General features: G+C 38.0%; 3 protein-coding genes and 1 pseudogene across 9 annotated transcripts in view; all 4 read left to right on the forward strand.

Moving 5' to 3' along the window:
• Window positions 1-18,089: 18,089 nt before the first annotated feature.
• LOC106824650 (aldo-keto reductase family 1 member C15-like) lies at window positions 18,090-39,928 on the forward strand. Of its 2 annotated transcripts, XM_070500942.1 has the most exons (10): window positions 18,250-18,411; window positions 22,842-22,975; window positions 24,690-24,857; window positions 25,737-25,853; window positions 26,785-26,862; window positions 27,919-28,041; window positions 29,643-29,752; window positions 30,993-31,158; window positions 37,777-37,859; window positions 39,710-39,928. In XM_070500942.1, exons 2-10 carry the CDS (start codon window positions 22,973-22,975, stop codon window positions 39,750-39,752), a joined length of 891 nt encoding a protein of 296 aa, XP_070357043.1. In that variant the 5' UTR covers window positions 18,250-18,411; window positions 22,842-22,972; the 3' UTR covers window positions 39,753-39,928. The 2 variants fall into 2 exon arrangements, with proteins under 2 accessions (XP_014686546.1, XP_070357043.1); XM_014831060.3 differs by lacking the exon at window positions 22,842-22,975 and having other exon boundaries at window positions 18,090-18,411.
• Window positions 39,929-51,633: 11,705 nt separating this feature from the next.
• On the forward strand, window positions 51,634-66,009 carry LOC106824649 (aldo-keto reductase family 1 member C23-like protein). 6 transcript variants are annotated; one of them, XM_044762281.2, is made up of 10 exons: window positions 51,634-51,790; window positions 53,693-53,860; window positions 54,729-54,845; window positions 55,049-55,186; window positions 56,151-56,228; window positions 56,678-56,800; window positions 59,572-59,681; window positions 60,850-61,015; window positions 63,862-63,944; window positions 65,622-65,891. In XM_044762281.2, exons 1-10 carry the CDS (start codon window positions 51,707-51,709, stop codon window positions 65,662-65,664), a joined length of 1,110 nt encoding a protein of 369 aa, XP_044618216.1. In that variant the 5' UTR covers window positions 51,634-51,706; the 3' UTR covers window positions 65,665-65,891. The 6 variants fall into 6 exon arrangements, with proteins under 6 accessions (XP_044618216.1, XP_044618214.1, XP_044618219.1 ...); XM_044762279.2 differs by lacking the exon at window positions 65,622-65,891 and adding an exon at window positions 64,030-65,542; XM_044762284.2 differs by lacking the exon at window positions 55,049-55,186 and having other exon boundaries at window positions 65,622-66,009.
• Window positions 66,010-89,880: 23,871 nt separating this feature from the next.
• Window positions 89,881-113,696, forward strand: LOC106827239 (aldo-keto reductase family 1 member C15-like; annotated as a pseudogene).
• A 16,440-nt stretch (window positions 113,697-130,136) lies between these two features.
• The window catches only part of LOC106827240 (aldo-keto reductase family 1 member C23-like), a 15,104-nt gene continuing 1,061 nt past the window's right edge, over window positions 130,137-144,179 (forward strand). The window contains exons 1-8 of the mRNA XM_014834983.3: window positions 130,137-130,291; window positions 132,289-132,456; window positions 133,314-133,430; window positions 134,719-134,796; window positions 135,250-135,372; window positions 138,033-138,139; window positions 139,559-139,724; window positions 143,201-143,283. Coding sequence (XP_014690469.2) covers window positions 130,208-130,291; window positions 132,289-132,456; window positions 133,314-133,430; window positions 134,719-134,796; window positions 135,250-135,372; window positions 138,033-138,139; window positions 139,559-139,724; window positions 143,201-143,283 — 926 coding nt within the window. The 5' untranslated portion in view covers window positions 130,137-130,207. The remainder of the gene's footprint in view (window positions 130,292-132,288; window positions 132,457-133,313; window positions 133,431-134,718; window positions 134,797-135,249; window positions 135,373-138,032; window positions 138,140-139,558; window positions 139,725-143,200; window positions 143,284-144,179) is intronic.

The following is a 144,179-nucleotide window of genomic DNA, read 5'->3' on the forward strand; positions in this document are numbered from 1 at the left end:
TGGTTGATTTCCTCTAGTCTTTTGTTTAGCTCTCTGATCCGTTCTTTTTCTTCCTCTACTCTGCTATTGAGTCCCTCTAGTGAATTTCTCATTTCCAGTGTTGTATTCTTCATTTCTGATTGGTTTTTTTAAATATCTTCCAGTTCTTTGCTGATGTGCTCACTGTGTTCATCCATTCTTCTCCCAATATCTGTGAGCATCCTCATGATATTTTGTTTGAACTCTTTTTTGAGTAGGTCACATGTTTCTGTTTCATTTAGTCCTTTTTCTGGGGGTTTTGTCCTGTTCCCTTCCTTGGAAAGTATTCCTTTGTCTCCTCATTATGCCTCTTTCTCTGTGCTCATTTCTATGTATTAGCTGAGTCGGCTATGTCTCCTGATCTTGGAGAAGTGGACTTATGTATGAGATGCCTTATGAGGCCCAGCAGTGTGCTTCCCTTTTGTCACCAGTCCAGAAGATCAAGGAGTGACCCCTTTGTGGGCTCCTTGTGTCTTTCTGCTGTGGTGGGGTTGCTCCCACTCCAGGTACCCAGGGACTCTAGTCTTTCCTTCCCTGGCCAGCTGCTTGTAAATCCTGTTTGGGGAGCCTCAGCACCATTGGCTACAAAGTCTTCCAGCACACTCCTATTGCAGTTTTCCTCTTAATTGGGTTGGTACCCAGTGTAGCTGGTTGCTATGCTCAGGGGCTTACAGTTGTGATAGGCCTCAGGCCTACAAGGCTGTTGTCAGTTCTCTTAGGAGTGCAGCTGTGTGTGGCTGGCCCTAGGCAGGAGCACTCAATTGTTTCAGGCTTTAGAAGGTGGGGCTGATCCTTTTTATGGCTATTTGTGAAGCACAGGTCTTCTGCCACTGATAAGCCTCAGCCCAAAGGGACCACACACATCATCAACGTAGTCCTGGTCTTTGCACACTTCTCAACCCCCTGGAGCTACCCCCACACCACACTGCAGAGGCCCCCACCTCTCCACCAATGCCCCCCACAGTTCACCTGGTCCTCACACAGGCCCTGACCCACAGAAGCAGACACCCTTGCCTGCCTGTAGAGGATCAAGGGACCTAGTCAATGCAGGGTTTGTTGTTGGGCGGGGCCAGTCACTAGGGCGGGTTGCCTGCCCCAGCTGAACTGGATTAAATCTGTGCTCTAGTGGGCGTGGCAGTCCCCTGGGCTAATAGGCCAAGGGATGAACCTCAGTGGCACCAAAGAGGTCTGTGTCAGCACGCCTGGACCAGTTCAGAACAATGGCCCCCACCAATGTCTCAGTCTCCAGAGAGGTCCCTCCTCTTACCAAGATGCCCCCAGAACCCACCAGGTGAGTCTCCTTTCACCAAAGGCTGTCAGGCTTCTCTCTGGTGATTTCAGGTTGCTGCAATGAGTGAGTTTGTGGGGGGGCCCTTTAAGACCCGGGTCTTTTTGGCTTTCGGCTGATAGCTTTTCTGGGGATATCTTCGCTGCAGTTAATAACCAGCAAAGCCGGACACTAAGACCCTTGTCTCAGTTGGGCTGAGTCTGAAGGATGATTTTAGCAGTATCACCCCTGCTCCTGACATCATCCCTCCAGGGAGGGCTGCCTACCTTAGGATGGCTACTACCTGGCCAGCTGAGAAGCTCCGCTGCTCCCAAATGTGGCTTTTTTCCTCTCCAGCAGGAATTTCTGCCTGTTCTGCCTTAGTCAGGACTGTCCCTTGTTGTGGGGCTTCTTTTCATCCACTTTTCAGTTTTCTCTCCGGGGTAATTTTTCCAAAACTAGTTGCAACGTGGTTGTGTTTGTGGGAGGAGATGAGTTCAGAGTCTGCGTATGCTGCCATCTTGACGAGATCTCCTCTATTATTAATTTAAAATTCTTATAAAATCATGCTTGTGAAAAAAGACAAAAGAAAGGCACTCCATTTTTATCACTTTCTGTAAAAATTAAAATTTTTTTTCCCTTAAGACTCTTACTTACCCCATTCTCTGTTTTATATATTTTCTTTTCTTCTGAATCATTATAGCCAAAAACTGACTTACCTAACATTTGGGGTGAGGGGGGAGATGGTGTATGATAGCAGCAATTTTACAGACATTCCAGCAGTGAGATGGGGAGGGTTTTCAGCCTCTAGGGAAGTAATAGCTGGTATTTATCATTCAGTGTTCCTTTAGCACTTTGATGAAAAAGCGGATGCATTTAATATGAGCTGGAAAGTGAGGTACCTGTTGCAAGGATGATCAGAATGCATAGGCAACTCAAGGGACCGGAGCTCCAGGAAATCCCAGAATGAGGTTTCCCTGTGGCAGGGCTGGCTCAGGAGGTGGGGGCAGTACCAGCCTTGAAGGATTGATTAGGACTCATACAGCAAGTTTAGGAAGAGGGAGTGAAGCTCATACCTTTTTGGGAAACTTTGGAAAATGCCTCTTTGCTATTGTTCTCCTGGAAGTAAAAGGAAACATTCCACAGTATTTTGGCAAAGGACCAAAGCTGAGAGTCAGGACTAGACTGCCACACATTCCCAGGAAAGAGTAATGAGATTGTTGTGTTGTAGTTGAGCAGAATTCGAAGAAACAACTGGCTCGTCAAATTATCCTGAACATTAACTCTATGTTTTCCAAATGCTCTCAGGTTCAAAAACACATTAATTTGATTTCCTTGATCCTTTTAAATGTTTGAAACACAAAGCAACGCAAACTTACAAATACAAAACACAAAATATTCCTGAGCCATTCAATATCTTCCCTAAGGCCAACATTAATATGGCAAATACATTTAGTGATTCCAGTTCTCCTAAATTTTCAAACAGCATTTGAAAATACATGTATGTGAAATAGCACAATGTTTGCATTTGTTAACTGTTAGGAAAATATTTTATAGAAAATAGACATTTATTTTCTACAATTTTCAGTGGTACAAACATAGTCATGTAATTTGCAAGGACCCAAGTTTTTATCTGGAAACAGTTTGTTAAAATTTGGGGCAATCATGGACCCAACAGGGACAATCAAAGAACTTTGAGACCGATGCTTATTTAGGACCTGGGTACACATTCTAAAGCTTCACCTGCAACTACTGCTTCCTCTCATGACCACATCCATCTGTCATAACTACTGGGCTTTCTAAAGCCATGCTCTTCAGCTGGGACCTAACCAAAAAGCTATGCAACCCACAATCTTTCCTGAAATGGTGCATCTTTTAAATTAGAGAAGGCCATATATGTTCTGAGATTTTAGGTAACATCTGTATGACTGTAGTGTAACCTTATGTTTTTAAGATCTAGTGCATAATTCTTGGGATTGAATCCTTTCAGTAGGATGCAATGGTACCCCTTTTATTTTTTATAATGTCTCTTTGGACTTTTTTTAGACAATATATTAAAATTCTTCTTAAAGAATTGCTTCCTTGGGAAGATTAGCGTGTATGACAAAGGTAGCCAAATAAACTCCCTAGGCCTGCTTCAGGCAGGAAAAAGATAAGGAGAAGATGCAAAGGCTCAGAAACTGTATTGTCTAATTCCCAATTGTTCATTTAAGTGGGGGCCAAATACTAATAGTCTTGAAAAAGCCAGACCTCCGGTTTCTGGTCTTACAGGTGAAGACCTTGGGAGTCATCACTTCCATCGTTGTAACAAGAAACAGGAAAAGCAAACAGAAAAATCAACAACTCTTCTTAGATCCATCAGAACTGAAGTCACAGGGAAAATTGCAGATCCCAAAATTGGAGAGACAGGTGGATACAGAGAATCATGACTCACTGGGTGCAGGAGAATAACAGAGTGAGTGGACCAATATTACTCAATTTCAAAGTTAACTAGTATTCTGCAACAATCAAGACAGTGTCGTATTGGTGAAATAGATCAACGGAACAGAATAGGGAACCCAGAAAGAGAGCCACACAAGTAGAGTTAACTGATCTTTGAGAATACAGGAAAGGTAATTTAATGGAGAAAGAATACTCTTTTCAATAAGTGGAGCTGGAACAACTAGACATCCACATGCAAAACATGAATATAGATCCAGACTTTTTACTTTTCACAAAAGTTAGCTCAAGATGAATTTTAGACTTAAATATAAAATGCAAAACAATAAAACTCTATAAGATAACGTGGGTAAACATCTAGATGACCTCAAGTGGGGTGATGAATATTTAGACACAATTCTTAATGCACAATTCATGTAAGCAAAAGATTTAGATTTCATTAATATAAAAAAAATTCTGCTTTGTGTAAATCATCATAAAGGGAATTAAATGGCAAGCCACAGAATATGAGAAAATACTTGCAAAACTATACCTAATAAAGGATCAGTATCCAAAATACACAAAGAATGCTTAAAGCTCCATAGTAAGAAAACAAACAATCCAATTTAAAATAAGCAAAAGATCTGAAAGACGCTTCACCAAAGAAGATATATAGATGGCAAATAAGCATATGAAACTTTACTCAACCTCATTTGTTATTATGGAATTGCAAATTAAAAAAAATAAGTGATAACACTACACATGTATTAGAATGGCCAAATCTGAAACAGCAACAACACCAAATGCTGATGGGGATGAGGAGCAACAGGAACTCTCTCATTCACTGCTGATAGGAATGCAAAATGGTACAGCCACTTTGGAAGATAGTTTGGAAGTTTCTTACAAAATGAAATATACTTTCACTATATGGTCCAGCAATCATGCTCCTTGGTATTCATCCAAAGAAGTTAAACACTTGTGTCCACACAAAAACCTTTACACAAATGTGTATGACAGCTTGTAATGATTGTCAAATTATTTATATAAGTTCATTGTATACAGACACATAATTATATCCATATTGTAGAATTGTATTCAGTAATGAGAAGAAATGAACTATCAAGCCACCAAAAGATATAGAGGAATCTTAAATGTGTATTACTAAGTAAGATAAGTCAGTCTTAAAAGACTATGTACAGTATGATTTCAACTGTATGGCATTCTGGAAAAAGCAAAACTATGGAGACAGCAAAAAGATCAAGACTGCCAGGAGTTTAGAGGAAGAGAGAAAGGGAAAGATAGATAAGAGGAGCACAGGGGATTTTTAGCGTGATGAAACAATTCTGTAAGTAGACCAGTATTGTTGGACACACGTCAATATGTGCTTTTCAATATTCATAGAGCTGTACAACACAGAGAAACCCTAATGTAAACTATAGACATTAGTTAATAATGTGTCAATATTGACTCATCAGTTGGTACAAATGTCCCACACCAAGACAGATGCTAATAATAGGGAAAATGGGACGTAGAAGGGTAGAGAAAGACTGTGTGAGAACTCTCTACTATATGAGCAATTTTCCTGTAAATAAAAAAAACTCTAAAAAGTAAAGTATATTAATAAAAATTGAAAAGTATGGTGTAAGTTTTATTCCAACAGTTTATTCCCATTAATTAAAAAAGTTTTTGAGCACTTGCTAAGTGTCAGATTTTGTGGCTGTCTCATGACACAACTGCTAAAGGATCTGATACTTACGTAGTCAATATGTTGGTGATTCTGATAATTTTGAGGTCTGTGAAGGTGAACTGAAACAGGAGATTAGGTCATTATCTGAAAACCACCTACATCATGGTGAACTAGGCTAGCAGGTTACCAGGCTTAATTACATGAGCACATGTGGAGTCATTTTGGGAAAACTGGTTCCCAAGGGCATATTTCCATCGTAAGTAAAGTGGAATCAGACCTGAATGGACCATCCACATTTGTGAATTGACCTGCTTATCTCTGAAGGTTTCTGGCAAGTCTCCCAGGCTAGACACATTTTCTCCTGTACAGCATTTAGAGATAACCTCTCAAACAAAGTAAGGATATCATTCCGTCCTGGCTTTCTGTAGCATAAAGGTAAAGAGTAGATATCCCCTGGGCCTATAGGAAGGTTCAGAAATGAAGCCTGAGATGGCATGGTCTCTGAATGGCACCTATGCCTGAAGTAGACTGCAAGAGCAGTGTTGCAGTGGTAGAACTGAGCTAACTGTACAAAATCTCCAGCTTCTCAGTAATTTCTGTATTGTATTCTGTGGAACTGAAGTTCTCTAAAATAGTCTTTGCCAATAAGAGGCCATGGAAATTGCAGTCCCAAATATAAAGGGGTTGAGAAATCATCGAATTCCTTACAGAGATCCAGTGAAGATGCTCCAAGTAAAAGGACAAAGACTTACACCAATATTGGTTTATTTGGAATCAATGTTAGGAAGCTTGACATTCAGAAGAAAGAGTTCAATCATCCTGAATCCTAACCTAAGACCTGGAACCATGAGAGTAACCACACAACCCCATGACACACAGGAACGAGACTGTTTCTCCAATAAAAACTAATGAAACAAGCAAATCTACCACCATGAAAAAGAGCCAAGAGATCCAACAAATGGGAAAAAATTATAGAAGAAGAAATAAAAATAATGAAATCATTTGGGCATAACATGAAAACAAATTGCTTTAGCACTCTCAAAGGAATCAAGAAGGGACAAATATTTATGAAAGGAGTCAGAAACTAAGTAAGAAATGATAGATGGGAGAAAGATCTAATTGGAAAATATTAGTTTATGAAAAATAAATTATTTTAATAGAAAGCAAAAAGCCTCAATAGATATAATAAACAGGAGATTAGACACAAGAAATATGGATCATTACTTAAATTAATTGTTGCTTTTAAAACCTTGATTTCTCTTTATCTAGCAAAGCCAATGACCACTGTATATTCTGATGACTTCCATATAAAAGAGATTTATCACTGTTATTTTCCCAGTAAAAATTATTTTCCCTATAAAGCTTTCCGGTATTTGCATTCAACTGTTAAGCCACATTTACAAATGTTTAGGCTTCACTCTTTAGAACTGCTTTCAAGCTTCAATTCCATGCCTACCCATGGCTGTCACTTTTGGCTCCTTCTTCCTGACCTTCCTTCATGAGCCTCTATTTCTGCTCCGTAATGGAAAGCTGAATCAAGCTAATTCATACTTAAACAGCAAATTCAGTGATTCAGTCACTTGAGACTTAAAATTTGTCTCTTTCAGGAACTTTCCCTTTAACAAATATACATGAAGGTAACTGCATACCCCCTCACTCCTTCCTTTGCTCACTCTCTGGTTCTGGCCATAAGATAACGGCAATCCACGGGCTCTGTTTTTTTCCTCACAGGTCACTTTTTCCCCCCTCAAAACCCATGGAAACTTTCACATGTCATGTTCTCACCTGGGATACGATCAAATCACTGGCATTGTTGTTGGCACACACAAAATGGGAGCCTGTGGAATTAGGTTCACCAGAAAAGTTGTAAATACTTTCCAATGCCATCTCTGACAAGGTATGGAGAAATAATACTCCATTACTAAAGATCTCTTTGCTGTAAATCTTATAATTCAAACAGTAATTCTCTATTTAATATCCCCCTATGGCCAGTTTTAAAGGCAGACAAAAACCGAGTGGTGACTCAGAGCTAACTACTGTAACTTAACTGTTATAGTCGAGCCAAATATTATTGAAGTCACCCAGGACATCCAAAGGACTCCAGGTGACTACCTTGCAGGCATTTATTTGGCTGCTATGATTTACTTGATACCTATATCTAATTTGTCCTCATGTATGAAGCCATGCAATTGACATTCTCCCAGCCTCCTGTGGGTACCTCATTAGCCTTGCCCTATCACACAATCTCTGTTACTAGGACTAAAACAGTTAAATACACCACATTTTGGCATTTTATGGAAGGTATCTTTTTTGTGTCACCCTGCTTTAGAAGAGGTGACCCAAGATCTTATTTCTCTCAAAAGTTATTTAAAAAACAAACCTGGGGCATTGACCATCATGTTTCAAGGGCCTGCCACATTGGTCAAATTCCTTGGTTAAAATTATATGGTCCTCCTAAGGGCAAACAATCCCCTGAAGACCACCGAGAAACTTTTTTTTTTTAGGCCACATTGAAGCTGAAAACTGGCACAACACTTCCTTGGCTTTTTCACCTTTAGAGTTATCACATGTTCTTCTCAATTTTACTGTAACAGTTTCTAAAATTACTAGGGAGTCTGCTTCTTTCCAGTAGGGGGACTGCAACAGTGGGTCTTGCAAGGCTAGACTCTGATCCTGGGTTCTGAATTTCCAGTGAGACCCTGGGTACCACACACTGTGCCTCCTGGATTTTATGGACCAACCACAGCCTTAAGGTCACCCATGGGTTTGGGGATCAAATGACTGTCACAAGGCACCTTGTAGGAGATATCTTAGAAAAACAGTTACTTGAGCTTACTGGGCTGTTTTGAAGACTGAGGCCCTGGGCCCCATGGAGTGGTCTAAGGGCTCAGATTCCTCCTTGCTATGTGTAAGAGACCTTTCACATGGGCAGCTGGGCCCAGACACAGAGACTGCGTGGTTACATGGCAACAGCTTCTTCAGGATAGGGTAAAACTCCAAAAGGATGACTTCCTGCATGCTCTCCCCTCACCTGGGGCCATGGAGGAGGTGGAGGTGCCCCCTCTGACTGTCCTGATAGCAAAATGAGGAGCCCTTTGGGCCAATCATTTAAATCCAGAGCAAAGTACTTAAAATCTTATCTCAAGCCAAAATTTTGAGAAAAGCTTTGGTAACTGCAGCTGTGCATACCTAGCATAATCAACTGTTATTTAAAACTAACCAAGTCTTTCTGTCCCTCCTTAGTATATGAGTGAATTGTTTTGCCCAGGAAGTTAACGTCCAGACATCAAGATTCAGCTTCAGAAAGCCACATGCAGGCTGAAGATGAAAAGCAACCAGAAAAGTCCAGGCAGTCAAGGGAAAAGAAATTCAGTCTTCAAGGTGAAACACAGGCTCGTGGGAAGATCCAACCTGCAAGGCCACATGCTCCACCTCCCCTATCAAAAATCCCAGCAGATACTGCCTATCCCCCATGTAAAACCCCAGAGAAAGATATCTATCTTATTCCCTTTGAGGAGGCAGTTTTGAGTTTTAACTCCCTTCCCCTCATGTGGCTGTCTTTTGATAATAAATCTCTTTCTTTGCTACAAGCCTGGTGTTCCAGTTATTGGCCCTTTTGTGACTTGAGAAAACAAACGTTAGTTTGTGTTTGTTAACAATTTAGAAAGCCAACCAGGAGGCTCTTTGCTTGTGGCTCCATGGCCCTAGGTTGACTATGATTTCCTGGGAAACAGTCCAGCAATTTCTTAGGCAATTTGAAGTGGGGATTATCCCTGGTACTTTCCATCAAACCCAGCACCACTAGCCCTGGGTGCTCTTTTTTTCTGACAAGGAAACAGGCTTTAGGTTTTTTGTTTGTTTGTTTTCACTTATGGTCTGGAACCTCCTTTTGGTGAGTTTCATCATTAATTTAGTAATGATAATATGATGAAATATTATTGAAATATGAAATATGATGAAATGATGATAATGATTGTAATAATTTTAATAACAATAATAAACTATTATTTTTCTTTTCACTTGTTTGCCTTTGCTTCAGGATTTTTTTCAGGTTGCTAGGATTTGGGCAGAGGAGTCTTCAATCTTTTTTAAAGGGCTAGGTACCTCACTCAGAGAGAAAACTCTGGGCCCCATTTGTTTTGGTTGAGATGTCTCATTAAAAATGACTGTGTCTTACAATTTCTTTCCTTTGTTTCAGGGATTTTGTTTCAGGTAGTAAGGGTTTTGCTCTCATAAAGGAACTCTTACCTCCATTTGTTTTGATACCTGTGTGTATGTGTTTCTTTGAGTGTGTATTTTTTCTCCTTTGTTTCAGGGTTTTTGTTCCAGTTTACTGGACTTCATTTGTTGGAGTCCTGATTTGTTGAAACAACTAACCCTTGGCTCTATTTGTTTTGATACTTGTGTGTGTATTCGACTGTGTATAATGTGTGTTGGGCGGCGGGGGAAGCCATGCCATGATGGGAAACTAGGATTCAATTCCCAATGTCAAACCTCTGTATTATCTATTGCAAAACTGGAATGTTTTCAGATAAAAACCTATGAAAAAGAAAAAGAGGAAACAATCAAGTTTGGGGTCTCAGCTTCCTCTCATGGTCTGACAAACCCTAATGAACACATTAAGTTAACCAAAAATAAAAACAGCCTCACAAAGCCAAACACACGTTAAAGATGAAAACGAACCAGAAAATCCAAATAGTGAAGGGAGAGGATATTGTTTTCAAGGTCAAATGCAAACCAGTGGAAAGGTGCCAACCAGCAAGGCTACATGCTCCCCCTCTCCTAAAGCCCCAACACATTCTCCCCTTCCCCTACATAAACCCCAGCACGTACTCCCCCTCCATTATGTAAAACCCCAGATAAAAACCCTTACCTTTTCCCATTCAGGGAAGTGGTTTTGAGTTTTAACTCTCATCTTATCATCTGACTGTCTTCTGATAATAACCCTCTTTCCTTGCCATGTGCCTGGTGTTTCAGTGATTGGCCTTCCTGTGTGGTGAGTAAACAAGCCTGCATTTCCCTTCAGTAACACCATTACATAGAATGGAGCTAGCAGACCGTTGGTCCTAGTCCACCTACAACGACTACGTCCCTAACTGGGATGGGACAGAGAGCTCTGATCAGTTGGCAGGGTTGAAAACTGTACATTTGGCCTTCCTAAGGTTCCCTGAAGAGAGACCTACATGAGGAAAGTGTTTTTATTTGTTCTTTGGCAGCTGCTAATGGTCTTGTAACATGACCTGGATAATAAAAAAAGCATAATTTTATTATTTCAAGGGAAAATCACATTTACAGCCCATAGTTGGCCGACATTGGCAGATTTTCTCCTCCCATTTGGGTTACCCATGTCTCGGCTTTCACCCTTCATGACTGGTACAAGGACAGACTGAGAGGTGAAAGATCCAGGAGGCCTCACTCAGTAGCAAACGTATTTGAAGGAGAAGAGTAGAAAGAATGAGTGGAGTCAGCATTAACTTCAATTCAATTTATTACTTAACCTGATTTGAAAATGTAAACTTCTATGGGAACCAAAAGGATGAGAAGGAGAAAAAAGACTCAGTAATTACACTTCTTGGTGAATCGATAACTTGATGCATTGAGGTGTACTAGAAACCACAAAGTGAAAGAATTAATCAGGTGGAATTTGTTAACATTAAGATTTCAGAGATGAAGCAGTTCTAAGAAGTAAAGGTGGGAATAGTTACCTCACGTAGTGTAGGTACAAGTGGAAACTCTCAGAAGTTAAGAACACCAAAACACTGAGAAGCTCGAGTTGTCTGCATGAACCATGATGATGTCAACCTACCTGGGAAGGAATTAGAAACTTTATAAACATATGAACATTGTAAAGACAATAAAGGGAGTGTAGGGAGAAGTAGGTAAGATAGTAGGGGCAAGATGATGTCAGTCTTTAAAGAATAGTCGCCTGCTTCTTTCTTTCTAAGGATCTTAACGTCTCTGATGCAATGGGCTACTGTATGACACTTCCTTGTTCTAACCTTCATCTCATCACGGTCACACTGAATTCTGAGGATTAGCTTCTGAAAAAACATAAGTAGAAATCACTGATTGAGATGAAATCCTGATATTACCAACTCAGAACAGGGTTCTGTAGCAGTGCAGTGTAGAGAGTGGGTGGGGGTGTTTTGCTAAGTTGGTGCAGGCTGTATGTCTCTGACCTTAAAATTCACAATAAGAATGGTCAAGCACCTTCCCACAAGTTCCCGCAAAGACACATCTGTCTCTTTCAGAGGTTGTAGTTCAGGAAAATGGACTGATTTCTTCCTCTTCATTAAAGCTATAATCAGAAATTCTGCCTATTCTATTCTATTAGAAATTATATCTAATACTATTCTATTCTAACTCTTGCAAATAGTTAACTGATATTCATTACTTATAAGGAAGTCTTAAAATATCCTCTTTTCTATATTTAATGTACGAAATCCACTTATCAATATTACTAACTACGAGGAAAGTTTCTCAACCAACACTACATAACCACCAAAAATAAAGAGATTAGAAACTATGATGTTTTTTATTTTCAGAAACTAACTAAAAGAACAAACACCATCCCTTCCCAAAGCATGGGAAACTGACCATGACTCAGGTCTGTGAAGAAGTAGAGGAAAGTAGGAGTAATCTTAATATTAATGCTGATACATTATATATATACCAACACTATAATAAGTATACAGTTTGTCGAATTAAGACCTCATCCAAAGGAGTGCATCATTCCTATGGTTATTAAAAAGCTAATACTCAGAATGCAATGTGACATGCACAAAGTTTTTAACAGAGCTATGTTTATTTAATAGCCTGTTGCATTGGGTGTACTGAATTCCTTAAAAAGGAGAAACAGGTAACTTCAAACAGCTACTAGCAACACTATAATTCCCTTTGACTGTGTCTGGATATTAAAATTTAACAGTATTCTGACGGGCCACCTGCCATTTAAAAGAGTGACTTCAGTAGGACAGATGGCCGGGGAGTTGTATAATCAGAGGGCTGACTAAGGAAGAAAATTCGTCATGTGAAATTCTGATAACATCCACAATCAGAGAGGATACAAGGGAAGGTGAGGCAGTGGAACATCAACTAGTATCTTCTTGATATACTACCAACTAGAATACCCTTTATATCCCCTGTTCGAGGTAGTCAATGTGGCCACCCTATTGTGGACAACCTCCTCACTTGTTGTGAATGATCTTTGGAACATCTAAGCTGGTGGATCTTACTAGCGTCATCACACGTGGGTGCAGGAAATCCACTGTGATCAGAGAGGATCAATGGCTGTCTGTTAAGATATAAATAAGGATTCCATTGAGTGTGTAAATCATTTTGATTAGTATTGCTATCCTAACATTAAGTGTTTCGTTTATGAATGTGATTGTATTTCCATATATTTGCACCTTCCTTAATTTCTTTAAATAACTATAGTTTTGATTATGCAACTCTTTTCCCTCCTTGGTTGAGTTATTCCTAATTTATTCTTTTTCATGCTCTAGTCAATGAAATTATTTTTTAAACTTCCTTCTCAGGTTAATTGTTAGCATATAGAAATGCAATTGATCTGTGTCAACTTTTATCCTGCACCTTTGCTGAGTTTGTCTGTTAGTTCCAACAGATTTTTGTTTGATGATTAGGGTTTGCTACGTAAAAGATAATATCATCGTGGAACAGAGATAATTTTGCTTCTTCCTTCCCATTTTGGATGCATATTATTTCTTTTTCTTTCTTATTCCCATAACTGGACCATCCAGTTCCAAGTTGACTGCGAGTGGTAAAAGCAGGCAAACATTTCATGTTGTTGATCTTAATGGGAAATGCTTCCATTCTTTTACTGTTGAGTATGTTCTTTGCGGGTTTTTCATGTATATACTTCATTATGTTGAGGAAGATTCTTTCTCTTTCTAGTTTGTTGAGTGTTTTTTTTTTTTTTCTCATGACTGTGTGTTGAGTTCTTTAAATTGCTTTTTCCACATCAACTGAGAGGACTGTGTAGTTTTTCCTCCATCCTGTTAATTTGGTTTGTTTCATTTAATCATTTTTGTATGTTGAACATCCTTGTATACCAGGAATGAATGCCACTTGGTCATGGCACAAAATTTTTAGTATGCTGCTGAAATTAGGTTTCCTAGTATATTTTTTGAGAATTTTAAATTCTTAAACATATAGAATAATTGTCTTTATTTTATTTTATTGGAGTATTCTTGTCTGGCTTTGTATCAGGGTAATGCTGGTATCATAGAATGAGTTAGACACTGTTCTTCCTCTCTTCAATTTTTTGCAAGAGTCAGGAATGATTATTGTTAATTCTGCTTGGTGGAATTCACTAGTGGAGTAATGTGGTCCTTGGCTTTTCTTTGGGGGAGGTTTTTAATTACTGATTTAATCTACTTAATTGTTATGGATCTACCCAGGTTTCATATTCATTGATGATTCAGTCTTTTTTGGGTATGTATTCTAGGATTTTTCCATTTCATCAGCATTTCTCAATTTGTTGACATATAATTGTCCAAAGTACTCTCTTTTCTGTTTCCTTATTTATCTTCTGTTGGTTTGTTTTATCAATTATTGAAAGTGAGGTATTGAATTTTTCAACTAGTTTTGTAGTGGTATCTATTTTTTACTTCAATTCTGTCAATGTAGGTTTCATATATTTGGGGGCTCTGATGTTAGGTACATATATGTTTATAATTATTCTATATTCTTAGTGGATTGACACTTTTGTCAATATATAATATCCTTTTTGCCTCTTGTCACAATTTTTGTCTTAAAATTATTTTTTGTCTGTTACTGGTATAGTCATGTCAGCACTCTTTTTGTTAGTATAAACACAGAATATCTTTTACCAACTTTTCCTTTAAAAATATTTGTGTCCTTTGGTCCAAAGTGAGTCTCTTATAGAAAACATATGCTTGATCCTGTTTTTTGTAAATCTATTCTATCAATCTATATCTTTTGATATGGGGAGTTTTAAAATGTATAGGAATCACAGATCAGGAAAGACTGACATTTTTTTTTCTATATTTTCCTCCATTTGTTTGTGTACATGATCTGTGTTTAGATGATGTACTTTGATATCCTTCTCATTTTCAGTTGTGTACATTCTACTGTTATATTCTCTGTGGTTGCCATGGGGATTACAGATAGCTTTGTAATCTTGTCAAAATCTATTTTTGATTGATACGAATTTAGCTGCAATGCCATACAAAAACTCTACTCCTGTACAGCTCTGTTCCCCTGTCCCAACTAATGATATTGATGCCACTAATTTCATCTTTATACATTGTGTACATATTAACATAGATGCATAATTATTTTTATACATTCATGTTTTAAATCTTGTAAAAATGAAAATGTAGAGTTATAAACCAAAATTACAAAAGTACATGATTTTATACTTCCCCATATAGTTACCTTTTCCAGAGGTCTTCATATCTTCATATGGCCTTGAGTTACTTTCCATTGTCCTTTCATTGAACCTGAATGTCTCCTTTTACATTTCTTGTAAGTCTGTTCTAGTGCTAATGAATTCTTTTAGCTTTTGTTTATCTGAGATTATCTTAATCACTTTCATTTTTAAAGGACATTTTTACCTGATGTAGAATTCTTGATTTACAGTTTTTTCTTTCAGTACTTGAAATATATCATCATACTGCTTTATGGCATCCAAGGTTTCTGATGAGAAATCTGTTGATAGTCTTATTCAGGATCCGTTGCACCTAATGGATCATGCTTCCTTTGCTGCCCTCACGATAGTCTCTTGTCTTTGTTTTTCAACAGTTTAAAGATACTATATGTGGGTGTGGATATCTTTGAGTTTATCCTATCTGAAATTCTTTGAGTTTCTTGGATTTCTTTATTAGTCAGGTCTTAAATTCAGTTTGGAGAGTTGTTGTTCATTATTTCTTCAGATAATCTCTCTGTTCCACTCTCTCTCCTCTGCTTCTGGGCTCTGATTATGTGTATATTAGGCCACATGATGATGTCCTCTAAGTGCTTTAGAGTTTGTTAACATTTCCTTATTTTTTCTTTCTGTGCCTTAGACTCCATACTTTCTAGATTACTTTTGATATTGTCATTTTATTCATATGTGATTTACCTGGTTTCCTTTAGTTCTTTCTCAAGTTTTTCCTACAGAAATTTCAGCATACATAAGATAGTTGTTTTCAAATTCTTTGTCTACAAAGTCCAACGACTGCATTTCTGTTCTCCTCTCCCTATTAATGTTACTGATGTCAGTAATTTCATCTTTATACCTGGTGTACATATTAACATAGATGCATAATTATTTTTATACATTCATCTTTTAAACCTTGCAGAAAAGAAAAAGTAGAGATACAAACAAAATTAACAAAAGTACATTATTTTACCTTTGCACATATATTTATCTTTACTGGAGGTCTTTACATGTTCATATGGCTTTGAGTTACTGGCTATTGTTCTTTCATTTGAACCTGAATATTCCATTTATATTTATCACAGTTTTAATGGTAATAAACTCTTCGGGCTTTTGATTATCTGAGATTGTCTTAATTACTCCCTCACTTTTGAAGGACATTTTTACTTCATACAGAATTCTTGGTAGACAGGTTTTTTTTCAGCACTTTAATGTATTATCCCACTGCCTTATGTCATCCAAGGTTTCTGATCAGAAATCTATTGATAGTCTTATCCAGGATCCCTTGTACTTCATGAGTCATGTTTTCTTACCTGTTTCAAGAGAGTCTCTTTGTTTTTCAACAGTTTGAACATAATGTATGTGGGTGTGGATATCTTTGAGTTTATCCTGCTGGAATTATTTGAGTTTCTTGGATTTGTTGATCATTCAGCTCTTACATCCGGTTTGGGGTGTATTTGTTCATTATTTCCTTAAAGAGTCTCTCTGCCATTCTCTCTCTCTTCTCCTTCTGGGACTCTGATAATATGTATATTACTCTACATGATGGTCTCCTATAAGTCCTTTAGGGTCTGTTCACATTTCTGCATTTTTTCTTTCTGTTCCTTATGCTCCATAATTTCTATATCTTTTTTAATATTATCATTTTATTCATATATGATTTACCTGATTTCCTTTAATTCTCTGTCAAATATTTCTTTTCACAATTTCAGCATATTTAAAACACAGGTTTTAAAACTCTTTGTCTTCTAAGTCCGATACCTGTGCTTGTTCAGGAACAGTTTCTGCCAATTTATTTTCTTCTTTTTAATGAATTATGTATTCTTTTTTTTTTTGTATGTTTTGTGTTTGTTTAATTGGGATTTGGAACAATAACTACCTATCCCTCTCTTTGTAGATTTGTTCCATGTCCTGATAATCCTTCACTTATTAACTTGGCATGCTGTTAGTCTTGGGATCAGCCCAACATGAAAGCTGAAGGTCTATTTAGTTCTTTATGAGTATGCATCTTGCCTGGGTTGTGTGTGGCTTTTTTAACTCCCCTGAATACATGGCTGCTTTTTGAATTCCTTAATATCCCTAAAATTCACATCCAAGCTTCTCCTTAGGGCTTTATATGATATATTGCATGCCTTCACTCTTAATTTGCCCCTGATCTCAGTACACCTATATTTCCCCTGAAGCTGCTATGAGCCATTCTAGCTGCTTTTCAGTTCAAGCTTAGAGTTAGATGAAACAGACGGCAGTGTTTTAGACAGCCGCCAGTTGGGTTACAACATTGAAAATAAGATCATCTCTGATAGTTCTGGTTTGAGACAGGTAACAGGGAACTGGGGTGACCCCTCTTATAGACTATTCTTTCAGTGTACCAGATAGGTGTCAGGGCAAGTGTGAGTAAAGACATGAAATCTCCTACCACTTTGAATCTGGCTTTTTCCTACTGGATATTCAATTTGTTGCTATCGATCTTTGTTTGACTGTTTTCCAGAGCTCTTATAAGGTTATTTCAGCTAGTTTCTGGTTGTTTCTTTAGGTTTCCATGGGAGAACTCAGAGCTTCCCAGTCCAACATTTTGCAGGCATCACTCTATGTGTTTAGTTTTAAATGGCTTCATAATTGATTTCATCAATGCAGCTTAATTTCCCTAACTCTTCCCTAATTTATTGTAAGTTAAATTGTCTCCAGTTTTCTCTTTCAGGAGTACTGTTGAGTATGATAATAAATTACGTAAAATGTTCAACAGGTTTTTGAAAGCTGCTTCTTGATAGTTTTCTAAAAGTTATATAACTGTGTGAAAGGTATAAACACTCTAAGCTTCTGTTTACATACAGAAAATGACATCCAACAATAGTTAATAATTAATAATCCAAGAACCACCTTGATAGAATGTCTTTGTTTGGCACCCTTTTCAGGATTGCATCCTTGTTAGGACTGAATATTCTCTTAATAAATAAAAGAAGGGAAATAAAAATCATTTTGCTGTTGGGAAAGGTAAAGAGGCTACTTTTCTTTCAATCTGAAGTTTTAATTCTTTATTGAGGGTCAAGTTTTAAAAACTGTTCATTAATCATTCCTCTAAATTGTGTGTGGGTGTGTGTGTGTGTGTAAGATAGTTAATTGTGTCAAATGATGCATGATCAAGAAGTGGCTTCATCATGGCAAAAAACAAAGAAGAGATTGGTATCTGGAGTTTTCTGGTTTAACTCTTGTTTAATAATTGTTCAGCAAATCTCTTGTAATAATTTACTAGTGTATGTGGATACTAAATAAAAAGCTTACTTGTGCAAGAAATTAATGCTTTATTTATCACTATATAGTAATTCATTAAGTTTTCTCTTTAATAAAAATCATATAAACAGTTAACTCATTTGCTTTCTCTACATGCTCCATGGGTAACTGCTTTAATCTTGCTCCTCCTACAATCCATTTGATAACGGTTGGACAATGGATGTGGGTGTTGTCTTCCTGTTATTCACATAACCTGTGAAGCAGAAGAATAAAATAGAGTCTGCTTAGACAGAGGAGCAACAGGCAATGGATCCCAAATGTTGGCGTGTGGAACTAAATGATGGCCGCTTCATTCCTGTTCTGGGATTTGGCACCTATGCACCTGAAGAGGTAACAGTAGTGTTCTTGGGGTTGAGGATTACAAAGAAAATAGACCGAGCATGAGTGGAAGATGACTTGGATTGTCAAGTCATTGAGGTCCTGTGTTAATCTGGGAGGCTCACTTGGTTCTTGTAACTAGGCTAGAACCATTCCTTATACAAAGAGATAAAGTAGTCAGTGTTCAGTCCTCCTTGGGGTCTGACCATGTGGTCACCTGCTCATTATTGTGGGTTTTCCTCCAGGTTCCATCTATTTGCCAGGTTGGAAAAGAGATGAATCTCAGCAGTCAAGAACTCTGACTATCAGCTGCTTTGCTTTGAGGGTGATTGCATGGGAGTTCTTTCTCTAAATATCTGGAATTTAAGAAGTCTTTCCTCCCACTACATATGTATGATCCAGAGAAATATTTGTAGTAATGGTCCTGGAGATGAGGTGAATGGCATTTGATGGGACAGCATTACTCTTCTGTTGTGGATAGCCTGCTGAGTGCCAGACAATAAATATTCCACCTGTAGTTTACCCTGTACTTTTCCTACTGCTTGGAAATTTATTCTGAATGGAAAATATAATATCATTTGAGAGAATAGGCTACAGTCTTTGAGGGCATGATTTCAATTCCTGGTCCATGTTAATGAACTTTTCATTGAAGAAAATAGATAGAGTTGGACTTTAGACATAAGAGAGAGCCAAGTGGGCAAGTCACCAGACTGGAAGCCAGGAGTTTGCTTTCCAATTTTGTCTTTAGCCTATTTAGTTGCATGACAAGGAGTAGTACTAAAACTTTGAGTCTCACTTTCTCAACTATAAAACAGAAGGAAATGTTCAAAGAGACAGTTATGAGATAGATGACAGGACTTGTTTACTTTGTAGTAAAAAGTGGAATGAAGGGCAGAGAAGGGTCAAGGATACCACTGAAGCTTCAGCTTCCATGAACCTCTGAATGCCTGTCCACCTAAATAAAGAATATAACCAGCAGAGTTCAGTTAGACCGAGTATACAGTTACTATCGTTATCATTGAACAAATAAAGATTCTCAAATATGTGAAAACCAGTAGAATGTTGTTCAGCCTTAAAACAGAAGGAAATTCTGCCATTTACAACCACATGGGTGGACCCATATGACTTGTGTTAAGTGAAAGAAGCCAGACCCAGAAAGAAAAATACTGCATGATCCCACTTACTTACATAATCTGAAAAATTCTAACTCATAGAAGCAGAGATCAGAGAAGTGGTGTCCAGGGTCTGGGGGAGAGGGTGGTAGGCAAAATCAGGAGGTGGTGGTCAAAGAGTACAAAATTTCTCACCACACACACAAAACAGTTAATTATGTGATGTGATGGATACCTTAATTAACTTATTTGTGCTAATTGTTTCACAATGTATAAATTTATGAAAACATCACTTTGTACATCTTAAATATATACATTTTAAATTTATATACAATTTTAATTTAGCATGTTCTATGTTACTACACTGGTAGAGTTTTCTAGGAAGCTTTCACCTTGTTTCTTAAGACTTTGTTCCATCGATCTTTTCCTTTTGTTGATTTTGCTTAGTGACCTCTCACAATACAAATCATATCCATGACTACATCCATATGCTTAATCCTGTGAGCTCTTTCAGCAAATTGCTGAATCTGAGGGTGTTCTTAGGGACCTTCAATGCTAGCGCGATTGCCTGGTATTGAAGGGGTCCCTGGGATGACCAACTTTAAATACTTACCAGCAAAGACCCAGGCAAACTTCTATGTGTTCATCACCACCCATGGAGAACTAACATAAGACATGAGGAAAAGTTGATTCTTAGGAAGGTCAAAGTTTGTACCTTAGCTATCTCTCAATCACATGGGTATCCAACAAATAACTTTGGTTGCTCATCTAGGTTCCTAAGGGTAAAGCTATGGAGGTCACCAAATTAGATGTAGATGCTGGGTTCCACCAAATTGATTAGGCTTTTACATGCAATAATGAAAGGGAGATTGGATGGGTGATCTGAAGAAAAATTGAAGATGCTACTGTGAAGGGAGAAGATGTATTCTATGCTTCAAACGTGTTGTGTACATTGTACGTGTGCATATGTGTGACCACGATTCCCTGGAAATGACAACTGTTTGATAGGACCAGTAGGTGTTTCATGAATCACGCTTATTGGTGCTTATTGGTACAACTTTCTTCACAGATATTCATGTATTAAATCTAGTGTCAAAATAGATGATGTGGTGGCCAGCCCCATGGCCTAGTGCATAAGTTCGGTATACTACCCTTAGGTGGCCCAGGTTTGATTTTCAGGTGTGGCCCTAAAACACTTTTCAGCAGCCATTCTGTGGTGATGATCCACATCCAAAATAGAGGAATATTGGAACAGATGACAGCTCAAGGCAAATTCTCCTCACGAAAAAAGAGCAGGATTGGGTAGCCTGCCTGGTGGCTTAGAATTTAATTTTGCACACTCTACTTTGATGGCATGAGGTTCACAGTTTGGGTTCCTGGGTGTGGACCTGCACACCACTCATCAAGCCATGCTGTGGCAGCATCCTACATACAAAATAGAGGAAGATTGGCACAGATGTTAGCTCAGCAGCAATCTTCCTCAAGTAAAAAGAGGAGGAATGGCAACAGATGTTAGCTCAGGGCATATCTACCTCAGGGAAAAGAAAAAAAAAAGGATGATGGCTTTCTAACCACTGCTTTTTAAAAATTTTATGACTTTAAAGTAAAATCACTTTACATTTCTCACCCTCAGACCATATCATTGTGGTTTAGCATGGAGTACTGAATCAGACAGAACTGTGATCAGATTATAGCTTCCTTACCATCTGGGTGACTCACGAAAATTTCTTAACATTCTGAATCTCAATTCTCACCCCTGTCAATAGGAGAGAGCCTCCATTTCACCATCTCTAACTTGGCACTAAGTGGCATTACAGGTGGTTCAGTCTGAGGATTCAGAGGCTATTTATTGTGAGGGTGGATTATCATCATTATTAGCGGGTTATTTAACATATATTTTATGCTTACCATGTTTTTTAAGTAATTTCCATTCATTACCATTAATTCCTCAACAAATCTCCTAGGTAAACTATTATTATTCTTATTTCATACACATGTAAAATCTAAGCTCAGGAAGCTCCTCTGCTCTCATCTGCTGCCTCAGTCAGTCACTCTGCTCTTTGTTAGAAAGTCCTGATGGGCAGTGGGCACTGGAGAGAAGGACAAGTAACATGTCTACTTTGTAGTAGCTTTGTAACAGCTTTGCTGTACTTCTTGGGGCCAGAAGTATTTGCCAAAGAATTTACCAGAAGTTTTCTTTTGTCATATCAGAAGCTACTATTATTCCAAGCATTAAACATTAGAAAGGAAGACTTAGGAGGCATAAAGTAACAATGGAGACAGAACTGTGCTTCTCATCAAATGTATTTTTCACACAGCCACATGTCCGACTGCAATGCACTTGTGTCAACATCTAGTCACAGCGAAGTAGGGGCAGCCTTTGGGTTGCGTGGGGGACATTGCCCCTATAAATGATGGAGATCAATATGCTCCATCTTGGTAGAACTATGACATGAAACATCAATAGCTAATAGATATTACATAGGATCAGTTTGTTTGGAATGACATAATTTTCCATTGTATCCACCATTACAGCTTAAGCATAGGGTATATCTTACTATGTTATATCCACCTATTATTAATAGTGCTAAAGACAAAAAAGGATGACAGAGAATAGAACAAATAGGCAATGTTACATGGGATCCTATATTGATAAATCCAACTCTCTGTAACCCTTACATAGTAATGCTGGTTGAGGGACTTTGAAAAGAGATTGCAACTTGTATAGAGCATTCTATCAGTCTCATTAAAAATGAATTACTGCTTCCATCTCCAGTTAGATGGACAGTTCAATCAACTCACCATCCATGGTCTGGCTTCTCTCTTTGAGTAACGGTCCTTTACCAAGATTCAGTGTCAGTCTCTGCTGCTACTGAGAGGTCACCCATCTCAAAATAATAGTAGCTCAAATAGCCTTGGTGAGAAGTATACCAGCAGTTGGCTCATGCATAGTCTTGATCCCTTCCGCCATAGCTATTTAATTCAATGGTCCAGAGTGTAAGTACTGGAGTGGTCAGGTATAGAGGCTAAGTAGCATCCAGCAGACAAGAGCTATTCTTTACCTAATTATCAAGAACATCTCCTGAAGACTCTGGAGGTCATGGAAATCCCCCAGGCAGAGTTATAGGTGCTCATGGTTGGAAGTCTGGGTCAGTGCACACAGATATGTTGACTGCCAAGCAGATACAGGTAGAGAGACAACTGTGTCTATCACAGTAAGACTCCAGATAGTACACTTTTCAATTAACCTTCCTTAAAAACTTTCTGAAAATTACCTATAATTCTCCCTTTAATTCAATTGGTACACTTTATTTTCTTTGTTTTTTTCAGCTTTATTGATGTAACATTGACAAATAAAATTCTAGGATGATTAAGATGTATGCCATGATGATTTGGTACATTTTGAAAAGATTCCCTTGTCAAGTTTAACACATTCATCACTTCATGTATTTATTTTTTTTATGGTAAGAACATGTAAATTCTATTCTCTTAACAAATTTCAATTATACACTACAGTGCTATCAAGTATAGTTACCAAGTGATACATCAGATCCTCAGACCTTATTTGTTTTATAGCTGAAAGTTTGTTCTATTTTACCAAGTCTCCCCTTTTCCCCCAAATTATAGCCCCTGGCCACCACTTTTCTTCTCTCTGTTTCTATGAACTCAAATTTTTTTTCAGATTTCACCATACAGTATTTGTCTCTCTTTGTCAGGCTTACTTCACTTGGTATAATATCCTGCAGCTTCATCCACGTGGCTGCAAAGGATGAGCTTAGCTTCTTTTTCAAAGCTGAATAATATTCCCTTGTATATATATACCACATAGTCTTTATGCATCCACCCATCAGTGGACACATAGGTTATTTTCATATTTTGGATATGAGAATAATGCTGAAATGAATATGGGAGTACAGATATCTCTTTGTGATAATGATTTTATTTCCTATAGAAAAATACGCAGAAGTTGAATTGCTGGATCATTTGGTAGTTCGATCTTTAATTTCTTGAGGCACATCCACACTGTTTTCCTCAGAGTCTGTACCAATTAGAATGCAAATTTTCACCAATAATGCACAAAAGTTCCCCTTTCTACACAACCTTGATAACCTTTGATATCTCTTGTCTTTTTGATAACAGTCATCCTAATATGTGGGAGGTGACATCACATTGTGGTTTTGCTTTGCATTTCTCCGATGATTAGTGATGCTGATCACCTTTGTAGGTGCCCGTTTTATTTATGTTGTCTTTGGAAAAATGTCTATTCAGGTTCTTTGCCCAATTTTAAGTTGGATTATTTAATGTTTTTTGCTATTAAATTGTATGGGTTTCTTGTATATTTAGGATATTAATTCCATATCAGATATGCGATTTGCAAATATTTTCTCACATTCCACATGTTGAAATTTAATTTCATTGATGGTTTCCTTTCCAGTGCAGAAAATTTTGTTTTGATGTAGCCCCAACTGTTTGTTTTTGCATTGACTGCCTTTGCTTTTGGTGTCAAATGCAAAAATGATTGCCAAGACCAAAGTCAAGGAGCTCACCACTATGCTTTCTTTTATGGGTTTTAAGCAGGTTTCTTTTGTTAATGGTTAAATCCCCAAAGCTTCAGGATCTAGCATATCAGTTGCACAGGAGGCACCTAATAAGTTCTTGTTGCATAAATAGTGAATGAGAGCATCTGGGGAAATAAGGATAAAAGCTAAACCATCACGAACGACTTCAAGAGTTCAGTTGGGTGGAAACTGGATGGAGCATGCAACAGTATTGTGGACACATTCCCAATTCTAAGCCAAAAATAGCTGCTGACATCTGTATCTATATCATCTCTCTCTCTGTATACATGTATATCTATATCTATCTATATCTATATCTTTAGAAGTTTCCTCCAAGTGTCAGAAGGTTTCCTGGTAGTTACTTCCTTACACTGAATCCTTTATTGATTGAGACTTTATTTTCAATGTTCCAGGTTGAAGCCTATTTCACGAATTCATCTCAGATTAGAGGTCATGTAGGAGTTTAGTATGTTTCCCCCAAGGACAGGTGTGTTACCAAGGCTTGCACTATTAAACTGGGGAACAATTGACATGGAGAAATGCCTGGTGAAAATGCTATGAAGGAAATAAATTTCTCCTCTCTGAGTCGAGTGGATTTCTGACACACTGTATTTTGTAGGTTCCTAAGAGCATGGCTGGAGCGGCCACGAAAGTGGCTATTGATGTGGGTTTCCGTCACATTGACTCAGCGTACCTCTATCAGAATGAGGAGGAGGTCGGCAAGGCCCTTCGAGAGAAGATCAGGGATGGCACTGTGAAGAGAGAGGACATATTCTACACCACCAAGGTGCTGTGGGTAGAGTGTCAAGAGGTTGCTGTCAGATCAGATGTTATTTTGAAGAAAAAAAACCTTTTCACTTGGTTTGAATAATTTATTTATCTCATAACATTGTTGAGGCTCATTATAGAAAAACAGAAAAGGCTTGCTTTGCCCTGAAATGTGTTAAGGCTAGGGTTCAGTTTGTTTCTCAACCTCTATGAGCATGTCAGCATTGATATATGAAACATGAATAATAATGCTTTTTTTCTTTATCTGTTATATGGATTGACTGAGTCACTGTGGAGTTCGTCCACTCAATTATCTTTCAGCAGATTCTCTCAGAACATATCCAAATGAGGCTGACATTTAATCATAAAAGGGAGCCAGACTTGGAAATATATTTTTAAAGTTGGCAGTGAGTTTACTAAACTGTGTATAATTTTCTGAGGTGAAAAACCTGGCTTCCAATGTCAAGAAAGCTCAGGTCTCTACAGAATGATCCTATTTATGTAGACATCAGTGAAAATGTGTTCTTAGTATGTGGGCCTCTCAACAGAACTCTATCCAGGAATTTAATATACAGGAGAGTAGGTTCCATTTCCCCTTGCATGACATTTCTTGACTCTCCATCTGGAGATGTCTTTTCTAATCCTGGAAACACTTAGGTTGCTTTTCTTGGTCCATCTAAGCATTATTCACAGTTTTCTTACAGTCACTCAAATAAATCTTAGTTCCCATCAAAGAACCCATTTATACTAAGTCCCGTAAGTTTAGGCCCTGGGCTTCTTATTTTTAGACCACCACAGATTTTTGTTATCACTTCTCAATCTTTTAAATATGATGTTTAATTTGGGTCCACAAATGTGGGAAATCATAAGCCATTTTTTATTTCTTTGTTCACTGCAGCTTTGGGCTACTTTCCTTCGACCAGAACTGGTTCGACCAGCCCTGGAAAGATCACTGAAGAAACTTGGACTGGACTACGTAGATCTCTTCATCATTCATGTGCCTATTGCTATGAAGGTGGCTTTTAATTTTCCTTGTTATTTCAAGACTATTTCATCACAGCTGTTGCATTTCTGTTGTCTCATTATTGCTGGTTTTCTGGGTTCTTACTGAGAGAGGTAGGTTTGAGTGTAGTAGATAGAATTGCTAAGTGATTTATGAGTCTCTTTGACAGTTGTGTCACTTAACCATCAAGATTCTTTATCCTTATCCCATAGCCTTCAGATGCATTGAACTTCAATGATCTCACTGCATCCACCTCCAAGAGTTGAGGACACCACATAACATGTCTGAATGATATGCTTCTGTCTGTAGTCTGTTAGTGATTAGGGTCCTCAAGAAAGTTGAGTTACAATAGACGGCAGAGATACAATGGTAAATCTCTACCTCTTTAGGGTGGCAGCCCTCTCATATGGATCTCTCAGCCTTACTCAAGAGTGAGGTACCCTGAGATGGTCCATGTTGCACAACTGCAGTCCTTTGTGCTTCACTGATCCAACCTCTCATCACAGGGGATGTTCACTGAGCAAATCTGGTATCCTCACTATATCTGAGTCAGGTAATCACAAACTGGAGCAGAAACACATTGCTGCACAGTAAAGGTAAGTCATGTCATCCACACTAGCCTGTTCCCAGGAATTAAAATCAATTCCAACTATGGAGAATTCATTTGTAGTGCAGTTCAGGGGTTTGTGTGGAGAAGAGGGTGAAGTTAATTGGGGGAGAGCCCCTTTTCTACAGTCTCTCAGGTAGTTCTGATTTTCCTTCCTCCCATGTTTTCTCTTGCACATATACATGCACACACACACACACACACACACACACACACACACACATAAAAGCACTTGAATTAGCCTTTTGAAGATTTGTGACCAAGCTTCTTAGGCACCAAGAATGTCATTCTTCAAAAAATAAGCCTCTGTCATCTTCTCTTCTCTCTGCATTCCAGCCTGGGGAGGAGCTTGTGCCAAAGGATGCTGGTGGGAAAATTATTTTAGATACAGTGGACTTTTGTGACACATGGGAGGTAAGTACTGCCACTGATACTCAAGACATCCAGGGGGGCAACAAGGTAGAAATCACTAGATCAGAGTCAGAAAAAATAGGTTCTGTCCCATCATTTGTCTGCCCTTGGCCCTGCCTCTGCACTTCTCTGTACCATGGTTTCTCATCTGTAACGGAAGGGAGCTGAACAGGATGACTTCTGAGGGTTATTTTTAATCTAAACTTATGTGGTTCTAGGAGTTTCTTTCGCCACCTATCATGTGGAGTCTGGGAGGCCTATAAGAGGATCATCAGAGTAAATTCAAGAGGAGTTAGTGCTCCATCACAGGACACATAAATAGGCCCATGGAGGGAGGGAAACCTGTTTCTGACTTAGCAGAAGGGTGGACTGTAGTAGGAATGTGAATCCTGCCCTTATATATCCTTTCCTACCATTTTTTTTAACCATTCTATGAAAGGGGAAGAAGCCAAACCCTCAACTAGGAAAACATGAGGGTTTCTCTTTATCATTGACTCTGACTTCACTTGCTAAGGAAGTATTAGATGCCTAACAGCAAAATAGTCTCATGGTAGGGGATGGAGAAGGGAATTGAAAAGTATCTTCATGTCTATTTATCATCCTGAGCATGCATGTAACAGAATCAAGGAGACAAAGTGTGTGTGAATGGCAATAAATGACATTAGGGAATAATGTGTACAAGCAATAAAATATGTTCTGTCAAATCATGATATATATGAAAAAGACTTCCATTTTTTTTGAGGAAGATTAGCTCTGAATTGGCATCTGCTGCCAATGCTCCTCTTTTTAGCTGAGGAAGACTGGCCCTGAGCTAACGTCCATGCCCATCTTCCTCTACTTTATATGTGGGACACCTGCCACAGCGTGGCTTGCCAAGTGGTATGTAGGTTCGCACCCAGGATCTGGATGGGTGAACCCCAGGCTGCCAAAGTAGAACATGCAAATTTAGTTGCTGCGTGACTGGGCTGGCCCCAAGACTTCCAATTTTTAGAACATTCAGTGTCAAATGAAAGGGCCAAACTACATGAAACATATGCCACACATTTCCCTCCTCCCCAGGCCCTGGAGAAGTGTAAAGATGCCGGTTTAACCAAGTCAATCGGGGTGTCCAATTTCAATCACAAACAGCTGGAGATGATCCTGAACAAGCCAAGGCTCAAGTACAAGCCTGTTTGCAACCAGGTGAGCCAAGAGCCCACTGGGACTTCTTTGCTTTCCATCCATTGGACCTCCTTCCATAATTAATAGTTTCAAAGTTTGTGGTTTGATGTCACCCATGTAATGATAGTTCCTTTTACTGCCATAGGAAATGCCAAAAAGAAACAGATTGAGTGGCATGGGAAGAGTATTGTTTCAGTTCTTCAAAAGTGGATTTGAGGTTCCTATGAGACCTCAAGGTGGAGATGCTGAGTTGATAGATGACGATAATGGTCTGGAGCTTAAAAAGAATATCAGGGCTAGATTTTGGAGTTGTTACTGTATGGTTGGTAATTAAACTCACGGAAGTGGATTCACTCTCCTGGGAGAGTTCATAGAATGAACATGAAGAAGGCAGAAATGTCAACATTTAAGGATCATGCAAAGAGGCACTGGTTAGGTGATTGAAGAGCAGTTGCCAGACAGGAAGAGAAGATGAAGAGAGTGTGGACTCAGGAAAGCCAAAGAAGAGGGAGTAAAAGGTTTGCATGAGCCGCAGGGTATGTCCTGCTGGGGAGCAGCCATTCCAAACAGGGATGGAACAGTTATTGGATTTAATGTCATGGAGTTTATGGAAACTCACAGGAGCAGTTACAGAGAGGTGAGAAAAAAATCCAGAGAGAAAAGCCAAGGAGAAGAAAGTGAAGAAACGGAGAAATCATAATTAAAAGAAATAATTTCTAAAAATTACATCCAATGCTGCCAATTTTCAAGCACTGTTATATTGTAATCTTGCATAGCCCTTTTGTAAAATAGTTTGAAAGTTATGAAAGAAACCATTCAAATATTTGTATTCTTTACCTTAGTTATTTAACTTCTAGGAATCTATTTGTAGAAAATTATTCAATATATGTTAAAATGTCACTGCCTTTTTCCTTCTTCTTCCTCCTCCTCCTTATTCTCTCTCTCTCCTCCAATTTATTTGTGAAAGAAGCTAAGCTTTATTTCCTTTAATTTTCCCCACACAATTGATGTCACTAATTGATCCACGTTATGCAGTTTGACATGTTACTGTCTTTGTAATCCTGCAAATTGGAGGTTACATATAAAGACTTGATCACATATATATGTCCCATTGTGAATTCACAAATGTTAGGAAATATGATGTTTTCCAGTCCAACATAGTTACTCTTCTTATTCATGATCAAATTCTCACCATTTTATTGCCTCTTCAAGTGAGCTCCTGAGTCCTTTCACATGCCTCATAATGTTTCCTGTCTTCTTTACTTTCTAAAGTGTAAGATATTCTAGGCTCCAATTGTAGCTTTTACCCCAGAACTGGAATCAGCCATTTTTAAGTAGTCTTGGTTTCCTTCAGGAGGAAATGGCATTTAAGGACCACAACCTAGCCCTACAAGTCCTTAGTCATTTCAAACACTAACCAAAAATTTAAGGGAATTCTTTTCTCATTCCTAAAACCTGATAGCATTTGAAGGTATTTCAGAAGGTGCATGGGAAAAATGTACCAGTCTGAATAATACAATACATATATTGATGTGGTATTAGACATTTCTTAAAAGGACTTTTCAAATTTACAGGTTGTTGATTCATATATTCTGACACTTTTTGTTCTTGGCAACTTACAGGTGGAATGCCACCCTTACCTCAACCAGAGAAAACTGCTGGAGTTCTGCAAGTCCCAGGACATTGTTCTAGTTGCCTACAGTGCCCTGGGGTCCCATAGAGACCCAAACTGGTAATAAGAACACTAGAGTTAACCTATGCCAGCAACTCTATTGATGAAGAAACATTTTATTCAAGTTTTAACATTTAATTATGGAAAGGTTCAAGCATAGAAAAGTGAATAGAATAAAGTCATCAACAGATGAATAGATAAAGAAGATGTGTTATATATACACAATGGAATACTACTCAGCCATAAAAAGATGAAATCTTGCCATTTGCAACAATGTGGATGGAAATTGTGCTCGTTACACCAAGCAAAAAAGTCAGATGGAGAAAGTCAAGTACTGTATGATCTCACTCATTAGTAGAAGATAAAAACAACAGCAACAACAAACAAACATAGATATACCAATTAGATTGGTGGTTATCAGATGGGGAGGCGGGAGGGAGAAGGAGAAAGGGGTGACAGGGCATATTTCTAAGGTAAGGCGATGGATGGTAATCAGTCTTTGGGTGGTGAATATGATGTAGTCTGCAGAGAAAATGAAATATAGTGACGTACACCTGAAATTTATATATTATTTTAAGCCAATGTTACCTCTATAAAAAAAATTGTATAATAATACCCAGGTACCATCTCTGGACTTCAGTCATCACCAACATTCTTTCATCCTTGTTTCCTTTTATGTCCACCTACTCCAAACCTCACTCAATATTATTTTTAATGTAATTTGATGGCAAATTTTATGCAACTCATAATGCATATCTCAGCTTTCCACTTTTGATAAATGGATGTACTGTATAACCCGGCCCCTATCGTGATACAGAACCTAACTCCTGACAAATTTCTTCTGTATTCATTTCCAGACAATTCTTCCTCCCCTCAAGGCAACCATATTTTTGATTTCTTTTTTCAACTTAAATAAGTTTAGTGTGTTTTAGTACTTCATTTATAAAAGAAGTCATAGCGTATATACTCTCTGCTATCCAGCTCCTTTGGCTGAGAATAACATCTTGAGATCTATCCATGCTGTTGCAAGTATCTAGTTCATCCCTTTTTCCTGCTGAGGAATATTCCATTGCATGAACACAAGTACCACAAGTTTTTTCTCCATTCACTCATTGATGGAAATATTAGTTGTTTCCAGTTTGGTACATTTATGAGTGAATTTCTGTGCATATACATAAAACTCTTTTTTAATCATACTATATTTTACCTTCATCACTCAATTATCTGAGGAATTTGGGGGAAAGGATACTCTAGATTTTCAGTCCTACACCTGTCTGTGTTTCATGATTTTTGTTTTCAGGGTGGAAAGAGATAGTCCATATCTCTTGGAGGATCCAATCTTGAATGCTATTGCCAAGAAACACAATCGAAGTCCAGGCCAGATTGCTCTGCGCTACCAGCTACAACGTGGTGTGGTGGTCCTGGCCAAGAGCTTCAATGAGAAGAGAATCCAAGAGAACTTCCAGGTACAGGCTGGACACTCTCAAGGGAGGGAGGACAGGGTATTTTGTTGGGGGCCATGTCTCTTGTCTTTAAGCATCCACCAATGTTCTTTCAATCCCATGCCTCTGTCCCAGTGTTTTAATGGGGCATCTTGGAAGGGTGGGATGAGAGAGCACTGGCTTCAGAGTCCTAAGTTTTATGACTTCTAGACCTAGCTTTGCTGCTTCCTAGTTGTGTGACACTGAGCACATTTCATCTCTGATTTTTTCTCAGTTGTAGGAGTCCCTTTCTGCACAGTAACTTTTTTTTTAAATTGGGTTCATAATAGCTAACAACATTGTGAAATTTAAGTTGTACATTACCTGTCTGTCCCCATATAAGTGCTTCCCTTCACCTCCTGTGCCCACCCCCCAAGCCCCTTCCCCTGGTAACCACTGAATTGTTCTCTTTCTCTGTATGTTTGTTTATCTTCCACATATGAGTGAAATCATATGATGTTTGTCTTTCTCTGTCTGACTTATTTTGCTTAACATAATACCCTCCAGGTCCATCTATTTTGTTGTGAATGGGGCATTTTTTCCTTTTTTATGCTGAGTAGTATTCCATTATATATACATATACACCACATCTTCTTTATCAAATCATCAGTCAATGGGCACTCGGGTTGATTCCCCGATCTTGGCTATTGTGAATAATGCTGCAATGAACATAGGGGTGCATGAGGCACTTTGAATTGCTGTTTTCAGGCTCTTTGGCTAGATACCCAGGAGTAGGAAGACTGGGTCATATGGTATTTCTATTTTTTGTTTTTTTGAGAAATCACCACACTGTTTTCCATTTTGGCTGTACCAGTTTGCATTCCCACCAGCAGTGTCTGGAGGGCACCCTTTTCTCCACAACCTCTCCAACTTTTGTTGTTCTTTTTCTTTGTGACTATAGCCATTTTAATGGGTGTAAGATGCTATCTTAGTGTAGTTTTTGATTTGCATTTCCCTGCTGATTAATGATGTTGAACATCTTTTCATGTGTCTATTGGCCATCTGTATATCTTCTTTGGAGAAATGTCTGTTCATATCCTCTGCCCACTTTTTGATTGAGTTGTTTACTTTTTTCTTGTTCAGTTGTGTGAATTCTTTGTATACCCTGAAGATTAACCCCTTGTTGGATATATAATTTGCAAATATTTCCTCCCAATTGATGGATTGTCTTTTTGTTTTGATCCTGGTTTCATTTGCCTTTCAGAAGCTCTTTAGTCTGATGAAGTCCCACTTGTTTATTTTTCCTTTTGTTTCTCTTATCCGAGAAGACATGGTATTCAAAAAGTTCCTTTTAAGGTACATGTCAAAGAGTGTACTACCTATGTTTACTTCTGGGAGTTTTATGGTTTCAGGTCTTACATTCAAGTCTTTGATTCACTTTGAGTTTACTTTTGTGTATGATGTAAGATAATGGTCTACTTTCAGTCTTTTGCATGTGGCTGTCCAGTTTTCCCAGCACCATTTATTGAAGAGACTATCTTTTCTCTATGGTATCTTCTCAGCACCTTTGTCAAAGATTAGTTGTATGTAGATGTGTGGTTTTATTTCTGGGCTTTCATTTTTGTTCCTTTGATCTGTGTACCTCTTTTTGTACCAGTGCCATGCTGTTTTGATTACTATTGATTTGTAGTACATTTTGAAGTCAGGGAATGTGATGCCTCCAGCTTTGTTCTTTTTTCTTGGGAATGCTTTACTATTCAGGGTCTTTTGTTGCCCTATACAAATTTTAGGATTCTTTGTTCGATTTCCGTGAAGAATGTCATTGGGATTCTGATTGGGATTACATTGAATCTGTAGATTACTTTGGGTAAGATAGACATTTTAACTATGTTTATTCTTCTGATCCATGTTCATGGAATATCTTTCCATTTCTCTATGTCGTCAACAATTTCCTTCAATAATTTCTTATAATTTTCATCGTATAAGTCTTTCACCTCCTTGGTTAAATTTCTTCCTAGCTTTTTTTTTTTTCTTTCTGTTGTGATTGTAAATGGGATTGTATCCCTAAGTTTTCTTTTTGTTACTTTGTTATTGAATGTAGAAATGCAAATAATTTTTGTAAGTTGATTTTGTACCCTGCAAATTTACTGTAGTTCTTAATTATTTCTAATACTTTTCCAACGGATTCTTTAGGGTTTTCTATATATAAGATCATATCATCTGCAAACAGTGAGAGTTTCACTTCTTCATTCATTTCCTACTTTAATTCTTTTTGTACCTTTTGCTTGCCTAACTTCTCTGGTCAACACTTCCAGTACAATGTTCAATAATAGTGGTTAGAGGGGGCTCTCTTGTCTTGTTCTTGTTCTCAGAGGGATGGCTTTCAGTTTTTCCTCATTCAGTATGATGTTGTCTGTAGGTTTGTCATATATGGCCTTTATTATGTTGAAGTAATTTCCTTCTAACCTCATTTTGTTAGGAGTTTTTATTGTGAATCTCTGCTGGATATTGTCAAATTCTTTCTCTGCATCTACTGACATGATCATGTGGTTTTTATTCCTCATTTTGTTAATGTGGTATATCACATTGATTGATTTGCAGATTTGGAACCACCTCTGTGTTCCTAGTATAAATCCCACTTGATCATGGTTTATGGTTTTTTTTTGGTCTTGCCATATTTTGGTTGCCAGTATTTTGTTGAGGATTTCTGCATCTATGTTCATCAGAGATATTGGCCTGTACATTTCCTTTTCTGTGTTGTACTTGTCAGACTTTGTTGTCAGGGTAATGTTGGCCTTGTAGAATGTGTTAGGAAGTGTTCTGTCTTCCCTAATTTTTTGGAATATTTTGAGAGGGATGAGTATTAAATCTTTTTTGCATGTTTGGTAGATTTAGTTGGGGAAGCTGTCTGGTCCTGAACTTTTATTTTTTGAGAGGTTTATAATTACTGTTTCAATCTCTTTTCTTGTGATTGGTCTATTCGATTACCTATGGCTTCTTGATTCAGCATTGGCAGATTCTAAGAGTCTAAGAATTTATCCACTTCTAGATTTCCAATTTGTTGGCGTATAACTTTTTGTAGTATTCTCTTATAAGAATTCGTATTTCTGTGGTATTCCTTATAATTTCTCCTCTTTCATTTCTAATTGTGGTTATCTGAAGTTTCTCTCTTTTTTTCTTTGTAAGCCTGGCTAGGGATTTGTCAATTTTGTGTATCTTCTTAAAGAGCCAGTTCTTTCCTTCCTTGATTCTTTCTACTGTATTTTTTGTTTCAATTGCATTTATTTCAGCTCTGATTTGTGTTTCCCTCTTTCTGTTGACTTTTGACTTTCTTTGTTCTCCTTTTCTAATTCAGTTTAGGTGTAGTTTGAGATGGCATATTTGGGAAAGGGTTTTTCCTTTTTCTTTATTTTTTGAGGAAGATTAACCATGAGCAAACATCTGCCACCAATCCTCCTGTTTTTGCTGAGGAAGACTGGCCCTGGACTAACATCCATGCCCATCTTCCTCTACTTTATATGTAGGACGCCTGCCACAGCATGGTTTGACAAGTGGTGCGTAGGTCCACACCTGAGATCCAAGCCAGCAAACCCCAGGTCACTGAAGTAGAATGTGCAGACTTAACCGCTGCACTACTGCGCCAGCCTCTGGGAAAGTTTTTATTTCTCTATCATATCTTAAGGATATTTTTGCTGGAGAGTATTCTTTGCTGAAATGTTTTTTCTGTCAAATATTTGAATATATCATTCCACTTTCTCCTTGCCTGTAAGGTTTGTGCTGAGAAATCTGCTGAAAGACTGATAGGGGATACGTTATAAGTTATTTTCTTCTGACTTGCTGTTATTAGTATTTTTTCTTTGTCATTGACTTTTGCTAGGTTCACAACTATATGTCTTGCATTAGGTCTTTTTACATTGACATGGTTAGGAGTTCTGATGGCCTTTTTCATGTGGATTTCCATCTTCTTCCCCAGTTTGGGAAGTTCTCCACTATTATTTCTTTGAACAAGCTTTCTGCTCCATTCTCTTTCTCTTCTCCCTCTTGAATGCCTATAATTCTTATGTTGCATTTCATAATTGAATCAGGTATTTCTCAGAGACTTTCTTCATTACATTTTAGTCTTAGTTCTCTCTCCTCCTCTGTCATAAGCATTTCTATATTTCTGTCCTCAATATTGGTGATTTGTTCCTCCATGTCATCAGCCTTATTGTTCAGGGAATTCATATTCTGCTTTATCTCATCCATTGTGTTTATCATCTCCAATATTTCTGATTGGTTCTTCATTACAGTTTCAATCTTTTTTGTGAAATAGCTCATAAAATCATTGAGCTATCTGAATTTTCTTTAAACTCATTGAGTTTTTGAATAATAGCTATTTTGAATTCTCTGTCATTTACTTTATAGATTTCTATATCTTCAGGATTGATTTCTGGGTATGTGTCATCTTCGTTCTGGTATGGAGATTTAATATATATTTTTTTCATACTGCCAGATGGTGTGGATTTGTGCTTTCACATTGTGGTAGTCTTTGATCACTGCTTCCACCTGTGGTCACTGGGTATAGGTCAATAGCTGTGTATTCTGAGCCTACTGTGATCCACAGGACAGCTCCCAGGTGCTGGGCTGGGGCACCAAGTGGAGGGGAGTGGCAATTTCTTTCTCCTGTACCATCTTGGATTCTTTTCACTCTGCCTTTGCTATCTTCTCTCTTGGAGTGTTGGCTTGAAGACGCCCCCAATATAGCTAATCATCTCTGTGAGGGGCTTTCCTCTGGACTGTGAGGGACCTTAGAGATCTGTGGTGTTCCCACAGAGGGCTGCTGCTACCTCTCTCCTTTCATCTCAGGGGCAATGTGCAGTCCTTGAGTGCTGCCCTCCTGAGAGAAAGAGAAGCTTTCTCTTACCTCATTCCACTTCCTTGGTAGGGGCTTCAGTATATCCACCTTCCAACGTGTGGCTGCATGGTTCTCTCAGATGTCTTTTGTATTTGCGGATGTTCTCTGTTGGAATATGAATGTCCTTGTCACTGTGTCTTAGAGGGGAGAGTTTACAGGGAGAGCTCACTCCTCCATGAAGATGATGTCACCACTACGCAGAGGAACTTTTAAAAACCTGGTTCCACTTCTTCACCTTTTCTACCTGATGAACACCTATTTGTAAGCCAATATTAAATATTAAACCAAATAACATTAGCTTCTTTGTTAAACCTTTGGGATACCCCAGCACAGTTGTTGACCACCATAGCTCTAGGCATGGTTCAGTTAGTAAGTTTTCCTTATTAAATTAAAATTGTTTCTTTATGTGTCACTGTGCTCTGTAGACTGTGAGACCCTAAATTTAGTGATTTCCTCTAGGTAATGTTTTAACACCTTTTCCCCAGCAGAGCTCCTGGAAGGTCAGAAGCTAGATATCAGTTTACAGACTGACCAAGTTAACAAACAAAAGAATAAAGTTGTTCCCTAAATTCTGCCTCATATATCTACTCGTGCCTTAAATATATCAGTGGTCTTCAAACTATTTTGTTGTGAAACTCATGAGAATTGTGAAAAACTTCTTAAACTCTGCCCCAGTTTAAGATAACCACAAGAAATGTCATCATGAGTTTAATATTTGCAAAAGAAGAGATTTGGAGCACATTATTGATAATGTATATGATCCAAAACCTTGAAGCTCTAGATTTAGTTCATTCAACTTATAGAAATATCAAATAGAGAATTTTAAATCTCATTGTTAAATCAATCAGGAGAAATATCCCTTCTAATTTTCAATTCAACTCATCATGTTAATACATATCCCCACATCAACCAAATCGCTTCTGGAGTATGTTTTAATAGGAGTGACAGATGGATAGGTAGATGACAGAAAAATAAGGCACTGAGTTTTCCATGAAATTGTCCCCTGTATGAAATAATGAGCTTCCCACTTTAATATTTCTTACCAAAGATCTGTCTGCTCTGCTGCTAACGGACTCTCCATTAGGTGCTATGTACCCTCAATTAAAAACAAATCTGGACTTAAATAAGAGAGACTTTATTCAAAAGGGACAACTCTCTGAATGTAAGATCTATAAATGTCTCAAAGATCAATCAAACTTTTCTGTTCTAGGGAAGAGTAAAGACTCCTAGAAAGAGAAACATGTTTGGTAGTTGGCGTAAGCTGGTGATGTGATTGGACAGTTGATCAGGGAATACTTTTTCAAGAGGATGGTAGATTCATGGAGAAGCCTTCACATGCAGCTACTCTTCCTGCCAATGCTTGCATAAGTTAAAGGCTGTAAAATTCTGGAGGCTGGTGGGGAAGGAAAAATCTGAATAAATTTGGGTCAAGTCAGCAGGTATTTTGTCCAGATTGTCCTACTGTCCCTTTGTTTGTACAAAGGGGATTTTTTTCCTCTTCTCCAATAATAAATTCAAAGGAAAGAATGGGATTGATGAGCTGTGAGACTTTTTTGTGTAAATTGGATAGAAAAGGAGTGGGAGTGGGCAGGGAGAGGAAGAGAACCCAGAAAGTAGAGTTCTTAGGCCAGTACACTTGGAGACTGATGACAGAGAAGGATTGCCCAGACCCTCTCCTTGCCTCTGTCTGGCTGGAAGGTCCTCAACTTCCCAGGTAGAAGCCAACTGCATTGGGGGAAAGTTTAATGTGATTCTCTCTTTCATTTCAGGTTTTTGACTTTGAATTGACTCCAGAAGACATGAAAGCAATTGATGGTCTCAACAGAAATTTCCGATATGAAAAATTGCTTTTGTAGGTGATCTATAGATTGTTTTTCACAGTATGTTTTCTATAGCATGGAAGTTAGCAGAGGAACTAAACTTCCCTAAATCAGGAAGACAGGCCTTATTTGTGGTGTAGGAGTAAAACAGGTGCTTTCTGTAGACCGCAGACCAGAGGTCACTCCAGGACTCAGTCTCTGATCCAACAGAAACTTGAACGGGTCCCAGTACACACCATAAGTTAAACTGCCAGAGTTTGTTTGCATCATGAAGAATTCACTACTTTTATGCACCTAGTCTTTGTATATGGTGAGCTTTCATACAGGACTGAATTATCTTTTCGAAACTGAAAGCACGATGCCTATGACCCACCAACATTTAGGGGCTTATAAAATGTTTCATCTTTAATACTTCTTAAAATCAAAATAAACAATATTTATATTAATAATTACTATATAATAATGAATTCAACCTGGATTCTATTCATTTTTTCCTAATAAAAAAATAAAATGTAACATTACCTTTTTTTTTTTGGGGAGGAATGGGCCAAGGAAGGGAAATGTGTGTAGGTGCTGTGCAAGTCATACTATGGCCCTGCTTCCACTTCCTCTCCTAAGTGTACAGTGACATTTCTTGTTAATGGCATTACTGTTCCCAGACACCATCCGTTTCTTCCAAATTTATCTCCTCAGTGGCCTTTTTTTGTCTATCACAACTCTCATTTCCTCAGCTATGTAGTCTTACCAAACTGAATTATAAATTTATCATGAACTCAGTTGACCCTAATGTTAGTGACTGATGTATCCCCAGCAGCATACAAGAAAAGATCCTCTGGCTCGCTATGCTTCTTGAGTCAAGGCTTACTGCAGGGTGGCCTTTGTCCATCAGGAGACTATCCCCTGGGAGCCTCCACCTCCTTTGACCTTGACTTGTTCACAAACATAGTATTCCAGTTGTGCAGGTCCTGCAGGAGCATCTCAGGATGAAGAGAGAGAAGACTAATGAAACTGAGAAATTTCAAAGAGAGTTTAGAAATAAGGGGAATAAAGTTTTAGTTATAGAATAAAGATTTAGTTCCAAAAGAAAGATCTCAAAATTCTCCTTCTTGTTTGGGAAACTATATCATGATTCCAGAAAAGTAATCTTTCTATTCCCAAAGGCATTTAAGTGTAAGTCTGTGATCAATCTCCTTCATTAGGCTGTGAAAATCTAGTCTCACTCATCTTTGTGGTCGTATGTCAACAGTACAGCTCCTGGCCCATAGGATTGCTCAGAATGCACTCTTCAGGGAAATTGAATTGAAAAGCACAAACTTGAAAAGGAAAATAAGAATATGGAAAAAAAAGAAAATAACAGTAATACTAATTATTGAATAACAAGTATTCTCATAAATTATAAATTCAGAAAACCGTAATCCCATTTTGTAGGTATGGTTATGTAGGTGTAAATGTTATCTCCTCAATAGATTAGAAGTTCCTTAATGGAGGGACTCTCAATTGTTGAGGGCTCTCAGTGTATATTTGTTGAATGGATGCATGAAAGAAAGCAGGAAAATCCTTGCTGTGTTCATTCTCACTGGCTAGGGACAAAAGTTACAGCAACATTTTAGCCGTAGTTCTTATTACATTTACTTATAAATGTAAATTGTAGTCTCAATTAAGCTACATGCCCCTTTGGTGTTTATATTATATGGAATCATAGGAATTTGGCATGCAGGTAATGTTTGCACATGATCAGGGAGCCTGCATGTATGTGTATATGGTTAGAAGGAGGGACATCAGTGTAATTTACTTTTCAGCCCATCTTGACCACATGCTCAGAGAAACTGTCTCTGACATCGGGAAGACACTTAATACAGTAATATCTCTCCTTCTCTTTCAGTGCTGTTGATCACCTTTATTATCCGTATTCTGAAGAATATTGACCGTGAGTTATCCACCAAGAGTTATACCAGAATTTCCTACTTCTAAGCGTTTGGAGAGGATTTCTGAACTTGACAGAGCTGACTCAAAGCAGTGTCTGTAGTTTCAGGCTGCTAGCCTTTCTTTTTGTTCATTTCTTTCTTTTTTCTTTTTATGAAAAAATAAATACTTCAATATACAGATGTCTGCTTTTCCTGATTACTAAAATGATACACACAAATTATAGAAAGCTTGAAAATAAAAAGGAAAAGATAGAGAATAAAAATAACTTGTAGTTAGGGGCCAGCCCAATGGTATAGTGGTTAAGTTCACATTCCGCTTCAGTGGCCTGGGGTCATGGGTTTGGATCGTGGGTGTGGGCCTACCTACCACTCACCAGCCATGCTGAGGTGGCATCCTAGGTACAAAATAGAAGACTATTGGCACAGATGTTAGCTCAGTGAAAATCTTCCTCAAGCAAAATGGGAAGATTGGCAACAGACCTTAGCTCAGGTCCAAACTTCCTCACCAAAAACAAACAAGCCAAAAATCACCAAAAAGACCCTTATCATTAGCTCATTTAAAAATTCTTGAACTCTCTCTGCATTTTATTTCATGATTTTCCTATAGAATGTGTGTGTTTATTTTAAATATTGAAATAATCTCTATATATTGTATACATTTTTTTCTTAACATAAGTATTTTCCAAAGCTATCAAATATTATTAAAAATTCCAGTATTATATTTTGTTTGTTGTAAAGCAGTGAATCTTATTAATTTATTTAATTTCTTTATCACCTGCCTATGTTTTGACATTTTGAATAGTTCTTGTATATTTTCCCATCGATTTGTTTATTCACCCAGCAAATCTTTATTGAACATCTTTTATGTGCCAGATAGTGTCTTATCAGTAAGTAAAATAGACAGGAAATTAAATTAGAATGAGAAGTGTCCAGAGTTGACTGCTAGTGGAGGAAGAAGATGGTGAAGGAAATAAGGAGTACTGAGCAGTTAGAAATTGGTAAGTGCCAGTTGCGGGATAATTCTGCAGAGTCTTACCTCACTGTATGTCTGATAAGTGGAGGCACTGAATGTCCTGCACTCTACACTATTTGTTCAAAAACTTTCACAGCAAACAGGCTTGGAATGTAGAGATAGTAGCTCCCTCCAAAGAAATGGAGGTTATGCCTATTGTCCAGTAATATAAAGAAAATATCTCACTCCAGAGAAAGGGCAGGGATGCTCCGTGCCTGCTGTAATCAATCCGAGTTCCCTAGATTCAATATTTTCTTCCTGTAAGTCAATCTGCAAGTTCAGGTGTTGCGTGGGCCCCCTCACTTTACCCTGTAGAATTGAGGACTTCAGGACCTAGCACAGCAAACCTTATTGTGGGAAGCATTTTCCCAATATATCCATGTATCAAATAATCACATTGTAAACCTTAAACTTACAAAGTGTCACATGTCAACTATATTTCAATGAAGCTGAAAAAAATGTTTCTTTGGCTACAGCTTTTGTTGTAAGTAGAAAACTATCCTTCTTTGACACACAAGTTTGATGACTGCAACCAGAATCCATGAAACCATGGCAAGTTAATTTGTTTGCTTTCAAGTCAGGTTAAAATCTTATATCCTTCATGATGCCTGACAGGGATATGGAGAAAAATTAGTCACTGATCAAGATAGTAGTAGAAGATAAGGTCCAGATCTGCAATCCTATGTCATATAGGCTTTCAGAACATTTGAACTTTTTTTCTGAGAGAAATGGAGAACAATTTCAGAGTGGCTATATGAACTGACATGTTTTCAAAGGGTTATTAATTATTAGGGTTATTATTATTTAGAAGGGATGATATGTTGAGAAGAGAAGAAAGGAAAAGAACACTTGTTAGGGCTGTCTACAAAAATTAAGATGAGAGGTGATGTTGACTTGGATCATTGTGTGAACAGCCAGGGTGGTCAGAAGTTGTTAGAATATGTATATATTTTAAAAGTAGAGTCAACAAGGCTTTCTAAAATATTGGATATATGGTAAAAAGAGAAAAGGATTCAAAGTTGACTCCAGAAATTTTGAGACAAGGAACTGGAAGGAAGAAGTTGCCATTTGCTGAGATGGAGATGAAGTGGGAGGAGCCAATTTTTGTGGGAAGAAGATGAGTTTAATTTTAGACATGTATGTTTGCTAATCTTGATACGTATCCTGGTGAAGATGTTGTGTAGACAGTGGGGAAGACAAGTCTAGATGTAGAGAGGGGGTCTAGACCAAAGATACACATTTGGGATTTGTCAGAATATAGCTGCCATTTTAAAGCCGCAAAGGCAGATGATCAGAGCTTAGAATAGATGAGTGCGTGAATTTGGACAGCTTCAGAAAAGTCACGAGAGATCCCATCATTAAGAAGTTCTTGAAGAGTAGAGGAACCAGCAAAGGAGGCTGAGAAGGACGGGATAATGAGGTAAGATGGAAAGCAGAAGGTTGCTGTCTTCAAAGGAAAATGAAGGAACTGTTTCAAGGAGAAAGGTCAAATGCTACTGATAGGACAAGTAACATAAGGACTGAAATGGACCATTGCATTGGGCAATTGACCTTAACAGGTGAAGTAGTTTAGATAGAACAGTGGAGGCAAAAGTCTGAATAGAGTGGGGTCAAGCAAGTGTTGGGAGAGAGCAATTAGATCAGAACTTAAACAGTTTTAAAAGATTTTGCTTTTAATCCTTTCAGTTCCCATAGAAGTTTACATTTTAAAATTCTTGAATAAGAAATTAAGTTGAAGTTAAATCATACTACACTCATTCTCTGTACATTTCTCCTTTGAACAGATTGGTGCATGGTGAGGCCTCTTGGCTTTTCCAGCTCTTATTCTGTCCCTGTACCAATAACACAGGACAACTGTCTCTAAAACAAAGACAATTGCTTGGCTTTATTTATGTGTACGCTTTTATCTCAAGCTGAGACACATACTCATTTGTTTGACTGTAGTAAAGCCTAGGTATCCTTATGTTTTAAAAGCTCATCAAACAATTCTAAATTTGGCCAAGTTCTGAAATGTCTGATGGGAAGACCAAGTTCTCACCATGATTTCAGTTTTACTAGATCACTCATGTTCACTCCATTCCCCTTGGCATGTAATCACCTTGGGAAATGGACTATGAACCAACCCTGGCCAATGACACATGAGAGTATCTGTACTGAGGGGCTTCTAAGAGAGTTTCTATCAATTCTTAAGACAAGCCATCCCTCTTTGTTGACTAGATATGTCCTGTTGAGATGTGATATGTGAAATTGCTGTGCTACCCTCACTCAGCCTAAGGATGGTGCCAAAACAAAGAAGAAGGAAGAGGCAAGAGAATATTGAAGCATATCTGGACCTCTCATGGCCAACTCAGTTGGCCATTCCTCTGGACTTCTTGTTATGGAGGTAACACATTTCTATGCAACTTAAGCCAACTTGTGATAGGTTTTCTTGACTTGGTTGTATCTTAACTGAAAAGGCTTTCAAAGTTTTTGATTTTCCCTTTCCAACTCCCTTAATTATGCACCTTTCCTGGAGTTTCACAGTCTGTGAAAATTACTAAGTCATCTCAGAGCGGGAGTCCCAGTGGATTCTAAGGGTTTGAAGATAGCATTCGGTGATATTAAAATAAAAAATGTTGCAGAAGAGGTAGTGATCCACAAAAGAGCCTCATCTTTTCCTTCACTCATCTTGAGGCCACATTCAGGGCACATTTTGTTCTTAAGACAGAACCAACACCATGACACAACAATGAGTCAAGTGAATTGTACTTCAAATTCCATGGGTAATGAATCCCACAAATATCATAATTAAAATTTCATACATATCTTCTAAAACATCTGTTTTTCTCCAAAAAAGTTCCTTCCAGGGCAACATAGATGCCTCAGATCCTCTCTTCATCCTCTCTCCCTTCCAAACTTCCTCCTACAGAGCCTCCACAATTTGCTGCCTTTTCCAAAGCAATGTAATCTGATGTTTGGCCTGCACAGACCCTCAGCCCCCGCAACACCACACACATACGCCTCTGTCAAGTTCAAATGTACTCTATTTTTGTTCCCACAGGACACCACATGGCCCTTCTCTCCCCAGATGATTCATTAGACAAAACAGGTCACACCCTAGTGACAAGTAATACTGGCAACATAATATTTTTTTTTAAACCATATAAATATTCCCTTTGCTGAGAAAATATTTGCTGTTCTCTGTACACTGTTAATTATATTGTAAGGCATGAGTGAGGAGAAAAATCAAGCAATTATTTACTGGTGAACACAAAAATTACTTGTTTATACCTCAAGGATATCCTCCTCTTCTCCCTCTCTTACAGGACTAGGAAATCCTGAGATGTCTTGACATATAGTTTTCTTATTCAGCCTGATTGTATAAACTGGGGAAACTTTGAATCCCCACCAACTCCGTTAACCCGGCTTGGTCAAGCACAAGCCCCAGTGGACAAGTCAGTATCTCCAGTGAACCTTAGGAGGCTGGCAGACTCTAACTGTTCATTGGATTAACAGGGAAATATTGATCCTGGTCTTTCTCTGATACATAGACTATCCTATAAGTCAGATCTTGCCCAAATGTCCCCAATGGAGCGGCACACTGGGGATCACACCCCTTTTGAGCTTGTCTCCAAGTTTCTGGGTCTGGTGAAGGCAGAAGTTGCTAAGGTCCCAGGCTTTTCCTGTTGCATCCAGTCTCCACCAGACACATTTCCTTCCCATAACCGATGCACCTTTCAAAGTCCTAGCAGTCCCTGCTTGTTCTCTAGCTGCAGAAATGTGACCAGCATGTTATTAGTGCATGATATCCAGTCATATTGTTTTCAATAAAAACTTCAAGATTGGAGACAAACTAGAGGGTGTAGCTCCAGACTGACATCCTGGCTTACTGAAGGATTCCTCAGTTTTGGTGAACTTGGTTCACCTGTTACCTCCCTAGACATTTATCTTCTCCAGTCCAAGGCCACACTGGAGCCAAATCCACACACAGGTCTTGTTACCTGCAAGTATCCAGTGTCAACTCCCTGGTTACTTTCTCCTAAATCCTCAGGTGGGTACATGAATCTGAACTTTTATAAAAGCTTCAGAGGTGGGTTGAATGTTGCTATTTTGTAGACTGGTATTTGGGAAGTCATTTTTAAAGAATTTGAGTATTTTATGGTTTTTTTTTGGAAACATCCTATAGTGCCTTAAAGGTATGTTTTAGAAGGCATTCCTTGCTTCTTCTTTTTAACATCCCCGAGGCAATGGGTTACTGTCTGACTGTGCCCTTTTCTAACATTTGTCCAGTTCACACCATGTTCTTAGTTTATGAATAACCTTAGGAAGGAAGCATTGGTTGGGATGGGGTCAAATTTTACCAATTCAGAACAAGTATCCATAGCACTAGGGTGTAGGGAGTGGCTGGGGGTGCTTTGCGTAGTTAGTGCTGGCTGTGTGATTCTGGCATTGGGACTGACAATGAGAATGGCAGAGCAGTTTCTCAATAGTCTCCCAAAGCCACATCTACTCTCTTTCAGAGGTTGAGTTTCCAGAAATTGGACTGATTTCTCCAACTTCATTACAGCTGTAACCAGAAATTCTCTTTACTCTATACTATTAGAAATTATACTTGGGGCTGACCCCGTGGCTGAGTGGTTAAGTTCGCGCACTCCGCTGCAGGCGGCCCAGTGTTTCATTGGTTCAAATCCTGGGCGCGGACATGGCACTGCTCATCAAACCACGCTGAGGCAGCGTCCCGCATGCCACAACTAGCAGAACCCGCAACGAAGAATATACAACTATGAACCGGGGGGCTTTGGAGAGAAAAAATAAAATATTTAAAAAAATTATACTTAATACTTTCTATTCCAACTCTTGTCCATAATCAACTGATATTCATAATTTATAAGGCAATCCTAAAGTATCCTGTTGTCTATATGTAATGTCGGAAACCCACTTATCCATCTTGCTAACTACGAGCAAATCTGCTCTACTCACCCTCTAATTCAACAGAAAATAAAGAGATTAGAAACTTTGATCTTTCTTTTCAGAAATTAATTAAAAGAACAGCCATTCCTTGCCAATGCATGGAAAGTGGACAATGACTCAGGTATGTGAAGTAGTATAGAAAGATAGAAATAATTTTAATATTAATCCAGACACATTCAATATATATTTCAGCACCATAGCACGTATAGTGTTGGTCACATTGGGATCTCATCCCAATCAGTGATTCCTTCCTATATTTATTCATAAACTAATACTCAGAATGGATATTGACTGAAGCAAAGGTTAGAGCAGGGTTATAGTTAGACACTAACCCACTGCACCAGAGCATGTTGAATTCCTTAAAGAAGAGAAACAGGGAACATTAAACTGTTACTAGAAACACTATAGTTTCCCTTGTTTGTGTCTAGATATTAACATTAAACAACATTCTGACAGGATACCTTCCATTTGAATGAGTGACAGGAGAGTTGAATAATCAGAGGGGTGACTAAGGAAGAAAATTCAGCAAGTGAAATTCAAATACCATCCACAGCCCAGGAGGGCCCAAGAGAGGGTCAGACTGTGGAACTCAAAATAGCATATTCTCGATCTCAGTGCCATCAATTTGTTGTCTCTATAACTGAGATCATGGGGCAAATCCTGAACATCCCAAACTTGAGATAGTCCTTGGTAGCATCCAATTCTTGAAAACCTCTTCACTAATCGTGAAAGATCCTTGGAACATCTAACCTGGTGGCTCTCACTAGGGTCATTGCATGTAGGTATAGGAGATCCATCATGAGAATAATACATCTGGTTGTTGGGATATATAAGGAATCCATTAAATGCATAAATCATTTTGGTTAGTATTTCCATCCTAACATTAAGTCTTTCATTTGTGAACATGATTGTCTTTGCATATGTTTTTGTCTTCTTTAATTTCTTTAAAATATTTTTGTAATTTTGAATGTAAATTTGAATGCAATTTTGAATGAAAGTCTTTTGCGTCCTTAGTTAAGTTATTCCTAAGTATTTTATTCATTTTCATGCGAATACAAATTGAATTGTTTTTACAAATCTCCTTCTCAGATTCTTCATTGTTAGTGCATATAAATGTAATTGACTTTTCTGTATTGATTATGTATCCCACATTATTGCTGAGATTGTTTATTAGTTTAAAATGTTTGTTATTTGATCTTTAAATTTTTCTACATGTAAAAGAGATCATGTCATCTTGGAACAGAGATAATTTTATATTTTCCTTCCCATTTTGGATGAATATTATTTATTTTTCTTGTCTTATTACTGTAAGTTGAACTTCCAACACTATGCTGACTATGAGCGGTTAAAGCAGGTAAATTTTTCATATTATTGATCTTAAGGGGAAATGCTTTCAGGCTTTCACCTTCCAGTATCACGTTAGTTGTGAGTTTTTCATATATGGGCTTCATTATGTTCAGGAAGACTTTTTCTTTTTCTAGTTTGTTAAGTGTTTTTTTATCAAGAAACTTCAATTTTGTCAAGTGCTTTTTCTATATCAACTGAGATTACCTTGTAGTTTTTCCTTCACCCTGTTAATGTGCTGTTGCGTTTACTAATATTTTGTCTTAAATTGTCCTTCCACTCCAGAAATGCATGCCACTTGTTCACGGTGTAAAACTTTTAATATGCTACCGAATTCAGTTTTCTAGTATTTTTTCGAGAATTTTTAACTCTGAAACCATATGGAATATTTGTCTTCAGTTTATTTTCTCATAGTATCTTTGTCTTGCTTTGTATTAGGAAGTGTTCCCTCCTCTTCAGTCTTTTGTGAGAGTTGATTGTTGTTAATTCTGTTTTCAATGCTTGTTGCAATTCACTGGTGAAGCAGTCTAGTCCTGGGCTTTTCTTTATTGGGAGGTTTTTGATTACTGATTCAATCTTCTTAATAGTCATAGGACTATTCAGGTTTTCTATTCCTTCATGATTCAGTCTTTGTAGGTTATATTTTTCTAGGAATTTTCCGCTTCATCGGGATTTCTCAAATTGTTCACACAGTTTTTCATAGTACCCTCTGTTATTTTCTTATTGATCCTCTGTCTCATCGTACTACCATAATTGAAAGTTGGGTATTGAAGTTTCTGACTGGTTTTGTAGTGGTGTCTATTTCTCCCTTCAATTCTATCAATGTGGTTTTTATACATTTTGGAGCTCTGATGTTTGGTACTTATAAGTCTACAGATGTTCTGTATTCTTGGTGCACTGACCCATTGATCAATACATAATAACCATTTTTTGTGTCATCATAATTTTTGTCTTAAGTTTTGTTTTGTTTTCATGTCTGTTACAGGTGTAGCCACACCAGCTCTCTTTTGGTTACTGTATTCATGGAATATCTTTTACCATCTTTCCATTTCAACTATTTGTGCCCTTAGATCCAAATTAAATCTCTTATAGAGGACATATATATGATCCTGTTTTTGTTTCATTTGTTTGTTTTTAATCCGTTCTGCCAGCCTATAACATTTGTTTATGGAGTTTATTCATGTGTAAAGTAATTATTGGTATGGAAATGTTACTTTTTAAATTTTTTTCTATATGACTTAAATTCCTTATTTCCTCCATTAATATGTTCCTTTATGATTAGATGGCTTTTGGTTGTGACATGTTGTGATTCCCTTGTCATTTTAAATTTCATACATTCTATTGTTATTTTCTTTGTGGTTACCTTGTGGATTACAGGTAATATTGTAAAGTTATAATAATCTATTTTGAATTGATAACTATTTAACTACAGTGCTATATAAAAACTCTCCTCTTATACACCTCCTTTCCCCTCTCCAAATTATTTTTTTAATATCATTGGTTTCATCTTTATACATTGCTGACATATTAGTGTAGATGTATAAATATTTTATGCATTAATCTTTTAAATCTTGTAGAAGTGAAAAGTGGATCTAGAAACCAAAATTATGAAAGTACGTAAGTTTATATTTTTCTGTATATTTACCTTCACTCAGGTCTTTATATCTTCATATGGCTTTAAGTTGTGTCTAGTCTCCTTTCATCTGAACCTGAGCAACTCCCTTTACAGTTCTTATAGGGCAGTTCTAATGGCAATGAGCTCTTTCAACTTTTGTCCATCTGAGATTGTTGTAATTATTCCCTCATTTTTGAAGGATATTTTTACTTGATAAATAATTATTTCTTGATAGGTTTTTTTTTCTTTAAACATTTTAAATACATCATCCCACTGCCTTGTGTCCTCAAGATTTCTGTTGAGAAATCTGTTGGTAGTCTTGGCCAGGATCCTTTGTACCTGATGGGTCATGTTCCCTTTGCTGCTTCAATATAGTCTCTTGTCTTTGTTTTTCAACAATTTGAATATAATGTGTTAGGATGTGGACATTTTTCAGTTTTTCCAACCTTTAATTCTTTGAGATTCTTGGACTTGTTGATTATTGTTGCCTTAACATGCAGCTTGGGTAATTTTGGTTCATTATTTCTTGAGAAAATCTCTTTCCCACTGTCTCTCTTTTCTCCTTCTGGGACTATGATAATGTGGATATGAGCCTACATGCTGGTGTTCTATAAGCCCTTTAGGGTGTGTTCACAATTTTTCATTTTTTTTTCTTTCTTTTCCTTAGGCTTCACAAATTCTACATATTATATGATATCATTTTGGTCATATATGACTTACCTGATTTCCGTTAGTTATTTGTCAAATTTTTGCTTTAGCAATTTTAGCATATATCAGACAGTTGTTTTAAACTCATTGTCTAATAAATTCAATGTTTATATTTGTTCAGAAATAGTTTTGGCCAATTTTTTCTTTTTAGATGATAATGGTTTTTGTTTTTTTCTGTATGTTCATCAGTATGTTTAATTGGACATTAGAAAAACCAGCCACTTCTCCCACTCTTCTCAGCTTTGTTCTGTGCCTTGAAAATCCCTCACTTATTAGCTTGGCATGCTCCAATTGTTTTTTTGTTTGTTTGTTTAACTTGGGGGATTTTATTTTCTCTGAATAGCAAAAGAACCACATTGGAGTCTGTCAATATAGTAGATTTTAATACGACTTATATAGACAACAAAAACTCCTTTCCGTAGCAGAACAATTACTCAGACTTTTTTCCGCTTTCAGCTCCATGCCAAGACAATATTATAATTACCCATGTCATATGACAAAGGCTGGAGGGATTACATCAGGAAAGATGGATCGAATCACCTGCCACTGCTCTATTTGTTACCAGAAAGATTCTGGAGCTTATCCTTGTGATTTCTTAACATTTTTTGACACTCTGTTTTACAAGACATCCTAGCACTTGTGTCCCTCCCCAAAGCGATCCTCCACTGATACAAATATCCCAGAATCACTAGATACTACAGACCAAATATGTGAAAAGCAAAAAGAATTTTAAGACTGAATGCCTGCTCCGATTCTCGGGATGAGCGCAACATGAAAGCTGGCAGTCTAGTCAGTTCTTTTCTGAGCATGCATCTTGCCTGGCCTGTGTGTGAGTTTTTAATTCCCCTGGATACATCACCGCCTTTTGAGTGTCTCAATAACCAAAAAATACACACCTCAGATTCTCCTCAGAGCTTTATGGGGTCTATTCTATGTCTTCACTCTTAACCTCTTGCCTTGGGCATCTGTGCATCTGCAGTTCCCCTTGCGGCAGTAATGAGCCATTCCAGCTGCTTTTCAGTTCAAGCTTAGAGTTAGGCAAAATGGACAGCAGTCTTTCAGGCAGCCTCAAATAGGTTAGAACATTGCCAATAAGGTCTTCTATAATCACTCTGCTTTGATACAGGTAACTGGGAAGTGGGCTGATGCCTCTCACACACCAAGCCTTCACTGTTCCAGGCAGGGAAATGGACAAGGTGAAAAAAAATGATGTAATTTCCTACCACTTTGGATCTGGCTTTTTCCTCACTGGGGTTCACTTTGTTGATGTAGATCTTTGTTTGACAGTTTTCTAGACTTCCTGTAAGGTTATTTCAGTTAGTTTCTGATTGCTTCCTTATATTCCCATGGGAGAACTCAGGACTTTCTTGTCCGCCATTAAGCTGACATCACTGTATGTGTTCAATTTGAAATGGCTTCATAATATTCCATTATATCAATGCATCATAATTCCCCTAATTTCTCCCAAGTTTATTGTAGTTTAAGTTGTTTCCAGTTTTTTATTTCATGAATACTGTTGAGCAAGATAATAAATTATGTAAATTATTCTTGAGGTTTTTTTCTAGTTACATCATGATAGTTTTTTAAAAGTTATATTACTGGATGAAATGTATAAACACACTAAAATTCTGTTTTCACACTGTGCATAATTTGAGATAACTATTAATAATTATTGCTCCAATAATCACCTTGCCAAAAATGTCTTTTTTGAGTGCACTTTCAAGGATTCCACCCTTGTCAGGGTGGGATATTCTTTTTATAAAGCAAAGAAAAAATAGAAACAAAAATAATTTTTCTAATGAGAAAGGTAAAAAGACAAGCTTTCTTTCAATTTTAAGTTCTAATTTCCTATTGAGGGTCATCTTTTTAAAAAATGCTTGTTAATCATTCTTCTAAGTTGTGTGTCTTTTTATGTGTGTAAGACACTTAATTGTTTCAAATGATGTATGTTCAAGAAGGGGCTTCCTCATGGCAAAAGAAAAAAATAAGAGATTGGTATCTGGAGGTTTCTGGTCTAACGTATGGTCAATAATTTTTCAGCTAATGTTTTGTAATAATTTACTGCTGGATGTGGATCCTGAAGGTAAAATTTACTTGTCATTATATAATAGATCATTAAGATACCCCTTTGATAAAACAAAACCAACAAATTAACTGGTTAAAACTGTCTTATCACTCCCTGAGTTTCTGTTTTAACCTCGCTCCTCCCACATTCCACTTGGTAATAGTTGGACTGCAGACTTGGGTGTTACCCTCCTCTTATTCATACAAGCTGTGAGAGCAGAAGATTACACAGAGTCTGCTTAGACAGAGAAGCAACAGTCAATGGATCCCAAAGGTTGGCGTTTGAAACTAAATGATGGCCACTCCATTCCTGTCCTGGGATTTGGCACATATGCGCCTGAAGAGGTAACAGTAGTGATCTTGGGGTTGAGGATTCCAAAGAAAATAGACCGAGCATGAGTGGAAGCTGACTCAGGTTGGCAAGTCATTGAGTTACTTTGTGACTCTGGGAGGCTCATTTTGTTCTTGTAACCAGCCTAGAAACAGGCCTTATACAGAGAGACAAAGCAGCCAGTGTTCTTTCCACATCAGGGTCTGACTGTGTGGTCACCCATAGAGTCTTCTGGGTTTTCCTCCAGTTTCTATCTATTTCCCAGGTTGGCAAAAGTGATAAAATTTAGCAGTCAAGAACACTGACTATAAGCTGCCTTGCTTTGAGGGTAATTACATGGGAGTGGTTTCTCTGTATATTACTGAAATTCAAAAAATCTTTCCTCCCACCAAAAAGGATACGCACTGCTGAGTGCCTGGCAATTGTAGTCCACATGTAGTTTCCCTTTAACTTCACCTACTTCTTGGAAATTTATCCTGAATGGAAAGATAATACCATTTGAAGGGATAAGCTACAGTCTTCCAGAGCAAGGTTTCGGTTCTTCATCTTTGTTACTACATTAGATTGAAGCAAATAGTTAAAGTTGGATCTTGGGCCTAGAGAGAGAAAAGTCACTGAGTTGCTAAACTGGAAGCTGGAAATTTGCCTTCCCAAGTTGGCTTTGGACTATTTAGTTGCATGACAAGGGGCTACTACTTAAATGTTGAGTCTCACTTTCTCATTTATAAGACAGACGGAAATGTTGAAAGAGACATTTTGGAGACAGAAGACAGGACTTGTTTACTTTGTAGTGGAAAGTGGGATGAAGGGGAGTGAAGGGTCAAGGATATCACTGAAGCTTCACCTTTGTAAACCTCTGAATGCTCCTACATCTAAGGAATGAACATAAGCAGCAGAGGTCAGTTAGACCAAGAATCTAGCTCCTAGCAACATCGTTGAACAAAGGAAGCTTCTGAAATACTTAAAAATAAATGGAATGTTATGCAGCCATAAAACAGATGGAAATCCCACCATTTGCAACCACATGGATGAACCTGGGGAGCATTATGCTAGGTGAAATAAGACAGACACAGAAAGACAAATACTGCATGTTCCCACTGATACATGGAATCTGGAAAAAGCAAACTCATAAAAGCAGAGAGTAGGGGAGTGGTGATAAAGGGCTCGGGGAGGAGCTAGTTGGAAAAATTGGGAGATATTAGTCAAAGGGTATACAAGCTGGCAGTTGTAAAATGAATGGTTTCTGGAGAAATAATGTACAGTATGGCAACTATAGTTTAAAAAGTATTATATTCTTGAAATTTGGTAAGAGTGAAGATGTTAAGTGTTCTCACCACACACACAAAGAAGTTTACTAAGTGACATGATGAGCATTTTAATTAGCCTTATTGTGGTAATCATTTCATGATGCTTAATGTTATGAAAACATCACATTGTACCACATAATATATATATTTTTAAAATTTATTCACAATTTTTATTCAGCATGTTCTGTGTGACAACACTGGTAGTGGACACTTAGAAGTGATCACCTTGTTTTTTGAGACTTCATTCCATGTTCCTTTTCTGTTTGTTGATTTTGCTTAGTAATCTCTCAGTATATAAATCATATCCATGACTCTAACTCTATGCTGAGTCCTATGATTTCTTCCAGCAAATCACTGAATCTGGGGGTGATCTTGGGGACCTTCAATGTTAGTGATCAACCAGTGAATGCCATTGAAGGAGTTCTTCAGATGCCCAACTTTTATTACTTACCAGGAAAGACCCAGGCAAACTGACATGGGTTCATCACTACATGTGCAGAATTAAGCTAAGACATAAGGGAAAATTAATTCTTGGGAAGGTCAAAGCTGTGCCTTACCTATCTGTCAATCACATGGATATCCAACTTTGACCTTTGGTTGCTCATCTAGGTTCCCAAAAGCAAAGCTACGGAGGCCACCGAATTAGCTATAGATGCTGGGTTCCGCCACATTGATTGTGCTCATTTGTACAACAATGAAAAGGAAGTTGGACAGGCCATCCGAAGCAAAATTGAAGATGGCACTGTGAAGAGAGAAGACATATTCTACACTTCAAAGGTGCTGTATATGTGGTGTGTGTGTGTGAACATGTGTGAACGTAATTGTGTGGAGATCACAAGTATATAATAGGACCAGATGTTTGGTGAATTGTGCTTATTGGTACAACTATTTTCACTCATATTCATGTATTAAATGTCGTGTCAAAAAAAGATGATAGCTTTCTCATCACTGTTTTTTTTTAAAGTTTATGATTTCAAAGTGTAGTCGCTACTTTTCTGATCCTCAGACCATGTCAGTGTGATTTAGCATGGACTATTGAATCAGACAGAACTGTTATCAGATTACAGTTTCCCTTATCATCTGAATGACTTACTACAATTTCTTAACATTCTGAATCTCACTTCTCACCTCACTCAGTAAGAGAGAGCAATATAACACGCACATTGTTTATTAAACAAGATATAGTTATATCTATAGATACATATAAAAATATAGCTGAATTGTGCCCAGCACATATTAATATGTTTGAAGCACTTTTTGCCCACAGTTATCTGAAAAAAGGGATGCTACTTATTCCAATTAAGATTGAATATTTGATAGAATTAGGCTATCCTTGTGAACTGCTTTGTAGACTCCATCCAACAGAGTTCAGATAATGGGCATGGCTATTGTTTGATAACACTTTCTATTTGATGGTTCATTTCCTTCCATTGTTAGTAGAGGTACTGATGATAAATCCAAACAAATAATAGTGTATCTAGGAGTAAGTCAGATCAAAAGGGAATGCAAGAAAGAAAAAAGCATCTTTCCTATGTAGTCATAAGTTTCCAACAAGTAGAAAAATGTTTATTTATTAGGAGAAACAAGAAAAACAAACTGGCTGAAGTATTAATCCAATGCAACTTCCATTCTTTAACCTCTGCAGCTTTGGGTCACTTTCCTTCAACCACAGTTGGTCCAGCCAGCCTTGGAAAGATCTCTGAAAAATCTTCAACTGGATTATGTCGATCTCTATATTATTCATTCTCCAGTGGCTCTGAAGGTTGGCAATTTGCATAATCACACCTACTTTACTTCTTGTGTCAGAATGTCTATCAGCTTGTATGGATGATGAATTAAGATTTTGCTTAGAAGGATGTAGGAAGTATTACACTAGGAAAGAATCCTCAAAATAATAATTCCTGATTAGCTCTTCATGTCCTTTTTTTTTTTTTGAATCCTTAATTACCTTTCCATGCCTCCCAGAGAAAAGAGTTCAACAATCTCAAATCCTCTGCCTCAAAAACTCAAGGAAATAAACATAGGAATACTCAACATGCATTCCTGATTATGAATCCTGTGTCTCTTGGGGCTGTCAGGAACACAAAGGTTCACACAGCTGTGGTGAGCAATGAAACTGCCATATACTTTAGGATAATGAATTGATCTCCTCTCTCTCCATTTCAATATTATGATATTGATATGATATTATGGTGCAAACTTTGGGTTGGTCCAAATCTAGCAGCCATCATAGGGACTTTGGAGACCTTGCCTGCACCCTTGGCTACCTTCAAAATTGAATTTTGTTGATTACACTTAGCCATTAAAGTATTATCTTATGTAGGATTCTTGATTTTAAGCTATAGAAATCTACTCAAGCTATGTTATTCAGAACAGTTTGTTGGGTTATGTCAATGAGAAGTCCAAGACATGGACAGATTTAAGAATTTGAAATAGTCTTCTGAAATGTCTCCTTTTCTCTATCCCTTAACTTTCCATTATTATTGGTTTGCTTTATTTTTCTTGCAAGATTTTCCCTTGGTGGCAAATATGGCCATGGGGCAGTTCAAGTCTCGTTGTCACTAACACTTGAGAGTGTCTCTGGTCTTCTAATCGCATCTTAATTCTTAAGAGAACCTCAGATGTCCTTGTTTGGTTCATGTGCCTGCCTTTGGGCCATTGAATGTTCAGACAGATGAGGAACTCCATTGTCTAGCCTGGGTCAAAATTGCAATGTTTTCTTTTTAATGGAGATAAGGCCATGTAACTTACTGTCATTTCCAGTGTGAGGGAAGCTTTTTGCAAGAGGAAAATATAAGGACAGATAAGGCTAACATAAGATACTATGAGTTCCCTTTAGGACTGAGGAAAATGAGTTTATTAAAACATATAATCAGTGTAAGAGATTAGTGGAAGGAAGCCTGTGTCCTAAAGACATTCCTTACACCTCCATATGCAAATCATTTTATAAATATTAGTATCTAGTATGTTTCAGATCCTAACTGACATAGGTTTAGTTTCCTGGCAGCCTTGCTAAGTTTGGAGAAATTATTTTGTGGCGTCACTAAAATGATTGCTTCTATTCCAGCCAGGGGAGGAACTTCTTCCCAAAGATGAACATGGAAAACTAATGTTTGACACAGTGGATCTCTGTGCTACATGGGAGGTGAGTGCTTGGAGGTGAGAGCACAGAGGAAATGAGGAGAGGGGGGATCTGATTTCCCCTTCTGCTTATGAGAATGAGCTATGCACCATTAGATTCAGCAATTCATAAATTTTAAAGGAATAGATATGCTGTAGTCATGTGGAGGAAATCATTACCAAAATATTGAGAGAAATGGAGCAGAATAATTTTGGACAACAAAGACAGGCATCTCTTTCCTTCAAGGTGTATACTGTCTCGCATTTTTCTCAGAGAAAACAGTAGTCCTTATCCTTGCCATCACTACATTCTTTCTCTGTTTAATTTGCTATATTTTTCTCTTCTTGTTATTCATGCCAATTGGCTTCATTGTTATTTCTTGACAGTTGTTCCTTTTAACAGATTTTTCTTGCATTTATTCTTGATCTATAGCCAGTTGTACAAGTGATTCTTCACCACCCTTTCCTCCCCAGGCCATGGAGAAGTGTAAAGATGCAGGATTGACCAAGTCCATTGGGGTGTCCAACTTTAACCGCAGGCAGCTGGAGATGATTCTGAACAAGCCAGGGCTCAAGTATAAGCCTGTCTGCAACCAGGTGAGCACCCTTGGCTTCCTCTACTTTCTATTCTTCATCTTTTTCTTCTGGCACTCTGCCAGATGTCTATTTGGTCTCCATTCCTATCCATCCTACTTTTATGGAACAGAAGATTCTAGAGGGCAGAGCTTCTGTCTTGATGGGCATGGAAGGAACCCATAATTGTATCTGTTCTTAATGAAAAAAGTGGTAAGACTTTAGTTGTAAATTTTCCATAAGAATTTAAAGAAGGTAAAAGAGTTAATGGCAGGCTAAAACAGTTAGCCAGAACTTAGAGGGAAGGTGACATTTCTTTGAGCTGTAAATCATGGTCAGAGATTGGATTGGTGAAAGTGATTTGGAGGAAACTGTGTACAGGAAGGAAGGTTATGAAAATTTGGAATTGGAAGTAAATAAGGAAAGAGTGAAAATAAGATGACGTAGGTGCTAGGGGTTTGGAGGGAGTTTGGATGTCTGAATCCTTCATCTTGATATCTTTGCTTTCATGGGTCTTTGAATAAGAAGCACAGATACAAGAAAAAATAACTGGAGACTATGAAATTCATCCAGGCTAGAGGGATGATTTACGGTGATACTAATTGTGGATGAAATCAACACTCTGGAACATTTTCAGGAATACAGAGCAGATCTTGTTATTTACTTAGTCTTAATCTGATTCTCCTTGTCAATTTCTACCCTTAAATGAATTGTTTATACACATTATTCTGTGTCTGGTTCTGTGTTCTTACTCTTTTTGTCTACTTTTATTTCATTATGTAAGAACATTTAATATAAGATCTACTCACTTATCAAATTTTGAAGTATGCAATACAATACAAAAGAATATTGTTAACTATGGGAACAATGTTATACAGCAGATCTCTAGGACTTATTCATCTTGCATAATTGAGGCTTCATGACCATAATTAGCAACTCCAGATTTCTCCCTCCTCCCATCCTCTGGTGACTAAGAATCTGCTCACTGGTTCTGTGAGTTTGACTATTTTAGATTCCTCTTATAACTGGTATCATGTACTTCTTGTCCCTCTGTGAATGCCTTATTTCATTTACCATAATGTCTTCAAGGTATAACTTTGAGTCAAGAAGTAAGTGTCTCCAATTGGAAAATGTGGCTTATGAAGTTCAAGAATTTGACATATAGTGCTATATCACTATTGATTTTCAACTATAAAAGTTAATACATTCATGTGATTCTAGCATTAGCTTTACTCACAATTTTTATTACGAAAATTTTCAGAGATTCAGAGAAGTTAAGAGTATGGTAAAGAACATCCATGTTTTCCCTCCAATATTAACAATTTTTCACATTTTATCGCATTGCCAAATATGTGCATATATGTGTGTGTATACAGATACACACACACACACATGCAATATTTTGCTGACCTTGTTCAAACTAAGCTGTAGATATGACAACTTACCCTATGGATCTCAAAAAGCATATGGTCTACTAGTCAATCCATATTCAAACTTTCCTAGAGCTTTCTCAAAGTGTTTTATAGATCTTTTTTAATCATGAGCCACTTGTGGTCTGCAGATTTTTATTCATGTCTTTTTAAGCTTTGTTATGCAAGAATGGTCACTCACCCCTTTATTCCCCATGACACCCAGACAGATTTTTGTTAAATATTCTGGATTCACCTGATTGTTGTCTTGTGACATCAATTAACTTTTTCTCTATTCTGAGTTTCTATGTTAAAAGGTAGCTCTGAATGTCTTATTACCTGAAGGTTAAAGACTTTTGGCAAGAAATTTTGCTTTGTGTGATGCATCTCTCAAATTGCACTCCAGCAGGAAGCCTGTCATGACAAGTTGTCCCACTATGTGAAATTTTAGTTTTGTTCTCTTGGTTAAGCTAGTTGTAGCCAGGTGTTTTCTTTGTCAGTATATGATTTTGCCTTTGAAGTTACCTAGCAATCTGCTGGGTGATAATTGTAATCAGAGGAAGCCATATTGCCCCAAGTTTTCATAAAATGTTTGAGTAGCTATCAATGTTTTTACCCTGAATTGGTTATTTCATTGGGATTTGTAAATAATAATTTTCAATTTTAAGCAATATTTTATAATTTTTTACCTGACATTTTTTGGAAACAAAAAATCCCTTCATCAAATCAGGGTAAAATATAATTGTTCCCATAAGGTATGCTAAAAGCTTAATTCTTTCCCTTTAATTATCAATGTTTCAAGAAAGCAGTCATTTTAAGAATCACCTTCAGTGGGAGCAAAGATTTTTGAGTTTTTTTCCTGTCTCTTTCTCTCTATCTCATCGTTATGGACTTATGAATTTGTATTTACTCTATGTGTTATAATTTCTGTTAGTCATTATTCCCTTTGATGCTCAAACCTGCCATATGTCACCATTGAGATCCCCATCAAACTGGTTCTTTTATCCTTTAGATATCCCTTCATACATCTTTGAATAATTTTTTGCTTTCTGGTGCAATTTTATGTCCAAGGATCAAAAAGTTCTTTTCCTGTCCTGTATCTGGAATTAGCCATGTCTCCTGGTAGTGTATAACGATACTGAGAAAACAAGATCTGATCCATAGAGTCAGTTGTTCTCAGGAATGTCATTTTTTTTCTTTACCCTTTTAGTGAATAGAGATATAATATTTATTTAAAAAAATCATTACTTGATGTTGATATTTTCAGCTCATATTTAATAATACACAATTTTTTTATTCAGCTTTTTCTTGGCTTTTACTCTTTCTGTTTATTTTAATATTGCCATTTAATATAATCTGACACTTTTCCATATTGGCATTCTGTAGGTGGAATGTCATCCTTATCTCACCCAGAGGAAACTGCTGGATTTCTGCAAGTCAAAAGACATAGTCCTAGTTGCCTATAGTGCTTTGGGAACACAACGTCTAAAACAATGGTAATGAAGATAACAGGGAGATTCCCTAAAACTACTTTTGATGAAATAGTTTTAATCATACTGGACTCAGTTTTCTGGAATTAACTCTCAACTGGTTTAGGGGAGAAAGGTGAGGGATGAAAGAAACCCTTCTCCATTATCACCCAATCACCCTGCCAGATCTTTACCATTATATGTGTCCGCTTCATCAATAATAACTGCCAGCATTAAAATCTATATATAATCCAATAATCAAGACAAGAGTCATAAGCCTAAATCATGATTTAGTTATTTGTTAACTAACATTTCTAGTAATATACTCTCTTAATCTCATCTACTTTATGTCTAAAATCAGGATAGTAATATTTAACTCCCAGGGGCTGGCTTGGTGCTGTAGTGGTTAAGTTTATATACTCTGCTTTGGCAGTCTATGGCCCACAGGTTCAGATCCTGGGCACACACCTATGCACCACTCACCAAGCCATGATGTGTTGGCATCCCACATAGAGGAAGATTGCCACAGATGTTAGCCCAGGGACTCTCACCCTAAAGCAAGAAGAGCAAGATCTACAATGGATGTTAGCTCAGGGCCAATCTTCCTCACACACACACACACACACACACACACACACAAATGTAACTCCCAGGTTTAGCATCAGAGAAAAATTACAATCTGAGACGTTTTTGGAAACTTCTATAGAAATATTGCATATGATAAGTAATGATAAAATGAATAATTATCCTTTTGGGAATACTCAGCTTTTATCAATATCTTAGTAAAGTTAAAGTAAAAATTATCCTATTCTTTTTATTTCTCTTTCTCCTTTCTGCTCTTCTTCTTACTTTGAGGGTTACGATCAGAGAAGAAAGACAACCACTGAGAAGTACTAAGAAAAATCCATGATTTGGAAGCATTGGTCTGAACTCAAGTATGCATCAAAATGACCTGGAGGGCTTTGAAAACACAGATTGCTGGGTGCTACACTTTAGTTTCTGACTCAGGTGGTCTTATGTTATGCCATGGAATTTGCCTTCCTAACAAGTTCCTGGATGATAGCGATGTTTCTGGTCCCTGGACCACATTTTAAGAAGCAGTGGTCTAGAATGGATGTGCTGAGTCTGTTTGGAAGCTTCGGAACAAACTGAGTACTGAATCTCAGGTCTTCAACATTACTGAATTTCCTTTCAGGGTAGACCAGAGCTCCCCAGTCCTCTTGGAGGATCCAGTTCTTTGTGCCATGGCAAAAAAGTACCAGCGAACTCCAGCACTGATTGCCCTTCGCTACCAGCTACAGCGTGGGGTTGTGGTTCTGGCCAAGAGTTATAATGAGAAGCGGATCAAAGAGAATGTGCAGGTGATGAGTGAGGCTGTGGGCATAGGATTTCTAAATAATATCCTACATGCTTATTCTTCTTTGTAAGGCTCTCAATGCATCTTTGGGCTCAGATGAGTTATCTGTTATTTCCCATGTGTGTACACCTTATGTGTGTTCCCATTGGTTTTCTCCTCCTTTTGCCACAGTAAGAGATTGGAGAGAAAACAGAGATTTTATTTCTAGCATGAAATCTTCAATGTACTCTTTAGCCCCGTGCAAGTAAATCTCATTTTTTTCATTCTAAAATGAGGGAAATGAGCTATGGGATTTTCTTTGTCTATTTAGGCTGCTATAACAAAATACCACAGACTGGGTGTCTTATGAACAACAAAAATTTATTTCTTACAGTTCCGGATGATGGAAGTCTGAGATCAAGCTGCTAGTGTGGTCAGGTCAGGGCTCTCTTCTGGGTCTCACACTTCTCATTGTATCCTAACATGCTGGAATGGGCAAGAGATCTCTTTCAGGTCGCTTTTATTAAAGAGGGCTCCACTGTCACGACCTAATCACCCCTCGAAGTCCCCACTTTCTAATACTATCACAATGTGGGTTAGTTTTCCAATGTAAGATTTTGGAGACACGCAAACATCAGAATGTAGCAGTGATCTTCAATCTCCAAATCACTATGCTTTTAGTTTGCATTTCCTTGGATACTAATGTACTTTCATTTTCATGTATTTATTTTGCATGAATTTCCACTTTTGTGACGTGCCCATTCAAGTCTTTGTTCATTTTTATCAACTTGTCTATCAATTTATGAATGTGTAGAGACACCATTATTATACCATTAGCTATAGCTGCATAGCAAACTATCCCCAATTTAGAGTTTTACTACAACAGCCATTTATTTAGTTCAGGATTCTGTGGTTTGACAGTTAGCCTATGCTCAACTAAGCACTTCTCTTCTAGGCTGGAGTCTCTCATGTATTTGCAATTAAAAGCCAAGCAAGGAGCCACCTCTGCTTTAGGAGAGGTTTTGGCCGTTGTCACTGATGTACAAACTTTGTTCCATAAAAATTTTCACATAGTTGGCAAGATTATTGCCAACTGTTCTGTTCTTCATCTCATCAGAGTGGCATGATCCCAAGCAGTGAGTGGATACTTGCAGCGCCTTTTCATGTGTAGTCTCAGATTGGACTCACCACTCTTCTGGCAAATTTTCTTGTCCACCGCAAGTTACAGGACAGGCTAGATTCAAGGGTTAGAGACTCTTACAAAAATGCTTTTGTCTTCTCATTCAAATTTGGATCTCTAATACACCTGGGGTTGATTTTTCAATACGATGTGAAATTGGACCCAAATGTGTACCTGTATAAATGAAAATCCAAATGTCTATATTTTCCCACAGATTTTCATAGTCTTCTCTGTCATATATCAAATGTCCCTCAGTCCATTTCTAGTCTCTTTTTTCTATTCAATTACTTACTTTTCTCTACTGTCTAATTATTCTGTAAAATAAATCTTGCTTTTCAGAATGGTAAAATTGTTTCTTTATTCCTCTCTCTTCTTTAAGAATGTCTTGGCTATTCTTGACTAGTTGTTCTTTAATGCCAAGTAGAGTATCACTTATAAACTTCCATGAAAAATAAGAATGTACGTCCTTGGTTCCTATTGCATTAAAATTATAGATGAATTTGGAGAAAAATTTCGCTTTTACAAAGACCTCCAATTTATGATTATGATAAAACTTTTAGTTACCTTGATGTTCTTTATATAATTTAATACATTTCATAACTAATCCCAAAGGCATTTACATAATCCTTTCATCAAATTTATTCATAGTTAAGTGGTAACTTAGATACTCTTTTGATAAGCATTTAGCATTTCATTTTGAAGATTTTCAAGTGTACAGGAAAGTTGAAAGAGTAATGCAATAAGTGCATTACTTAAATTCATCAGTTATGTCATTGATATTTTGCCTACTATCTATCTATCATCGACCGAATTATGTATATATTAGTCTCTCTGTCCAACTTCTCAATATATCACTATCTTGGAGTATTATTATTGACTGGTGGATTTACTTAGTTCAATATATTAGCCATTATTGACAGTCTTTTCCGTGCTTAAAGTGTCTCACATTTAGACAGTGGCATTATCTTCAAGCCAGTCACTGTGTTCTTCGAACATGACATCATTAGTATTTTGAGAATTATTGGTCTAAATAACCTGAAAAAATTGTTTTTCACATTCTACTTCTTCATTGATGGCATATATGAATCCACTTTTATTCATCAAAATTAGTAAATTATGTGTTGTATTTTTTTTAAAGATTTTTATTTTTTCCTTTTTATCCCCAAAGCCCCTGGTACATAGTTGTGTATTCTTCGTTGTGGGTTCCTCTAGTTGTGGCATGTGGGACGCCGCCTCAGCGTGGTCTGATGAGCAGTGCCATGTCTGCGCCCAGGATTCGAACCAACGAAACACTGGGCCGCCTGCAGCGGAGCGCGCGAACCTAACCACTCGGCCACGGGGCCAGCCCCTATGTGTTGTATTTTTAAAATGTATTTCTAGATTCTTCTAGATTTGCTAAGTTCACGACTGTGTCTCTTTGAATAATGTCACCTTTGATCCTTCAGCTTTCTAAAAGATCTCCTTTGTGTCTGTAGTCTTGTGCAGTTTCAAGGATTATATATAAGGATGAATTTCTATTTAATTTTTGCCTGACATTTATTACCACTTGAGTATTTTGCTTAATGTCTTTTGGAAACTTCTAAGACATTTTGAGTGTTGCCTCTGCACCATTCAGTCTGATTTTCTTGGATTTTCTGGATTGGCAATTATGCAATTTAAAAATCATAAAAATCTTTCTACTTATGTGATAGGTTTTTGAATTCCAGTTGACTTCAGAGGACGTGAAAGTCTTAGATGACCTAAACCGAAATCTTCGGTATTTTTCTGCACAAATGTAAGTGAATTTTGTAAATATGTTTGCCTCAGTTTGTATTCTGATAATGAGTGTATGATGATTGTTAAAATTTACTCAATACCAGGAAGACAGAAGCCAGTTTGAGACAGGGATTGGAAAGGAACTTTCTGGAATCTCATCCTAGACACTCTCCAGATCTTTGTTCACTGACACAACAACAGGGTGATTGAAGCAGGGTCAGCTTGGACTTACACACATACATCCTGCCTTCATCACTCCAAGGAGCCTTCTAAGAAGCTCAAGATGATTGCTGAATCTACATCTTCCATGTAGATCTCCCATATCTACAACAATCCAGTGGACATATACTGTGGCTATCACCAGTGTAGCCTAATTCAATGTTTCCAAGACCATGGTTATTTTCATCTGCTCCCAACGTCTCAATTTTTTACCAGATTAAAGTTTTCTCTATCAAGCTTTTCATCCACTTCAGAAATTCCTGTCACCCCCATATGGAATCTTCATGAGATCCTACTAAGTTTATGTTCTTCATAAGTTTCCAATTCTCTCCCTTCCTTTTCACTGCATTTTTGTTCAGGACCGACATATTACATTTCCCTCCAGAAAGGCTGGTCTTTGGGGATCAATAGGAATTTTGGGTTTAGAATTTCTGAAATATGGAGATCTCAATGAAGAGGACAATATCTTCAAGAAGAGAGATTTAAACCAAAGGGGTAGTCTGGAGACAAAAGCACCATTGTTGGAGAGAATTTATAACCAACAGTAGATCTTTCCTATTCTTTCATGCTCTAAGGTTCTGGTATTTTGAGAAAAACCTTCATTATAAATGAGGGAAAGAGAGGGCTCATTCCTTCTGCCTGTGAGAATTTTAATTCCTAATAGTAATAAGTATGATAATGTATGGAAAGGGACTAGCATAATGACAAGTTGTGAATATTCTAAAGTTGGTAGATGTATTTTCATCCTTGCTAATATATTTATTAATACAGCTTCAAATGAAGAATAAGGTAGGGAAATTATGCAGAGATAAATACAGAGTGGTAATGAATCATTCATCCTTCCAATAAATTAGATATTTCAATAAAAAGCCATTATTTTCTATCATTTTCTATTTTGGGTTATTACCGAATAGAGATCTCCCTACTGTACAGTAAGCTCCTTGTAGAAGGCACTCGATTTTTATGTGGCATTCTTTCCATTTCTGAAACTAACTGGATATATTGTATGTGGTGGGAAGTTAGTAATTGATAAATTTTGAAAATTGAAGTGAAATTGCATTCAGTAACCTGTGTCATCCTAAAGTTTTTATCAGTTCCAAGCATGTGACTGGACATGTCCTGTTAGATACGAGGCAGAATCAGTCTCTTCTTCCACTAAAGATTTGATATAAGAAAGGACAGGCTATCTTGTTGCTTTCTTGACAGAAGTAGCTAAGGAGAAGATCATATTTGAATTTCTGACTCTGTTTCGTCTGGGTATTGAGTTCTTGGCAGGGACTATCACTTGGATACTTTAATTATTTTTATTATTTTTCAATTATTGTGATGTCATGTTTGTGAAAGAAATAAAGGCAGATTCCATATCCAGTTAGGAAATAAAATGTTTAGCTTTACTCTAATGACTGCTTCATAGAAATTACTTCTCCACCACCCTACAGTCATTGAATCCATACATGTATTGCTTTTTCCAATTTAGGCTTGCTGACCACCCTGAATATCCATTTTCTGATGAATATTAACATGGAGACCTTTGTCCTCAATTCTCCCAGAAGCCCTGTGTGCAGATAATGAGATAAGAAATGTCTCAGATGTTGAGAATTGGACACATCAGCATGGGTTCCTTCCATGCTGCTTAGCAACTCATACTCAGCAAGACTTAATTCCATAGGTCAGGAAGGAAATGCACTTTATTTTTTCACTTCTTGTAAAAATTAAAGATTTTTGTCCCAAATATCTTGCCTACACCAATCTCTGTTTGGCTTATTTTCTTTCTATTTGACTCAATAGAGCCAAAAATTGATTTACCTAGAGTTTGTGATGGAGTTGGGTGTGGAACGGGATACAATAAAAATAATTTTATAGATATTTCCGGAGTGAGGTGGGTAGAGTTCTCATTCTATAAGGAAGTAGTAGTTAGCAGTTATTTATCAGTGTTCTTTTAGCTCTGCATGGAACAAGAAGACACATTATACATGGTCTGGATGGTGAGAAACATATTGCAAAAATGACCAGCAATGCATAGGCTCCCTTTAAGCAGCTCAGGGGATCACTACTTCAGGAAATCCCAGAATGAAGTATCCCTCTGGCAGGTCTGTCACCGTAGGTGGGAGGGGAACCAGCCTGGATGGAGGATTAGGATTCAGACATACTGTAGGTTTAGGGTGCGGGAGTTGAGCACATATCTTTTTGGGAAACTTTGAAAATGCCTTTGCTACTGCCCTCTTATAGACAAAAATAAACTTTCCACAGTATGTTACCATAAGGCCAGAGCTGAGAGTCAGGACTGCCACATGTGCCTAGGGAACAGTAATGAGCTTACTGGGTTGTAGTTGGACAGGAATTCAAGACATGGCTTATTGAACAAATCACCCTGGACATTGACTTCATATTTATCATACTTTCTCAGGTTCAAAAACATATTAATTTGATATACTTGATCCTTTTAAATGTTTTGAACACAAAGCAAGCAGCACTTACAAATATGAAACACTAAATATTCATAAGCCATTAAATATTTTCTGTAAAGCTAGTATAATATGGTGAATACCTTCAGTAATTCCAATTCTCCTAAATTTTCAAACACTATTTTAAAATATATGCATGTGAAATAGTACAAGGCTTACAACATTTGTTCAGTTTTAGGAATTTTTTTTAAATATACAATATATTTTCCACAATTTTTAGGGGTACAAACTCAGTCATGTAATTGTAAGGAACCAAATTTTGAAATAAAACCACTTTGTTAAAATTTGACACAATAATGGCCCAAACAGAGACAATCAAAGAACTTTGAGACTAGCAGTTGTTCAAAACCTGGGTATACTTTCTAACACCTGTACTTGCAACTATTTCTTCCTCTCATGGCCACATTCTCTGTTGTAACCACTGGGCCTTCAAAAGTTATTCTTTTCAGCTGGGACAAAATCAAAAAAGCTGTATAACCCACAGTCTTTGCTAAAATGATTCATCCTTTAAATTAGAGGAGGTCAAGCATGTTCTCAGATTTCAGTTCACATTTGTATGACTGTAGCATAACCTTATTTTGTTAAGATATAGTGAATAATTATTGAGATTGGATATTTTTAGTAGGTTGCAATTGCACTCCTTTTATATTTTATAATGTCTCCTTGGACATTTTTTAGTCAGTTCATTAAAATTCATTTGAAAGAGTTGCTCCCCTGGGAAGATCAGTGTATATGACAAGGGTGGCCAAGTGAACTCTCTAGGCATGCTTCAGGGAGGGAAAACAATAAGGAGAAGATTGTAGCTGCCTCTGACACAGGAAGGGTTAATAATCACTGGAAAAAGCTTGCCAACAAACTGCGACCCGGAGGTGAGAAGGCCGGTTAGCCAATGATGGGTAAGACCTCCAGGAGGAGGCAACCTAAGACAGGCGTCGGCTGCACAGGGGCACAGATGGAGACATGATATCGGGAGCAGGAGGGGCCGTTGCCTAGGAGGCCTTGCATGCTCCAAGAGAAAGTATACGAGCACAGCAATAACATGATAATATCAAAACAGAGGCCAAGGGAGGGCTCCTTGAGAAATCACTAAGAATTCTTGGCGTTTGCTAATTACTTCATCCAGAACACTTGTGTATGTTTAACAGCTGTAAGCTATGTATATATTGAAACGCTGGTTATAATAAACTCAGAGTGGCCATCAGCCGTCTCCGCATCTATCCTGATGTGTACATTGGATTTCGACACCAACATATGGTGACCCCGATGTGATCCAAGATCGGCGGCATTATTGGTGAGTAACGATATGGGGGAATTTCAACCGCCTTTCGCCGGTCGCCGGTGAGAATGATGGGCCAACAATTGGTGACTCAGCAGAAATTATACTTTAAGACACTTCAGCGGCTGCTGAAGGCGATTTCAGTTTCGGTTTCTCCCACCGAGTTACAGAGAACATTGCTGGCAATATCTCTAAACAACCGTGACTTGGCGTCGGGAAACTCAAACGGGGCACACTCCCCAGTGCCCAGAAAAACCAAATTTGGGGAGCTCTCAATCAGCAGGCCGACTCTATGTGAATGATTTAGTGGCGGCCTCGTCAGGAAGTGCCGGAGTGGATCTCATGGCTCAGAGACAGTCATCATAGATTGTGTTGACGAAACCTTTCTTGTTCCTACCAATGTACAGGGACCTTTACAATCAGGATATTTTGGTTTGTTAATGGGACGCTCTAGTTCAGCTTTGAAGGGCTTAAACATCATTCCCAGAGTAATTGATGCTGACTATCAAGGTGAAATAATAATCATGATCCGTTTATCTAGTTATTATGTGATAGAAGCTTTTATGAGGATAGCTCAGTTGGTATTAATACCTTACTTGTCCCCTGCTCACACCTCGATTTCAGTTTCGGTTTCTCCCGCTGAGTTACAGAGGATATTGCAATATCTACACATTGCCCCTGGTTCCCTGAGGATGGCACCTTGGACGTTGAGTTGTGGGAAATGGCTGGCAAGGCACTAAAGTCTCGCTTTGAGCATGGCCTTTTAAAGGATGTACATATCTTAACGACTTGGGGAACAGCATGTACTGCACTGTTCCCTTTGTGGGATCTATCGGATGAGGAAAACTTGGCCTCTTTCACCGGAGCGCCCTTCAGGCAAAGCTGAGGAGGCGCCGCCACTGCCTCCTCCGCCTTGCACGCCGCCAAGAGACTCTTTTAAAAGGGCCGTTAGTAAGTCTCAGACAAATTTTGAACAAACGTCCTCAGACGATGACGATTTACCATTCCCCCCTCCTTTAGAGAAGCGTTTCGCCTTCAAGAACCCTCCTGTCTTGCCTACTGCTCCTCCTTGTACTCCACCAGCCCCATATGTTGATTCCAGGCAGTATAGTGTGGTTCATAATTGCCTTCGGGAAGGATTAAATCGTGGAGATCCTGATGTTTTTTTCCTGTGCCTTCCCGGTGATGGTCAATCATGGGCAAAGAGAACATGAATCCCTTCTTTTTGGGGTGTTTAAGGAACTGAAAAAGAGCATTAGAGAGAATGGAGTGCAGTCACCTTTCACTGTCGGGATGATAGAGGCACTGGGAGCCAGTTATCGTATGCTACCCTGTGATTGGCTTTTGCTCACAAAGACTCTTTTGTCACATGCTGAATATACTCTTTTCAGGTCTGAGTATAACGAGATATCTGTATCCTGATCTATGGATAATCTATCTTTAAACCCCCGTCTCCCAATCAGTGCCGACATGTTACAGGGGGTCGGCCAATATGCGACGCCTCAAGCACAGGCTGAGGCAAATGGAATGTTGCATAGACAATGTTCAGAAGTGGCATTAGCAGCCTGGAAGGCAACTCTCCCTTCAGGGGCAGACAAAGCCACCAATTCCTTTGTGAACGTCCGACAAGGGCCAAATGAGCCATACATAGAATTTATTGACCGTCTCCAGCAGGCAATTGAGAGACAAATAGCTCATCCGGAAGCAGCTCAAATTATCCTGTTGAAAATAGCCTTTGAAAATGCTAATGCTGATTGCCAGTCTGCTATGTCTCACCTTAAAGGGTGAACTCACACCTTAGGGGATATGCTGGAGCCTGTCAGGAAGTAGGAACTCATAGTCATGTGGCCAAAGTAATGGCAGCAGCGTTTTCACAGCTGCCCAAAGGTGCTTTTTGATAATGCCTGTTTTAAGTGCGGAAGACCTGGACACCGTGGAAAACAATGCAAGTCCGGTCCTAAAGATATCCCTGGTAAAGGAGGGCCAGCCGATACTAAAAAGCCGCCTTCTAAACCATGTCCTTGGTGCTGACGGGGATTCCATTGGGTGAATCAATGTTGCTCTAAAATTAATGTAGATGGTAATCTAATCAACTGTCACTTGGCGTCGGGAAACTTGAAATGGGGCACACTCCCCAGTGCCCCAAAAAACGAAGTTTGGGGAGCTCCGCTGCCAAGAGGAGGGCCAGTGGCTTTGGCCACACTGGCGGCGGTGCTTTATAGCCTCACCCACTTGGCCTCCCCATTGGCCTAAAAAGCAAACCTCTGCATCTGTACAAGGTGTATGGGAGCTTATGACGCCTGAGGGAAGTGATCACCTGCTCAAAGTCAGAGGACCTGAAAACAGAATTGCCTTAATTACACCCTACGTTCTTCCAACTCCATACTCCCTATGGGGGTGACAAATAAAAATGGCAAGCAATAGGATATATTGGAGTATATGAGGAAGCCATTTGGTATAAACCTAATTCGGTCTGACTTTGTTTTTCCAAAAGGGACTGACTGTGGCCATTGAGCATGCATTGTATATCTGCTTAGACATTTTGAGATAAAGGTGCAACTTCCCTCCCCCTCCCAAGGTTGGCGTCTCCTTAAAGATTAAGCATCTTTCTTTAGGCTGGGAACTGATTGCAGCACTCATCTGTGACCGCCCAGCTCGAGGCAACAGACCTGCCACCCTGCGGGGTTCACTGAGACAGCAGACCTATCTGCCGTTTCCATCAATGGCTGTGCCTACAGAGGAGCCTCCTGACTATTGCAAAAGGGACGTTTCAATCATATGTGAAACATGCTCTTTGAGGGTATGTAACCACCCTGTATACCCCCACTTCTTTGGAGTGCTCTGTTCCTTTGTGGAAAGACTCTCCCGGGTTATAATCCTCAGATTTAAGCTCAGAATAAACTCACCCAAATTTTCATTTGTAGATTGGTTATGGATTATTTTCCTCGACAGGGGTGAGATTTGCTTTCTCAATGGAAACTATCTCTAAACGTTAATCCTTTTTCCTAGGGGCCGCTGATGTTATTAACATTCGTCCCATACCTATTCAATGGAAAACTACCACGCCTGTATGGATAGATCAGTGGCCCCTTCCAAAAGAAAAATTACAGGCTTTAAAGATGCTAGTACAGGAGTAACTAAAATTAGGCCATATTGTACCCTCAAACACCCCAGTATTTGTGATAAAAAAGAAATCTGAAAAATGGAGATTACTCCAGGACTTAAGGGCAGTTAATGCTGTCATGCAACCTATGGGGGCTTCACAGAAGGGAGTGCCAAACCCTTCTTCAATACCTGAGAATTGGCAAATTGTTGTTACTGACATTAGAGACTGTTTCTTTTCTCTGCCTTTGTGCGCCGCTGATAGGGAAAAGCTCACATTCACTGTCCCAGTTTATAACATTCAAGAGGTCCCCCAGAGATATCAGTGGAAGGTCTTGCCTCAGGGCATGAAAAACAGTCCTACCATATGCCAACAATTAGTAGGAGAGGTGTTATTAACTTTTCGAAGCAAATACCCTACTATACAACTTTACCATTATATGGACGATATTTTATTAGCAGCGCCTACTAAAAATTTTTCATTAACAGCATACCAACAATTAATTGAATTGCTAAAAGGCAAAGGCCTGCTTATGGCTCAAGATAAAGTACAGTTTTCCTCCCCCTGGAAATTTCTAGGATTAATGATTGATAGACACCTGGTAAAGCCATGCATTCCCTCTATTTCCATACCCAATACTTTAACATTAGTTACATTGCAACAGCTTTTAGGAAATATCAATTGGATGTGTCCTTTTCTTGGCATCCCGACACATTCTCTGAGTCACTTGTTTTCCTTGCTACATCGTGACTCTTCCCCTCTTCTACACGCAGTCTTATCCCTGAGGCAAAACAAGAACTAAGCCTAGTAAACAAGGCTCTGACCTCCCAATTTTTAAATCGCTTTGATCCAGAAATTCCCTTACGCCTTTATGTGATAAACACACCTAAGAGTCCTACTGTTATTCAAAGGGGATGTTTGCGGTGTTTACAATTGCGAGGCGCTGACCCTCAGACCATTTTTTAACCTTGCACATCTTCTCAATTTGATCATCTCCTCGGTTATCTCTTCCCAACCTATTCCTGATGCCTTAACGTGGTTCACTGACGGCTCTGGAAAAACCAGAAAAGCCAGTATAGCTTGGTTTGCTAATAGTGACTGGCAGACCAAAGTCTCTCAGGGACATTCAACTACTCAAATTGCAGAATTGGCAGCTGTGCACCTTTCCTTCTGTTCCTTTGAATATTCTTACGGATTCTGCTTATGTAGCTAATGCTGTCCCGCTTTTGCCCTCTGTTTTAAACTTTCATCAAACCACACAAGATATTTTCACTCATTTTCTGAGAATCAAGCAATCATGGTCCCAGCAAACTCACTCCTGCTTTATTGCACACATATGCTCTCACACTCCTCTTCCTGGTCCTTTATCTCAAGGGAATACTATTGTTGATTCTGTTGTAGCCAATGTTTGACTTGACTGTCCTGCGTTTACAGCAGCATGTTCATTTCACGCCTTACATCATTGCAATGCTCCAGCTCTGTGCTTGCGCTTTCACTTAAAACGACAGGCTGCACAAATAATTGCTGGTTGCCCAGCCTGTCAACAATCTTCCCTAGCCACCTCTCCCTTCGCTGCTGATGGGGTTAACCCTCGTGGACTATACAGCAATGATCTTTGGCAAACGGGCACAACAATATTTCCACCTTTTGGACGTTTCAAGTATATTATCGCTTCTGTTGACACTCACTCTCGATTTCTTTTTGCATCGGCACATACAAAAAAATAGCGCTAAACAAGTCATTCGTCATTGGCTTGCTATATTTGCTTTCGTGGGGTCTCCTACATGCATTAAAACTGATAATGGTCCCGAGTTCTCAACGCAAATTTTCTGCCAATTTTGTGCAAATTGGAATATTATCCATAAAACTGGCATCCCCTATAATTCTATGGGACAAGCTATTATTGAGCGATGTCATAGAACGCTGAAGGCTGCTTTACAAAAAATGAAAGGGGCAAATGAGTATTATAAGAATGATCTGCAAGGTATTCTCAATCTCGCCTTATTTACTTTAAATTTTTTTGAATCTAGCAGAGGATGGCACATCAGCTGCAGAAAGATATATGGGTCAAACTCAGAACCATATGGCCCAACAAAGGCCGCATTACACACATCTGTTTTGACACAATATCTCGGCAAAGTGTGGATTAAAACGTCCTTATACGGATATCTGGGAGGGCCCATTTATGGTTAAATGTGAGAAGAGAGGAGCTCTTTGTGTTTTGACAGATAAAGGCATTGAGTGCATTCCATCAAAACGCGCACGGCCTGCTCTGGAATAACCAGAAAATGGACAAACTGATAAGTAAATCAGTTTTTTTCTTTTTCCTCTTTTCCTCTCTAATGCATGTTGAGGTGACTTCAGAGCATGAGAATCTCACATATTGGGCCTTTATTCCTAATGCTCCTCTCTCTACTCCGGTTACTTGGTGGCATGCCAATTCCCCTTTGTCCTCTAACGATTCTGATTGGACAGGAGGAACCCGGGTACCCCGACAACAACATACAGGCCTGCACCAAAAGGAAGAAGAACTTCTGGTGAGGTATGCTAACAATTCACCTTTTTGTATGGTTTATTAAAACAAAAGCACAACATGTGTCGCCTTTCAGGAACAAATGTATTTGTATCACCAACCTAAGAAAGGACAACAGGCAGCCAATCTGACATACATTACTGCTATATCAACATCTTACGAAGACAAAAGTAATGTCACACAAGTTCCTTCCATCCCAATTTGCCCTCCAAAAACTGATTGGTGTTACAAACAATACTCAGTACAGTGGTCCCCTTGCCATACAGCATATCCAAGGCTGGGCAACATCTTTGGGGCCAACGTGCTGGATTAGGGACTTCATGGACACCTTTTGAGTGACAATCATACTTGGGCCTTCAACAGATAAAGTCAGAAACCTATAACATGGAGCGAACACAGCCTATCTGGACCCCTTTTACAACTATCTCACAATGAGACAGTGTGCAGCCCCCTCACACAGGAATATTGAGGATCGGGTTGCCTTTTATATCATGACAATTGTCCCATGGCAAGTATGGGAATGAAACTGGCAATTATTTACTAACATTGGTCAAAAATGTTTCTGATACCGTTATGATTTGTACCACCCATCCTTATGTGTTATTATGGGGAAACAGTGTCCCTGCTATCCAAGAATCTTCTGGTATGTATGTGGTTAATATTTCTCCCCCATATTGGTATTCTGATTGTTTAACACATTATAATGTAACCTCATTGAATGTGACCTATGTAATGGTGTTAAAAGAAGAGCACATATTTGGTTACCTGTTTCTCTAAATAGGACATGGTCCGAAGAGCATGCTCTACATATCCTCCTTGAGTCCATGAGAAAATTACGCCCTAATCGGTTTTTGGCTACGCTAATCGCGTTCATTGTGTCTGCGGTGATTATCATTGTATCAGCTGCTACAGCTACTACTGCCTTTGTTAACAGTGTTCAAATAGCCCATAAGGTGGAGTCCGTCTTGGTAAATGTCACTCAAAAATTACAGACACAGGTGGATATTGATAAAGGGCTAATGTCAGGATTGCAGGCATTAGAGGCAGCAGTAAAGTGGCTGGGAGAGGAGCAAAATGCATTAAATATGCGTATGAAACTAAAATGTGACTGGCAATTTACCGTGCAATGCGTTACCCCCCTACTGTATAATAGCTCGCTGACATCTTGGCAAGAAATAAAAAAACATTTGCAGGGGGCATTTAATACCTCCCTGGCCAATGACATCACTGGGCTACAAGCTCAGTTAGAGAGGCAGTTACAAGAAGTACATAAGGTGTTCTCTCAAAAAATATTTCAAGACATTGAAAATGCGTTACACTGGCTAGAGCCCTCCAGTTGGTTCTCAGGCCTCAATTTACACATATTTGTTAATGCTGGTGTGATTTTGATATTATCCACGTTAATAGTTTATGTTTTACGTCTGCTGTGCTCCCTGAAAAAACAAAAAAGTCAACAAGAGCAAGCATTGGTTATGATGGGCCTTCTGGCCTCAGCACAACATGATGCCTTCCTTGCTTTAAAAAACAAAAAGCGGGGAAATATTGCCTCCCCTGACACACAGGAAGGGTTAATAATCACTGGATAAAGCTTGCCAACAAACTGTGACCCGGATGTGAGAAGGCTGGTTAGCCAATGATGGGTAAGACCTCCAGGAGGAGGCAACCTAAGACAGGCGTCGGCTGCACAGGGGCACAGATGGAGACATGATATTGGGAGCAGGAGGGACCGTTGCCTAGGAGGCCTTGCATGCTCCAAGAGAAAGTATACGAGCACAGCAATAACATGATAATATCAAAACAGAGGCCAAGGGAGGGCTCCTTGAGAAATCACTAAGAATTCTTGGCATTGGCTAATTACTTCATCCAGAACACCTGTGTATGTTTAACAGCTGTGAGCTATGTATATATTGAAACGCTGGTTATAATAAACTCAGAGTGGCCATCAGCCGTCTCCGCATCTATCCTGATGTGTACATTGGATTGCGACACCGACAAAGATGTGAAGACTGAAGGAACTATATTGTCTAACTAATTCAGAGCTGTTCACAAAAGAAGACCAAATTTTAATAATATTGAAAAAGCTAGACTTTTGGTTTCTGGTCACAAAGATAAAGAACTTGTAAGTCAACACTTCCTTGCTCATAACAAGAGAAAAGATAGACAAACTAAGAATCAACAACTCTCCTTAGATCCATCAGAAAATTGAAGTCACAGGGAAAATTGCAGACCCCAAAATTGGAGAGACTGATTGATGCAGAGAATCACAACTCCATGGGAGCAGGTGAACAACAAAGTTAGTGGACGGACATTAGTCAATTTCAAGGCTTACTAGAAAGCTGCAGCAATCAAGACAGTTTGGTACAGGTGAATGTACAGACAGGTTGATTAATGGAACAGAATAGGGAGCCACACTAATAGAGTGAATTCACCTTTGATAAAAGAACAAAGGCAATCTAATGGAGAATGAATAGGTTTTCAACAAATGGTGATGGAGCAACTAGATATCCACATGTAAAAAGTGAATCTAGATCCAGACCTCATAGCTTTCACAGAAGTTGACTCAAAATGACTTATCGACCAGAGTATAAAATGGAAAACTATAAAACCCTACAAGATAACATAGATGAAAATCTAGATGATCTTGGGCATGGTGATGGCTTTTTAGATACTACAGCAAATGCCCAACCTACATAAGAAAAAAATTGTTAGACTTCATTAAAATAATAATAATTCTGCTCCGTGAAAAATACTATAAAGAGAATGCAAAGACAAACCACAGAGTGGCAGGAAATATTTGCAAAACACATATCTAATGAAGAGATCATTATCCAAAATATCAAAAACCACTTATAACTCTGTAGTAATAGTAAGAAAACAAAAAACTGAATTCCAAATTGAACATAAGATCTGAAAAAATGCTTCACCAAAGAAGACATACAGATGGCAGATAAGCATATGAAAATTTGCTAAACATCATTTGTCATTCAGGAATTGTAAATTAAAAAAAATGAGATACCACTACACATCTTTTAGAACATCGTAAATCCAAAACAGTGACAATAACAAGTGCTGGCAAAAATCTAAATAAGAAACAGTGACAATGACAAGTGCCGATAAGGATGTGGAGCAACAGGAATGCTCTTTCATTATCTGTGGGAATGCAAAATGGTAAAGCCATTTTGGAAGGTAGCTTGTTTCTTTCAAAATAAAATGTATTTTTACCATATGGTCGAGCAATTGCAGTCCTTGGCATATACACAAATAAGTTGAAAACTTCACACAGAGTTTATAAGAGCTTTTAATAATTGTCAAATTGTGTAGGGAGGTAGATTGGATACAGACACTATGTTGTGTTAATACAGTAGAATCTTATTCAGTGATAAGAAGAAATGAACTAGCAATCCAACAAAAGACATGGAGGAATTTTCAATGAATATCACTAACTTGAAAAAAGCCAGTCTTAACATGCTACATGCTGTATAACATACTGTATAAAGCTACATAAAACTGTATGACATTTTGGAAAAGGATAGCTATGGAAACAATAAGAAGATCAAGGTTCCAGGGATTTGGAGGAAGAGAAAAAGGGAAGGATGGATAAGTAAAGCACAGATGATTTTTAAGGTAATGAAAGTATTCGGAATGTAGACAGTAATGGTGAATATAAGTCAATAGATAGTTTTCGATATTAACTATACGACACAGAGTGAACTCTAATGTAAGCCATGAACATTAGTTAATTGTGATATATCAGTATTGGCTCATTTGTTGTCACAAATGTCCCGCAGTGAAGGCATGATGCTAATAATAGGGATAACTGAGGATTAGGGAGAAACTCTCTGTACTTTATGTGTATTTTTCTGTAAATCAAAAAATACTTTAAAAAAGTAAAGTTATTAATAAAAATAAAACATGTATGTTTCAATTTTTATTCCTTCTAATATTTTATTCCCATTAATTTAAAAAACTGTTTTGAGCACCTGTTAAGAGTCAGATTTTGTGATTTTCTTATGACACAACTGTTAAAATATTAAGTACTCATGTAGTCAAAATGTTGGTATTTTTGATAGTTCTGAGGTCTGCGAAGGTGAACTGGAACAGGAGGTGCATTCGATCTCTGATAATCACCTACACTTTAGTGGACCAGCTTAGCAGATCTCCAGACGTAATTTCACGAGATCATGTGGAGTTTTCTTGGGAAACTGGATTCAGAGGAATATTTCTTTCATAAGGAAAGTGGAATTGTGGAATCAGAGCTCAAGGGACCATCCATCTCTGTGAGTTGACTTGCTTATCTCTGCATGTTTGTGGCAGCTCTCTTAGGCTAGAAATTTTCTGCCTGCACAGCATTTAAAGATGCCAAAATTCTTTCATAACTTTCCCAGCAAAGTAATGATTTCATTCCATACTGGCTTGAAGTAGCACAAAGGTAGAGTATTTATTTATTCTCTGGGGCTATAGGATGGTTCAGACATGAAGCCCAGATGGTGTGGTCTGTGAGTGGCACCTATGCCCATGGGGCAAGAACATCCTTGTAACTGAAGAATTGAGCCAATTGAGCAAAATTCTAAGCTGGGTAATCATTTCTGCATTGTATTCTATGGAGTTGAAGCTGTCAAAAATATTCCCTGCCAGTAAGAGCCAAGGAAAATTGCCATTTCAGTCACAAGAGAGTTGAAAAATAATGAAATCCATTGTATATGTTCAGCTAAGATATTCCAAGTAAAAGGCCAAAGAGTTATACCAATATTAGTCTATTTGGAATTAGTGTCAGGAAAGCTGACTTTCAGAAGGAAGGGTGCAATGATCTTGAATGCTAACCTAAGACCTGGAACCACAAGTTATGACAAAACCAGAAGACAAGCAGGAACAAGCCTGTTTCTCAAATCAAAAATACTGAAGCCAACAAGGAAATCTACCATAAAAAAACCAAGAGATCCAACAAAGAGGAAAAAAATCACACAAGAAGAAATAAAATATTAGAGTAATTTGAGCATGACACGAAAATATTTGGTTTAACACTCTCAAAGGAGTCAAGAAGGGACAAATGTTTGTGAAAGGACAAAGAAACTAAGTAAGAAAAGACAGATGGGAGAAAGAACTAAATGGAAGTCTTACAGAAAAATAATTTGAATGAAAAAAGGCAAACCTCAATAGATGCCATAAACAGGGTATTAGACACAACAGCTAAGAATTTTTAATTAGTGATTGTTTTTGGAACATACTTGATTTCTCTTTATCTACCGAAGTCAATGACAATAGTATATTCTGATGATTTCCATGTCAAAGAGGTTAATTGCTGCTATCTTCCCAGAAAATATTATTTTGCCTCTAAAGATTTTTGATGTTTGCTTTCAACGTTAAGCTATATTTACAAATATTTGGCTTCACTCTTTATATTATCTGTTATATAATTTACCAGTTTCAACCCCGTTGCTTTTATGCATGTCTACCCCTCTTGGTTCCTTCTTCCTGACCATCCTTCAAGTGCTTTCACTTCGACTCCACAGTTGAAAGCTGAATTAGGTCAATTCAGATTTAACCAGCAATTCAGTGATTCAGTCATTTCAGGGTTAAAATGAGTCTCTTTCAGGAACTTTTCCATCCACAGAAATATACGCAAAGGCAACTGCAAGCCCCCTCACTCCTTCTTTTGCTGGCTGTCTTGTTCTGACCAGAAGATAACAGCAGTGCATAGGCTCTGTTTCTTTCTCACAGGTCACTTTTGTGTTCCCCTCACAATCCAGGGAAACTTTCACATGTCATGTTTTCACCTGGAATAAGATAAAATAGCTGGCATTGCTATTGGGACACACAAAATGGGAGCTTGTGGAATTGCATCTGCCAGGAAAAATCGCTAATACCCTGCAATGACATCTGAGACAAGGTATGGAAGAGCTATGCACCATCATTAAAGATCTCTTAGCTGAAACTGTCATAACCTTCAAACAACATTCTCCATTTAATAGCCCCTATGGTCAGTTTTAAAGGCAGACAAAATTGAGTGGTGACTCACAGCTGACTATTATAACCTAAATGTGATTGCCCTGCCAAATATTACTGAAGTCATCAAGGACATCCAAAGGACTCCAAGTGACTACCTTGCTGGCATTGATTTGGGTACGATGTTATACTCCATCTGGTTTGACCTGATATTTGAAGGCACTCAGTTGACTTTCTCCCAGCCTCCTGTGGGTACATCAGAAGCACTGCTGTTTCACACAACCTCTGCCTCTAGGATTGAAACAGTGAAATAATAGCACATTTTGGCATCATATGATGATATCTTTTTGTGGAGCCTTGCTTTATAACAAGTGACTCAAAATCTTAAGTCTCTCAGAAGTTGTTAGTATAGTAGGGGCTGGGCCACTGCCTCTCACAAATTTCAAGTGCCTGCCAAATTACTCATAGTCCTTGGTAACCTTATGTATCTCTGGGTACCACCACTCTGGCTATGCCTGTTGGAGTTTATGGACCAAGCATGACCCTAAAGACTGTCCATGGGTTTGGGGAACAAACGGCTGCCACAAGGCACCTTGCAGGAGACACCTTAGAAAAACAGATACTTGAGCCTACTGGGCTCTTGCAGACTGATGTCCTTTGCCCTAGGCAGTTGCCTGAGGATTCAGATTCCTCTCTTCTGTGGGTGGGAGACCCTTTTCACATGGGCAACTTGGCCCAGACACAGAGCCTCCTTGGTTAAATGGCAATAGCTCCTCAGGACAGGGACAATCTCCTGGAGGATGACTTCCTCCATGCTCAGCACCTCATCTGACAGTGGGGTAACTGGAGGCAGCCCCTCTGCCTGACCCCTTGGCAAAATGAGGACTCCCTTGGGATGATGGAGGTGACACTCTTAAACAGAATGGAGCTCAGTTGCCAGTGACGGCATTCCACCCTGACCTGGATGAGACAGAGAGCTCAGCTCAGTAGGCAGGGTTTAAAGCTGTCCATTTGGCCCTTCCAAGAAGCCCTGAAGAGATGCCTACCTGAGGTCTGAGTTTTTACCTATTCATGGGCAGCTGCTAATAGTCTTGAGACACGAACTGGAAAATGGAAAAAGTATAATTTTTTTTGAAGAAGAAGATTAGCCCTGAGTTAACATCCACCACCAATCCTCCTCTTTTTGCTGAGAAAGATTAGCCTTGATCTAACATCTGTGCCCATCTTCCTTTACTTTATATGTGGGGCACCTGCCAGAGCATGGCTTGATAAGCAGTGCGTAGGTCTCCATCCATGATTGGAACTGGTGAACCTCAGGCCACAGAGGTGGAGCATGCAAATTGAACTGGTATGCCCAAGGCTTGCCCCAAGCATAATTTTTTATTATAAGTGAAAATGATTTCAGCAGTCTACGTAGGACAGTCATTGGTCCATTTTCTCCTTCCGTTTGAGTAACCCATGTCTCAGCTCTCACCATATATGTTTGGAACAAGGACAAAGAGGAAAAAGAGCCAGCAGGCCTCATCCAGCATGTTTAGAAGCAACGCAGAGAGAATTAATGGAGTCTGATTTAACTTCAGTTTAATTAATACCTAGGCTAGCTTGAATATGTAAACTTCTTTGGAAACTGAAAGAATGAAAAGGAGAAAAAAAGGCTCAGTGGTTATAATTCTTAATGAATCAATACCTTGATGGATTGAGGTGTAGTAGAAACCACAGAGGAAGAGAACTGATCAGAATGGAATGTGTTAAAGTTAAGATTTCAGAGATGAAGCAGTTGTAAGTAAATGCAGTAGTAGTTACCTCATGTACTGTAGATACAAGTAGAAGGTCTCAAGAGTTGAGGACATCAGAACATTGAGAAGCTCACATTGTCTGAATGAACAAGGATGATGTCTACTTATCCTGAGAAGGATTTATAAACATTGTAAACATTATAAAGATGCTGAAAACAGTGAACTGAGAAGTGGGTAACATTGTAAGATCAAGACAGTGTCATTGTTAAAAGGACAGTCCTGTGCTTCTGTCTTTCTAAAGAATTTAAAATTCCAGATGCAATGAGCTATTGTCTGACCATTCCCTATTCCAACCTTTGCTCTTGCAACATTACATTCTGAGTGTTAGGTTCTGAATAAACATAGGAAGGAAGTACTGGTTGGGAATAGGTCCAAATCTTAGCAATTCAGAACGGGGTTCCATAGCGCTGGGGTGTAGGGTGTGGTTGGAGGTTATTAGCTTGTTCGGTACAGGGTGTGTGTCTCTGACCTTGGCAATGACAATGAGAATGGTGGAGCAGCTTCCTACTACTTCCCCCAAAGCCACATCAGTTCTCTGTCAGAGGTTGTAGTTCAGGAAACTGAACTTAAATCTTCATCTTCCTTAAAGCTGTAATCAGAAATTCTACCTATTCTATTAGAAATTATAACATACTATTCTATTCTAACACTTGCAAATATTTAACTGATATCCATTATTTATAAAGCAGGTGGAAAATATCCTATGGTTGATAATTGATATTTGATGCTCATTTATCAATATTGATAACTAGGAGCAAATCTCTCTACCCACATTACAATTCTCCAGAAAATAAAGCAAATATAAACTTTGATCTTTCATTCATTTCAGAAATTAATAAAAAGAACAACCATCATCCCCTCCAAAAATGTGGAAAATTGACAATGACTCAGGTCTTTGAAGGAGTAGAGAAAAATAGAAATAATTTTAATTATAATCCAGACACATCCAATATATGTGTGTATATAAATATCCCAACACTGTAAAAGTATACTGTTTATTACTTTAGGACCTTATTCCAATCAATGCTTCCTTTCCATTGTTTATTCAGAAGCTCGTACTCAGAATACAGTATGATAAGAGCGAAGATTAGAACATGGAATGGTTAGATACATCATTGCATCAGAAGTTGTTGAATATCTTTAAAAGGATAAATAGGTAAGTTCAAACTGGTATTAGTAACACTATAATTCCCCTTAAGTGGGTCTAGATATTAAAATTTAACAATATTCTGACAGTATACCTGCCATTTGAATGAGTGAATTCAGTGGGACAGATGGCAGAGGAGTTTGATAATTACACCTATCTTTTTTTTTTTTTTTGAGAAAGATCAGGCCTGAGCTAACATCTACTGCCAATCCTTCTCTTTTTGCTGTGGAAGACTGACCCTGCGCTAACATCTGTGCCCATCTTCCTCTGCTTTATACGTGAGATACCTGCCACAGCATGGCTTGCCAAGCGGTGCCATGTCCACACCTGGTTTCCTAACGTGTGAACTCTGGGCTACTGAATTGGAACATGCTCGCTTAACCACTGAACCACTGGCCCAGCCCCAGGAGATTGATAATTAGAAGGCTGACTAAGGAAGAAAATTCTGCAGACAAGACTCAAATACCATCCACAGTCAAAGAGGACACAAGGGACGATCAGGCTTTGGAATATCAACTAGTATATTTTTGAACTCAGTTTCTTCAGTTTGTGGTATCTATAATTGAGATCATGAGGCAATCCCAAACATCTCCAGTTTAAAGTATTTACTGAGGCCACCCAATTCTGGACAACCTCCTCGCTGATTATGAATGATTCTTGGAACCTCTAATCTCATGGCTCTCAAGAGGCTCATTACACGTGTGCCCAGGAGATCCACGGTGAGAATACAGGAGCTACGCCTGACTATTGGGATATATAAGAAATCTATTGAATATGTAAATCATTTTGGTTAGTATTGCCATCCTAATATTGTCTTTCATTTATGAACATGATTGTCTTTGGATATATTTGCCTCTTTTTAAATTTCTTCATGTAACTTTGTAATTTTGAGTTTAAAAATCTTTTACCTCTGTTAATTTATTCCAAAGTATTTTATCATGCTATAATAAATGGAATAGATTTTTTAAATTTCCTTCTCAGATTGTTCATTTCTAGTGTATAGAAATTTAATTGTTCTGGATTGATTTTTTATCCTGCATCATGGCTCAGAATGTTTCTTAGTTCCAACTGTTTATTGTTTGATTTTTAGGGTTTTCTACACATAGGATGATATCATCTTGGAACAGAGATAATGCTACTTTTTCCTTTCCATTTTGGAAACATATTATTTCTTTTTATTGTCTTATTTCTGGAACTATGCCTTCCAGGACTTCACTAAGTGTGGCAAAAGCAGACAAATTTTTCACATTATTGATTTTAGGGGAAAATGCTTTCAGTCTTTCACACTGAGTATGATGTCAGCTGTGAATTTTTTGTGTACAGACTTCATCATGTTGCAGAATATTCTTTCTCTTTCTAGTTTGTTGAGTGGTTTTTATGATGAAAGGATGTTGAGTTTTGTGAGGTGCTTTTTCCACATCAATTGAGATGATCAGTAGTTTTTCCTTCATCCTGATAATGTGGTGTATTGCATTTACTACTTTTTGTATGTTGAACAATCATAGCATTCCAGCAATGAATCCTAATTGTTCATGACATAAATCTTTTAGTAAATGATAAATTCAGCTTCATAGTAGTTTTTGAGAATTCTTTAATTCTCTAATCATATGGAATATTTGTCTTTAGTTGATTTTATTGTAGTATCATTTTTCTCGTTTGTATCAGTGTAATGCTGGCCTTGTAGAATGAGTTAGGAAGTTTTCTCTCCTTCAGGTTTGCAAGTATTAAGAATGATTATTGTTAATTCTGCTTTAAACACTTGTAAGAATTCAATAGGGAAGAAATCTAGTCCTGGGCTTTCTTTGTTGGGAGGTTTTTACTTATTCAATCACTTTTGTCGTTATAGGTCTACTCAGGTTTTCTATTTTTTCGTGATTCTGTCTTTGTAGTTTATGTGATTCTAGGAATTTTCCATTTCATCAAGGTTTCTCAATTTGTTGGCATACACTTGTTCATAGCATTCTCTTTTCTATTTCTTTATTGATTTTCTTTCTGGTTGTTTTTTCCATTATGGAAAGTGGAGCATTGAAGTTTCCCACTAGTTTTGTAGTAAGATCTATTTTTCCCTTCAATTCTGTCAATGTGGTTTTCACATATTTTGGAACTCTGATGTTTGGTACATATAAGTTTAAAACTGTTCTGTTTTCTTGGTGGATTGACCCTTTTATTCATATACAATATCCTTTGTGTCTCCTGTCACAATTTTTGTTGTAAAAGTTTTTATCTAATACTAGAGTAGCCATACTAGCTCTCTCTTGCTTACTCTATTCATGGAATATCTTTTACCATCTTTCCCTTTCAAACTATTTATGTCCTTAGGTCTAATATGAGTCTCTTATAGAGAATTTAATCCTGTTCTTTTAATCCATTCCATCAATCTCTACTTTTTGATTGGGGAAGTTTATTTACATTTAAAGTACTTACTGATAGGGAAAGACTTACATTTTTACTTTTTTCCCATGTGATATGTCTCTTATTTCCCCCATTACTACTTTCCTTTGTTTTTAGATGATGTTTGCTTGTGATATGTTTTGCTGTTTTTCTCACTTTCAATTGTGTTTATACTATTGTTATTACCTTTGTGGCTACCATAGTGATTTTAGATAACATTTTAAAGTTATAATGACATATTGAATTGATACCAAGTGAACTGTAGCAAGGTACAAAAGCTCAACTCCTATACAGCTGTGTTCCCTTCTCCCAATTAATGTTATTGATGTCACTGGTTTCATGTTTTTTTATGAATTTGTCTTTAAAATTTTTTAGAAATGAAAAAGTAATATTAATATTATAAACTAATATTAAGAAAGTATATCATTTTATATTTGTCCATATATTTACCTTTACTGGACATCTGTATATCTTCATATGCTTTGAGTTACTCTTTAGTGTCCTTTCGTGTGAACCTGAATGACTCCCTTTGCATTTATCGTAGGGCACTTCAAAGAGTAATCAGCTCCTTGAGCTTTTGTTTATCTGAGATTCTCTTAATTATTCCCTCATTTTTGAAGGATATTTTTACCTTGTATAGAGCTTGGTTGACAGGTTTTTTTCTTTCAGCACTTTAAATACATCATCTTACTGCCTTATGTTCCCCATGGTTTCTGATGAGTAATCTATTGATACTCTTATCCAGGACCTTTTGTACCTGATGAGTCATGATTTCTTTGCAGCTTCTCTTGTCTTTCTTTTTCAACAATTTGTATGTATTGTATGTAGATATGGATATCTTTGAATTAATCCTAATTGTCGTTCTTGGGTATCTCATATTTGTTGATTATTCACGTCTTACATTCAGTTGGGGGCTTTTGTTCATTATTTCTTCAAATAATCTCTCCATCCCATTCTCTCTTTCTTATCCCTCTGGAAATCTGAAAATGAATATATTTACATGATGGTGCCTTATATGTCCTTTAGGATCTGTTCACACTTCTTCATATTTTCTTTCTATTCCTTAGGCTCCATAATTTTCACAGGTTTTTTGAAATTAACATTTTATTCTTATATGATTTACTTTATTTCCTTTAGTTCTTTTTCTAAACCTGTACCTGCAACTATTGCTTCCTCTCATCACCACATTCATCTGTCACAACCACTAGGCTATCTAAAATGATTATCTTTAGCTGAAACCAAAACAAAAATATATATAACTCACAGTTTTTCCTAAAATGATTATTGGGATCCTACTCCATAATTATTTGGATTGAATCATTTTGATAGACTGCAATTGTATCATTTTTATTTTTTATAGTGTTTCCATGGGCAATGTTTTAATCAATTTGTTAAAATTAATCTTCAAGAGTTGCTCCCCTGGGAAGATGAGTGTATATGACAAAGGTAGCCAAATAAATTCCTGGGCCTGTTCCAGGAAGGAAAAGGATAAGGAGAGGAAACAAAGGTTCAAGAAAGCATATTATCTAACTAATTCACAACTGATCAAAAAGAGAGCCATATTTTAATAATATTGAAAAAGCTAGACTTCCAGTTTCTGCTCTCAAATGTAGAGAACTTGGGACTCAAGACTTCCATTCTCATAAGAAGAACAAAGTTACACAAACTAAAAACTATATCTAATAAAGGATAGGTATCAAAAATATACAAAGAACTATTAAAACTCAAGAGTAATGAAACAAATGATCCAATTTAAAAATAAGCAAAGGATCCGTACAGACACTTCACCAAAGAAGATATACAGAAGGCAAATAAGCATATGAAAAGTTGTTCAACATCATTTGCCATTATAGAATTGCAAATTTAAAAGAAAGATATACCAGTACATATCTATTTGAATGATAGTTTCAACATTGGCCCATCAGTTGTCACAAATGTCTCTCAGTAATGCAAGATGCTAATAATAATAATTTGAAAATGGGAGGGATGGGTGAGTTGGGGGAGGAAAAACCCTACGGGAACTCTCTGGTCTTTATGTGCAATTTATCTGTAAATCCAAAATTACTCTAAAAAGTAAAGTATGTTCCAATGTTTATTCCTTCTAACAGTTTATTCCCATTAATTAAAAATGTTTTAGCACCTCCTAAGAGTCAGATTTTCGGACTGTCTTATGACACAGTTGTTAAAGGATCTGTTATACATGTAGTCAAGATGTCAGTGTTTCTGATAGTTCTGAGGTCTTTCAAGGTGAACTGGAACAGGAAATGAGGTCATCCTCTGGTAATTGCCTGTATCTTAGTGAATTAGGTGAGCAGGTTGCCAGGCTTAATCACATGAGATCATGTGGAGCCGTTTCGAGGAAACTGGTTTCCAAGGGAGGGTTTCCTTCATAAGGAAAATGGAATCAGACCTCAAGAGACCATCCACTCATGTCAGTTGACCTGCTTCTCTCTGCAGACTTGTGGCAGCTCTCCTAGACTAGACATTTTCTGTGACATTTCTCTATAGAATTTAGAGATGCCAAAATTATTTCATAATCTGCCCAGCAAAATAACAATTTCATTACACACAGGTTTGCAGTAGCACAAAGGTAATGTGCAGATATTCCCTGGGCCTATAGGAAGCTTCAGCGATGAAACTTGAGACAGTGTGATCTGTGAATGACACCTATGCCCAAGATAGACTGCGAGAACAGCATTGTAGTTATAGAACTGAGCCAAAGGGGCAAATTTTCAAGCTCAGTGATAATTTCTGCACTTCTTTCTGTTAATCAAAACTGTCAAAAGTAGTCCTTGCCAGTAAGATCCCTTGGAAGTTGCACTTCCAAACAGGAAGGCATTAAGAAATCATGGAATGCCTTACAGAGATTCAGCTAAGAAACACCAAGTAAAAGGCCAAAGAATTATAACAATATTGGTCTATTTGGCATCAATGTCAGGAAACTTGACACTGAGAAGACAGAGTGCAATCATCCTGAACCCTAACCTAAAACCTCGAACCACCACATTTACCACAAAACCCCAAGACAGGCGGAAAGAATACGGTTTCTCAAATCAAAAATAACAAAGCAAACAAGGAAATCTTCCACCATGAAATATATGGAAAGATAATCCTTGAGAAAGGTGGAGGAATCAAAGTAAGTAAGAAAAGATGGATGGAGAATTAAAAAAGGGAAACCTCAATACATGCAATAACCAGGAGACTAAACACAACAGCTATGAGTTTTTATTTAATTAAGAGATTGCTTTAGAACCAACTTGATTTCTCTTTATTTTCCAAAGCCAGTGACAGGGTGTTCTGATGAATTCCATGTAAAAGAGATTAATCAGTGCTATTTTCCCCGTAAAAATGATGTTGCCTCTGTAGTTTTTTGGTATTTGAATTCAATTTTAAGCCACATTTACAAATATTTAGGCTTCACTCTTTATATAACTTCTAATAGGCTTCACTCCCACTCATTTTTATGCACGGCTACTGCCCTTTGTGCCTTCTTCTTTCTGACCCTCCTTCATGAGCCTCCACATCTGCTCCATAGTAGAAAGCTAAATCAGGCCAATTCAGATTTAACCAGCCACTTCCATGATTTAGCCACTTTAGGCTTAAAATTTTTCTTTCAGGAACTTTCCCATCCACAGAAATATATGGGAAGACAACTGTAGACTCCCTCACTCCTTCATTTGCTGGCTCTCTTGTTCTGACCAGAAGATAATCACAGTCCACAGGCTCTGTTGCTTTTTGTTTTTTGTTTTCATGGGTCAATTTGTCTTCCCCTCAGAACCCATGGAAACTTTCACGTGTCATGTTCTAACGTGGAATAAGATCAAATCACTGGCATTGCTGTTAGGACACACAAAATGGTACTTGTGGAATTGCTTCCACCAGGAAAAGTCGTTGAACACTACAACATCATGTGAGACAAGGTGTGGAGGAACTATGCCCCATTATTAAATATCTCTTTGCTGGAAATGATATAATTCAAATAATAGTTCCCTATGTACTAGCCTCTTATGGCCAGTTTTAAAGGCAAATAAAACTGAGTGATGACTCACAGCTGACTATTGAGACTTACATGTGATTATCCTGCCAAATATTACTGAACTCACCAAAGACGTCCAAAGGACTCCAGCTGACTACCTTGCTGGCAAAGATTTGGCTACTATGTTTTACTCTATACCAATGTCCAGTTTGCCCTCCTATTTGAAGGCTTTTAATTGACATTCTCCCAGCCTCCCATGGGTACCTCAGTAGCCCTACCATGTCATACAACCTCTGCCACCTGGACTGAAACAGTTAAATAATACCACATTTTGGGTTTACATGGACGGTATCTTTTTGTGGGGCTTTGCTATAGAACAGATGGCCAAGATCTTACGTATCTCACAAGTTGTTTACATAAAAGAGTCTGGGCCATTACCTCTCACAAATTTCAAGGGCCTGCCAAATTCGTCAGATAACTTGGTTAGCGTTATATGGTCCTCTGAAGGGTGAACAATTCCTGACACCACCAAGGAAATTTTGTGGCTTAGGCCACCTTGAACCTGAAAAGAGGCCCAATAGCTCTTGGATTTGTTTACCTTCAGAGACAATGCATATCCTTCTTTTCAATTTTACCACACAAATTTGTCAAGTTGCTAGAGAGTCTGCTTCCTTCCAATGGGGGGACTGCACCAGACACCTTGGTATTATCACGTATAAGCTGTCTAGCAGGACAAGACCCTGGTCCTGGGTTCCAACTGTCCAGTGAGGCCCTGGTTACCACCACTATTCCACCTGGAGTTTATGGACCAAGCATGGCCCAAGGCCCACCCGTGGTTTTGGGGACAAAATGGCTGCCACGAGGTGCCTTGTGGAGACTCATTAGAATACAAATACTTGAGCCTACTGAGATCATGAAGACTGTCATCCTAGTCCCCATTCAGTGCTCTGAGAACGCAAGTTCCTCTCTACAATGGGGAAGAAACCCTTCACATGGGCACTGGGGCCCAGACATGGAGACTCCTTGGTTAAATGGCAATATTTCCTTCAGGACAGGGCCAAACTCTAGGAGAGTGACTTCCCCCATGCTCAGCCCCTCCGCTGACCATGGTGAAGGTGGAGGTAACACCTCTGCCTGCCCCTTGGCAAAATGAAGAGCTCCTTGGGACAATGGCAGTGACATCACTACACAGAATGGAGTTCACTGTCCAGTGGTGGAATTCCACTCACCTCCAGCACATCCCTGACCAGGATGGGACAGAGGTCTCTGCTCAGTTGGCAGGTTTGGAAGCTGTCCATTTAACCCTCTTAAGATGCCCTGAAGAGAGACCTATCTGAAGTGCATATTTTTACTTATTCATGGTTAGCTAGTAATCGTCTTATGACACGGCCTGGAAAATTGAAAAAGCATAATTTTTATTTCAAGGGAAACCAATGTAAGTAGTCTGCATTTGGCAGGTGTTGGTGCATTTTCTCCTCCCACTTGGGTTACCCATATCTTGGCTCTCACCCTGTATGATTGGTACAAATACAATCTAAGAGGTGAAATAGCCAGGAGGCCTCATCCAGCAGCAAATCCGTTTAAAGGAAAAACGTAGCGAGAATGAGTGGAGTCTGCTTTAACTTCGACTTAATACATCACATAATCTGAATATGGAAACTTCTTTGGGAACTGAAAGGATGAAAAGTAGAAAAAAGTCTCAGTGATTACAATTCTTGATGAATCAATAACTTGATGGATTAAGGTGTTGTAGAAAACACAGTGTAGAAGAATTGATTGGGGCAGAATGTCTTAAAGTTAAGATTTTGGAGTTGAAGCAGTTCTAAGAAGTAATCATGAGAGTAGTTACCTGATATAGTGTAGGTATAAGTAGAAACTCTCAGGAGTTGAGGACATCAAAACACTGAGCACCTGGAGTTGTTCTCAGGAACAAGAATGGTGTCGACATACCCTGGGAAGGAATTATAAACTTCGTTAAGTGTATAAACATTGTAAAGTCCATGAGGAGAGTGTTCTGAGAAGTGGATAAGATAGTAAGGTCAAGATTATGTTACCCTTAAAAGAACAATCAGGTGCTTCTCTCTTTCTAAGGAATTTATCATCCCTGATGCAATGGGCTATTGTCTGAGCAGTCCCTTCTAAACTTTGTCCCAGTCACATTGTATTCTGAGTTATGTCCTGAATAAACACAGGAATGAAGCACTGGTTGGGATGAGGTCCCAATCTTAGCAATTCAGAACAGGGTTCTGTAGCCCTGGGCTGTGTGGGGTGGGTGGGAATGCTTTGCTTAATTGGTGCAGACCATCTGTCTCTAACCTTGGCACTGACAACAAGCATGGTAGAGTAGCTTACCACTAGCTCCCACAAGGCCACATCTGTTCTCTATCAGAGGTTGTAGTTCAGGAAACTGAACTTATTTCTTCATCTCTGTTAAACTTGTAATCGGAAATTCTAGCTATTCTATTAGACATTATACCTAATACTATTCTGTTCTAACTTTTGCAAATACTTAAATGATATTCATTACTTATAAGGCAGTCCTAAAATATCTTCTAGTCTATGTTTAATGTTGGAAACCCACTTATCAATATTGCTAAATAAGAGCAAATTTATTCAGCCTACAATGTTATTCTATACAAAATAGGGAGACAGAAAATTTGATATTTCTTTCTTTTCAGATAATAATTAGAAGAACAACTCCTATCACTTCCCAAATCATCAAAAACTGACCACGATTCAGGTCTGTGAAGGAGCAGAGAAAACAGAAATAATTTTAATATTGAACCATACACTGCATGTGTGTGTGTGGTGTAACACAGTTAATTGTGTCAAATGATGTACGATCAAGAAGGGGCTTCACCATGGCAAAAACAAAGAAGAGATTGGCATCTGGAGGTTTCTAGTCTAACATCTGTTTAATAATTGTTCAGCAAATATTTTGTAACAATTTACTAATGTTTGTGGATCATAAATAAAAATTTTCTTGTACAAGAAATTAATTATTTCTTTAAAACTATATAATAACTCGTGAAGGTCTTTGATAAAAAACATACAAACAAGTTAACTGGTTCCATTTCTCTTCAGACTCCATGGCTCACTGCTTTAACCTTGCTCCTCCTCCAATTTCTAGCAGATGGACAAAGGACGTGGGTGCTATTTTCCTGTTATTCTCACAACCTGAGAAAGCAGATGAATTAAACAAAGTCTGCTTACACAGAGGAGCAAAAGGCAGTGGATCCCAAATGTTGGCATGTGTGAATAAATGATGGCCATTTCTTTACTGTACTAGGATTTGGCACCTATGCACCTGAATAGGTAACAATAGTGGTCTTGAGATTTAGGATTCCGAAGAAAATAGACCTAGCATGAGTGGACACTGAACTGGGTTGTCAAGGCATTGAGTTCTTCTGTGGCTTTGGGAGGCTCACTTTGTTCTTGTAACCAGGGTAGAACCATTCCTTATACCAAGAGACAAAGTAGTCAGTGTTCATTTTGCACTGGGATCTGATTGTGTGGTCACCTGTGGCTTTTTCTGAGTTTTCCTCCAGGTTCTGTTTCCCAGGTTGGCAAAAGAGATGAAACCCAGCAGTCAAGAACACCGACTATCAGCTGACTTGCATTGAGGGTGATTGCATGGGATTGGCTTATCTATGTATTTGGAATTCTAGAAGTCTTTCCTCCCACTAAAAAGACATTATCCAGAGAGATATTTGCAGTGAAGGTCAAGGAGATGAAGTGAGTGTCAATTGATGGTAGAGAGTTGCTGTTATGCTATGGGGTGGCCTGCTGAGTGCCAGGCAATAAATACTCCACCTATAGTTTTCCTTGTACTTACTGCTTGAAAATTTATTCTGAATGGAAAATATAATAGCATTTGCGTGAATAAGATACAATCTTCCAGGACTTGGTTTCAATATTTGGCCTGTGTTGATGTATTTTGATTGAAGCAAGTAGGTAGGGTGGACCTTAGACATAAGAGGGAGTCAAGTGACAAGTCACCAGACTGGAAACCAGGAGTTTGGCTTCTGGAGGGCCTGGGCCTTGCTTGCTCAGCAGAAACCCCCAGGCCCATTGTAACCATGTGTCCTTCTGATTCCCTCCTGGGCAGGCTGCCCAGCTGCTGGGATTTGTAATGATCTGGGCCTGGCTAGCCTTGATCCTCCCTTATCCTGCGAGAAGAACATCGAGTCTTATGGGAACACAGAGCCCCTCCACGTGAGCTACTGTTCCTGGGAACATTGGTCGTACCAGGGACAGCCCTTTGGCAAGCATGCAGCCTTTGTTCCTCTGCTTACTTAAGCAAGCTTCTCTTGGGGGCAGTTGTGGGCGGATGCACACTTCCATCCAGCCAGCTGCCACTGGACACTCACCCATAAGTAGGGCCCAATAAACCTATATGTGTCATTCACAGTCTCTGGGTTGTTTCTTTGGTCTCTTGGCATGATATTGCACCACACTAGCCCAGCTGGGCCTGTGGCCTAACAGCTTCCAATATTGTCTTTAGGCTATTTAGTTGTATGACAAGGGAGTGGTACTTAAACTTTGAGTCTCACTTTCTTATTTATAAAACAGAAGGAAATTTGCAAAGAAGTGCTTAGGAGATAGACGATAGGACTTGTTTACTTCATAGTGGAAAGCGGACTGAAAGGCAGAGAAGTGTCAAGGATACCACTGAAGCTTCAACTGCTGTAAACCTCTGAAGAACCCCTAAACTTGAGAAAAGATCAGGACCAGCAAAGTTCAGTCATACCAAATATCTAGTTCCAAGCATTATCATTGAAAAAGTAAAGCTTTTCAAATACTGAAAAACTAAAATGGAATATTGTTCAGCCTTAAAAAAGTAGGAAATGCTGTCATTTGCAACCACATGGAGGAAGCTGGAGGACATATGTTAAGTGAAAGAAGCCAGGCACAGAAAGACAAATACTGCATGATCCCACTTACGTATGTAATATAAAAAAGTCAAACTCATAGAAGCAGAGAGTAGTGGAGTGGTGACCAGGGCCTGGGGGAGGGGGTAGTGTGCAAAATGGGGAGATGCTGGTCAGGGGTACAAACTTTCAGTTATAAGATGAATAAGTTCCGGAGAAATAGTGTACAGCATGATGACTATAGTTAATAAAAGTGTATTATATTCTTGAGATTTGCTAAGGGACTAGGTTTTAAGTGTTCTCACCACACAAAGTAAAAGGTTAATTATGTGATGTAACGGATATGTTAATTAGCTTAATTGTGGTAATCATTTCACAATGTATATGTATAGGAAAACATCACATTGTGCATCTTAAATATACACTTTTTAAATTGATATAGAATTTTTATTGTGTTCTTTGTGACCACACTGGTAGGAGATACTTCCAAGCTTTCACCTTGTTTCTTGAGACATTGTTACATGTACCTTTTGCCTCTGTTGATTTTCTTAGTAACCTCTCACAAAACAAATTGTATCCATTACCATAACTATATACTGAGTCCTGTGAGTTCTTTCTGCAAATCATTGAACCTGGGGATGGTCTTGAGTGGGTATCTTGTGAGTGGATTGTCATCACTATTAGCTGGTTATTTAACATATACTGTATGCCTATCATGTATTTTAAGTAACTTCCATGCAATATTGTTAGTTTCTAAACAACTTTGCTAGGTAAACTATTATTATTCTTTTTTCTTACACATGGAAAATATAAGCTCAGGCTGCCCTTCCTGCACTCATCTGCTGACTCAGTCAGAGCCACTCTGCTTTGTTCTAGAAACTCCTGATGGGCAGTGGGCACAGGAGGAGAGGACAAGTAATGTGGCTACTTTGTAGCAGCTTTGCTGTAGGTTTCTCAGGGCCAGAAGAATTTGCCAAGCAATTTACCAAAGATTTCCATCATTGAAACTTTTTGTCATATCAAAAGCCACTATTATTCCGAGTGTTAGGTGTTAGAAAGGAAGACATAGGAGGCATAAAATAACAATGGAGACAGAATTGTGCTTCTCATCAAATGTATTTTTCATACATTTACATGGTCAACTGCAATGTACTTAAAGTGTCAACATCTGGAAACGGTGAGGTAGGGGCAGCTCTGGCGTTAATTGGAAAGGATTGCCCCATAAATGATGGAAACCAATATGCTCCACCTTGGCAGAGCTATGACATGAAACAGCAATAGCTACTAGCTCTCAGAGAGGGCCAGTTTGTTTGCAATGACATAATTATCCATGGTATCCACCATGATAGCTTAAGTGTAGAGTATGTTTTACCTATGTTGTATCCTATTTTTATTACCGTTGTTAAAGACAGAAAAGGACTACAGAGAATAGAACAAATAGACCATGTTACATGGGTTCTTTTAATGATAAATTCAACTCTCTGTAGCCCTTACATGGTAATGCTGTGTGAGGGACTGTGAAAAGAGATGGCAAACGTTTACACAAAATTTATCAGTCTCAGTAAAGATGAATTGCTGCTTCTGTCCCCAGTTAGATGGAGAGTTTAATACAATCAACTTGCCACCCAGGGTCTGGCATGTATCATTGAGGAATGGTCCTTTACCAAGACTCAGTGTCAGTCTCTGCTGCTGCTGACAGGTCACCCATCTCAAAATAGTGGTAGGTCAAACATCCTTGGTGAAATAGCCCATGTAGTTGGTCCATGCATTGCCTTAATCTCTTCCACCATGGCTATTCCATTCACGAGCTGAATGTGTAAGTACTGGAGTGGTCAGGTATAGAGGCTATGTGGTGTCCAGTGGAAAAGACCTTCTCTTTACTTAATTATCAAGAGTCTCTCCTGAAGACTGTGATGGTCATAGAAAAACCCTAGGCAGAGTCATGGGTGCTCACACTTGGAAGTCTGGGTCAGTGTACACGGATATGTTGAGTACCAAGCACACATAGGTAGAGTGATGACTGTGTCTGTTACAGTAATGGACTCCATATAGTGCATTTCTCATTTAATCCTCCTCACAACCTCCCTGCAAATTAGTTATTATTCTCCCTTTAATCTAATCGGTAAACTTATTTTTTTTTTAATATACAGCTTTATTGAGGTAATATTGACAAATAAAATTCTAAGATGATTAAAGTGTATGAAATGATGATTTGATACATGTATACACTGTGAAAAGATTCCCCTCATGAAGTTTAACACATCCATCTCTTCATGTTTTTACCTTTTTTTTCTGGTTAGGACATTTAAATTCTATTCTCTTAGGAAACTTCAATTATACAATACGGTGTTCTCAGCTCTAGTTGCCATCTTATACGCTAGTCCTCAAACATTATCTCTTTTGTAGCTGAAACTTTGTACCACTTTACCAACCTCTCCTCTTTTCCCCCAACACGTAGCCCCTGGCAAATACTTTTCTACTTTCTATTTCTATGACCTGGAAATTTTTTTTCAGATTCCACCATGCAGTATTTTTTTTCTCTTTCTGTCTTATTTCACTTAGTAGAATATCCTCCAGTTTCATCTATATTGTTGCAAATGACAAGCTTTCCTTCTTGTTCAAAGCTGAATAATATTTCGTTGTATATATATGTATATACCACGTATTCCTTATCCATTCACAGATCAATGGAGACAGAGGTCGTTTTCATACTTTGACTATTGAGAATACTGCTGAAATGAACACGGGAGTACAGACATCTCTTTGAGATGATTTTACTTCCTCTATAAAAATACTAAGAAGTGGAATTGCTGCATCATATGGTAATTCTAGCTCTAATTTCTTGAGGCACCTCCACCCTATTTTTCTTCAATTCTTCTGAGCTGGTTTTGAGGTTCCTATGAGACATTCAAGTAGAGATGCTGAGTTGGCAGATGGCAATAGTGGTCTGGAGCTCAGCAGAGTGGTCAGGCCTAGAGGTACAGATTTTGGAATCATTGCCTTACGGGTGGTAATTAAACTCACAGAAGTGAATTTGCTCTCATGGGAAAGTAATAGAATTGACAGGAAGAGGGCAGAAAAATCAACATTTTAAGATCAGGTAAAGAGGCACTGGTTAGGAAATTGCAGAGGAGTTTCCAGACAGGGAGAGAGAAATTGAGGGAAATGTGGGGTCTTGAAAGCCAAAGAAGAGGGAAGAAAATGTTTGCATGAGCCATGGGGTGGATCCTACTGAGGAACAATCCAAATAATAATGGAAACATTGGATTTCATGACATAGAGTTTATAGAAACCTTGCTGAAGCAGTTACAGGGAAGTTAGAGAAAAAGTCAGGAAAAAAATCCGAAAGAGTGGAAAGTGAGGAAATGGGAAATCATAATTTAAAGAAATAATTTTTAAAACTAAAATCCAATGCTGTCAATTTTTAAACACTGTGATATTGTAAAGCTATATAGCTTTTTAGTGAATCAATTTGAAAATTATGCAAGAGACCATTAAAATATTTCTACTCTTTGTCTTAGTTATTTCATTTCTAGGAATCTATTTGCAGAACATAATTCAAGATATGTAAAATAAGTCCCTCCCTTTTCCCCTCCTTTTACTTCTTCATTTTCTCTTTGTCTCCAGTTTATTTGTGAAAGAAACACAGACTTTCTCCTTTAACTTTTCCACACAATTGTTGTTACTGAGTGATACAATTTGATGTGATACTGTCTTCTATACTCCTCTAACTGGATAATACATCTAAGGAATTGATAACATAGGCACGTCATTGTGCATTCAAGATTTTTAACAAATATGATGTTTTCCTATCCAGTGTAATTATCTTTCTTGTTGGTGATCCAATTGTCACCATTTTACTGCATCCTCAAGTGGGCTCTGAGTTCTTTGACGTGTCTCTCCTGTCTTCTTCATTTTCTAGAGAGTAAGATGTTCTAGGTTCGGTTTGTAGCTTTTTGCCCAGACCTGGAATCCGCCATTTTTCTAACTAGTCTTCCAAAATTTGGTTGGATTTCTTGGTTTCTTCCAAACTAAGTAATCTAAGTTTCTCCCAGTAGGAAATAAGATTTAAAGGCCAAAACCTGGTTGTACAAATCTTTAATAGATAAATATATATTTTATATTTTAATAAAAATATAAAAGATAATTGTTTGATTACTTCTGAAAACCAACAATGTTTGAAGCTATTTTAGAAGGTGCATGGGAAAAAGTACCAATCTGAAACCTATAGTATATATTAATGTAGTGTTAGATATTCCTTCCAAGGACTTATCAAATGGACATGTTATTGCATCATGGATTCTGACACCTTTGGGTCTTTCATCTTACGGGTGGAATGTCACCCTTTCCTCAACCAGAGCAAACTGCTGGAGTTCTGCAAGTCCAAGGACATTGTTGTTGTTGCCTACAGTTCTATGGGGTCCCATCGAGACCCAAACTGGTACTGAGGACATTGGAGTTAACCTATGTTAGCAACTCTAGTGATGAAGAAAGATTTTTTTGTCAAGTTTAGTTTTAACGCCTTATTATAGAAAGGTCCAAACAAAAAAGTGAACACAATAGTGACAAAGGGATAAAGAAGAAGTAGTACATACACACAATGGAATAGTACTCAGCCATGAAAAAGATGAAATCTTGCCATTTGCAACAACCTGGATGTACCTTGAGGATATTAGGATAACCAAAATAAGTCGGATAGAGAAGGAGAAAGTCGAATACCATATGATCTCACTCATAAGTAGAAGATAAAAACAACAACAACAACAACAAACCAACATATTGATATAGAGATTAGATTGGTAGTTATCAGAGGGGAAGTGGGGAAGGAGGAGAGTGTAAGTGATGACAGGGAACATGTGTATCATGATGGATGGTAGTTAGTCTTTGGGTGGTGAACATGATGTAGTCTACACAGAAATCAAAACATAGTATGTACAACTGAAATTCATATAATGTTACAGACCCATGTTACCTAAATAAAAAAAAAAATAGTGTAGTGAATTCCAAGGTACCATTGTTGGACTTCCATTATCACCAACATTCTTTCCTTCTGTTTCCATTATACATTCACCTACTCCAAACTCCACTCTAAATAGTATTTTTAAAAGTGATTTAATGGTAAAATTTACACAGCTTGTCATGGATAAATTTTAGCTGTCTAATTTTAACAAATGGCTACATTGTATAACCTGACCCCTATCATGAAACAGAAACTTTCTATCTCCAACAAAGATTTTGTTTCTTTCCAGACAGTTCTTCCTCAACCCAAGGCAATCACATTTCTGATCTATTGTTTCCACTTAGATTAGTTTGTATGTTCTAGTATTTCACATGTAAAAGGAGTCATAGAGTGTATACTCTTTTGTGTCCAGCTTCTTTGGCTCAGCATAACATCTGTGAAATTCATCTGCATTGTCACAAATATCTAGTTCAATCCTTTTTCAGTGCTGAGTAATATTCCATTGTGTGGACATAAATACAAGTTGTTTCTCCAGTCACCTGTCAATGGAAATATAGTTGTTCCCAGTTTTGCACAATTTTCAGTGAATCTCTGAAAGTACTCATGAGACTCTTTTTAAATCATATTGTAAAGTGCCTATTTTGCTCAGTTATCTGGGGAACTTGGGGAAAAATTTAGTCTAGATTTTCAGTCCTACACCATTCACATATATGTTTTTTTGTTTTTGTTTTCAGGGTGGAAAAGGACAGTCCATATCTCTTGGAGGCTCTAATCTTGAATGTGATTGCCATGAAACACAGTTAAAATCCAGGCCAGGTTGGCCTGCAGTAAGAGCTGCAGCATGGGTGTTGGACCAGGCCAAGGGCTTCAATGAGAGGAGAATCAAAGGGAATTTCCAGGTACAGGCTGGACAATCTCTCCAGAGTGAGGAATGGGTGCTATGTCTGGGGCCATCTCTCTTGCCTTTTAGCACCCACACATGTTCATTCATTCCCATGCATCTCTCCCTATGTGCTATGGGGGAAGCTTGGAAGAGTAGGAAGGCAGGGCACTGGCCTCAGAGTACTAAGTTTTATGGCCTCTAGGCCTGACTTTGCAGCTTCCTTTTTGTTCGACACTGAGTGCATTTCATCTCTGCTTTTTCATCAGTTGTAGGAGTCCAATGCTGCAGAACTTTTAAAACCCTGCTTCCTTTTCTTCCCCTTCTCTAACTTATTATCCAGTATTTGTATGTCAGTATCAAATCAAATAGCATTAGCTCCTTTCTTAAACCATCAAGAAACCCTAGTATAGTTGTTGGCCACCATGGCAATTGGCATGGCTCTGTTAGTGAGCTTTTCTTTATTAAACTAAAATTATTTGTTTACGTGTCACTATGCTTTGTAGACAGTGAGACCCTGAATGTAGTTACTCCTGCTATGTCATCTGTAAGCACATTTTCCCAAGACCTCCTGGCAAGTAGAAAGCTAGATATGTAAGCAGACAGATGGACCAAATTAACAAATGAACAAGTGATGTTTTCTCCTAAATTCTCCGTTGTACATCCCCTGGTCCCTTATATCAATTAGCAGTCTCCAATTTATTTTGTTGTAAACCCCATGAGAATTGTGAAAAACTACTTAAGCTCTAACCCATTTTAAAGTAACAGCTAAAAATTTCATTACAAGTTTAATATTTGCAAAAGAGGACATTTGGAGTATATTTTTATGATGGATTTTCCCTTAAACTTTGAAGCTGTAGACATAGTTCATCCAATTTATGAAAATACAGAATACAAAAATCTAAATCTCAATGCTAAACCCATCGGAAAAAATTCCCAGTTTAATTTTCAATTCAACCTAACATATTAATACATATCCTCATGATAAACACATCATTTCTGGAGTATATTTTTTAAGATGAATGACAGGTGGATAGGTGGATGACATATAGATAGATAGACTGACAGATGGAAAGACAAGGCCCTGAGTTTTCCATGAAGTTGTGCCTGAGATGAAATAATGAGCTTCCTGCTTTCCTGTTTCTTACCAAAGATCTGTCTAGTTTGTTATTAATGGACTCTTCATTAGGGGTTATGCATCATCAAATAAAAACAAATACGAACTCTAATAAGACAGATTTTATTCAAAAGGGAGAGCTCTCTCAATGTAAGATCTGTAAGTGTTGCAAAGATCAATGAGAAAGAGTTTTCTTTTATAGAAAGATTAAACATTTTTATAAGTACCCCTAGAGAGACAGTAGTGTTTGGGTGTTGGCATGAGCGGGTAATGTGGTTGGACTGTTGATGAGGGAATGCTTTCTCCAAGAGGTGAGATATTATTGGAAAAGCCTTCACAGGGATTTGCTCTTAAGTGCAAGGCTGTCAAATTTTAGAGCGTTGTGGGGAAGGAAAAACATGACTAAAGTTGAGTCCGGTCAGCAGGTATTCTGTCCAGATTGTCCAACTGTCCCTTCGTTTGTAAAAAGAAGGTGCTTTTCTTTTCTGTTGCAAGCAAATCATTTGGAAATATTTGAGATTTATGAGTTTCGAGCATTTCTTTTATGACATGGAGCGAGAAGCAGAGGGAGTGGGGAAGGAAGGGTGGAGAACACAGACAGAATAGTTCTCAGGCCAGGACACCTGGAAGCTGATGACAGGGAAGGTTTCCCTGGACCCTCTCCTTGCCTTTATCTGGCTGGAAGGCCATCAAGTTCCCAGGTAGAAGCCAGTTGCCTTGGGGGAAAGTCTAATGTGATCCTCTCCTTCATTTCAGATTTTTCACTTTGAATTGACTCCAGAAGACATGAAGGCAATTGATGGCTTCAACAGAAATTTAAGATACACTAAATTATCTTGTAAGTGACCTGTAGATTGTTTTTCATGGGTTGTTTCTGTAGCTTGCAGGGGAGCACAGGAACTAAGCTTCTCTAAATCAGGAGGACAGGCCTGGTTGCCCAGGTGGGAGTAAAATAGGAGCTTTCTGTTGTAGTCAGAGCAGAGGTGCCTCCAGGACTCAGTCTATGAACCAACAGAAACATGAGCAGGACCCAGGACAGATCACCAAAATTTCCATCATGGGGAATTCACTACTTTTCTGCCCCAAGTTTTTGTGTTTGGTGAGCTTCCATGCAGGGCCGACTTACTCACTTGACATAGAAGGCACAGTGCCCATGGCCCATTATATTTGATAGTTATTTTGAATTCTTTGTCATTTAGATTACATATTTCTGTGTCCTCAGGACTGAATTCTGGGTGCTTGTTGTTTTCTCTCTGGCATAGATATTTGATGTAGTGTCTGATGTTGCTAGAGTTAGGTCGGATCTTAGGCATTCTGATATTATTCTGGTGCAGTTACCACCTATAGCCACTGTGTGGGGGTCGAGAGCTGCGTATTTTGAGCCCTTCACCTTCAGCCAATATCCCTGGCACCTGAGCAGTGTGGGGTGGGCGTGGGGAGGGGTGCTTCCTCCTGCATGCACTCCGGGTTTTCTCATTCAGCTGTTGCTATCTGGTCTCCTGGCGTGTTGGCTTGATGAGTTCACTCCCATTAAAGCTTTCACCCTGTTAGAGGGCTTCCCTCTAGGCTGCAGGGGCCCTGGGGAATCCTTGGTGATCCTGCAAATGAGCAACCCCTGCCCCTTCCTTCCCTCATCATAATCACAGTCTTTAGGGGAGGGAGAAAAGTTCTCTCTTAACCTGTTCCAGCTCCTCCAAGGGGGGCTCCAGCCTCTCTGCCCTCTGTCGTGTGGCTGCATGTCTCTCCAACGTTTGTCTGTTGTTAGGATGTCTTCTGTTGGAGTATGGATTCCCCTTTTTGTTGTATGTTGGCAGGGAGAGAGTCCCAGGCAAGTTCACTCCACCATGATACAGACGTCACTCCCTTGTTAACGTACTTTTGATTGAGACAAATGAGTTGGACCTTGGACTTAAGAGGGAGCAAGGAGGACAAGTTTCTAGAGTGAAAGCCAGAAGTTTGCCTTCCATTCTTGTCCTCAGACTCTTTAGTTTTATGAGAAGGGACTAGTACTCATACTTTGAGTCTCAGTTTCTCACGTATAAAAAGGAAGTAAATAGTCAGAAATGTTTTGGAGACAGATGACAGGACTTGTGTACTTTGTAGTGCAAAGTGGGAAGAAGGGGAGGGAAGGAAGGATACCACCGAAGCTTCAGTTCTGCAAAACTCTGAATGTCTCTATATCTAAGCAAAGAGCATGACCAGCAGAGGGCAGTTAGAGCTAGTACCTAGTTCTTTGCAACATCATTGAACAAAGAAAGCTTCTGAAACACATTTTAAAAACATGGAATTTTAAGGGTCGGCCCAGTGGCACAGTGGTTAACTTTGCATGTTCTGCTTCAGTGGCCTGGTGTTTGCCAGTTCAAATCCCAGGTGCAGACCTATCACTGGTCAAGTTATGCTGTGGCAGGTGTCCCACATAAAATAGAGGAAGATGGGCACAGATGTTAGCTCAGAGCTGGTTGTCCTAAGAAAAAGAAGATATTTGGAGCAGATGTTAGCTCAGGGCTAAACTTCCACAAACAAAAAGGAATTTTACTGAGCCTTATAACAAAAGGAGATCCTACCATTTGCAACCACATGGATGAACCGGGAAAACGTTATTCTTAGTGAAAGAGTCCAGACACAGAAAGAAAAATGTTGCATTTTCCTAATTATTCATGGAATCTAAAAAGTCAAATGCATAGAAGCAGAAAATAGAGAAGTGGTGGTCAGGGGCTGGGGGTAGGTGGGAAAAGATGGGGAGATATTGGTCTAAGGGTACAAATTTCAGTTATAAGGAATAAGTTCTGCACAATTCATGTGCAGCATGGCGACTCTAGTTAATAATAAAGTACTATGTTTGTAGATTGGCTGAGTGGGGGTCTTAAATATTTTTTTCACACACAAACACAAATTGACTATGTGATGGAATGGATACGTAGATTAGCTTCATTGTGGTAACTGTTCCTCAATGTGTGCATATATGAAAATGTCACATTGTACAACTGAAATATACATTTTTAAGTTTATATACAATTTTTTTAGCCTTTTCTGTGTGGCTATACTTTAGAGGACCCATTGAAGCTATCACTTTGTTTGTTGAGACTTTGTTCCCGGTACCTTTTACCTTTGATAATTTTGCTTATTAACCTCTCAAAATATAAACCATATCTACAACTACAACTATTTGATGAGTCCTGTGAATTCTTTCAGCAAATCCCTGAACATAGAGGTAGACTTGGGAACCTTCAGTGCTAAGGATGAAGCAGTGACTGCTCAGGATTGAAGGGGTTTCTGGGATGCCAAGCTTTTATTATTTACCAGGAAAGACCCAGGCAACCTGCCATGGGTTCATCATCACACATGCAGAACTAACCTAAGAAAGGAAGAAAGCTGATGCTTGGGAAGGTCAAAGGTTGTGCTTTAGCTATCTCTCAATCATGCAGATATCCAACTTTTGCTTTCGGTTACTGGTCTAGATTCCTAAGAGAAAACCTATGGAGTCCACCAATTAGCGATAAACGCTGGGTTCTGCCATGTCGATTCTACACATTTGTATGATAACGACAAGGAGGTTGGACTGGTCCTCTGAAGTAAAATTGAAGAATGTGCTGTGAAGAGAGAAGACATATTCTACACTATAAAGATGCTGTCTAGAGGTGTGTGTGTGTCACAAGTGTGAATACCATTGTGGAGATGGCAAATATATGATAGAAACAGTAGTTTGCTGAATTGTGCTTACTTGTACAACTTTTTTCACGCATACTCATGTATAAACGCTTTGCACTAAGTGGGATGACAAGCATTGACTCTGCGGATTCAGAGGCTGGGTATTTTGAGAGTTCATTATCATTATTATTATTTGAGTTACTTAACATATATTGAATGCTTACCGTGCATTCTAAGTTTGTTGTCTTTTTTTTTTTTTGAGGAAGATTAGCCCTGAGCTAACTACTACTGCCAGTCCTCCTCTTTTTTTGCTCAAGAAGCCTGGCCCTGAGCTAACATCCGTGTCCGTCTCCCTCTACTTTATATGTGGGACGCTTACCACAGCATGGCGTGTCAAGCGGTGCGGTGTCCGCACCCGGGATCCCAACCGGTGAACCCTGGACTGCCAAGAAGCGGAAAACGCGCACTTAACCGCTGCGCCACTGGGCCGGCCCCTCTAAGTACTTTCGATGTGTTATCTTTAATTCCTCAACAACTCTTCTTGGTACACTATTATTATTCTTATTACTTATATGTGCGTAAAGTCTAGTTTCAGGCAGCCCTTCCTGCAATCACCTGCTGCCTCAGTCAGACCACTCTGCTCTTTATTAGAAACTCGTGATGGGCAGTGGGCACAAGAGGAAAGGACAAGTAACATGAATAATTCATAGCAGCTTGGTTTTTTGTTTCTCTGGGCTGGAAGTATTTGCCCAAAAAGTTGACATAATTTTCCATCATTGAAACCTTTTGTCATGTCAGAAGCCACTGTTTCTCCAAGCATGAAGTATTAGAGAGGAAGACTTAGGGGGCACATATTAACAGTGGACACAGAGTTGTGTTTCTCATCAAATGTATTGTTCATACTTGTAAATATTTGACCACAATGCACTTAAAGAATCAGCCTCTGGTCACAGTGACGTAGGAGCTGCTTTGGAGTTGCTTGGGAGCTATTGCTCCCATAAATGCTGGAGACCTATACACTCCATCTTGCTAGAGCTATGACATGAAAGAGAAATAGTTAATAAATGTCAGACAGGACCAGTTTGTTTACAACGACATAATTATCCATTATATCCACAATTATAGCTTAGGCAAAGGACATGTTATATCTACGTTATAACCAACATTTATTCCTGTTGTTAAAGAGAAAAGGAATACAGAGAATAGAACAAACTGGCAGTTTCCTGGGATCCTATAATGATAAATCCAAATCTCTGTTGCCCTTATATTGTAATGCCATCTGAGGGATGGTGAAGGGAGATGGCAAAGTCATACATAGAAGTGTATCAGTCTCAGTAAAGATGAATTGCTGCTTTCATCCCCAGTTAGATGGAGATTTTATCATAATCAACTCACCACCTAGGAGTTGGCTTGTCTCCTTGAGGAATTGTACTTTATCAAGACTCAATGGCAGTCTCTGCTGCTACAACTGAGAGGTCACCCATCTCAAAATAGTGGTATCTCAAACAGCCTTGGGGAGAAGTGGCCCATGCAACTATTCCATGCATACTCTTAATCCTTTCCACCATGACTATTCCATTCGTGGGCCCATTGTGTAAGTACTGGAGTGGTCAGGTGTAGAGGGTAAGTGGCATTCAGTGCACAGTACATCCTGTTTACCTAATTATCAAGTTCCTTTCCCAAAGACTCTGGATTAAATAGAAATCTCCCATGCATAGTCGTAGGTGCTCGCAGTTGGAACTCTGGCTCAGTGTACACTGATATGCTGAGTGTCAAGTGGATACAGGTAGAGTGACAATTGTGTCTGGCATGATAATGGACTCCCTAGAGACTCATTTATTCTTCCTCATAAGCTTACTTAAAAAATTATTATTCTTCCTTTAATCCAATCAGTACACATTATTTTTAATTTTTTTCAGGATTATGCAGGAATAATTCACAAAATTTCTAAGATCTTTAAAGTTTATGACATGATGATTCAGTACATGTATATTTGTGAAAAGATTCCTCTTATCTAGTTTAGCACATCCATCACTTCCTATATTTACTTTTTTTTGTTTTCTGGCGGAAGGATGCAAATTCTATTCTCTTAGCCAACTTCAATTATACTGCATTGTTATTAACTACAGTCACCACATTATACATTAGATCCTCAAATTTCCCTTGTTCTATAGCTGAAATTTAGTAACATTTTACCAACCTCTTTCCTTTTCTACCAACTCCTAGCCCCTGGCAAGCACTTTTCTACTCTTTGTTTCTATGAACTCAATTTTTTTTTCAGATTCCACAATACAATATTTGTCTTTCTCTGTCTGGCTTACTTCACTTAGTATAATACTTTTCAGCTTCATCCATTTTGTTGCAAAAGACAGATTTTCCTTCTTTTTCAAAGTTTAATAATATTCTCTTGTGTATATAGTTCCCATTTTTTTTAATCCATTCATCCATCAACGGACACATAGGTTGATTTCACACTTCAGCTTCTGAGAACAATGCTGAAATGAACATGGGAGTATACAGGTCTCTTCAAGATAATGATTTTGTTTGCTTTAGGTAAATACCTAGAAGTGAAATTGCTGGATCATATGGTAATTCTATCTTTAATTTCATGGGGAACCTCTACGCTGTTTTCTTTAGTGGCCACACCAATGTACATTCCCACCAAGAGCTCACAAGGTTCCCTTTGCCACACTTTCATTTCAGCATTTGTTATCTCTTGTGCTTTTTCAAAAATATTTTATTAAGGTCATATTGGTTTATAACATTGTGTAATTTCAGGTGTACATTATTATATATCAGTTTCTGTATAGACTTCATCGTGTTCACCACCAATAGCCTAGTTTCGATCCATCACCGTATATGTTTGCACTTTTAGCTCTTTCACCCCACCCCTACCTGCTTCCACTCTCATAACCACTATTCTGTTCTCCTTATCCATGTGTTTGCTTTCTTTTCATATATGGATGAAATAATACGATGTTTGTCTTTCTCTGTCTTGCTTATTTTGCTTAACAAAATATCCTCAAGGTCCATAAATGTTGTTGCAAATGGTAAGATTTTGTCTTCTTTTACGGCCAAGTAATATTTCATTGTATAGATGTACATTTTCTTTATTCGTTCATTTGTTGATCTGAACTATGGTTGATTCCATGTTACCTCTTGTCTTTTTCATGATAGTCATCCTAAGAGGCATGAGGTGATATGTCCTGTGGTTTTGCTTTGCATTTTCCTAATGATTAGGGATTTTGAGTACCTTTTCAAGTACCCACTGGTCATTTGCATATCTTCTTTGTAAAAATGTCTATTCATTCCTTTGTCTATTTTTCAATTGGGTTATTTAGTTTTTTGCTATTGAGTTCTATGGGTTCCTTGTATGTTTAGGATATTAACCATTTATCAGACATGTAGTTTGTAAATATTTTCTCCCATTTCTTCAGTTGCCATTTAATTTTGTTGATGATTTCCTTTGCTGTGCAGTAGCTTTTTATTTTGATGTAATCCCACCTGTTTATTTTTTATTTATTAACTTTGCTTTTTGTGTCAAATCCAAAATATGAAAACCAAGAGCAAAGTCAAGGAGCTTCCCCCTATGGTTTCTTTTATAAATTTTAAGCAGTCTTCTTCTGTTAATGGTTAAATCCCCAGGGCTTCAGAGTCTAGCAAAATGTCAGGCACACAGGAGGCACTTAATAAATGCTTGTTGCGTAAATGTTGAGTGAGAGCAACTTGGGAATGAAGGATTAAAAAACCATCACGAATGACTTTGGGAGCCCAGTTGAGTGGAAGTTGGATGGAGGATGAGTATTATGGACACATTGCCAATTCTAAGCCAAAAATAGATGCTGATATCTATATTCTATCTGTATCTATCTGTATCTACATATTTAGAATTTTTCTCTAAGTGTAAAATTTTTCCTTGGTTACTTCCTTACAATGAATTCTTTAATGACTGAAAATTGATTTTCTGTGTTCTATGGTGAAGCCTATTTCATGAATTCATTTAAGATTAGAGATTGCATTAGAGTTTAGTCTGTGTCCCCTCAAGACTGGTTTGTTATCCAGCCTTACACCATCAAACAGAGAACAAAAGACATAAATAAACAGCTGGTGAAAAGGATATGAAGGAAACCCAATTTTTTGTCTCTCAGTCAGGGGATTACCAACCCTCCTTATTCATATTTTATCAGTTCCTAAGAGCAAAGCTAGAGAGGCTACCACATTGGCTATTGATGTAGGTTTCTACCACGTTGATGTGGCATACGTCTATCCAAATGAGGAGGATATTGGCAAAACCCTTCAAGAGAAAATGACAGATGGTACTGTGAAGAGAGAGGACATATTCTACACCACCATTGTTCTGTGGCCTAGTGACAAGAGGTATCAGTCAGATCAGATATATTATTTTGAAAAAATAACTTTGGTTTTGATTTGAATACATTTAAGGTGTCCATTATAGATAGATAGAAAACAGAAAAGGCTTGCTTTGCTGTGAAATGTGTTAAAGGTGGGACACAGTTGCTCAACCTCTCTGAACATCAGTCAGCATTCATGTGTGAAACACAAATAATGATAATTTTCGGCTAGATCTGTTGTACGGATTGACTGAGCCACTATGGAGTGAGTCCACTCCTTTTATCTTTCAGTAGATTCTCTCTGGACATATCCAAGTGAGGCTGACATATTTTTCAGAAAAGTGACTCAGTCTAGGATATAATTTTTCAACTCAGCATTGGGTTTACAGAAATATATAAAATTTTCTGAGGTGGAAAATTCTGCTTCCAATGTCAAGAGAGCTCAGGTCTCTACAGAATGATCCTATGTAGGTATAATTCAGTGACAACATGGTCTTAGGGTGTGGGCCTCTCAGAAGAATTGTTTTCAGACATTTATTATGTAGGACAGTAAGTTCCATGTTCTCTGGTCTGATATATCTTGACTCTCCTTCCAGAGGTGAGTTTTCTTTTTTTTTTTTCTCTTGAGGAAGACTAGCCCTGAGCTAATGTTTGCTCCAATCTTCTTCTACCTTGTGTATGAGATGACTCCAGAACATGGCAGATGAGTGAAGTAGGTCCACACCCAGGATCCAAGCCCATGAACCAGGGCCACCAAAACCATGCATGCAGAACTTTCACCACTGAAAGGGGCCATCACCCATAGGTAACTTTTCTAATCTTTGAACAACTAAGGTGCTTTTCCTGGGCCATCTAAGTATTATTAACATTCACTCAAATCAACCTCAGTTCCCATTAAGTAGCTCATTTATACTAAGTCACATAAATTTATTCCTAGAGTTTCTTATTTTTAGATGATCACAGTGGTTTGTTTCTCACTTCTCAATCTTTTAACAACGAGATTTAATTTGGTCCCCAAATATGTGAAATAAGAAGCCACTTTTTAAAAAATTTCTTTTGGTCATTTCAGCTTTGGGATACTTTTTTTTGCCCAGAATTGGTTCAAGCATCCCTGGAAAGATGACTGGAAAAACTTGGATTGGACCATATAGACGTCTTCATCATTCCTGTGTGAAATTTATGAAGATCAGCATTTTCTTTTCCTTGTTATGCCCAAGAGTATTTCATCACTGCTGTTACACCTCTATTCTCTCATTCTGCCTAGGTTTTCTGGGTTCTTACTGACAGAGGTAGTCTTGAGTGTGATGGATAGAATTGCCAAATGATTTATGACTCTCCTTGGTACTTATGTCACTTCCCCATCAAGATCTTTTTATCCTCATACCATAGCCCTCAGAAAGATTGAAATCCAATGATCTCTCTGCCTCTACCTGAAAGAGTTGAGGACACCATCTTACATATCTAAGCAATATGCTTCTGTCTTTAATCTCTTAGTGATTATGGTCCTCCAGAAAGGTGAGTTAAAACAGATTACAGAGACACAGTGGGAAATCCCCACCTCTTTAGGGGTATGGCCCTCCCAAATGGACCTATCAGCCTTAACCAAGAGTGAGGTACCCTTTGATGGTCCATATTACACATCTGGACTCCTCTGGGCTTCCCTGATCAAACCTCTCATCACAGTGAACATGCATTGAGTACACCTGGCATCCTCACTATCTCTGAGTTGGGTAATCATAAACTGGAACTAAAACACATTCCTCAATAGTAAAGGTATATTGTGTCATCAAAACTAGCCTGTCTCTGGGAAATAAAATCAATTCCAACCATAGGAGAGTTCATTCTTCATGAGGTTTAGGGATGTGTGTGGATAGGAGGGTGGAAGTCACTGGGGGAGAGACACTTTGCTAGTCTCTCAGGTGCTTCCAGTCTTCCATTAGTCTTATCTTACACAACACACACACACACACACACACACACACACACACTGGCACATACATTAATGCACAAACACTCTGATTAGAAATCACAGCCTCTTGGAGGTTTTACAACCAATATCCTTAGGTACTAGGAAGGTCATTCTTAAAAAAAAAAATCAAAACTTCTTCATCCTATCTCCTATCTGCTATCAAGCCTGGAGAGGAGCTTGTGTGAAAGGACATCAGTGGGGAAATTGTTTTAGATACAGTAGGCTTTTGTAACACATGGGAGGTAAGAACTGTCACTGACACACAAGAGTTGCATGGTGAAAATGTTGAAATCACTGGATGGGAGTCAAAGAAATTGCCCCATCTGTTGTCTGCCCTTGACCATGTTGCTGCACTTCTCTGTAGCACGGTGTTCCTATATGTAGAGGAAAGGAGCTGAAGGGATTGACTTCTAAGGCCTATACTTCATTTAAACTTTTTTGGTTCTAAGTAGGTGTTTCTTTGCCTCACTGATCAGCTTGAGCCTAGAAGCCCTATAAAAGGATCATCAGAGCATACCCAATTGGAGTTAGAGCACAACCCCAGGCCAGATAAACAGGCCAACAGGACAAAAACCTGTGTCTGACTTAGCAGAAATGTGGACAATGGAAGGAGAGTGAAACCTACCCTTGTGTAACCATCTCATTAGGTTTTTCATCATTCTGGAAAGAGGAAGCAGCCAAACCTTCTACTAGGAAAACCTGAGAGTTTCTCTTTCCTCTTGACTCTGACACCATTTGTCAAAGGACTATTAAATGCCTAACAGCAAAATAGGCACATGGAAGAGGACGGGGAGGGGAATTGAAAAGCATCTTCATGTCTATTTATCATCCTAGATGTGCATGTAATAGAAACAAGGAGATAAAGGATATGTGCATAGCAATAAAGGACATTAGGAAACTATGTATCCAAGTGATGTATCCCGTCAAATTGTGATATATCTGAAAACCGATCTCCAGATTTAAAGACTTTCAAATTCAAATGAAAGGGCCAAAATATATAAAAGTTTACCACACATTTCCCTCCTCCCCAGGCCGTAGAGATGTATAAAGATGCAAGTTTAACCAAATCCATTGGGGCATCCAATTTCCATCATGAACAGCTGGAGATGATCCTGATCAAGCCAAGGTTCAATTACAAGTCCATCTGCAACCAGGTGAGCAAGGAGCCCACTTGGGCTTCCTTTTTCTGAGCTTTTCACTCCGTCTTCCTTATGTAACTCTCCCCAAGTTTCTGGCTTGATGTCAACTGGGTAATGATAGTTCCTTTTATTGCCGTAGGAAATGTCAGAGTAGGAACAGATTGAGCGGTGTCAGAAGACTATTATTTCAAATCTTCAGAGGTAGGTTTGAGGTTCCAATGGGACATCCAAGTGGAGATGCTGAGATGGCTGTAGACAATACTGATCAGGAGCTCAAGGGGGAAGTCAGGGCTAGAGGTACAGATTTTGAAGTTATTGCTCTTTGGATGGTAATTAACCTCACAGAAGTGGATTCACTTTCCTGGGAAAGTTCATACAATGAACAAGAAGAAGGCAGGAAAGTCCATATTTAAGGATGAGGGAAAGAGGCACTGGTTAGGAGACAGAAGAGTAGTTTCCAGACAGAGAGAGAGAAAATGAGAGTGTGGAATCAGGAAAGCCAAAGAAGAAGGACAAAAATGTTTGTGTGAGCTATAGTGTGGATCCTGCTGAGGAGCAGCCAATGCAAATAGAGATGGAAAGAGTTACTGTGTTTAAAGACATTGAGCTCATGGAAATCTCACAAGAGCATTTACAGAGAGGTAGGAGGAAAAACAAAGGAGTGGAACATGAGGACATGGAGAAATCATAATGAAATAAATAGTTTTTAAAAGAACACTGAATTATACCAATTTTCAAAGATTGTGACATTGTAGAGGTGTTTAGCTCTTTTGTAAAACAATTTGAAAGTTATGCAAGAGCTCATTCTAATATTTATATTCTTTATCTTAGTTATTTCACTTCTAGTAATCTGTTTGTAGAAAATAATTCATGGGGTGCCGGCCTGATGGTGCAGCGGTTAAGTTCGCACATTCTGCTTCTCGGCGGCCCAGGGTTCACGGGTTCAGATCCTGGGTGCAGACATGGCACTACTTGGCACGCTATGCTGTGGCAGGTGTCCCACATATAAAGTAGAGGAAGATGGGCATGGATGTTAGCTCAGGGCCAGGCTTCCTCAGCAAAAAAGAGGAGGACTGGCAGTAGTTAGCTCAGGGCTAATCTTCCTCAACAAAAAAAAAAAAAGAAAAGAAAAGAAAAGAATTTGAAGTACATTAAAATATGCTCCATTCTTTTTTCTCTCATCCTCCTTCTCTTTCTGCTTCTTATCTCTCTCCTGTAATTTATTTGTGAAAGAAAGTTAACCTTTTTTCCCACACAACTGAATTTACTGACTGATCGCTGTGATACAATTCAAACTTACTCTGTCTTTTGTACCCCTGTAAATGAGAGATTCCATCTAAAGAATTGATCACATATATACGTCATTGTAAATTCATGAATTTTAGCAAATACGACATTTTCCCATCCAATATCGTTACTATTCTTATCGATGATCAAATTGTCACCATGTTATTGCCTCTTCTATTGAGCTCTTGAGTCCTTTGACATGCCTCCTTGTCTTTCCTACTTTCTTTACTTTCTAGAGCATAAGATGTTCAGGCTCAGTTTGTAGCTTTTTTGCCCAGACCTGGATTCATTTTTCTAAGGAATCTTGGTTTCTTTCCATAGGAAATGGCATTTAGAGGCCATGACCAGCTTGTAGGGGTCCTTAGTGATTTTAAAAACTAATAAAAGTGTAAGAATAGAATTGACATCATTTCTCAAAACCAATAGCATTTGAAGGTGTTTCAGAATGTGCATGTGAAAAAGTACCAATCTGAAATATATAGTATATATATTAATGCAATGTTAGATACGCCTCCAAAGTACTTTTCAAATTTACATGTTATTGGCTCACATGTTCTGCAACCTTTTAGTCTTGGCAACTTATAGGTGAAATGTAACCATTACCCCAACCAGAGGAAACGCCTGGAATTCTGAACGTCCAAAGATGTTGTTGTAGTTGCCTACAATGCCCTAGGATCCCATAGTGACACAAACTGGTAATGAGAATATCAGAGTAAACCTATGTATGTAACTCTATTGGTGAAGAAACCTTACCTTTAAATTTGATTTTAACATTGTATTATGGAATGTTTCAATCATGAAAAATTTAACATAGGGGCCGGCCCAGTGGAGCAGTGGTTAAATTCGCATGTTCCACTTCAGTGGCCTGGGGTTCACTGGTTCGGATCCCGTGTGTGGACATGACATCGCTTGGCAAGCCATGCTGTGGTAGGCATCCCACATATAAAATAGAAGAAGATGGGCATGGATGTGAGCTCAGTGCCATGTCTTCCTCAGCAAAAAGAGGAGGATTGGCAGCAGATGTTAGCTCAGTGCTAAAAAAATTCAATATGATACTGTAGTGATCAATGGATAAATGGATAAAGAACATGTGGTATATATACACAATGGGATACTACACAGCCAAGAAAAAGATGATATCTTGCCATTTGCAACAACATGGATGGACCTTGTAGGCATTATGCTGAGCAAAATAAGCCAGATGGAGAAAGTCAAATACCACATAATTTCACTCATAAGTGAATGATGAAAACAATAATAACACCAAAAGACCTACAAATGGATACTGAGATTAGATTGCTGTTTACCAGAGGGGACAGGGGGAAAGGGGAGGTTGGAAGGAACGACAGGGAACGTGTGTATGCTGATGGATAGTAATTAGTCTTTTGGTGGTGAACATGATGTAGTTTACACACAAATTGAAATATAACGATGTATGCCTGACATTTATGTAATGTTATAAACCAATGTAATCTAAATAAAAATAATGGTGTAGTGAATTCCCAGGTACCATCCTCAGTCTTCAAACATCACTGACATTCTTTCATTCTTGTTTCCTATATACGTCCCCCTACCCCAAACCCCACTCTAAATTTTATTTTTAAGGTGATATAATGGTAAAAATTAAACAACTTTCATGCATAAATCTTAGCTGTCCAATTTTGACAAAGCGGTGTACTGCCTAACCTGACCCCATCATGATACAGTAACTTTCTATTTCCCATCAAAGTTCTTTTTTGTTCCTTTCCAGACAATTCTTCCTCACCCCAAGGCAGCCATCTCTCTGATTTCTTTTCAACTTAGATTAGCTTGGTTTGTTGTACTTATTCACATATTAGAAAAAAGTCATATAGAGTACATATTTTTTGGCTCTGATTTCTTTGGCTCAGTATAACATCTGTGAAATTTATCCATGTTGTTGTATGTATCTACGTTAACCATTTTTACTGCTGAGTAACATTCCATTGCGTGGATATAAATATCACAGTTGTTTCTCTGTTGACTTGTCAATGGAAATATTAGTTCTTTCCAGGTTGGTACAATTATGAATGAATCTCTACAGATATTCATGAAACCCTTTTTTATTCATACCACACTTGACCTGCCTGTCTCAATTATCCAAGGAATTTCGAGAGAAGGACACTCTAGATTTTGTGGGAGAGTATTCCTGGACATTGGACAAAAATGTTAAGGCCAAGAAAAAAGTGTGTTCCTGAAATACGTAAGTGATAGCAGGTAGGCTAATGCAGGTAATGTGATGTTTAGTGAGCAAGGGAGGCTGTAGTAGAAAATAAGGTCTAGACTTACAATGGTGGACTATGGCATGTAGGCTATCAAGAGAGCTTTGACATTTTCTCTGATGAAATGGAGAATGATTGCACAGTAGCTAGATGTGTTGGCATATTTTAAAAGGATCACTCTGGGTGTTACACTGAGAACATAAAGGGAAAAGACTCCTCTGATACTGCTCTTCCGAAAAATTCCGTTGAGAGATGATGTTGACTAAGACCAAGGTATGAGCAGTCAAGGTGGTCAGAAGTTGTTAGAATATATCTATATTCCACATTTAAAAAATCTGTGTTAGCCCACTGTTGTAGTGGCTAAGTCTGCATGCTTTTCAGGTTCGTATCCTGAGCATAGACCTAGCAGCACTTGTCAAGCCACATTGTGGCAGTATCTCACATAGAATAGAGGAAGATTGGCACAGATATTAGGTCAATGACAATCTTCCTCAAGCAAAAAGAGGAAGTTTGGGAAGAGATGTTAGCTCAATGCCATCTTTCTCATAAAAATAAACAATAAATAAATGAAAAATATACATTAAGAAAAAATAAAAGAGTCAACAAGGCTTTCTTACATATTGGGTATTTGGTAACGGGAAAAAAGGAGCCAAATTTGATTCAAGATGCTTTGAGATAAGGAACTGGAAGGAAGGAGTTATGATTTGCTGAGATGCAGAAAATGTAGGAGAACAAATGAGGGAAAAGGATGAGTTTAATTTTAGACATTTATGTTTGAGATGCCTGTTAGGTATCCAGGTGAAGATGCTGTGTAGACTAGGGGCATATAAATCTAGAGGTAGAGGAGAGGTCAAGAGCAAAGATATATATTTGATATTTGTCATAATATAATTGTCATTGCAAAGCCATAAAGATGGATGATCAGAGATTAGATTAGATGAGTCAGTGTGGACAGAGAACAGAAGAGCCATCAGAGTTCCCATAATTAAGAATTTATCAGAAAATTGGAGGAACCAGAAGATGAGGCTGGGAAGGAGGGGCTAATGAGGTCCAAGGGAGTGCAGGAGATGGTTCTCTGTTTGAGGGAAAACGCAGGAACTGTTTCAAGGAGAAGAGTCAAATGCTACTAGTGGAAAAAGTAAGATGAGGACTGAAATGGATGATCAGATTTGGTAATTGACCTTAACAAGGTCAAAAGCAGTTTTGACAGAAGGGTGGAGACAAAAGCCTGGATAGAGTGGGATCAAGAATGTGTGGGAGGAGAACAATTAGAGAGAGAACATAGTTTTCAAAAATTTGCTCTAAAGAAGACCACAGATTTGGGCATTTGCTGAAGAAGAAAATGAAGACAAGTGAGGATTGTCTTGATGGGAGAAATAAGAGCATGCCCATTTGCTTTTAGAACATCCTAATAGAGAGAGGAAAATCTAGGATGAAGGAGAAGGGGGGAGAATTGCTGGAGTCATGTCTGTGTTAGTTTCCTGTTGCTACTATAACGGGTTACCACGAACTTTGTGGCCTGAAACAACACAAATTTATTATCTTATATCTCTGGAGGTCCAAAGTTCAAATCAGGTTGAATGGGCTAAAATCAAAGTGTCTGTGGGCCTGCATTCCCTGAACCTCTAGAGGAAAATACGTTTCCTTGCCTTTTCCAGCTTCTAGAGGACAACTTCATTCTTTGTCTCATGGACTCTTCCTCCATCTGCAAAGCCAGCCACACAGCATCTTCCAATCTCTTATCTGTGCTTCTATCCCAACCAACTCTTTGATTGAAACCCCCTGAGGTCCTGCTTACAAGGATTTTGTGATTACAGTAGGCCTTCTAGGGTTATCCAAGAAAATCCTCCCGTCACTTGATCCTTAATCACGTTGACAAAGTCCTTGTTGCTGTGCAAGCTGACATATTCAGAGATTTCAGGGATTAGGGTGTAGGCATCTTTGGTTACTTATTCAGTCTAATACACTAGCTCTGTGGTTAATTTGGGGCAACTAAGACTCAGTTTCGTAATCCCTCTACTAGGAATAATTATATCACCAGATGCTAAGTACTGAAACTCTAGATTTTCATCTCAGAAAACAAGTTGAAAGACATATTAATAACAAACTGTCCTTTTAGGGGCTTGCCTGGTGGCATAGCAGTTAAGTTTACTCACTCTGCTTTGGCAGCCCTGGGTTCATCTGTTGGAAACCCCAAGTGTAGGCCTATGGACATGGGCCCAGATGTTAGCAAGGCCACTCTTCCTCAGCAAAAAGAAGAAGATTGACAACTGATGTTAGGTCAGGGCAACAAATACATAAATATGTAATGGTCTTTTAATTGCTGATATCAGTTTGAACCTACCATCTGACCCTTTTCTTGTACAGCCCTTTGTGGTTTTAGTTTCTGATTCCTTTCCAGGCAGGATATCTTTACGTCATCCTTGTTCATGCAGACATCTCAAGCTTCTCAGTGTTTTGACAATCTCAACTCCTGAGTGTTTCAAATTGTACTCACAGTACAGGACGTAACTACTCCCATGTTTACTTCTTAGAACTGCTTCATCTGTGAAACATTAACTGTAACACATTCCACACCCACCAAGTCTCCTATTCTCTGGCTTTTACTACACCTTAATCCAACAAGTTATTGATTCATCAAGAATTGTAATCACTGAGTCTTTTCCTCTCCTTTTCGTCCTTTCAGTTTCCATAGAAGTTTACATATCAAATTAAGTTAAGCAATAAATTAAACCAAAGTTAAATCAGACTCCACTCATTCTCTAAATTTCTCCTTTAAACAGATTGGTGCTAAGTGAGACCTGCTGGCTTTTTCATCTCTGTGGGCAATTAGAATTGGCCACCCCAAAATGTGTCTCTTTGGCCTGATTATTTTTAAGAACAAAAGACTCTGAAAGAAACTTTGATGCCCTCCTCAAATGCCTAAAGAATTTAAAATAGAAGGTCCTATTTCAAGGAGTTAATACAATAAGATACCAGTACTGTAATTTAAAATGTGTTTCTAAGTTCACATCATCTATAGTTGGCCCATTTGCATTTCCATCTCCATATAAATTGCTTTCCTTCTCCTTCAACTCCCAACTTCTACCCCCAACAGCCTCCTTTTTATTTAGCTAAAAATAGTTTTTAAGGTGGTGACTTCAGCCATTTTGGTGAGTTGCTCATTCTTTCCGGGTTTCTCCCATGTATGGATGTTATAAAGCTTTGTTTAATTTTCTCCTGTTATTCTGTCTCATGTCAATTTAATTCTTAGGCCAGCCAGAAGGAGCTAGAAAGGGTAGAGGAACTCTCTGCCTGCCCTTCAGCTTGGCAACTTCATCAGGATCACATTTCACTGGCTGTACACTGCTCACTTCCGGACTACTGCATAAGAGATCCTGGATCTCTGCCAAGAGCCAGCAGGAGGTAAGAGTTCTAACCATGTCATTCTCCGAGATCTCTGCCTGTAGGGTACAATGGACGTGAGAGTAGTAATGTTTTCTTTTTTCCTTTTCTAAATTTATCTTTTTTTTTCATTTTAAGAAATTGTAAAGACTACAAAATAAGGATGATTGCTTTTCCTGATTATTAAAAGAATACATACAAATTAGAGAAAACTCGAAAATAAAATGGAGAGGATAGAGAGTAATAGTAACTTATAATTAGACCATTAAAAAATTCCTGAACTTTTGGTCTATTTTCCTATAAAAATGTGGGGATTTGTGTTTATTTGCCCCATGCCTTTTTTTTCCCTCCTGGTTCTTTGGACCAAAGTTTGGTGGATGAAGAACCCTGAGAACAGTTGTGCACTGTCAAGTTGGCTAAAACGTAAATAAATTCAATTAAGTAAATAAGTTTTCATATCAAATGTAAGCTGATGCAAAATTAGAATTTGTTTTTTCCCCGCTCGTAAAAGGATAATTTTCTTAAAGTTTTAGTCTGCACTTAGTAAAGAGACTATGGAAGGGTTTTTCTTTGAGTGGTCTACTAGAAGGGAAGGGATTTCATGTTCTATTAAAAAAATTTTCCTGTATTGTTTTTATTAGGTCTTTAATCACAGGAGCTAGGGTTTTTCTTACTGCTATTTAGTCTTTTGCATTTGTCTAAAAATCTTTAATTGTCACCATAGTTATACGCATAACTAAGCAGTGTTTCATGTGGACATAGGATATAATGTGGGTAAACGTTATTGATTCAATTGTTAAGAAATTATGAAACATTCCTAAAATTATGATCTGTCTTATCAGTCATAATTCTAGTTATTATGTCAATGTTGTATGTCACAGAAATAACCAAGTTTCTTTGTCAATTTTTAAGTCTTTTGCCATTTACAATTATTTTAGAGAGACAATTTTGCAAATATTTTCATCTCAGGAGAGATTCATGGAAAGGGCTCTCACACTTACTCTATAATACAGGTTTCTGATAAACTTTCAAATCATAAAGCTGAAATGGGTAAGAAATTACAGAACTCTAATGGAGAAAATGATGACCATGAAATTGTTAATAAAAGATGAAGATAAAAATTTGATTACATGAGAGTGAGTGAATGAATGACAATGATTATAATTTTTATAATTTTTCAATTATTGCTGATTTTTAAAAATATTATTTCACCTTTAAGGAAATTTTTTTCTCCTTCCACTGAAGCTAACTATGTTATAACAATTTAGTAAATTATACGTTTGTAAGCAAAATTAAAACATTTACCTTTTTCTCCCTACCTGATCTCTCCAGAATTTGAAAAATTTTAGTGAATGAATATTGCCATTTTCATGGCAATATAGTTATTTTCATAAATTAAGAATCTTTTCTCCTTATAATAGGACACAATTGGCATCATTGGTTGTATTATCAAAGCTTTGACTGGAATGTCATATTTGAGAGAAGCATTGATAGACCGGATATGACCAGACAGCTTTTAAAGAACAAACATTGGACTTTATGAAACAAAGGCACTTGGAAATATTGGCCTAGTATCTTGTTCACAGGATTTCCAGCAACCTAACCAGGTGAGTACAGAAGGTCACTTTTCTGGTAGGTCCAAAAAACTTCAAAATATTTTAGGAAATCTCAAGAGAAGAAAGAAATTGACACAAAACTATAGGTATTGCAGGAGAAGTCTGACAAGTCCTTGACTTGGTTTTCCTGATTTCAAGAAGCCTATCAAGTTCAATCTGAGATTCCTTATAAAAAGTTCCAGCAAAGCAGATTTGGAAGAGCCTATATGATCAACTGCTATTCTTGTTATACTTATGTAAATAATTGGGCCAAATTTATTGAAACTAGACTTACTTTACAAACCAATGTCTTAATTTGGTGATCTTTGGTAAAAAATGAGAGTGATTTTAGAGAGAAAAATTATATTTCAGTAAAAAAATACAGTACAAACTTATGGATATTAGATCCTTGTTCAATTGTCTTTGAGGTTTTTGCTTTCTACCTATACACATGAGTGGAACTTGAAATCTTCGAGTCTCCTGAAGTATCTGGGTACAAAAATCCAAACTAACATTTTCAACTCTTTTTCCATCTTTTTTATTTAAAATCATTGAGAATTGAAAGCACCCTTGTTCCTAAAGTCCTGCAAACTGAAGTTGGGAAAATTGACATAAACTTAAAAGAGATCACCATGATATCATGCTTATTGTTTTGTAAGCCACTCAAAAGGATACCTGAACAATCCATGACATCATCAGAGACAATTCAAGCTGTAAAAGATGACTCAACACTGACATCTAAAAATCTTCTTGCCTGACAACCCCTGGGCTCAGAAACTGGTTTATAATTTGCTGCAACCACTAACCTTGTTTTTCTTTTTGCTTCTATAAAAATACTTCTTATTCCGATTGCTTGTTTCCACATTATAGGCCTAATTTTGGGAGGCCCCCTGCATCATCCCCTCCTGAAGTGTATTTGACTGGCCTAATCTATTATCAAGACTATAAAATGTGCTCAATGAAATGGAATAATCTACCAACATGGCTTCTGGAGTATGAAACTTCTTAAGATTCAAAGAACTGTGAAACTTCTTCAGAGTCAGAGGTGGGACTGCAGGGGATCAGATAGGCCAGCCCAAAATGTGTCTGTTTGCCATGATTATTTGACAAACAAAAGACTCTGAAAGAAAATTTGACATCCCCTCCAACTGACTAAAATAATTTAAAATAGAAGGACCTGTTTCAGGAAGGAGCTAATAGCATAAAATAACTGTAATGTATGGTGACATGTTTCTCTAAGGTCACATTGGCAAGAGATGGTCCATTTGCACTTATACCTACCTTTAAATTGCCTTCTTCCCCGCTGATGTGCCAAACCACTACGTGCAATACCCTCCTTTCGTTTGTCTCATGTATCCATGTTATAAAGGTTTGTTTGATTTTCTCTTGTTATTCTGTCTCATGTCAATTTAACTCCTAGCCCAGCCAGAAGGACCTAGATAGGGTAGAGGAATTATCTTCCTCCTCTATTCCTCTTAGTCTCTCCTTGTCCCAGCCATATAGTACAAGTGTCTCTAAAACCAAGACAATTGTTCTGCTTTTATGGGAATCCTTTTATCTGAAGCTGAGACTCACACTCACACGAGATTCTCATTCATCTGACTGTAGTAATGCCTAGGTATGCCTGTGTTTTAGAGCTGATGAAGCACTTCTCATTGTTACCAATATCTGAAACATCTAATATAAACACCATCAGGATCTCACTATGACTTCAGTGGTCAAGGTGTTGACCTTCCCAACACTTATTGTACTCCAAATGATTTGTTTCGATCACTTATGTAAACTCCACTGCCTTTGACATGTAATAGCATTGAGACGAGGATGGTGACCCAACCCTGGCCAATGGCACATGAGAGCAACTGTCCTGGGGAGCTTCTAAGAGAGATACCCTCAGTCTTAAAATAGGTGGCTCCTCTCCTTCAGCTGGATATGTCCTGTTGAGATGCCGTGTCTAAAATTGCTGCACTGTCTTCACCCAGCCCAAAGGTGATACCTATACATAGAAGAAGGAAGAGCCGATAAAATAGAGGAGAAGATCTGGACCTCCTGTGGCCAACTCAGATTTGGCTAACCCTCTGGGTTTCTTCTTATAGGGGTAACACATTTTGTAGCACATTGCTAAGCCAATTTGAGATAAGTTTTCTTGACCCAGTTGTATCCTAATCACAGTCATCATTGAAGTTGCTAATTTTCTTTTTACACTTCCTGCACTATACACCAGCTAAGAATTTGACAATCTGTGAAATTTGCTGAGCCATTCTCTGAGAGCAAGAGCCTCAGTGCATTCTAAAGCTTTAATGATAGTACTGGGTGGTATTAAAATTCAAAAAAATGAAGTAGAGGCTGTGATCTCCAAAAGAATTTCAGCTTCACCTTCACTCATCTTGAGGCCACGTTCAGGGCACATTTTGCTCTTTACACAGAGCACATTCCATGAAATAATAGTGGGCAAAATAGATTGGACTTCAAATTCCATGAGTTATGAATTTTATCATATATTATAATTCAAACTTCATAAATACCTCCTTAAACATCTCTATTTTTATCCAAAACTCCTCCCAGGGCAAAAAGAGTGCTCCATATCCTCTATCCATCCTCCCTCCCTTCCAACCCTCTTCCCACACAGCCTCTACCCTCTCCTGTCTTTTCTAAGGCAAGGCAGTCTGATGTTTGGCCTGCGCAGCCCCTCAGGCCCCCACATCAAACCCAAAGGTCTCTGTCAAGTTCAAACTTACTCTATTTTTCTTTCCAAAAGAGCACATTACCCAACTTCTGCCCCTCAGAGAATTCATTAACAAAACAGGACACACTCTTGGAATTAGTTCTACTGGCAACACAATCTTTTTTTTTTTTTTTTTTAACTAAGTCAATATACCCTTTGCTGAGCAAATATTTGCTGTTCTCTGTACACTGTTAATCCTGTTGTAAGGAATGAGAGAGGAGAAAAATCAGGCAATTATTTACTGGTGAACACAAGCACTATTTATTTGTAATTCAGGGATTCCTTCCTCTCTCTCTTACAGGACTGGGAAATCCTGAGGTCTCTTGACATGCAAGTTTCTTCTTCACTCTGATTGTGTAGACTGGGAAACGTTTGAATCTCTGTCAAATCCAGTTAGACAGCCTGGTCAAGCACAAGCCACATTAAACCTGCCAGTTTCTCCAGTGAACCTTGGGAGGCTTGAGAATTCTAACTGTTCATTCAATTAATAGGGAAATGTCCACCTTGGCCCCCCATGATATATAATCTATTCTACAAGTCTGAGCTTATGCACAAGTCTCCAGTGAAGCAGCACACCAGGACTCAGGCCCCTTTTGAACTTCCCTCCCAGTTTCTGGATCTGGTGAAGGCAGAAGTTCTTAAATGTCCCAGGCTTTACCATCCTGGGTCCAGTCTTCACCAGACAACTTTGTTTCTCACAACCTACACAACTTCTCAAGCTTCTAGAAGTCCCTGCTTGTTCTTTTTCTGCACAAGTGGGACCAGCATGTTATGGAGGAGATGACATTAGCCCATAATAGACATGGTCATATTGTTTGCAATGAAATTTTCAAGATTTGAGACAAACTATATGTGTAGCTCTTGACCAAGGTCTTGGCTTGCTCAAGGAGGCCTCATTGGTGGGGAACCTGGTTCTCCTGCTATCTCCCTAAACCTGTACCTCATCCAGTCCAAGCCCAAACTGGAGCCAAATCCACACACAGGTTTTGTTACATACACATAGCTAGGGTCAACTCCCTGGATACTTTCTCCTAAATCCACAGGTAGACACAGGACACTAAACTTTTATAGAAGCTTCAGAGGTGGGTTGAATGAGGCTATTTTGTAGATTGGTGTTTGAAAATTCCTTTTTAAAGAGTTTGAGTAGTTTATGGTTTTTTCTTTGGAAACATCCAATAATGTATACTGGGCATGTTTTATAAGGCATTTCCTGTCTCCTTTTTAATATCTCTGATTCAATGGGCTGTTAGCTGACCATTCCCTTATCTAACATTTGTCCTGTTCACACTGCATTCTTAATTAGTTTCTTAATAACCTTAGAAGGAAAGCACTGGTTGGAATGAGATAAAAACATACCAATTCAGAACAAAGATCTCTTGCACTAGGGTGTAGAGGGTGGGTAGGGGGATTTGCTTAGTGCAGGCTGGGTCTCTGAGGATGGCACTGACAATGAGAATAGCAGAGCAGTTCCCCACTAGGCCCCCAAAGCCAAATCTGTTGTCTTTCAGAGATCACCATTCAGGAAATTGAACTGATTTCGTCACCTTCATTATAGTTGTAATCAGAAATTCTCTCTATTCTGTAGAAATTGCATATAATACTCTCTATTCGAACTCTTATACATAGTAAAATAATATTCATTTTTATATGTCAGTCCTAAAGTATCCTCTTGTCTATGACTAATGTTGGAAACCTGTTTATCAATACTGCTAACTAGGAGCAAATCTGCTGAATGAACCCAAAAATTCAATAGAAAATAAAGAGATTAAAAACTTTGATCTTTCTTTCTTTTCAGAAATTAATTAAAAGAGCAACAGCCATCCCTTCCCAACGCATGGGAAGTGGATGATGACTTAGGTGTGTGAAGGAGTAGAGAAAGATAGAAATAATTTTAATATTAATCCAGACACACTCAATATATGTATATATTTCAACACTGTAACAAGCATAGTTCTTCACATTAGGACCTCATCCCAACCAGTGCTTCCTTCCTATATTTATTCAGAAACTAATGCTAAGAATACAGTGAGAATGGAGCAAAGGTTAGAACAGGGTTATGGTTAGACACTAGCCCATTGCATCAGAGGATGTTGAATTCCTTATAAAGGAGAAACAGGTAACCTTAAACTGCTACTAGAAACATTATAATTCCCTTTGAGTGTGTCTCGATATTAAAATTAAACAACATTCTGACAGGATACCTGCCATTTGAATGAGTTACTTCCAATGACATATGGCAGTGGAGTTGGAGTTGAATAATCAGAGGGCTGACTAAGGAAGAAAATTCAGCAGGTAAAAGTCAAATACCACCCACAATAAAAAAGCTCACAAAGGAAGTTCAGACTGTGGAACTCCAACTGCTATATTCTTGATCTCAGTGTCATCAATTTTTGGTCTCTATAATTGTGATCGTGGGGCAAATCCTGAACATCCGAAATTTGAGGTAGTCACTAAGGTCACCCAATTCTGGACAACCTCTTCACTGATCATGAAAGACCCTGAAACATCTCATCTAGTGGCTCTCAGTAGGGTCATTGTATGTGAGTAAAGGAGATCCACTGTGCGAAGAGAGGCTATAACTGGCTGTTCGGTTATATACAGAATCCAGTGGATGTGTAAATTACTTTGTTTAGTATTGCCATCCCAATATTAAGTCTTTCACATGTGAACATGATTGTCTTTGCATGTGTTTGTGTATTCTTTAATTTCCTTAAAAAACTTTTATTAATTTTGAATGAACGAGTCTTTTGCCTCCTTAGTTGTTATTCTTAGACATTTTATTCATTTTCATGCTATTACAAATTGAATTCTTCTTGTAAATCTCCTCAGATTGTTCATTGCTAATGAATATAAATGTAATTGATTTTTCTGGGTTGAATATGTATCCCACACTGTTGCTGAGATTGTTTATTAGTTTAAAAAGTTTGCTGTTTGATCTTTAGGGTTTTCTACATGTAAGATCGTGTTTTCTTGGAACAGAGATAATTTGACTTCTTCCTTCCCATTTTGGATGAATATTATTTATTTTTCTTCTCTTATTACTTTAATGAAATTTCCAAAACTATGCTGAATATGAGTGGCAAAAGCAGATAAATTTTTAATTTTATTGCTCTTAAGGGGAAATACTTTCAGGCTTTCACCATCCAGTATGATATTAGTTATCAGTTTTTCATATATGGGCTTCATTATGTTTAGGAAGACTCCTTCTCTTTCTAGTTCATTGAGTGTTTTTTATCACAAAGGGTGCTGAATTTTGTCAAGGGCTTGTATCACATTAACTGAGATCATCATGTTGTTTTTCTTTCATCATGTTAATGCGGTTTATTGCATTTACTAACCATTTTACTTGAGCAATCCTTCCATTCCAGGAATGAATCCCCCTTGGTCATGGTGTAAAATTTTTAGTATGATGCTGAATTCAGTTTTCTAGTTTTTTTTTTTTTTTTTTTTAGAATTTTTAACTCTTAAATCATATGGAATCCCTGTCTTTAGTTTATTTTCTCATACTATCTTTGGCTTTGTATCAAGGTAATACTGTCTTCATATAGTGAGTGAGGAAGTATTCCCTCTTCTTTAACTTTTTGCAAGACTTAAGAATTATTGTTAATTCTGCTTTAAATGTTTGTTGTAATTCACTAGTGAAGCAATCTGGTTCAGGTCCTGTCTTTACTGAGAGGTTTTTTCCCTCCTTCTCCTCCTTCTCCTTCTTCTTCTTTCTTCTCCCCAAAGCCTCCTAGTACACAGTGGTGTATTCTAGACATATGTCCTTTTAGTGCCTCTATGTGGGAAGCTGCCACAGCATGGCTTGATGGGCAGTGTTAGGTCTGTGCCCAGGATCTGAACCATTGATACCCTGGGCCGTTGAAGCAGAACATGAACTTAAGCCCTTGGCCATTGGGCTAGCCCCTATTGGGAGGTTTTTGATTACTGATTCAATCTTCTTAATGCTTGAAAGGACTACTCAGGTTTCCTATTCCTTCATGATTCAATCTTTCTAGGTTATGTTTTTCTAGGAATTTTCCATTTCACAGGATTTTTCAAATTCGTCACATACAGCTTTTCATAGTGCTCTCTTTTCTATTTTCTTATTGATCTTCTGTCTCATTGTAATATCCCTTATCGAAAGTGCAGTATTGAAGTTTCCAACTAGTTTTGTAGTGGTGGGTGTCTCTCCTTTCAATTCTGTCAATGTGATTCTTTTATATTTTGGAGGTCTGATGTTTGGTACCTATGTGTTTATAGGTGTTTTATATTCTTGGTGAATTCACTGTTTTATCAATACATAGTAATTATGTTTTATCTCATGACAATTTTTGTCTTAATTTTCTTTTTGTCTGTTACTGGTATAGCCACCCCAGCTCTCTTTAGGTTATGATTTGCATAGAATTTCTTTTATTATGTTTCCCTTTCAACTATTTGTATCCTTAGATCCAAATTGGATGTCTTATAGAGGACATATACTTGACACTTTTTTCCTTTTAAATCCATTCTGCCAATCTATACTATTTGTGTAAGGCTGTTTATTTGAATGTAAAGTAATTACTAGCAGGGAAAGACTTACCTTTTTATTTCTTTTTCTATGTGACTTAAGTTGCTTATTTCCTCCATTAACATGTTCCTTTGTGATTAGAGGGTTTTTGGTTGTGTCATGTTGTGATTCCATTCTCATTTTAAATTGTGTGTATTCTATTGTTATTGTCTTTGTGGTTACCTGGGGGATTACAGATAATATTGTAAAGTTTTAGTACTTATTTTCAATTGATAACAATTTAACTGGAATGCCATATAAAAAGCCTAATTTTATACAGCTCAATTCCCCTCTCCCAATTAAAGTTACTGATGTCACTGATTTCATCTTCATACATTGTCGACATGTTAACATAGATGTTGATTATCTGAGATTTTCTTAATTACACCATCATTTTTGAAGGATATTTTTACCTCATATTGAATTCTTTGGTGACAGGTTGTGTTTTTCTTTAGCCGTTTAAATACCTCATCCCATTTCCTTATCTCCTCAAGGTGTCTGATGAGAAATCTGTTGACAGTTTTATCCAGAATCCCTTGTAACTGATGTGTCATGTTTCCTTTGCTACGTCAAGAAAGTCTCTTGTCTTTGTTTTTCAACAGTTTGAATATATTGTATGTAGGTGTGGACATGTTTGAGGTTTTTCTGCCTGTAATTCTTTGAGATTCTTGGATTTATTGATTATTCATGTCTTACATTCAGCTTGGGTGATTTTTCTTCATTAATTCTTCAGATAATCCCTCAGTTCCACTTTCTCTTCTCAATCTGGGACTGTGATAATGTGTATATCAGTTCACATGATGGTGTCCTGTAAGTCATTTAGGGTCTGTTCATATTTCTTCATTTTATTTAACTTTCTTTACCTTAGGCTCCATAAATTCTGTGTCTTTTTGATATTATCATTTTATTCATATATGATTCACCTGATTTCCTTTACTTCGTTGTCAAATTTTGCCTTAGCAATTTCAGCAAATATAAGACAGTTGTTTTACAACTCTTTGTCTAATAAGCCCCATGCTTATGTTTCTTCAAAAATGGTTCTGACAAATTTTTTTTTCTCTTTAAATGATAATGGTTTTGTTTTTTTTTTCCTAAATGTTTTTGAGTGTGTTTAATTTGGCATTGAAAAAACAGCAAATTCTCCTATTCTTCTCAGATTTGTTCTGTGCCCTAAAAATTCTTCCTTTCTCAGCCTGTCATGCTCCTAGTCTTGGGATCTGCCCATCATGAAACTTGAAAGTCTATTTAGTTCTTTTCTGAGCATGCATCTTGCCTGGCATGTGTGTGAAATTTTAATCCCCCCGAATAGATGGCTTCTTTTTGAATGTCTTAATATCCCCAAAATACATACCCCAGATCCTATTCCGAACTTTACATAGTCTATTCTATACCTTACTTTTAATCACTTGTCTCTGTCATCTGCACATCTATAGCCCCCTGCATCTATAATGAGCCATTCCAGATACTTTTCAGGTCAAGCTTAGAATTAGGCAAAACAGATAGCAGTCTTTCGGGCAGCCCCCACTAGGTTAGAACATTGCAAACAAGACATTTGGTGATCACTTTGGTCTGAGACAGGTAACTGGGAACTGGGTTGATGCCTCTTACACACCAAACCTTCACTGTTCCAGGCAGGGGGGTGCAGGAGTGAGTGAAACATGGTATAATTTCCCACCACTTTGAATCTGGATTTTTCCTAAATGGGCGTTTACTTTGTTGATGTTGATCTTTGTCTAACTGTTTTCCAGATTTCCTATAAGGTTATTTCAACTAGTTTCTGGTTGTTTCCTTATGTTTCCGTGGGAGAACTTAGAGCTTCCTAGTCCACGATTAAGTTGACATCAATCTATGTGTTACATTTTAAATGGCTTCATAATATTCCATTGTATCAATGCTTTATAATTCTCCTAATTCCTCCCAAGGTTATTGTAATTTAAGTTGTTTTCAGGTTTTTCTTTCGTGAATCCTGTTGAGCAAGATAATAACTTATAGAAAATGTTCATCAGTTTTCTGGTAGTTAAATTATGATAGTTTTCCAAAAATTATATACTGGGTAAACATTATAAACACCCTACAAGTCTGTTTAATGCTCCAATAATTTTCTTTCCAAAATGTCTTTTTTGGGCACCCTTATCAGGATTGCATCTTTGTTCAGGTGGAATATTCCTTTGATAAAGCAAAGAAAAAAGAAACAAATTTTGCTGATGAGAAAAGTAAAAAGACAAATTTTCTCTCAATTTGAAGTTTTAATTTTATATTGATGATAAACTTCTTAAAAAAAGTTAATTAATGATTCCTCTAAATTGTGCGGGTGTGTGCATTTTTGTGTGTATGGAGCAAGATACTTAATTGTTTCAAATTATATATGATCCAGAAGAGGCTTCATCATGGCAAAAACAAATAGAGAGATTAGTATCTGGAGCTTTATGTTCTAAAATATGATCAAAAATGGTTCAACTAATCTCTTGTAATAATTTACTAATGTGCGTAGATCCTGAAGGTAAAATTCACTTGTTGCTTTATAATAGTTCATTAAGATTCCTTTTTGATAAAATCACATCGGTGAGTTAACTGTTTCCAATTCTCTTCTCATTCCATTGGTTACCATTTTAACATGAATCCTCCTACAATCCATTGGATAACAGTTGGATTGTGGACTTGGGTGGCACCCTTCTCTTATTCATATAACCCATGAGACAAGAAGATTAACAGATTCTTCTTAGACAGAGAAGCAACAGATAATGGATCCCAAAGTTTGGCGTGTGGAGCTAAATGACGGCCACTTCATTCCTGTACTGGGATTTGGCACTTATGCACCTAATGAGGTAACAATAGTGGTCTTTGGGTTGAGGATTTGAAAGAGAGTAGATCTAACATGAGTGGAAGACTACTTGCATTGTCAAGTCCTTGAGTTCCTTTCTGACTGTGGGAGGCTCACTTGGTTCTTGAAGCCAGGCTGAACCATTCCTTCTACAAATAGACAAAGTAGTCAGTGTTCTTTCTGCATCAGAGTCTGAGTGTGTGGTCACCCACAGATTATTCTAGGTTTTCCTCCGGTTTCCATCTATTTCCCAGGTTTTCAAAAGAGATTAGATTTTTCAGTCAAGAACACTGACTGTTAGCTGCTTTGCTTTGAGAGTTATTACATGGGAGTGGTTTCTCTGGATATTTCTGGAATTCAAAAAATCTTTCCTCTGACCAAGAAGCTATGATCCAGAGAAATATTTGTGGTAAAAGGTTCCAGCTATGAGGTGAATGACAAATTATGGGAGAGAGATGCTGTTCTGTTGTGGGGTAGAATGCTGAGTGCCAGAAATTAAATAATTCATCTTAAGTTTCCCTTGTACTTCTCCTACTGCCTGGCAATTTTTATCCTGAATGAAAAAATCTAACATCTATTTGAGGCAATTAGCTACAATCTTTGAGGCCAAGATTTCAATTATTCATCTTTGTTATTAATTTAATTGAAGAAAATAGGTAGAGTTGGACCCTGCACAGAAGAGGGAGCAAAGTGGATGAGTCACTAAACTGGAAACCAGAAGTTTGCCTTCCAAAGTTGGCTTTCAACTATTTAGCTGTATGACAAGTTACTAGTACTTAAAAGTTGAGTGTTACATTCTCATCTAGAAAACAAAAGAAAATGTTTAAAGAGATGTTTTGGAGACAGATGACAGTGGTTGTTTACTTTGTAGTAGAAAGTGGGGTGAAGGGGAGGGAAGAGTCAAGGATACCACTGAAGATTCAACTTTGGCCAACCTCTGAGTGGCTCTACATCTAAGGACTGAGCACAACCAGCAGAGGGCAGTTAGACCAAATCTACTTGCTAGCAACATCACTGAATAAAGAAAGCTTGTGAAATACTTAAAAAGCAATGGAATAATATTCAGCTATAAAACAGATGGAAATCTTGCCATTTGCAACCAGATGGATGAACCTGGAGGAAATTATGCTAAGTGAAATAAGACAGATAGAGAAAGACAAATACTGCATGATCACACTTATATACGGAATTTAAAAAAGTCAAACTCACAGAAGCAGAGAATAGAGGGGTAGTTGCAAAGGGCTTGGAGAGACAGCAGTTGTAAACATGGGGAGATATTGGTCAAAGGGCACAAACTGTCAGTTATAAGATGGAGAAGTTCTGGAGAAATAATGTTCAACATAGTGATCATAGTTAATAATAATGAATTTTATTCTTCAGATTTGGTAAGAGAGAATATCTTCTGTGTTCTCACCACGCATAGACACAAAGAAGTTAACTAAGTGATGTGATGGGTATTTTAATTAGCTTAATTGTGGTAAAAATTTCACGATGCATAAGTATATGAAAACATCAGACTGTACAGCGAAAATACCTAGTTTTTAAATTCACACACAATTTTTATTTGGCATTTTCTGTGTGACAACACTGAAAGAGGGCACTTAGAAGTGACCACTTTGCTTTTGGAGATTTTATTCCTTGTACCCTTTCCCTTTGTTGATTTTGCTTAGTAACCTCTCACAATATAAATTGTACACATGACTGTAACTATATTATGAGTCCTGTGCTTTCTTTCAGCAAATCACTGAATCTGGGGCTGGTCTTGGCACGCTCAATGCTATTGATCAACCAGTGAATGCCTGGGATTGAAGGAGTTCTTGGGATGCCCACTTTGGTCAATTACCAGAAAAGACCCAGGCAAACTGCCATGGGTTCATCAATACACATGCAGAAATAACCAAAGATAGAAGGATAAATTAATTCTTAGGAAGGTCAAAGTTGTGCCATAGCTATCTGTCAATCACATGGATATCCAACTATGACCTTTGGTTGCTCCTCTAGGTTCCTAAAAGCAAAGCTGTGGAGGCCACCAAATTAGCTATAGATGCTGGGTTCCGCCATATTGATTGTGCTCATTTCTATAACAATGAAAAGGAGGTTGGATTGGCTATCCGAAGCAAAATTGAAGATGGCACAGTGAAGAGAGAAGACATATTCTGCACTTCAAAGGTGCTGTGTATTTGGGGGGGGGGGGTGTGTGTGCACAGATGTGAACATGATTGGGTGGAGATGACAATTGTATGCTAGGACATGTTGTTTGGTGAATTTTGCTTATTGGTGCAACTTTGTTCACACATTCATGTATTAAAACTAGTGTCAAATAACGATTATGGCTTCCTCATCATTGCTTGTTCAAAGTTTATGATTTTAAAGAAAAATCACTTTACTTTTCTGAGCCTCAGACCACATCGGGGTAATTTAGTGTCAAATATTGAATCAGACACTATTGTGATTATATTATAGCTTCCCTTATTATCTTGGTGACCTACTACAGTTTCTTAGCATTCTGAATCTGGCTTCTCATCTCCATCAATGAGAGACAGCAAAGTAAGAGGCATTTTGTGTATTAAACAAGATATATCTATTTCTATAGATATAGATAAAGATGTAGATTGAATTGAGCCCAGCACATATTAATATGTTCGAAGCACTTTTTATCTAAAAGAGGGATGCTATTTATTCTCCAGATGATTGAATATTTTCAGAATTAGGCTGTTTCTGAACTGCTTTGTAAACTCCATCAAAAAGCATTCAGATAATGGGCATGTTTATTATTTGATAACACTTTTTATCTCGTTGTTCATTTCCTTCCATTGTTAGTAGAGGTACTAATGGTAAATCAAATGAATAATAGAATATCCAGGAGTAAGTCAGATCAAAAGGCAATGAAAGCAAGAAAAAGTATTCTTCTTCTGTAGTCATCAGTTTCCAACCATAGAAGAATGTCTAATTATTAGGTGAAACAAGGAAAACAAAACAGACTGAAGCATTAATCCAATGCAACTTCCATTCTTTAACCTTTGCAGCTTTGGTCCACTTCTCTTCAACCGCAGTTGGTCCGGCCTGCCTTGGAAAGGTCTCTGAAAAATCTCCAATTGGACTATGTCGACCTCTATATTATTCATTTTCCTGTGGCTGTGAAGGTTGGCAATTTGCATGATCACATCTATTTTACTTATTGTGTCAGAATGTTTTTCAGCTTGCGTGGATGGTTGAATTAATGTTTTGCTTAGAATGATGTAAGGGTCATTACACCAGAGAAGAATCCCCAAAATAATAATTCCTGATCAGCTTTTTGTGTACATTTTTTGAATCATTAATTACTTTTCCATGCCTCCAACATAAAAGAGTTCAACAATTTCAAAAACCCTGCTTCAAACACTTGAGGAAATAAAAATAGGAATTCTCAGTGTGCAGTCCTTATGATGACTCTTGAGTCTCTTGGCAATGTCAAAAATCCAGATTCACACAGATGGAATGAGTAATGAAAATGTCTTACGCTTTTGCATATGAGTTGGTCTCCTAGTTCACCATTTCAAGTTGAAAGCAGATGTGATGATGTTCTCTTTGCATGGGTCTAAAACTAGTCACCTTCACAGGAGCTTAGGAGACCTAGGCTACACCACTGGCTATCTTCACAATGGAATTTTGTAGATTGCACTTAGCCATTATGGATTGTCTTATGTAGGATTCTTGATTTTAAGTTATAGAAATGTACTCAAGCCATCTTTTGCTGAAAAGTTTATTGGACTATGTAATGGGAAGTCTAAGCCATTGATAGATTTAAGGATTTGGAATAGTCTTCAGAAATGTTCCTTTTCCCTATCCTTTAACTTTTCATTATAATTGGTTTGCTTTATTTTTGTTGCAACATTTTCCATTGGTGACAAATATAGTCCTGGGGCATGTTCAAGGATCATGTTCATTAACATGTGAGAATGTCTCTCATCTTCCAGCATCAATATTAATGCTTAAAAGAACCTTAAGTGACCCTGTTTGGTTCATGTGCCTGCCCTTGGACCATTGAATTTTAAGACCCATAAGGAACTCTGATTGTCTAGCCTGGTTCAAAATTCTAACATGGTTTTCTGGAAATAAAGCCATGTAATTTACTGTCATTCTCAGCATGAGGGTGGCTTTTTGCTAGAGGAAGGTATAGGGGCAGACAATGGTAGTCACTGAGTCTCCTTTAGAACTTAGGCAATGACATTTAATAAAATATAATCAGCGTCAGAAATTAGTTGAAGCTTGTGTCCTAAAGACATTTCTTACAACTCCATATGAAAATCACATTGCAAATATCAGTATCTAAAATGTTACACCACCTAACTCACAGAGGTTTAGTGTTCTGGCCCTAGATGTACCTGGCAGCATTGCTAAACGTGGAGAAATTGTTTTGTGACATCACTAACACGGCTGCTTCTATTCCAGCCAGGGGAGGAACATCTTCCACAAGATGAAAAAGGAAAAATAATATTTGACACAGTGGATCTCTGTGCCACGTGGGAGGTGAGCACTTGGAGGAGAGGCCGTAGGGGAAATCAAGAGAGGGAAAATCTAGTTTCCCTTTCCACTTTTGAGAATGGTCTATACCTTTGTATTCAGAAATTTATAAACTTTAAAAGAACAGGTGTGCTATCCTGGTTTCGAGGAAATCATTCCTGAAATGTTAATTGAGAGAAATGGAGCAGAATAATTTGGGACAGGAATAATAGGCATCTCTTTCCTTCTATGTGTAATACTCTTTCACATTTTTCTCAGAAGAAGACAGTAATTCTTATCCTTGCTGTCACTACATTCTTTTCTTGTTTAATTTACTACTTTTTTCTCTTCTCATTAATCAAGTCAATTGGCTTCATTGTCATTTCTTGACAGTTATTCCTTTCAACAGATTTTTCTTGCATTTATTCTTGATCTATAAGCAATTGCACACGTGATTCCTCACCAACACTTCCTCCCCAGGCCATGGAGAAGTGTAAAGATGCAGGATTGACCAAGTCCATCGGAGTGTCCAACTTTAACCGCAGGCAGCTGGAGATGATCCTGAACAAGCCAGGGCTCAAGCACAAGCCTATGTGCAACCAGGTGAGCACCCTTGGATTACTCTCCCTTCTGTTCTTAATCTCTTTCTTCTTGCACTCTGCCAAATGGCTATTTGCCTCCCCCTCCTATTCACCCTACTTTTATGGAGCAGAAGATTCCAGAAAGCAGAGCCTCAGTGTTGATGGACATGCATAGAACCGATAATTGTATCTCTTTTTGTAAAGTCTTAGTGAAAAAAAACTAGTGAGACTTTAGTTCTAAATTTTCTATAAGAATTTAGGGTAAGTACAGGAGTTAATGGAGGGTTAGAATATTTACCCAGACCTTAGAGGGAAGGTCACATTTCCCTGAGCTGTAAATGATGATCACAGATTGGAGGCGTGAAAGTGATTTGCAAGGAATTGTGTGCAGGAAGGAAGTTCATGAAATCATGGAATTGGCAGCAAATAAGGAAAGAGTGAAAATAAGGTGAGGTAGTTGTTAGGGGTTTGTATGGTCTGAATCCTTCGTCTTGGCATTTGTGTGTTCAGGGGTCTTTGAATAGGAAGCATGGATACAAGAAAACTCAATTGGAGACTAGGAACTCATCCAGGCTAGAGGCATGGTTTCTGGTGATACTAGTGGTGGACAAATTCAACACTCTGGAACATTTACAGGAATATAGAGCATACCTTGTTATTTACTCAGTCTTAGTCTTGTTTTCCTCATCGATTTTTACCCTTAAATGAACCGTTCATACATCTTATTCTGTGTCTCTTTCTGTGCTCTCACATTTTAAACCTATTTTTATTTTACTAGCGTAAGAACACTTAACATGAGATCTACCCTCGTCGAATTTTGAAGGATACAACACAATACAATCTTGTTAACTATGGTGACTTATACAGCAGATCTGCATAAACTTACTCATTGTGCATAATTGAGACCCCATGTCCACAATGAACAACTCCAGAATTCTCCCTCCTCCCTACCTCTGGCAACCACATTTCTTCTCTCTGGTTCTATGAGTATGACTAATTAAGATTCCTCACATAAGTGGTATCATGCAGTACTTGTCCTTCTGTGAACCTCTTACTTCATTTACCATAATGTCCTCAAGGTATAACTTGGAGTCAAGAAGTAAGCATCTTATGGTGGAAAATGTGGCTTATAAAATTCAATTATTCAACATATAGTGATATAGCACTTCTGATTTTCAATTATAAATGTCAAAACATTCATGTGATTCAAGCATTATTTTTACTCTCAATTTTTATTATGAATTGAATAAAATGAATGAATAAATTTATGAATACTTTTATGAATATTCAGATATTAAGAGAAGTTGAGTATGATAGAAAAAAAATCCATGTTTTCCCTCCTATGTTCAAAATCTTTAACATTTTAACACATTGCCAAATCTATCTATCTATATATGTAATCGTTTGCTGACCCTGTTCAAAATAAGTTGTAGACATGGCAATTCCCCTCAGAAAGCATATAATCTAGCATTCAATCGATATTCAAACTTTCCTATGGTTTCCCCAATGGCTTTTGTAGGCCTTTTATAATCAGGAGCCAATTGTGGACCATATTTTACTTTCATTCATGTTTAATGAGCTTTCTTCACCAAGAATGGTCACTCAATACCTATTTTACTATGACTTACCGACAGGTTTTTGTTGAATATTCTGGATTTATCCAATTGTTATCTTGTGATATTAACTAACTTGTTTCTCTAGTCCCAGTTACTATAAAAGTAGAAGTTAGATCTGAGTGCCTTATTGCACTAAGATTAAACATTTATGGCAAGAAAATGTCCTTTGCATGCTGTGTCCCTCAAATTGCACTCTGGTAGGAAGGCTGTCATGACAAATTGTCCCACTGTGAAAGATGCTAGTTTTTTTTTTATCTTGATTAAGCTGGTTGTAGCCAGGCATTTTCTTTGTAAATATTTTCTCCTTTGAAATTATCTAGCAATCTGTCCAGTGATGATTATACCAGTGGAAGACATAAGGCACCCAAGTTTTCACAAAATGGTTGAATAGCGATCAATGATTTCTCCTTGAATTAGTTATTTCATTGGAATTTGTAAATAATTATTTTCCATTTTAAGCATATTTTATAATTTTTTTACCTGGCATTTGATCATAAACAGAAAATTCCCTCAGCTCGCTCCCTCTCTCTCTCTGTCTCTGTCTCATCACTGTGCGCTCATGGATTTTTATTTACTCTATGTGTTATAATTGCTTTTAGTCATTTTATTCCCTTGATGCTCAAACCTACCATACGTGACCCATTGAATTCCCATAAAACTGGTTCTTTTGTTCTTTAGAGATCTTTTTATAAGTCTTTGAATAATTTCTTGCTTCTTGCACTATTTGATGCCCAAAGCTCAAACAGTTTTTTTCCTTTCCCAGATCTGGAATTAGCCATGTCTCTTTATATTGCACCATGGTATTGAATAACCAAGATCTGACTCATAGAGTCTCTTGTTCCCAGGAATGTCATCGTTTTTCTTTTCTTTTCTTTTTTACCCTTTTAGGGAACAGAGATATAATATTTATTTCTTATAAAATCTTTGCTTGATATTTATATTTCCAGTTTAAATTTAATAACACACAGTTTTTTATTCTGCTTCCTTTTTGATTTTAACGTTTCTACTTTACCTTAATATTGTCATTTCACATACTCTGACACTCTTCTATCTTGGTATTCTGCAGGTGGAATGTCATCCTTATCTCAACCAGAGCAAACTGTTGGATTTCTGCAAGTCAAAAGATATTGTCCTAGTTGCCTACAGTGCTTTGGGAACCCAACGTGAGCATTGGTAATGAAGATAAGATGGAGATTCCCTAAAACACTGTTTTTGATGAAATAGGTTTAATGATACCCTACTCAGTTTTCTGGAATAAATCTCAGTAAGTTTGGTGGAGAAAGGGGGAGTTTGGAAGAAATCCTTTTCCTTTATCATACCAACACCCTGCCAGTTCTTTACCATTGTGTGTGGCCGGTTAATGAATAGCAATTGCCTTAATTAACACCTATCTATAATCCAAAATTGAGACAAAAGACATAAGCATAAGTCATAATTCATGTATTTACTAACGAATTAATCCATTTCTAGGAATATACTCTCTAAACGTCACTTACTTTATGTTTAAAATCAGAATAATAATATATAATTCCCAGGGGCTGGCCTGGTGACATTCTGCTTAATTTCACACATTCCGCTTTGGTGGCCCAGGGCCCACAGATTGAGATCTGAGGCACAAACCTACACACCACTCATCAGAAAAGATGTTAGCCCAGGGACAGTCTTCCTCATGCAAAAATAGGAAAATTGGCAATGGATGTCAGCTCAGGGCTAATTTTCCTGGCACACATACAAAATTTGTATATATATGTATATATATATGACACCCAGGTTTATCATTAGAGAAAAAAATATAACCTGAAACATTTTTGCAAACTTCTGTAGAAATATTGCACACTATGAGTAATGATAAAAGGAGTAGTTATCACTTTGGGACTACTCATCTTTTATCAATAACTTAGGGAAGTTAAAATAGAAACTGTCCTGGGGTTGGCCTGGTGGTGCAGCGGTTAAGTGCGCAAATTCCGTTTCTCAGCGGCCCAGGGTTCACCTGTTCGGATACCAGGTGTGGACATGGCACCACTTGGCAAAAGCCATGCTGTGGTAGGTGTCCCACATATAAAGTAGAGGAAGATGGGCATGGATGTTAGCTCAAGGCCTCAGCAAAAAGAGGAGGATTGGCAATAGTTAGCTCAGGACTATTCTTCCTCAAAAAAAATAAAGAAAGAAATAAAATTTAAAAAATAAAATAAAAACTATTCTATTCTGTCCCTTTCTCTTTCTCCTTTCATGCCCTTGTTCTGACTTTGAGGACCATGACCAGAGAAGAAAGACAGCCACTGAGAAGTAGTAAGAAAAAATTCATGATTGGCAGCATTGGTCTGAACTCAAGCATGCATCAAAATGACATGGAGGGATTTGAAAACACAGAATGCTAGGTGCTACACCTTAAATTCTGAATCAGGTGGTCTTGGATGCAGCCATGGAATTTGCCTTCCTAACAAGTTCCCAGATGCTAGTGATGCTTCTGGTCCCTGGACCACATTTTGAGAAGCATTGGTCTAGAGTGGACCTACTCAGTATGTTTTGGAAGTCTTCTAACCAACTGAGGACTGAGTCTCAGGTCTTTAATATTACTGCCTTTCCTTCCAGGATAGACCAGAGCTCCCCAGTTCTCTTGGATGATCCAGTTCTTTGTGCCATGGCAAAAAAGTATGAGAAAACTCCAGCACTGATTGCCCTTCGGTACCAGCTACAACGTGGGGTGGTGGTCCTGGCCAAGAGTTACAGTGAGAAGCGGATCAAAGAGAATGTGCAGGTGATGAGTGAGATTGTGGGCATAGGGCTCCAAAACTTTTTGTAAGGCTCTCATTACAGCTTTGGGCCCAGATGAATTACCTGTTATTCTCCACGCATGTGTGCCTTATGTATATTCCAGTTTTCTCCTGCTGTTGCCACAGTGAGAGATTGAACAGAAAACAGAGATTATATTTCCAGCATGAAGTGTGCAATGTAGTCTTTAGCCCTGTGGAAGTAAATCTCATTGTTTTCATCCTAAAATGAGGGAAATGGACCATGTGATTTTCTTTTCCTATTTCAGCTTCAATAACAAAATACCACAGAGTGTGTGTCTTATGAACAACAGAAATTTATTTCTCACAGTTGCAGATGCTGGAAGTCTGAGATCAAGGTGCCAATGTGGTTGGATGAGGGCTTTCTTCCTGGATCACATTTCTCATTGTATCTTAACATGGTAGAAAGGGTATGGGATCTCTTTCAGGTCTCTTTCATGAAAGCATTGATCTCATTCAAGAGGGCTCCCCTGTCAAGACGTAATTAACCCTCAAAGGACCTACTTTCTAATACTACTTCAATGGAGGTTAGTTTTCCAACATATGATTTTGGAGACATGCAAACATCAGAATGTAGCAGTGATCTTCAGTCTCCAAATACTGTGGTTTCAGTTTTCATTTCCATGAATAATAATGTAACTTCATTTTCATGTATTTATTCTCCCTGAGTTTCTACTTTTGAGAAGTACCTGTTCAAGTCTTTGTCCATTTTTATTAAGGTGTCTTTCATTTTATTTATGTGTAGGGATAACATTAGCTATAACTGCATAACAAACTATTCCACATTTAGAATTTTACTACAAAAGCTGTTTACTTAGTTCATGATTCTCTGGTTTGACAATTAGCCTGGGCATAACTAAGCAGTTTTCTTGGCTGCGCTCTTTCAAGGATTTGCAGTTAAATGATAAGCAACTCTGCAGCTCTGTTTTAGAAGGTTTTTTTGGCTGTTGTCATTGGTGTTTAAACTCTGTTCCTTATAACTTTTCACACAATTGGCTAGACTATAGACAACTAGCCTGTTCTTCATCTCATCACAGTGGCATGATCTCAAAGCAGTGAGTAGGTACTTGCAGCATGTTTTCATGTGTAGTATCAGAATGGACTCACCACTGCTTCTATAAAATTTTATTGTACAGTGCAACTTACAGGGCAGGCCAGATTCAAGGGCTAGAAAATTTTGCAAAAGTGCTTTTGTCTTCTCATTCAAATTTGGGTCTCTAATATACCTGGAATTGATTGTTTAATATGATGTGAAAATGGACCCAAATATGTATATGTTTAAATGGAAATCCAAACGTCCATTTTTTCCCACAGATTTTTAGTGTCTTCTCTGTCATATATCCAATGTCCCTCAATCTATTTCTGGCATCTCTCTTCTTTTCAACTACTTGCTTTCCTCTACTGTCATATTATCATGGAAAATGTTTTGTTTTCAGAATTTCAAATTTTTTCTTTGTTCCTTTTTCTTCTTTCAGAATGTCATGGTTATTCTTAACTAGTTGTTCTTTTATTATTTTTTTTTAATTTGAGTTCATAATTTTTTACAACATTGTTAAATTTCAGTTGTATATTATTTCTTGTCTGTCACCACGTAGGTGCTCACTTCCACTCCCTGTGTCCACCACCACCCCCGTTCCCCTGGTAACCACTGAGCTGTTTTCTTTGTCCATGTGCTTGTTTATATTCTACATATGCATGAAATCATCTGATATTTGTCTTTCTCAGTCTGGCTTATTTCATTTTCCCTTCAGTCTGGAGATCTAATATAGTGTTTCCTATTGCTAGAGGAGATGGGTCTTTTCTTACGCATTCTGGCATTATTTGGTTGCAGTTACTGCCTATTGCCAATGTGTGGTGGTCAAGAGCCACTTATTCTGAGTCCTCTGCCTTCCACCAAAATCCCAGGGGCTGGAACCAGCGTTGTGTGGTTGGGGGGAAGGGCTCTTTCTCCTGTGTGCTCTCAGAGTTTTCTCCTTTTGCTTTCCAGTGGTGTTAGCTTCATAAGATCACCCTCCATGAAATCTGTCACCCCAGTAGAAAGCTTCCCTCTAGACTGAAAGGGCTGTTGTGAGTCTTGAATTTCATGTGAAGAAACAGCCCCTCTCCGTCTCCCCTTCTTTCCCTCTAGGAGGCCTCCTGTGGTCCCAATCACAGTGTTTAGGGGAGAGAGTGAAGTTTTCACTTACCCTATTCCACCTCCTCCATGGGAGGGTTCCAGCCACTCCGCCCTCCGTCACATGCCTGTGTAGATCTCTCTGCCATTTTTTGTGTTGTGTTTGGATGTCTTCTGTTGGAGTATGAATTTTTTTTCGCTGTACATTGGAGGGGAAAGATTTCTGAGAGACCTCACTCCACCATCATGCTGACATAACTCAACTAGTTATTCTTGAATGTTAAATATAGTATCACATCAATTTTCACTAAAAATCAAAGGATAAGTCTTCTGTTCATATTGTATTAAAACTATAGATGAACTTGAAGAAAAATATTTTCTTTACAATATTAATACCTCCAAACCATGATCAGAATATTAACTTTAATCACTTTGATATTATTTTTATATTTTTAATAAATTCATAACTTTTTCCACTATGGCATTTATATAATCCTTTTGTTAGATTTACTCATAGATAAGGGGTAAATTAGATACCCTTTCAATAGTTTTTTCCTAACTTTTTATTTTGAAGATTTTCAAATGTACAGGAAAGTTGAAAGAGTAATTGCAATAAATGCATTACTTAAATTCATCAATTGTTATATCAATGACATTTTGCATACTATCTATCAATTGATCGAATTTTCCATCTCTTAATTGACCCCTCCGACTACTCTATCTTTGCTATCTTGGAATATTATTATGGATTGATGGATTTACTTGTTTCAACATATCAGCTATTATAGACACTCTTTTTGGTGTTTAAAGTATCCCCCATTTAGATAAAGAAATCCTCCTCAAGCCACTTACTGTGTCTTTTGAATACGACATCATTAGTATTTCAAAAATTATTGGTTTAAATAAACTTGAAAAAAATTTTTCACATCCTGACTTCATTTATGGGATTTAGAAATCCACCTGTATTCATCAAAATTACTAAATTATGTGTTTTACTTTTAAAATTTATTTCTAGATTTTTGATTTGCTAAGTTCATTAACCTATCTCTGAATAATGTCAACTTTGATAATTCAGCTTTTTATAAGATCTCCTTTTGTCTGTTGTCTTGTGCAGTTTTAATATACTATATCAAGGGATGGATTTCTATTTAATATTTGCCTGATATTTATTACCACTTCAGTATTTTGATGATGTCTTTAAAAACTCTTGAAAACTTCTAAGACATTTTGAGTGTTGCTTCTATACCATTCAATCTGATTTACTTGAATTTTCTGGATTGGCATTTATGCAATCTAAAAATTCTAAAAATCTTTCTATTTTTGTGATAGGTTTTTGGGTTCCAGTTGACTTCAGAGGACATGAAACTCCTCGACAGCCTAAACCAAAATCTTCGATATGTTGCCTTAGAAATGTAAGTGACTTTGGTAAACATGTTGGGCTCGATTAATTTCCTGATAAAGAGTGTATGATGTTAAAATTTACCTCAATACCATGAAGACAGAGGCCAGTTTGAGACAAAAATGTGACAGGAACTTTCTGGAATCTCATCCCAGACTCACTCCAGAGATTTCTTCACTGTCACAACAGAAGGGTGAATGGATCAGGGTCAGCTTGAACTTACACACATATGTCCTACCCTCCTCACTCCAAGGATCTTTCCAAGAAGGTAGATATTGCTGAATCTACATCTTCCATGTATGCCTACCATTTCTACAACAATCCAGTGGACATGCACTGTGGATATCACCAGTGTAGCCTAATTCAATGTTTACAAAGCTGTGTTTTTCATCTTCTTCTCCCAACTTCTCAATTCTTTATCAGATTAAAAGATTCTCCGTAAAGTTTGTGGTCCATGCCAGAAATGCCCATCAGTCCCATATGGTATCTTCATGAGATCCTGCTAAGTTTATGTCCTTCACAAGTTTCCAAATTTCTTCCTTCTTTTTCAATGCATGTTTGTTCAGAACCCAAATAATGCATTTCCCTCTAGAAAGGCTAGCCTTGTGGGATCAATTAGAATTCTTGGTTTAGATTTTCTGAAAAACTAAGATCTCAGTGAAGAAGACAAAGCTTTTAAGAAGAGAGATTTAAACCATTGGAAGTATGTGGAGGCAAAAGTACCACTGTTGGAGAGAATTTTTAGCCAATAAAACGTCTTTATGATTACTTCATGCTCTAAGCTTCTGGAATTTTTTTTTTTTTAAAGATTTTATTTTTTTTCCTTTTTCTCCCCTAAGCCCCCCAGTATATAGTTGTGTATTCTTCGTTGTGGGTCCTTCTAGCTGTGGCATGCGGGACGCTGCCTCA

The sequence above is a fragment of the Equus asinus genome, chromosome 29, assembly GCF_041296235.1.
Source record: "Equus asinus isolate D_3611 breed Donkey chromosome 29, EquAss-T2T_v2, whole genome shotgun sequence".
NCBI lineage: Eukaryota > Metazoa > Chordata > Mammalia > Perissodactyla > Equidae > Equus > Equus asinus.

Bases quoted from the DNA above. Each gene is read 5' to 3' on its own strand.
- LOC106824650 (XM_014831060.3), top strand. From the start codon at position 18,328: ATGGATCCCAAATGTTGGCGTGTGGAACTAAATGATGGCCGCTTCATT. The intron at 29,753-30,992 runs GTAATAAGAACA...TTTTGTTTTCAG, and splicing joins TCCCATAGAGACCCAAACTG to GGTGGAAAGAGATAGTCCAT. The intron at 37,860-39,709 runs GTAGGTGATCTA...CTTCTCTTTCAG, and splicing joins CGATATGAAAAATTGCTTTT to TGCTGTTGATCACCTTTATT.
- LOC106824649 (XM_070500963.1), top strand. From the start codon at position 51,707: ATGGATCCCAAAGGTTGGCGTTTGAAACTAAATGATGGCCACTCCATT. The intron at 56,801-59,571 runs GTGAGCACCCTT...GGCATTCTGTAG, and splicing joins ATAAGCCTGTCTGCAACCAG to GTGGAATGTCATCCTTATCT. The intron at 61,016-63,338 runs GTGATGAGTGAG...TTATCCCCAAAG, and splicing joins GGATCAAAGAGAATGTGCAG to CCCCTGGTACATAGTTGTGT.